General features: G+C 41.9%; 4 protein-coding genes across 7 annotated transcripts; 2 read left to right on the forward strand and 2 right to left on the reverse strand.

Annotated features, from left to right (window-relative positions):
- Positions 1–1,517: 1,517 nt before the first annotated feature.
- Fam237a (family with sequence similarity 237 member A) lies at positions 1,518–8,284 on the forward strand. The gene is made up of 3 exons (XM_021648516.2): positions 1,518–1,737; positions 3,345–3,760; positions 7,462–8,284. Exons 2-3 carry the CDS (start codon positions 3,355–3,357, stop codon positions 7,653–7,655), a joined length of 600 nt encoding a protein of 199 aa, XP_021504191.1. The 5' UTR covers positions 1,518–1,737; positions 3,345–3,354; the 3' UTR covers positions 7,656–8,284.
- A 2,797-nt stretch (positions 8,285–11,081) lies between these two features.
- Dytn (dystrotelin) lies at positions 11,082–59,489 on the reverse strand. Its single transcript, XM_021648508.2, is given in 15 exon segments — positions 11,082–11,123; positions 11,125–11,219; positions 18,733–19,225; positions 21,436–21,592; positions 25,009–25,079; positions 29,059–29,203; positions 33,335–33,471; positions 35,195–35,306; positions 38,645–38,808; positions 39,021–39,092; positions 49,622–49,722; positions 50,516–50,591; positions 51,760–51,983; positions 54,014–54,088; positions 59,364–59,489. Coding segments are annotated over 15 exon segments (1,983 nt in total). The 5' UTR covers positions 59,383–59,489.
- A 14,949-nt stretch (positions 59,490–74,438) lies between these two features.
- Positions 74,439–100,527, reverse strand: Mdh1b (malate dehydrogenase 1B). Of its 3 annotated transcripts, none has more exons than XM_060368487.1 (12): positions 100,235–100,527; positions 95,702–95,814; positions 91,989–92,123; positions 91,668–91,810; positions 89,988–90,484; positions 86,869–87,010; positions 85,275–85,438; positions 83,853–83,992; positions 83,527–83,578; positions 76,140–76,223; positions 75,257–75,304; positions 74,439–74,646 (listed from the first exon to the last, which is right to left on the reverse strand). In XM_060368487.1, the coding sequence occupies exons 1-12, from the start codon at positions 100,254–100,256 to the stop codon at positions 74,627–74,629; spliced, it is 1,560 nt and encodes a 519-aa protein (XP_060224470.1). In that variant the 5' UTR covers positions 100,257–100,527; the 3' UTR covers positions 74,439–74,626. The 3 variants fall into 3 exon arrangements, with proteins under 3 accessions (XP_060224470.1, XP_060224471.1, XP_060224472.1); XM_060368488.1 differs by having other exon boundaries at positions 91,668–91,787; positions 100,235–100,263; XM_060368489.1 differs by lacking the exon at positions 95,702–95,814 and having other exon boundaries at positions 91,668–91,787.
- A 36-nt stretch (positions 100,528–100,563) lies between these two features.
- On the forward strand, positions 100,564–121,231 carry Fastkd2 (FAST kinase domains 2). 2 transcript variants are annotated; one of them, XM_021664804.2, is made up of 12 exons: positions 100,564–100,647; positions 101,220–102,042; positions 104,469–104,572; positions 105,186–105,294; positions 105,539–105,662; positions 105,897–106,036; positions 107,934–108,106; positions 114,721–114,884; positions 116,674–116,889; positions 118,465–118,549; positions 119,988–120,102; positions 121,046–121,231. In XM_021664804.2, exons 2-12 carry the CDS (start codon positions 101,236–101,238, stop codon positions 121,163–121,165), a joined length of 2,157 nt encoding a protein of 718 aa, XP_021520479.1. In that variant the 5' UTR covers positions 100,564–100,647; positions 101,220–101,235; the 3' UTR covers positions 121,166–121,231. The 2 variants fall into 2 exon arrangements, with proteins under 2 accessions (XP_021520479.1, XP_021520480.1); XM_021664805.2 differs by lacking the exon at positions 100,564–100,647 and adding an exon at positions 100,671–100,901.
- The last annotated feature ends 22,948 nt before the right edge of the window (positions 121,232–144,179 follow it).

The following is a 144,179-nucleotide window of genomic DNA, read 5'->3' on the forward strand; positions in this document are numbered from 1 at the left end:
CCACAATTTTTTTTCTGCCGCTCTACTGTTTTTTTTTCTACTGTTCACCTACTTTCTATAATTTTTTGATGGTTTAAACAATTGCCTGTATTTGATGAGATCCAAAATCCAGGCTTCTTAGCCACTTCACATGTTTTTCTGTAGTTGCTACATCTCTGCCTATACAGAATCTTCATTGGATGCCGCTCCTATCACCCTTAATATGTAAAGACCCAACCCCCTGCTTTCCCAAATCTGCTCTTCAAATCATGTTTCCTCTAAGCCAATGGTAATTCCAAAGCTCCAATTATTCAGTCTCTGATCTGATGTTAATTTTAACCTCTCTCTTTTACCTGTTTTCCCTATCCAGTCCATCAAAACATTTTGCTTCTAGTACAATAAAAATAACAGGAGTCTGATCCCTTTGATAGGTTCTGTTGGATCTCTTTCTGTTCACAGGCTGGGCTAAAATGCCCACTTTTCTGGTAAGGATGCCCATAAGGATGTAGGATGTAGATTCCTTGAAATCCAGGAAGCAAAACCACAACCCCGTCCGGGCAGCCACTGGGGGCAAATGGAAGCAGGCATTATTTATCTAGTTTAAAGATGGAAACTGAAGCACATTCAGTCCATTTGAGAGAAGAAGGGAAAACTCAGGACCCTCTGGACTTCTTCGGAGCTCTTCCTAATGTTATCTCTGGAGGAGGCTAGTTTTCTGAGCCTTCCATAAACCTCACCTTAAGGCCTCTGGGTAACCATGGATACTGTCAAGGTGGCACAAAAGCCTTCGGTTAATGGAGAGTACAAGAGTTTTTAGGGTGCTAGGGGACTTTTAGGAAAGATGTGGGAAGGAAGACCCCTAGCCTGAGAGCACTTAGCTGGAAATGTTTCAAAGTGGTCGCTAATACCCAGCAAGGACCTGGAGAAGTGATGGGCTGCATTCTGGGACTATGATCTTGACTAGATGGAAGGCAAAGCAGAAAGAAATCCAACCAAGCTGCTTCCCATTTTTAGAGAGTGAGGATTCCTGGGGAGGGGGGGTCAGAGGGGAAAAATAAGGACGCTCCCAGCAGCCCATGCTAAAAACAAGGACTCCCTAGCTCAATCAAGGACAAGTTCATTGCCTCCCATAATTTTTTCTCCCGTACATCTATCTCAGGACCCCAGTCGGGTAGGAGAAGTTCCCACTGTGCTGGAGTCGGGAATTCGCACTTTCTTCTTCTCCGGACCCTAAGATCTCACACATTCCTCCCCTCACACACTTTGAAACTCAGCCAAAGCAATGGTGGGAAGCCTGGTCGGAGCCTCGGCTCTCCTACACAAGCGTCAAGCTGAGCCCAAACTTGGCAGCACTGTGACTCTTCCGGATAGGTGGGTCCTAAGAACCTGGCCACAAAATAAAAGGCTGCTGGAAAAGGAGGGTGGGCGTGGGCCAGGGTCAGGGAGGGCGCCTGCAGTCAGGGCCCTCCTTCCGGACTCCAAACCTTTGCGGGGGAGGGCAAGGAGAGTTCTGGAGGCTGGAACCGGGACTTGGGGGCGAGAAGCAGCGGCAGTTTGCTGGTCCTTTGACGTAGCCGAACACTCCCACTGCTTAAGAACAGGCACGCTGGCTTCCAGGACACGGAAGCTGGGGACAGTCACCTGCTTTGGGGGAGCAGCCTGAGTGCGTCCTCTCCCAGCACTCGAGGGATCGCGGGCAGCGCAGGTGAGAGCGCAGCGTCGCCCTACGGACCCACAGCAGAGGCGCGGAACAAAGAGGTGAGTGGCGCCGCGGCGGGAGACCCTGACCCTTGAGGCTCTTTCTGGGGAGGACGAAGCAGCAGCGAGAGCGGGTGCCCAGCACCGGGCTCCCAGCCGGACGCACAGCGGGGTCTCCTCCTCCGTTAACTCTGAACCGGGGACCTTTTCTGAAGAGTCTCTAGCAGCTAGGTCAGTACCAGCAGGACAAACCAACTTCAGTACCCCGGACAGCACCCCCCTGACTTTGTCTTCTGAAAACTTCACCTGATTTTCAAAACTGCAACGTTTGAACAAAGATAACCTTTGGCTGTTAACTTTGATATTTCAGCTCAGTAAAATCTTTTCAAGTAAAGAAAAGTCTGAAAACGCTGTAAAACTAAGCCACTTTCTGAGTGATCTGCTATTTCAAACGTGACCCTTTCAAGATTAGGTATGTCCAAAGACAGACTCTAAACTATTTCTTCAGCATTTGTCTCCGTTTGTCCCGGTGTTCAGCAAAAGAGAAAGAGCCTGCCTTCTTGTGTTATAGTTACTAATTCTGATGTGGAGGTGAGCAATGCGTGCGTCCCTCTAGTTTTTCTCTCTTCATGTCCAGCTGCTTAAACGTGATACACATTTTGTATAGTTGGAGAATAATCAGAAAAACTTTGTGGGGGGGGCAGAAATGTCATATAAGATGGGGCGAGTATAATATCCCACTGCATTTGTCTGAAGTGGCCAATTAGAGGAGACATGTGATTGTTCAGATGATTTTATTACAATAGACATTGAGAGCTGGGAAAGTTGGAGGAGAGCAAACTATTTCTCTTCAGCTCCTTGAGACTCATTGCAAGCAGAGAGAAATTAGATACCATTATCTTTATTAAAGCCATATCAAGATTGCGCAAAATGTCCATCAGGTTTACTTTGTCCTTTGGTCCTAAAATACATTTATCTGAAAGTTAAGCATCAATTATGTGTTTATTTCTATTGTAATGTTTCATATGCCTAATATCTTTTAAAAATTAAAAGGTTCTATGAGCAGGAAAGCATACAAAGCAAGGACAAAGCATTAAATTCTTAACAGTAGTGTAGTTTTGTGTTAACGTGGCTAGGTTTAAAATGTGAAAAATTCATGTGGCAGAATTTTAACTTTCACATAGTATGTTTTTAAAGAATACATTAAACTACATTCCAGTGTAGACAGCTTCACTTGCTATCTCACAAAGAACACAACTTGGGAGTCCTTCTTAGCTGAACTATTTTAGTTGTACACAACTTGGATTTGAGCCAGGTGCAGTGGTGCATACCTGTAATCCCAGCACTCTAGGAAGTAGAGGCAGACAGATCTCTGTGAGTTCAAGGCCAGACTGGGCTACAAAGCAAGTCCAGGACAGCCAAAGCTACACGGAGAAACCCTGTCTCAAAAAAACAAAACAAACAAACAAAACCCCAAAACCAAAAACCAAAACAAAACAAAAGCCTGGACTGGGAATGGATCATCTAGGGAGAAGGTAAAACTCTTCCTAATTAGTAATGGTTGTTGCGTTTCTTCTCCTGAGACTGAAACTTCCCAAGAAAGAGCACACTCATTTCTCTTCCTGAGTGGCAAACAAGACTAGACTTATGTCTTTCCATGTGTACAGTTGCAGGACCATGGCTGATCCTGGGAACAGACGAGGAATCCACCTGAGTCTCGCCTGCTCCCTGCTCATTGTGGGACTGTGCCATCTGTCTCCTGTCTTCTGTCGTAGCCACACAGACCTGCTGGCTCTTAACCAAGCTGACCCTCAGTGCTGGGAGTCCTCCTCCAAGCTCCTCTTGGAAATGCAGAAGCCTCGTGTTTCCAACACCATTTCTGGCTTTTGGGATTTTATGATCTACCTGCGGTCATCTGAGAACTTGAAGCACGGGGCACTGTTTTGGGATCTAGCGCAACTCTTCTGGGACATCTACGTGGACTGTGTGCTCTCCAGGAACCATGGCTTAGGAAGGAGGGAATTGGCTGGCGAAGAAGACAAGATCTCAACAGTGCTGCAGAGGCGCTCAGAGGCTAAACAAGGTCATAGCCCTGGCCTGTTGAATCTGTCTATCAAGTGTGAATGTGCTAATGAGTGAGGAGGGAAGGGTCCCTAGGGGAAGCCAGTATCACAGGGTCCTAAAGAGGTGGATATCAAGAGGGCTCAAATAGCAGAATAGTTGTTTATGTCAGCACAGTATGTTCACCCTGATGTTTAGGGTGAAAAGTCATTAGGAAGAGTAAGTAAGAAAGAAAGAAACCAAGAAAGAAAGAAAGAAAGAAAGAAAGAAAGAAAGAAAGAAAGAAAGAAAGAAGAAAGAAAGAAAGAGAAGAAAAGAAAGAAAGGGCAGATGTAAAAATTGCAAAGTAAAGGTATAAAGCTTGCTCTAAAATGAAGATGATTTTTTCTTTGTTTTCTTGACACAGGGTTTCTCCATGTAGTCTTGGCTGTCTGTCACTTGCTTTGTGGACCAGGCTGGCCTCGGACTCACAGAGATTTGCCTTGCCTCTGCCTCCCTGCATACTGGGATTACGGGTGCCTGGCTATGAAGATGACTTTCATTGTTAACTTGGATGTAACTTAGTGTTTTCTTGACGTGGAACCAATAAGATATGAGTATGAGCTGGGGGTGGGGAAATGTTTGCAGGATGGCAGTTCTTGCCCCCTTTAAAGTGAAAACAAAACATGGCTTTCATGCAAATGAAGGCATATCTTGAAAAATAATTAATTGATGTCATCAAGAGCAGAAATATCAACTAACCTATACTTATAGTATGTTGCTGTTTGAATGAATCACAAATAAGTAATTAACTTCTAGTGAGTCATTACATTTTTAATCAGTTATAACTCCTTAAAAATGTTGGGGGACTTAGGTGGGCAGTTGTGAAGCACACTTTTAATCCCAGCACTTGGGAGGCAGAAGCAAGTGGATCTCTGTAAATTTGAGGCCAGACTGCTCTACAGAGTGAGTTCCAGGACAGCCAGGGCTACACAGAGAAACCCTGTCTTGAAAAACAAAAACAATCCTCCCCCAAAAAAAGACGAAGAAATTTACCATATATAAAATTAAAGTGTGGGGGAGTGAGCCCCTGCAGGCTGTGAGAAAAGCCTGTGCCCCAATCATACAGTTTGTCCTTTTTTGAGTGTTCTTTCCATCAGACAATTTCCAAATATGGTAACAAGGGCTGTTTAGGTATAGTTAGAATTATGTATGCACTGGTGGGAAACCTCTATTAGCAAATGTCTAATTGTGAACATTATTATATGTCTCTATTATGGTTCGGTTGAAGAAACAGCTGTCAATAACAGTTTCACAGCTAAGATTTTACAGAACTTCTAAAATACATAGTTTGCCTTAACCTCAAGAACTAAAGATCCCTTATGAGTTGCTGAGTCAAGGAACCAGATAATTCTCTACTGCTCTTTATATAAACGGTGCAACAACATCAGCCTTAATTAATAAGTCTTAATGCTTGTGTTTTCTTCCTTCTGAAGCTCCCTGAGGGTGGTGAGCAAGACTTGCTTCATCCTCATCAGAGTTAGCTTCTGCACTCAAGTCACCATCGTGCTTTCACTTTCCACAAGTATACATGCTTCCAGAGTAGATGAAGGAAATATCCTTGTGCTGAGCTGAACATGAAAAGAATTGTGCCTCCAAAACTTCAGCTCTGAAAGCCACTTTCTCCTGTTCACCGGAAAGTTGATCTGCAAATAGCTCAGTAGCAGAAGCTAACGTTTCCCTTTATTAAAGTTATTTTAATGTTTTGCACAGGCAATTGTTTGAAGATCAGGAAATGAGATTTTCCATTTGGTTGGTCTCATTACAGTAAGCTGGGGTCTTGGGTCAAGGAGATACATGTCTGGATGTTAAATAGTTACAGGAACACTGTGATTTCCTTTCAAGAAGCCTCATTTCATCTCTAGTGCTTCAGGCAGCTCTGGATGTACCAGGATGGATCCTCTAGTGAATTTTGCTTTTGTCCCTGGGGATGGAGTGCTATAAAGTTTGAGTGAAGGTGAGGTTGAAGAGGTGTTTGTCCCCATAGTTTTCAGGGAAGTCATAGCATAGGACAAAAGGATATAATTAAAATGACTGCAAGTGCAATATACAAAAGAGCTCTTGTTCTTAGGTCTTTAAAATAAATTTCTGTAAATTCATCTATGAACTCTTCCTATGAATCATCCTCTGCTAAGATATGTGGTCCACAAGATGCTGTATCTAATATATCGCATTTGTTAATAGTGCCTCAACAAATATGAAAACAAGAGACATCAAATGGTATGGAACCCTGGGAAAGTTAGTTTCTGCTCTTTTCACCAGAAAAGGGAGGCTATGGAAGGAATTGGATGGGTCACAAAGTCTCTTCATGTTCTTTGTTTGTTTGGATGTTCTGTGATCCCTTACAAGGTCCTTTACTAACTCTGAAGACACTGGAAAAGCTCTACCCCAAGAACAGGTGACCAAGCTGAATGATGACGGGGACACCATGGCTGTTTACAATAATAAACAGGGACAGAAGAGGCCAGATGTGAGAGCTCTAGAAATTCTGAAGGCTGCAGATGAGATTATGAGAAAGGATTCTAAAGATTACTTTTGGTCTAGAAAGACCCTGTCCTTTAGCTGAAGCCTGATGCCTATTTAAGGAAGCCCTAAATAGGATCCATATACCCAGGTTTAACCTCTAAATCCTGATGGGGTTATGGACAGGTTCTAAGAGGGATGGTCAGGAAGGAGAGAAGAGATTGCAAGTGATGGGGAGAAGAAGAAAGGAGGGGGGATATGGGGGAAGGGAGAAAGGAGAACAAGAGAGTAAGAGAGATTGATTGATTGGTTAGTTGGTTGCTTGATTTAGATAGTACACTGATAACCCCTGAAAAGGAAATAGCAGAGTTCACTGAAGACTTCTCTGAAAATAAAGAGTTTGAGACACGATATCATCCTTGTAAAAGTGATGCTCTCTTCTTTCAGCAGGCTTTGTTTTGCCACTGAGAAAGGCAGGAGGGAAATATCTACATTCTTGGGGCTGACAGTTTGTTTGACAGTTCTAGAACAATTGTGAGGTTTTAGGGGGTTTTGTGATGAGAAGAGTTAAAATCTAGATTTATAATCTGAAGACATTTGTGATAGGTGTCTACAATTGTTTACACTTCTTATTTTTTTAAACAGGGAACACAGAAAACACCATTCCAGTGATAAGAACGGATCCCTCTGTGCTTGATTTTCTACTTTCCTCAAGTTTTCTAAGCCACATACGCAGCAAGCATGCACCTGAAACTCAGGGGTCAAGGAGTGTCATGAAGTGCAGCCAATGCTGTGGTACTAGACTCTCCATTCCAATAGTATTTATCAAAAATATGGAAATAATCCACATGTCCACCATAGGGTAATAGTTAAACAAGTCACAGAGTAGGTGTGGAATGAAGCCAATACTGTCTCTGTATGGTCATTGGTAGGTAAAATGTCTGCCTTAGGTTTCTATATTAAACTCGATATGATGACTCTTTAAACCTTAACCATCACATGCTCTTTTAATTGACAAATGTTAAAAATAATAATTTATTTTACTTAGGCTATGTAAGTGAAATTCACAGGACAGAAAATATTGTGAACACAAGTTTACATGTATGTTCTGACTATATACAGAACTGAGAGCAGTGATAACATCAATTCTTTCTTTTAAGCAGAGCAACTAACCTAAGTGGAATTTCATGACCATACGGAGTTTCTTTTCTCTACTTTCAGATGCATATTCTCAGCTCCTTAGAACCGCTTCCTCCAAGAAGAAAGAATTGGCTGAAGATTTGATAAGTGGGCACATGCACAGGCCGGCCTCTGGGTTCACCGGAAAAGTGAAGCTGGAAGTAAAGAGAAAAATGAGGCTGCCCTCGGAGCTCACTCGAGCCCTGGGATTAAGAAAAAAAATATTTTCCTATTAATCATTTTAGGCCGTGTAAATATCCAGCTGTGAATATCCTGTCAGATTCTCTAAGAATATTATTTTCAGAGTCTTGGTTGCTAGTCGATCTCTTCCCACGGTGATTATGGACTGACCACTCCACTGTCTACAGGGGCTAAAGGCCTTCCAAAGCTGGCTTGGGGATGAGGGCTTTATCTCTTTACAGTAATTTAATAATTTTCCTGAAGAGGCCCGGTAATGCCGATGAGCTAGAGGGCCACACATTTAGCTTGCATAATCACACAAATCACAAGCCATTAACTGCTGCATCGCTTATGAAACTGGAGTGGAAGGACTATACACATGAATAGTATTACTGATGGTTCATGATTCTCAGCCTTGTCTGAGAGAAGAGTTTTGAATATCGAATGAAGAAAAATAAAACACAGGGGAATAAAACATCCATCTAATGAAAACAAAATTAATAAAAGCTTTGGCTCCCAACTGATGTTATTGGATTCTCTTTATTTAAATCTTTAATATTAGCATGAACCGTGTCCAAACTATAAGATATCATAATTATCTTTCAATTATGTATATGCTGTTTGATTAAATATCAAAGCTCTATGAGTGGTGATACTTTTACACTGAAAAGCAAAATAAAATGAAAGTGAGCATGATACCAGGAGAACTGTCAATATTTTTTTTTCCCTGAAAAAAAATGACCAGCCTGCATGAGGACTGTCATAGCAAAGCTCAGTTAACAGATGCACATGAGATCCAGACACAACACCATTTTTGCCTCAGATTAGTCCCATGTTTGTGATCTTTCTCTTAAAACAGGTGCTTGACAAAGCGTTTGAATTTCAGATATATTACCAATTAGCATCAGGGCAAGTGTCGTTGAATTTAGGGCCATCTTCAAACTAGAAAAGTTGTCTAAAGAGTGTGAAGTTTCATTGGAGGATTATCTGAGTCCTTACAGAATCGGAACCCTGAAAAGAGCTGGTGGCGGGAGGTGGGGGAGAGGACAGCCTTGGGTTTTGGTTGACTGGGAGAATGAGAATGTTACAAGCTAGCACTCCGGCTACTTTTGGACACAGGCTCATGCTTTGCATTCATCCTGCTTTCTAGTCTAAGGTCTTTCACCGAATTCTTTAAAACTCTTTGAAAAGATCATTACTGCTCACAAACCACCAAAGGGACTTGGCTCTTGGAGGATGGCCCTTTCCTTCTGTCCCTCTCCAATCACTGTACTCCATATCGGACCTAGCAGGGTTTTCTTTTCCATAAAGGTCAGAATGTGAGTGTTACTGATACTGTGGGCTGCCCTGTGCCTGTTGCCATCATGATGTCTGTATAGGCAGAACAGGAGGAAACAGAGCAATGGGTATTCAAAACAGTGGGGTTGCAGTCCAATGAAATGTGGATGGACACAGGCATCACAAAATTATTTTCTTTTGTCCTTTTTAGTCTTTTTTTTTAAGTGCCCACTCCTATCTCATAGCCCGTAGAGGACTTTCCATTCAGGCGCATGGCTGTTCTGGTAACGGATCACATCCGAAGATTTTCTAGGTCTATGTGATCTGGCTGAAATGCAGACACGCTCTGGATTACAATATGATCTGACTGGAATCCAAGCTGTTAATGTGCACGCTTAATCCCAAACAATGAAAGTAAGGTTACTTTATAGAGGGAAGCAGCCATGTTTAAAAAGGGGTGTCTAATGGAGGGTAAATGAAGGGACAAATCAGATAAAGATTTGACAGAATCTTTATCTGTCAGAGATAGGATATGCCCAAGTCTCAGGAGAACAAAACAGGAAAGAGAAGCTACTTAAAGAGGAGAGAGAGAAAGAGAGAGAGAGAGAAAGAGAGAGAGAGAGAGATTTAGCAAGATTGTTTTTCCCCACTGGGACAGTTTTACAGAGACAGGTTGCAAAGAGAAAAGGCTAGACACAGGTGAAGACAGAATGAGTCAGAGAACGAGAAGGAGCCAGAAGATTAAAACATATTTTAATCTTCTTATTGCCATTTGAGGCCAGGCAGAACAATTCAGTCAGAAGAAGGGTTTTTGCCAGAACAGCTGAGTTAAACCAGCCATCAACAGTTCAGGGAGAGATAGAAAGGCTTGGGAACGGCTCTCATCTCATCCCCACACCTAAAGAAATAATAAAAAAAAACATTTGCAATAGCCTGTACAAAACAGACAGTGGGCAGCTAGGAACTGCTGACCTACGCTCCAGTGATTTGCTTATTAAACTTGTAAGGAAGGCTCTGGGATGATACTAGAAGGAAAGTGAGTACATTAAGTGACAAAAACCTAAATAAAAATTGATTGATTGGAAAAAAAAAATTAAACATTGGGATTAGATTGAAGAGAAACAACGTAGTAGCCCCAAACATGCCTGGACCTTATTTCACTTTGCAGGCAGTCTAGGAATGACTGACCTTTCTATAACACAGGCTGAAGAGCAAAGCATTAGAGTCACAGCAATATTTATGGGCAGAAATGAGAGATTAGTGGCTAAAGTGTAGGCTCAGGTATGTGGTTCAAACGTAGTGTAAAGGGCTGGCTGAATGACTTTGGAAGTCACTTGACCTCTATGTGTCTTAATTTTTTTTTCTTATAAAAGAAGCTGAAGACTCCTTAGGTCTGTTATGAGAATTAAATATGTGAATGCATATAAGATGCTAATAAACTAATTGCTCTAATGGTAAAAAGATATTAGAGATTATTCTGGTTATTAACATAAACATCCATGATAACAGTTCAACCCAAGGGGAAAGGAGCCATGTAAGTACTTTGGTAAAACTCATCAGATATGGGGTTTTTAGAAAGAGAACCTTTTTTTTTTTAAAGTTTGAGGTACTTGTTGACTTAGAGATTATAAGGAATGGTACAGAGACATTGATGCACATTTTGTTCAAGTTCCCTCAATAGGAACATCTTTCCTAACTAACTACAAATATCCCGACTAGAAAAAAAAATGACAATGATGCAACCAGATTTAAACAGATTTCACTGTTTTATAGGCATGCAAGTGTGTGTGTGTGTGTGTGTGTGTGTGTGTGTGTGTGTGTTGTGTTCTCTGCTAAAACCTATTGTTTAATAAGAACATCGGGTAGAAAACTGAGTTATTAATTCAGTATGACAAATGACACTGGAAGGCTGATTACATTCATATGAATCACACAATTGAGTTCTGCCACCCACATATATAAACTATAGCCCTTTGATGGAGACTCAGCCACCTCGATTTCATGTGCCGCTGTGTGGTCTCTAATCCTCTGCCTTTCTTCACCCCCAAAGTTTCACTCTACTTTGAAGAACTAAGATTACATAAGTAGGGGGGGTTAAAGAAAATAACCAAAACATAAGTCCCTACCCTCTACATCAACCATTAAGAGATAGGCTGAAGGCTTGATTCTTTTAAATTCAGATTTTGAATAAAGTTTTCTTGTCATCACATCAAGGGAGCTTTGAGTCTGGATTCCTTTTCACTCCAAGCTGGGCAAGGTGATTTGGTCCACAAGGGCAGAGAAGGCCTGGCACATCTGCTCGGCTCTGCCATACAGCTCCGTGTCCACCAGAGGCTGCGCACCTGAAATCAGCAAGGAGAAGAGCCTTTTAGGAAAATGAGCCTCCTTGGCTACCTACAGTGCTCACCCACAGAGAAGAATCAGATCCCACCTTCTCTTTGTTCTTGAGGAGGCTGCCCTTCCCCTCAACAGAGAAGATAACCAGTACTCAGCTGGCTATGGTGTGTCCTACAGTTCTGTCCCAGTTGCTAGACTGAATCTGTGGAACCAGAGAGCCTACCCCAGAGTGCCGTCATAGAATCGCTATGATATCATAACCGGAAGAGTGTTGAAACAGATTGCTAACCCCTCCCCACACCATAGTTGTGTTTGGGCTCTCTGGGGCCAGCAGACAAATCTGCCTCTGAAGATCCCAGGTGACACTGTCACAACTGGTTGAGGAGGCAGACCCTGAGACCACCTCCCTGCAGCCAACAGCAGACAGAGACCCAGAAAGTCGCAACTAGTCAAAATGTAGAGAATCCAGTTGTGAGGAGCCCAGACCAAGTGTTGTAGAACATAGCACAAGCACTATTCCTAAGGCTTGGGGAGCATCATGGAAGAGGGGGTTGAAGGATTTTAAGAGCCAGAGGACCAGGGCATCTGCTGTGAGATAGTGTCTTCAAAATACGGTGGGGAAGTTGAGTCCACAGAATGCCAACAATATGTCTACCTTGTTTAAGACCTGAACAACAGCAGCGCCAGCACCAGTGCTAGCCAATGTGGATGGAGGAAATCTCACAGGGCCCCACCCCTAGATGAAGCACTAAGAGAAATTAATGACAACTGAGAGAAGGAGATTTGATCTTCCCTAGGGATGAGCCTCCTAACTAGCTACCTAACATCAAGCGGTGAATCCTAAGAACATATGCATATGGTAACATGATATGAACTTAGAGGGTTGTATTTATACCTTTGTTCATCTTTTATATATAGTAGCATTAGTAATTGAAGAAAAAGAGGCCATGAGTGTGTGAGAGAGCAGGGGCTGGAAGTAGACAGGAAAGGGGTCAGAGTGATGAAGAGGGAGGAGAAGGAAGAAAGAAATGATGTAAATACAGCACATAGATGTTAAACTAACAAATTAATTTAATTCAATTTCTCTGCTCTCTGTTTTATTAGGAATTGTGTTGTAGAACAGAATTTGGCAGCTGTTGCTAAAAATTTTTTGATGTGAGCCAGAGGTGGTGGTGCATGCCTTTAATCTCAGCACATAGGAAGCAGAAGCAGGCAGATCACTGTGAGTTCAAGGCCAGCTTGGTCTACAGACTAAGCTTCAGGACAGCCAGGGCTACACAGAGAAACCCTGCCTTGAAAACACAAACAAAAAAAAAAAAACAGCAATGACAACAACAATAAAAAAAGTTTTTTGATGTGTATAATCTTTAAAAAAAGAGAGTTTTTTTAAACGAAATTTATTCTTATTTACATATAAACATTTCTTACCAAGCTGAAGAAGAAAAAAACACATTATGAGTGGATAATTTTTTAAAATAAAATATCCTAAACTGTTAAGAATGATAGGAGGGAGGAGGTCTCCTCCTTTCAGTGGACTAGGGAAAGGGAATAGGGGGGAAGAGGTAGGGAGAGTGGGACCTGGAGAAGATGAGGGAGGGGTCTACAATTGAGGTATAGAACGAATAAATTGTAAAAAATTAATATAAATAAAAAATTAAGAAAGAATGATTTTCTCTAAGAAACGGTGTGAGTGGAGGACATGCTAATGAACTAATGTTTAGAAAAGTGTGTGCTTTGGCGTCTTAATTTACAGTCAACACATAGTATTACAAGATCACAGAATGTAGGCTCCAAAAACCTTCTTGATAGTGTCATGGTTATATTGTAGCTACAGCTGCACTATTTTCTGTGGCATAAGAGAGGAGTAGAAAGTGTCCTTACTCGATGAGCTGTCTCACACTGCTCCAGGGATACAAAGACCTTGAATAAATTATTTCAGTTCTGAGGGCCACTTTTGCCAGGTTTGAAGGGTTTTGTTTGGTTTTGTTTGTATCTGACATCTGACAAATTGATTATAATGTGACTTGTTTTGTGGTGACTTCTTTGAGTTCCTCTAATCTGAGGTCTTTAGGGCCCCATTGTTCTGAGGCTCCATTGTCTTTCCAATACTTGATGCTTTGGGCCATTGTTTCTCTGGCTCTGCTTTCTGACCCTCTGTTTGCACCTAGAACTTACATAATAGGTACAGAGGACTGCTGGACAGTGTTTCGTATCTCTCTTAGGCCTCCTTCACTCTTCACTTTTCTTCTCTGACTAACTTCAAGGGCTTTCTCTTTGACCTTGCCAATTTTCTGTTCAGCTTGTTTTTATTCAACTTTGAACCCTTCCGTTGAAATTTTTATTTGTTTATTTGTTTTGAATTTTAAAATTTATGCTTAACTCAACATACTTTGCTCTTTGTTAAAACTCTCATCTTGCTTTCATTCATTCATTCATTCATGCATTCTTTCTTTCTTTTTTCTTTTGGTTTTTGAGACAGGGTTTCTCTGTGTAGCCTTGGCTGTCCTGGACTCACTTTGTAAACAAGGCTGTCCTTGAACTCACAGAGATCTGCCTGCCTCTGCCTCCCCAAGTGCTGGGATTACAGGGTGTGACACCCTGTCCATCTAAAATTCTCATTTTTCATTCATTGATCACCTGATCTCATTGATCACCTGATCTTACTGGCAGTTTATAAGTATTTTAGGTTGTTTTAGGTACTCCTACAAAGTAATGGGTTTCATCATGAAATTTTTATGTATGTGGCATAAAATTTTATGTATTTCCTATTCATTCCCCTTCTCTGCTAGCCTTCCTCTACCACGCCCCATCCTCCACCCTTCCTCCCTAACCCCATCCTCCCACTCTCCATCCCGCTTCCCATCTCTCCTCCCTACCACGTTCCCTGTTTGGTGCCTTTCTTCCCTCAGATAGTTCCCCTCTTGCATCCTTATCACACGTGTTTCATTGTCTGGTGGCTATTTTGAATTCTCTGTCAGGTGACTCACATTTCTCTTTCTGAGGGCCCATTTGTGAAGCTCTGTGCCATCACTTTTGACTGGACCAGGCTTCTCATCTTTTTCCTTTGTTATTCCTCTTGTACTAATACCCACACAGCCAGAGAAAAAGAAAAATCACAGCTTCTCCTAGTCTTCATTCAATCCCATACCTCGTGTATTCTCATGGAAAAACCCCAGCAACGGGTCTCAGAAGATGCGTAAGAAACTTCCCAAATTTCCCTACTAGTTGTAGCTTCTCTGTTATTAGAAGCCCTTGGGTGTGTAAAATGTAAAGGTAGGTCAATCCTATAAGCCCGGTTTTTTTTAAAGTCCTCTTCCACAGTCACCATCGCCACTAACAACACTGAAAGCGGTGCTCACACTTTCTATAAAAGCATCTAAATAGTCCCACTGAGGCTGTAATTGGAAACACATGGAATGTGGGGACTTTAAATTTTCTAAAAGATTAGATAATTCTAATTGTAGATTATATATTATTATGTCATTTGAATTTAGAAATACAATCTCAACTGCTTTATTATTTCCCTTTTAATGATATAATGGCGCATGCATAAACACATACGAATAAACCTATGCAGAAAGATCTTGATAATATTCCTTAAACATGCCCCAATCTTTCTTTCTTTCTTTTTTTTTTTTTTTATTAAATCAGATCTTAGAAGAGTTAGTGTCAGATACAAACTGTTTTCTTCCAGAATGAGAATGTGGGATTTTTGCTCTTCGGCTTCATATTTTGTACTGCGTGTAAGGAAAGAGCCTTGGCAAGTATGTTCATGTTGGCCCACTGGGTCTTTGCCTTCCAGCCATGCCTTCCTGCTCCAGCTCCCTGCATACAGCTGAAACAAACAGTGGCAAGTGGAGGGCAAAGCAGATGGGTGAGAATTAAAAAAAAAAAAATCACAAACTATGCGTGGAAACTTCACTCTCAAACGGAAAGCAAGAATGAAATGAGATAATAAAACCAGAAATTATGCATTTTCTTTTACCATAGGCAAAGAGTAATAAACAGGTCTTCAAATCTAATTTTTTTTTCTCGGGAAGTTTTAACCTAATTCATTTGCTACTGATTTTCAACATTAAGAATATAAAGATGTTTGGGGACCTCCTCCTACACAACTCTGTGTGTGTGTGTGTGTGTGTGTCTTTCTCTTTTATTTCTCTCTCTCTTTCTCAATTAAACTCTCATGATCTCTGGAAATCTCATTATCTGAGATCTTGATACTGAATGAGTCTATTCAGCTAATGTAAATAGCAGCCTCAAAATGATTACAAAAGTTTCTGTTTCAATCCCCTTAAGCTTTTAAGTAATATAAAGTTCATCTTCATTTATAAAATGTGGTGGTTTCTTAACAAAACTGTAATCTACAAAGGTGATCAATTACTAGGCTAATTGCCGTACTAGATGAATAGAGTGACCTTCTGTCTGGTGAATTTCAGGCTGTTACAGACGAACAGTAGCTATTTCTAACTTTTAAAAACAGCTTTTTTTTTTTTTTTTAAGTGGGACAGTAAAGTGATGAGAAACTTTTTGCTGTTATCTGGTGCTTCTATTAAAAGATGGACGTGAACACAAGTAGACGATAACTTAATTTAGCTGCACTTTTCATGTTCGTAGGTGTGGTTATCATACCTCTGGCTCTGATTAAATTTAGTGTAATTTTGGTAAGTCTGTGCAGATAATGTATAGGTTATGAAGGATATTTTTATATAAAAATGAAGTGGAGTTTGAAAAAAAAAAAAAGATTATGTCCGCAGCAGATTGAAATTAGCATAAAGAAAGATAGAGGGTTGGGAGTTTGGCACAGCGTTAGTCTGCTGACGGCCCTGAGCTGATGTCCTACACGGTGTCAATCGGGAATGATGACACACATCTGTGATCTTAACACTGGGGAAGTAGAGGGCGGAGAAGCAGAAGTTCGAGGCTATCTCTCGACACGTAGCAAGTTTTAGGTCAATCCGGGCCGAACAGAATCCTCTCTGAAAACAAACGAGCAAACAGACCTTTAGAAATACTCGAGTAGGGAGATGCATGGTGAGAAGCACCATCCGTGAGGCTAACACACGCCTCACACCTCCTTCTTGAGCGGCAAACAAGGATGACTAATGTAAAGAAAAGATAATAAACGTAAATCTTACAAAATTAGCGTTTTAGGGGTGGGGTCTGAGGAGATTGGTCGGTGAGTAAGGATACTTGCGGCACAAGCAGGAAGACCTTCACTCGAGCGTAATCCTAGCACCGTGGGAGACAGAGACGCTACCACTGGTTGGAGGCCAGCCTACTTCCAGCTTCAGTGGGAACCCCGTCTTGAGGGAATAAGGTAAATAGTGATAGAGCAGGACAACCAATGCTCGTCTCCAGCATCCGAGATGGTCCTCAGGCACACCTACCACCAGACACACTAAACGGGAGTATTTCCCACACCTAAGAAACTTAGTATTTTTCAAATCGTAAGAATATTTGTGTAAGAAACACACATTTCCTATAAGAACTTTTCAGTGGTTTGACTGTGAATGGAAACACAGGAGATTCTGAGCATTAAAAGTACTTTCTGAAAGATGAGATAATTCGAATTACACATTGCACAGTACCAGAGCATCAGAACTTAGAAATGCATTAGCTCTACTATAATTTTCTTTTAATGATGATAAGTACATATAAATATACTTACATATACAGACCTTGATAAAAAGTCACTTACATCACCATCAATCTTTTACCCTTAGTATGTAACTGGACAAGAGTTAATATATTAAAATATGGGCCTAGACTATAGGAATCTAGCGTACACACTGTAGCAACTGCATTTGCGAAGGCTGAACCAATAAAAAGTTTTAGAATCCCTCAACTTTCACCAGCTCCCTTGGGAAACAGGAACAAAATAAAAAGCAAGGTAAAAATGTCAAAAACTGAGATCTTTTCATTAAAGCCCGACTGGCCAGTGACATTTTCCCGAAAAGGTGAAGTGGATATTGACTTTGTTTTGAATGCTCATCATGATCCCAAGGATGCTTAGGCAGAACTATAATGCGTGGGATTTTGTGTTGGTTGAAGGCACGGAGAGTTTCCATCAGTCTTTGTTCCATGCGCCTGCCATCGCTGAGAATTCATTTCCTTTCATGCTATGATGATGACTTCAAGTCTACTTACTGTAATACTTTCTATTCCATTGACTAGACTCTGCCAAGTTCTGTATAAAGTTGACATTATTATGTCCCTAGGTTAGGGCTCACCGACTGTGCCCCCCCAAACCTCCAAGTTTATATTTTAAGGTTTTAATCCCATAATCTCGGAATATGACTATATTTAGAGACAGCGTGTTTAAGGAGATAATCACAGCACTAAATGGCTCAGTCTCTCTCTCTCCCTCTCTCTCTCTCTCTCTCTCTCTCTCTCTCTGTGTGTGTGTATGTAAGATAATTAAGCTAAAATGAGGATACTGGGATGGCCTTATTCAAATATGCCTGGTGGATGGAAGCATAAACAGACTGAAAGGTCATGCAGAGACCGGGAGAAGATGACAGTCAATGAATGAAGGAAGGAGGCTTCAGAAGAGACCAGTGCTGCTGACGCCTTGAGCTTGGATCTGTAGCTTCCAGGACAAAGAGAAAAATCCGCCCCCTTCTGTTTTCTCCCTGAACTGTCCCCTCCACACTGCTCCCCTCCCCTCCCTCTTTCTTTATTTTTATTTTTCCTCTATATTTTTTGATCTTCTTTAATCAGTTTTTTCTTTTTTGTTCAAGTTCCTTACTCTGTGCTGCTGTGTGGGATCCGTAGAAAACACTACCATGTTGAGAGGAAGCACACACAAATGCCATTTTCACTCTGCTACAAGTCTCCAGACCACACAGATTTTCTAGTGAGAACCTATTAACCACAGTAACTACATATGTGTGTGTGTGTGTGTGTGTGTGTGTGTGTGTGTTCTAAATAGAAAGAAGATGGTGTGACTACACAGCAGAATTGTAGTAGGGGACCAAAAGCCTCCATAACTTAAAGTTATGGGATGAGTTAAAGGTGACGATGATGATGGTGATGGTACAACTCAGGACAGAGAAACTCACTCAGTCGCATGACTGTCCTCATTTTAAAATGGTGGAATTGGGCTGGTCAGTTATGCATGAATTAGTATTACTAACGATGATTGCACTTTCAAAATAATAACTATTTACTTAGTGCCATGTGCCCCACATGGCTATTGTAGGGTCTATGGTAAGGTCTCACGTGACTGACAGCCTTTAGTGCTCATGGTGATCTTATGACTCAGCCGATGCCAGCAACTGAGTCCAACGACGGGGCAATGCTGTGAAGTTCAGTGTTCTAATAGGCAGCCTGAGTTCCTGGCCCTCGGAAAATCTTACCTGACCAGTACTCCTCAAGGCCGAGCTAGGTAGACCTCTGTGAATTCAAGAACAGTTTGGTCTACCCAGGCAGTCCCAGGCCAACCAGGGCTACATCCGAGATCCTCAAACAAACAACAGACATAACAAAGCAAACAACACCACCCCAATCGCCCCTTACCTGGCGGTGTGTCTACGTCGAAGGCATCCAGGAGTCTGGGCAACAGCGCTTGCAGGTCTTCTTCTTCGAGGTCAATCCTCTTTTCACTGGCGCCGAGCGTCCTTTTCTCCTCCTCGGAAGGTGTTCGCGCACAGCTGCTCTCTTCCGCAGCGGGCATCGGTGGGTTGTCCCGCAGTCCCTGCTGGAGAGCGGATGGGGAGGTACAGGCTTCTCTCGGAATCTTTTGTGGGTGGCTTGGTGTCCCGGGGCTCTGTGAAATGATCTCTGGTGGTTCAGAGTCGGACACAGCTTTCTCTGAACTTGATGGACGTTTGTGACTTTTGTCGGCCCTGGCAGAGTTAGGGAGAGGTTCCCATTCCAGACCATCCCCTGTGGCACTCTCGCTGTGGGAAGAGGCTCCTCTTCTCCGTGAGCCATCCTCAGGTAAGGAACGGTCAGTCTTGGGGACTGTGTTTTGAGCTGAAGATGAAGGACGGAGTGGCCGCAACATTACCTGGGAGATTATATATATATATATATATATATATATATATATATATATATATATATTATTATATATAAAAGAACTTTCTTTAGGAAGAAATAACTGTTACTTTCCCCACAAATAATACATTTCAACATCCAAACAACAGTGGTGGCTTTTTTTTTTCTTTCCACTCTTGATATTTCAATAACTTTATTTTCTGCTGTTACTTCAATAGATATTTAAAACTGTGTAAGGTTGGGTCTTGCTCAGGTTGTGAAACGTCTCAGGAATGCCCCCCCCTCCGCAATTTGGAAAGAAAGCTCTGAGTATATCTGGCTCTAAAGGTGTCATAAGGAACTTCCGAAAGCATGCACTCATGGTGATTGACAGGCAGAGGTTATTAACTAATAAACAAACAAACAAACAAATAAATAAATATTAAATAAAACAGACTTCTAATGAAAGCCCCAGAGCTGTGTTCTGAGGGACTTCGTGAGAAGCTGGAGTTAGAAAAACCTAGGGGGTATGTTCCACTGTTTTCAAGGTTGGGCCCACCCAGCACCCTCAGGAGGCTGGCAGTTCTTATAGGAGTGTGTGGGGTACAATTATTTCCACAATGATTCTTTAAGCTGTATGTCTAGTGCGCTGGCATGTGCGTGACATCAGCACTAAGTGTAGACATCACTGCCTCAGTAGGAACAGAGATGACATCAACACACAAATTCTCACAGGCGACTGTCATACTGCAAGTTAAAAAGTAGGCAGCTTCACTTAATATCTTGTGGTATGGCAAAAGGTGCAAACTTTCTCAATAAGCTGTCTTCTCAGTCTTGCGTATAGTGAAATGGAAAGTGCCCAGATAGTATTTCCGAGGCACCCTGAAATACAAGCATTGCCACTTGTGCCAAGGAAAGGCCATCAGATTATATAGCTAGTTAGACTGGGATTGTAGGCAAAGGCTTTCTGGGTGTGTGTTGCTAGGGTGGGGGATGAACATGACACTGCAGAGAAAGTTATTAACTTTTTTGTTGTCATCTCTAACAGTCAAGGTTTCAAGTTATAATTAAAATTTTAGGAAGCTTGTATCTGCCAGGGGTGAGCTGGATAGCTTTTCGATTCTTAAATGTTTTTTTTTTTTTCTGTCAACAACTGGTGAAACTGAATGCGAGGATTTATCTCCTTATCTTTTTTTTTTTAAATCTTGTATAATGAAATTGGCAAGCTCTTGAAGGCTCAGCATAGCTCAGTGAGTCAATATTTACCACGTGGACAATATATATTACAAAATGAAACATGGATAGTTCCACTCAGAGAGCAAGGAGAACACTGGGATTTTAATAAAGTCGAGTACAAAACAGACATGGTTTTTGATTTCACAATGTACCCATCCTCTGAAAAACAATTGTTTTTTATGCTTGATGCTGTATCAGTGAATAATATCTTAGTTATGTGAAATGCTACAGGAATATTTTTTTTAACTGCACCTCTATGTAAGACTGGATTTCTTCACATACCTTAAGTAAGCCTCTTAAAATAGGTTGCTGACCATGAGGAAAGTTCAGCTTTCATTAAGTCCGACATTACAGAGATTTAACAAAGCATGCAAATAATCGGCATTCTTTCAGGCTCAAAAAACATCCAGTTACTGCTTGAAAATACACCTATAATGGTTATCAATCTCCTATCTTAGTTATGGGTATATTTTTGAAACACTTCTCAGTGTTTTGTTATCGTTGTCGTTGAAAAGATAAGAATAGCAACAGATGAAACCCACGGGGAGAAAGGCTCCTAGGGAAGCCCTCAAAAACTTATAACTGTGCCCCTTTCCAAGTCCACTGATAGGGGGGACCTCCTCCCCATTCACCTGATCCTGTTTTATCAGGAGGGACTGGGAGGGAATGAGGGATCGGGACACGGCTGGGATACAGAGTTAATAAAATGTAACTGATAAAAAAAAATAAAAAAAATAAAAAAACTGAAAAAAAAACTTATAACTGTGTACAAAGGGATCCTGAGGCCACAAGCTCTGTGGGAGCCCTTTGCTCTGCTGTTTACTTGACTCTTGTCTGGAAGAGTGTACAGTAACGGAGGTGGGAGAAGGTTGGGGAGAGGGAGGAGAGTGGAGGAAAAGAAGCTGGGAAGCTTTGAGAAGCAGCCCACCCTTGGCTAGGGCAGGGGAGGCTTGAGGTTAGACCCCCAGGCAGCCCAGGTGGCCAGGGGCGCTCACATTCTGTTACCTGCAGGTCCTGTCTCATCTGCTGTAGCTTGGTCCACAGGTTACCCTGGTTGGCTGTGAGCTCCCGAATCTTTGTCTCAAGTCTGCAGTTCTGTTCTTGAAGGGTGTATGTACCTTGTAATTTGTGTTTGTATCTATTTAGCCGTTTCCTAAGGCGCCTGAAAAGAAAGCAGGTTTGAGGAAGAGCAGAGCATCACGCCTACGGCCTAGCAAGTGCTTTGAAGGTCCTCCTTGGGTGGGGGTGGGGTGGGGGTGAGGGTCTGTGCCTTGACCATCATCTGGATCCATCAACACCAGTTGATGCTGTTTCAAAGGCAGAAGATGCCCTTTGTGTTCATTACGTATGCCTTTCAACTAACGGCTTCACTGGCTTTAACTATTTTTGGAGTGCTCACCAGGCCTGTCAGGATTACTGTTGATAGCATGGTTTACCAGGGAGTCACATTTACATGTTGACCTTACTCACTTGTGTGCCTAGACATACTTCACCTGGGAAGGCAATGAATGCACTTAGCATGAAGACTACAGAGGAGGCACATAGTTCATGCATCGAGGGTTTGTTCGTTTATTCTCATCCCTCAGAGCCTCTGCTCTTTCTGCAGGGACTCTTTTCCCCCTTGAGGTTATTGCTTGAGTGGTCTCCTTGCTTCCTGCAATCTCTGCTAACACGTTATACTTTCAACACGACTTCCCTTGACGTCCCTATTACTTCCCTACAAAGCAGAACTCCAGCCCTATCTCTGGCTCTGTCTCGACGCTTCCCTTCTTCATTTTTTCCCCTCTTTAGTTTTTCTTTACATCAGTTGCTATCAAACTTGGCGAGGTGAGATCTCTGGTTTTTATCTAGTCTCCCATCTTAATTTCTGAGCTCACATACTCATCTGTCTCCTGCTTTACTTACATAGTACTGAATTTCTTCCTCACACATTATTTCACAATTCCTGACACTCCCTTGCTTACCACCACATTCCCTGGGCCTGTCAAGTGGTAGGTATATAATTAATATGGTCTTGTTCCTTGATCAGTAGTACCGTTGGCATAGTAACAAAGTCAATGGGGGTAAACTCTTCCCGATGATGAACAGCAACTTACTTTCATATCAGGCCCTTTGCAATTTCTAATTCGATAATGCCAGAAACGGTCCTGAAGTCAAGTTCGAGTTCCCACACAAAGCAGGTGCCCCCAAGCAGTCACCTTTAAACTTCTAGTCACCAGGAAACCTGGTTCTAAAATCCTAATGAGAGTTGAACTAATTATAGTTGGAGTGCGAAGTGTTTTATATGGTAGGCTTTTTTGTTGTTGTTGTTTGTTTGTTTGTTTGTTTTTTTAACGGAGTCAGTCCCGGGGTCACAGAACTCATAAGGCAGCACCCCTGAGGTGTATAGTCAGGCTGTCAGTACCAGTGTGGGGTTTGTTTTGATCACTAACTGTGACAATCTCTCTCTTTCTACCACGTGGCCCAAACCGCACATCCCTTCCTCCTCTCTGGCCTTTCCACCATGCCTAGACATCTGAAGCATCTCTATTCTTCAATAGCCTGGGGTGGGTAGGGGACGGGGAGAGGGAGCAAGCCAAGCCCTGTCGGAGACAGTTTTCTTTCTCTATCTTTGTGGTTGTTGCTGTTTGTTTATTTGTTTTGTTTTGTTTTCACAGGAGTTCACTGTGTAGTGGTCTAGAATTCCCTAACTAGTCCAGGCTGGCCTTGAACTCCACAGATCCACTTGCCTCTGCCTCCTCTGCCTCTGCCTCTCTCTCTCTGCCTCTCTTTCTCCCTCTCTGCCTCTCTCTCTCTGCCTCTCTTTCTCTCTCTCTGCCTCTCTCTCTGCCTCTCTGCCTTTCTGCCTCTCTCTCTGCCTCTCTCTCTGCCTTTCTCTCTGCCTCTCTCTCTCTGCCTCTCTCTCTGCCTCTCTCTCTGCCTTTCTCTCTGCCTCTCTCTCTCTGCCTCTCTCTCTGCCTCTCTCTCTGCCTTTCTCTCTGCCTCTCTCTCTGCCTTTCTCTCTGCCTCTCTCTCTCTGCCTCTCTGTCTCTCTGCCTCTGCCTGGGATTAAAGGCGTGCACCACTACACCGGGATCTCTGTTGTTTTTTTTGTTTTGTTTTTTGTTTGTTTTGTTTTTTCAAGGGAGAATTCTCTGAAAGTTTTCCCACAAGTACTTCCAGTACCTGCTTCATTCCAAGCAAATGTCTGTTAATAAGTTCAGATCAACTGAGAAATGTCTCCTTCTAAATGACCTAGAATCTTTTAAACTTCTAAGGTTCTAAACTTTTAAAATTTCATATCTTCTTTCTGTAAGCAAGAAGGCAGAATCCTGTGTGTATGAGGCCATTGGAGAGAGCCCAAATGCTCCCAGAAAGACCACATGTCAGGCAATGACACACAACTTCAGTGAGTCCCTAGATAAGGAGGGACAACTGGACCACGTTCTTTCAATGTGGGTCGGAGACGAGGCCTTGTCAAATTACCAGGGACTTTGGGCTGCCTACTACTGAGCTTGCGGTTAACTGTCCATCTCAGGCCACACTCACTGTTTCCTGGGAATCTGGGCCTCCAGCTTTTCTTTAATTCCTCAAAGTTATGTCTTCATTGACTGTTCTGCTATTCTAGGAATTAAATGTAAATAATCCCAAATTGCTTCTTCAACCCATTGCTGGCGTCTTTTATGCCATGCCACACACACACACACATCTGAGAGATACGCTGTCTACATTTCCATACGAGCCATCAATAAAAATGATGATGCGCACAGCAAAGATGGAGCCTCCAGTTTTCATTTCCTTAACTAAATCTGTCTGATACTTGTGTTTTGTAGTGATAAATATTTTATTAGGCTGCCAATGGTGTATACAGCAGAGATGGATTACACAACAGGAAACAGCATAGCTGAAAATTATTTTCAAACCACCGTCTAAAGTTTTTTATTTATCTCATTTACATGTCACTGTGTAGCCCTGTCTGTCCTGGAACTCACTCTGTAGACCAGTCTGCTTCAGACTCACAGAGCTCCCCCTGCCTCTGCCTCCTGAGTGCGGGGATTAAAGGTGTGCTCCACCGTGTCTGACAAGAATATTTATTTTTTATTAAATAACTTATTATGTGTGTGCGTGGTTGTGTGTGCATGTTCACGTATCGTGTGTGGGCATATGTGCCATTGTGAGGGTGTGGAGGTCAGAGGACAACCTGCAGGGATCAGTTACCTCCATCCACCGTGTGGCTCCTGGGGCTCAAGTCAGGGTGCTTACGTGGCAAGCATGTTGTCGGCTGAGACAGCCACACCGCCCTCTTAGCTTTCCTTCAAGTACTGACCCCAGGTGACCAGGGGTAAAATTATCCTGTAACTAGCCTGGCGGTGTTCACTATGGCTGCTCAGTAGCATTAAGTTGCCTTTTTGCCTTCACATTGAAATATGGGCCTTCTTTGCTTAAATGAGAGAGCGAGAGTTTCAGCACTGTTTTTTTCTTTTTCTATAGAAAATGTTTCTATAAAGGCTCAGGACAGAACTCCTTGCTTATCTCAGCTGCTGTTCACACATCTACGGTGGCTCTAGCCTCCTCACACACCCACATCTGGCTCCTTACCTTTCTTCCCTGTGCAGAGCATTGATAGAGTCGCGAGCCCTCTGTAGTTCTTTCTTGATGCTGATTCCGGTCTAGAGAAGCAAGAAATTGGGAAAAATGGTCTTTTAGTTTGAACTTAAACACGTTTTAATTGTCAGAAGAGCATGATAATGATGTACTTTTTCAAAATAAAATGCAGTATTTTACAGACTGGTTGATGTTTGGATTTATGTCTAAGAACAATGATGTAGATACTTATTTATAAAAAGTATAGATAGTCATGCAGCCTAATTTATAGAGTTAATTATATATTAATGTTAATATATTATATGATATAATATAGTCACACACACACACACACACACACACACACACATAACATTAAATTGCAAAATATCAGTTACAACAGCTTTCCATCCACATTAGCTACTTCTCTGAACAGCTACTTCCCCAAGTCATCCACAACACAGGTGGGTCACTTTTTATCTTTGATCTAAGCTTCTGACTTCTTCTTTCAGCCTTCTACTTTAACTTTCCTCATTGTCTCCTTCTTGGGTGTATACTGACAGTTATCACTTCTCTTTGAATTCACCAAGTCTTTTGAATGAGCGATGCTGGCTGCTCTCTTCTTTAGGATTTCCCCACTGAAATTTCTCATGTCACAATCTGCTTCCTAAACTGCCACTGAAGAGCTTCTGTTGACCTGACTCAGCCTGGCCCAAGCTCCGGGGTCCAGAAATCCACTCCATGTTTCCCACTCACCTAGGCAGGACATGGATTTCATTACCCTACATTTCTAGGCAACTGTGGCTTTCCTCTGAAGCTTCCTCTCCTTTTGCAAATGACCCAGAGAGGGCCAGGGCACAAAGGAAGACTGTTCAAATGAACTGGGAATGGGGGGAGCAGAAGAAAAGGAACCACAAAAAGAGGGGCGTGAGCTAGATACACGCTTGCTGTCATCTTTCTTGTTGGTATGGACTCTTTGTTGCCTGAGCGACAGGGCCTGTTATTTTCATTAAATATTCAAGCATAGCCTTTACGGTAATGACCTTTATATTATTAATATAAAAAAACTGTGAGCCTTTTTACATCCACGTTATCATATGAGACATATTTTTCTGTAATTGAGAAATTTTGGCTGTGTATATGGATGTACAATGACATTCAATAGGCTAGACACCATAGTTTATTGAGTCATTCTCCACTGAGGAACATAGAACTGTTTTTTTAAATTTTAAAAACTTTTATTATTAATTTTTTTTTTTTGTTCCGGGGGTGGGTGGGTGGCATGTGTATGCCATGGTGGCTGTGTGGGGATCAGAGAATATAACTTTGTTAAGTTGGTTCTTTTTTTTCTCTCTCTTCTTGACATGGGCCCCTTGGATGAAATACGAGTTGTCTAGCTTACATGGCACGTGTCTTAACCACTGAGCCATTTTACTGGCTCCTAATATTGTTATTAGGTGTTTAAAATTAGGTTCATTAAATAAAGCTGTGTGGTTTTCTTGTGCAGGTGTGCCAGGCTCTTGGGTTGTTGGTTTAATACAGTTACACTTATATATACATATAGACAGGACTCCTCCTCCTCACACGCAAATACAGAGGAAAAGGTCTGCAGAGATCTACCCCAAACAGGTTATCCCTAGGGAACTAGGGACAAACTAGCTCCTATGGCCGAAAAGAACTGAATTTTAAGTACAGAATTTTAAACTTCAGATTTACCTCTTGTTTGTACAACTAAAAACATTCTAAAAATAATCAGGGATGTGCTACATGCATAAGATTGGATAGAGAAACTACAACTGATAATGAGGAGGGAGGAGGGAGGAAGCCATAAGCAGGCCTCTTTTAATTCCTATCAAAAAAAAATCACTGTTAAAAAGTGTGAAATGAGCCCAAACAGAAGCAGGAGCAGGTTTTCTAGAAGCCCAACGGAAGCAGGAAACAGGGCAGTTGTTTCCTAGTCCTCACATATATTTAACTAGCTTTCCCTGTGTCCACAGAAGAGCTATCTGGGTGCCACAGTGATGTGTGGGTGTCCCTGCTCCCTGGATTGCTCTGCAGACTAGCTGGTTACAGCTCTTTGGCCCTGGAGGCCGAGATACTCTCTAGGCACAGTTCTACTTAAGCCTAGCCATCAGATGGAAACTAGGTTTTATAAACACATTTATAAAAAGTGTTATAAATGATCACCCTCTGGTGGCCTCCCTGAAGACTGCATCAACGATAACTTTAATATTCTTCTAAAAGGACAATTATTTTATTATGGCATAAAAATAATAAAAATGGAAGAATGAGCAGGTGGTAGTATATGGGATAGAGTTGCATTTATGTGAAATAAATAAGTCCTAGACATCTGCCGGCCAGAGTGTAGTTTTACTGTTAAACATTCTTACCTCCCATACTAGTAATAACAATAACAGAAATAGGGCGGAGAGGAAACCTTAGGAGATGATGGACATTCCAGGGCCAGGATGTTGATGATTTCGTGGACATTGCCTGTCCACACACTCAATAGTTGTGTCAATTAGATATGCACCACTTTTAATATGCCAACCATACTTCAGTGAAGTGGTTGAAAAGTAAAAGGGGGAATCTTGCTATATATCACACAGACAAGTATCGCAAAGCCAGAATATCAAATGATGTTCCCACATAAACACTAAACAAGAAGCAGTTGAGCTGAGTGGGAAATAGTAAAACACATCCTAAAGATCGTAAAACTTCTAGTGTCTATTAACAGAGCCATGATAGAGAGAGTAACAAGGAAGGGGCTTATTTAAACAACAACAACAAAAGACTAGAAAATTATTGTCACTTGCTGTACATAAAAACGAAATAATACAGACTTAAAATTTTAATGTCAAGGTAAAGCATGTGAAAAATAAAATACAGTTAAGAAATCATTTGTATTCACACCAGAGGGCTTTTTCTAAGCCTAAAACTATAAGAAACTACAAAGAAAAAAAAAAAAAAGGATAGTATATTTATGGAAACTGGAAACACTGATAAAGCAAGTCATTCCATTCAAAAGACTATTGGGAGCAGGGCTTCCTTTCGCCAAGCTCAAAGATGCCAAGTTTAAATATATTGGCATAGCAACGTGACACAGCAGAATGGGAGGGGCAGAGGAGGAAGGGAAGGGACCAAATATAAAGCCCTCTGTAGCATCTTTGGGGGAGGAGGAGTTTTGTTTCACTCAATTTGAGAAAAGTAAAGACAAGTGAAATTATACTTTACTTTCTTGGAAACTGGCAGAATTAAGATGTGGCAAGAGTTAATTTTAGCTTTAGACAGGTTCAGTCCGCTAGGGGTTGCAGCCGCTGGGCGAATAATCTGGTACGCCTTTCTGAGAGGCAATTTTGTAATAAGCATGGCGAACTTTAAACATATTTCTGTGGGCCCTTTTGGGAAAGGGCCTACTTTAGGAAAACAGGGAGGTAGCTGAGCGCAACGAATAATGAAAAGAAATTTTAATAGTAAATTTTAAATTACAGTAAAAATTGGAAACAACCTAAATGTCAAAAAAAAAAGTTAAATGAATAACATTCTGTCTATTTAAATAACTATGCAGATGTTTTTGAAGAATTCTGACAATGGAACACGTTCACAATATAATTTTCCTTGACAATTTGACAGTATAATCAGTGCATCTCAAAGAGCGGCCTAAACTAAAATGCTCAAAAGCAGCGGAAGCTTATTGAAATGTTAATGATGCATACACACAGATTATTTTCAGTTTTTAACTTATTTTCCCGAAAAATCTGTGTAAAGATTGTACAGTCTTAGGTGGACACAGTAGCTCACACCTGTAATTCCAGCAATCTGGGGCGCAGAAGCTGGAGGACTGATCAGGGTTCTAGTCCAGTCTGGGCTGCAAAGAGAGACCGTGCTTCAAAGACAAAGCCATGTAGCCCTTTTGCGATGGAAAATATGGCTCCACAATATTTTCACTGATCACGTTAACATGGTGAAAATCTTCCCTCATCTCGGGATAGTGTGCCAAGGCCTTGCGCATGCGTGCAGTGGACACTGAGCTTCAGTGATGGCTCCTCCCCCTTTTGGACCCACCTGGTGATGCCGGTTGTCATTTGCTTGCAGAGCAGGCGATAGCCTTGGACATAGGAATCTGCTGTGTTCTGTGGCTGCTGCTTCGACCGTCCCTGTCGGCCTCACATACACGGGGGCTCTTGGGCCTTTATACTGAATGCAAAGCCTGTTAGAAAGTGAGAGTTTTAAACGATGTTGGGGCAATTTTTAACGGTTAAGTATGACATTAAGAAAAGTTTTAAAAGTCTTATTTTGTGTGTTTGTGTATGTATGTGTGTGCGCATGTGCCATTTATGTGTGCCCATAGAGCCCAGAAGAGGGCGTTAGGTGTCCTGAAGCTCAAATCACAGGCGGTTGAGAGCCATCCAGCAAGGGTACCGGGAACCAGACTTTGTCTTCTGGAAAAGCAGCAGGCACTCCTAACTACTGAGCCATCTCTCCGGCTGCACCTCCCGACCTTCCGGTTGGCAGAGAGCTAGACAGCTAAAGAGGTGAGTGGGAAGTCAATGCCATGTCTCCATGCCAATAAAGATCTAAAAATATGTAGAAATTCCGTGATAAAGACTCCCAGGTCATCCTGTCCAGGTCAGAGACCCAGGATTCTAAGCCTGGGTGCGTGTTTGTTATGTCCTATCTGAAAGAGCACAGATGGCTCTAAGGTCAGGGACATAGGATTTTTACAGACTTCCAATTAGTTTTATTCCAAGTCATTTCTGAAGCCTTTTGCCATCTTGAGTTATTCTAGTTGAGCAAAAGAAGAAAACGTCAAAAGAGCTCACAGAGTGCTTGCATTTAATAAACAGATTCATCCCGTTGCTTTTGCTAGACTGTGACAATGACTATAAGACACAATGAGAAACTATGGAAACAACTGATTATTCTGTCACTAGCCATATCTGTCAAGGGAGTGGGTGTATTAAGGTAGAGAGAGAAACATGTCCTCCCCCCACCCCCGTCCCCTGGTTTTTGAGACAGGGTTTCTCTGTGCAGCCTTGGCTGCCCTGGACTCTCTTTGTAGACCAGGCTGGCCTCGAACTCACAGAGATCCACCCGGATCACAGGTGTGCGCCATGGTTCCTGGCTGCAACACAGTTTTTTTGAGTGATGTGCTCTATCCTTGTTTCTTCAGATACTTTTAACACTTTGGGGTTATTCTGTTGTCCAGCTCCGACGGCTATAACAGAATATTAAGTAATGGACACTCATTTTCTTCTATGTCTAGAGGTTAGAGGTCTGGGGTCAGGTGCAGGTACCAGTCACTCCCTCACCATCTTGAAGCCTTTGTTCACAGAGCTTTCCAGGAGTCCTGAAAACCCTTCAGCACCATAGCAGAGCGCCCTTCGCAGCTGTGACCCCACTTAGAAAAGGCACAGGAAGTGTGAAAAACCTGGTCCAGAATACACGGGGTGAAAGACACTTGTTTACAGCGGGAAAGCGGAGATGAGCAGGCAGACCCCCCCCACCTCCGGTCCCGCCCGAGCTCGGGAATGCACGTGAGCACAACCTTTGCGCTTCGCCGTTCTGTAAATATCTGTGGGTGCTGCAGCAGCACCTTGAATACGGAGTTTGATTTGCACCTAAGATTTTGCAAGTAGGTGAATGTTTAAGCACCGAATCTGTGTATGATTAGAAATGGTGTAATAGTTTTGCCGCATAGACATTCCTATGCGAGCGAGTGTCATCCCATTCGGCTATCCAGAATGCCTTTTTGTTTGGTTTGTGTGTTTGTGTGTTTTGTTTAGGTCCTGTTTCCTGTACTTCCTGGCATGGCATAATTTTTATTACGTTGAGTCTTATTTGTTGTTGTTAAATTTGCCCATGGTTTCTCAATAAAACAAGATACACTGTAAATGAGAATTTTATAAAATTTCTAGCTGGTTATTGCTGGTAGAGTGAGGAGCTGCCAGTTTCATGTGGATTTATTTTACGTTCCTCCATCACTCAAAGCCTCAGTTTTAGTGTCTTCTGTTAAGTTCCTCTGGGTTTCTTATGAGGCTATACCAGCTGCACATGCAAGTAATTTCATCACCTCTTCTTCAACATTTTAATTTTGTGTTTTTTTATTGCACTTGCGACATCTTCCCCAAATATTTAATAATGGTAATGTCTGACATCTCACTTTCAATTATGCTCTTATAAATAAAAGTTATTCCTGTTGATGTGAACAGTCATGTGTAAAGCAAATTTGTAGCAAAAGGAGGGAGGCTTCTTACCATGCAGATTGCTTGCTGAATTATTAAATAAATCCAGTACTGTCACTCGGCAATAACCATTACCTTAGAAGATGAGCATTCCTAATTTGCCGACTTAATAGAGAGCAAGGAGGACTCTTTGCCGATGATCACATTTTCGAAATTATAAAATGTATTTCCCAGATTGGTCACCAGTCAGAGTTTCTAAACTCATGAATACTCAGGCCAAGTTGGAAATTACATAATGCTATCTAAGGGATTAGCCGTATTTATTATACCTGGAGTAGATCGGATAGAATACAAAGAATCTAAATGAGCTTTATTGCTCATTTAGCCCTTGCAATCTCCTCTGCTCATCTCATCCCCACAAATATTACCCTGAGAGTATGAAGGACCAGCTAGTCCTGTGATGAGAAGAAAGGGAGTCACAGCACAGTAAAGACCACACATGCTGCTGGGTGAAAACAGGGCTTCTCTGTCTGTTCCAGGGTGGATGAAACCTTACCACCTTTTTTCCCCTCTCCCTCCCTTGTAAACATGCTCACAATTGCTGATGAACAATGAGGAGGATGAGAGTAGGCTGTTAACTGGATGATGTGTGGGGCCGGAAAGAAGCTCAGTGGGTAAAGTGCTTGCCTTGCCAACAAGAGGATCCCGGTCTGAATTTCAAAACCCTCGTTTAAATAGCCCAGGGCGGTGGTGTGTACTGTCGTTCCAGCACTGGGAAAGAGACAGAGCTTCGGCTCGATGGATGGCCAGCATCTGGATGGCAAGTTTCAGGCCAGTGAGAGACTCTGTCTCAAACAAGCAGAGGGGGGACTGGAGAAATGGCCAAATGGCTGAGAGCACTGGGTTCTTCTGTAGGACCGGGGTTCGATTCTCAGCACCAGTGGCGGCTAGGAATCATCTGGCAACCCCAGCTCCAGGAGATCCTACTTCCTCCTCCAGACTGCGTGGGCAGCAGGCATGAATGTGCCACAAAACATCCACACGTACACAAGTAAATAAATACTTTTTTTTATAGCTTACGTGAGAAGCGGTGGCATCCACCTGCAATTTCAGCACTTGACAGGTAGAAGAGAGTGGGTGGCTAGTTAAGAGGCTAGTCTGCACTACACAGTGAGCTCGAGGCCAGCCTGGGGTACATGTCAAGATAGGAGCTCAAAAAGCCAAACAAGACAACAGAACAAAACAGAAGAAAATGGAATTATTATCGGGACGATAATGACAGGGGTACCTCTGCCATTTAGTTCAGGTGAGTGGAAGAGTGAGAATTTTCCTCTGTAGCATGATCCTGGTTTCACCTGCACTCACGTGTGGACAGTTTTCACTGAACAGCTGCTCAAAACAGAATACTCTACGCCCCTGTCGCCTTTAGTCGCAGGCGCAACTACCAGAGTGGCCACCACGTGGCGCTGTCGCCCCTTAGTTCTCCGTAAACCTGAAGGCCCTGAGAAGTCATTTAATCTGTACCCTCTTCCCATCCTCACCCTCCATAGGGACTTTAGCTTTAAACTTGCTGCCGGGTCCCATAAACGTCCCAAGCCCTGCGAATTGGCAGCTGTTGAGTTCTTAGCCCTAAATGCGGCCTCTGTACCTCCCAAGGCTCAGGGAAGAGCACAGGAGAGGAAGCAGAGAGGATGTTAAAGGCAAGAGAAAGGGATGGAGTGTGAGGAACGCTGTCTTCCAGGGTGGACAGCCTGAACTCTTGAATTCTCACTCTTACCTGCGCAGGAGACCTGCTCAAGATTTGTCCCACCCGTATTTCATCAGGGGAGGAAGGGGGCTCTTGAGACCCATGCCTCCCAGTTAACGGTTGCTGGGGGTAGGGGGGGCGAGAAAGAAAGAGAAAAAAAGAAAGGAAGACATGAAAGGAGGAAGCTATGAAAGTAGAAAGGGGATCTGGAAGAGGAAGTGGCTAGTAAGAGCAGAAGGGAATAAGATAAGGTAATAGGAGTGAAATGATTGAAAAAATATATAGAGATGTACGAAAATGCTATAATAAATCCATAATTATGTATAATTAACATAGGATAATAAAAGTAAACTTAAAAGAGAGAAAACCTGCAGCTATAATCTATGGTAGCTGCAGAACCAGCACACACCTGGTCTGCGGATGGCTAGCTGCATCCCTGGGAGCCAGCTGGTCCAGCCTTCCCACAGCTCCTAGCCTGTCGAGTCTCTGGGGCAGGCTTTTCCAGAGGCTCCTGAGGAGGAGTTTTGTATTCTCTGTTGCTGACATCTGTGGAAACCAAAAGGCAGACAAGATGGCTCAGTGGGCAACCTGGCCACGCAAGTCTGATGGCGGAAAGAGAGAACCGGTTCCCACAAACTGTCCTCCGACTTCCACAGGTTGGATGTTTGCACACATGCGCACCTGCACACAAATGAATAAAAGTCATCAAATCAAGTCGATAAGCAATTTGAAGGGCATCAGCTCGGTTTAAGCCTGGCCTTCTTTCCTTGTCGCTGGTGGTGGGATGGGGCATGATGAAAGTGTTGCTAACTTTTTCTTCTGTTGTTGACATTTTGGAAAGATAATATGTGCCTCGTTTGTGCCTAGAATTTTTTCACACCCTTTATGTGTATACCTGCACATAGCACAAGTCTCCAGGATGAATGCCCCAACCGCTTCAATAAATAACTGCTTCTTAAAGACAGTGGGGATTCTAAAGCCGTAAGAAGAGACCACATCGGACTGAGTTTCTGGTCACTAACATTTGAAGATGTGGGTTCCTTCAAGAATAAGGTGGCGACTTGTGGATTTATCTCCAGGAACGTCCTCCTGGCTCACGACTGGATACAATCTCAGTTGGTAGTGGACTACCCAAAACCCATCTGGCCCACCTCAAAGACAACCAATTTGAAGGTCTCTGACTCTTGAACATTAAAGTGTATTAAACAAGATGACCACACGGTGTCACTGTAACACCATCCAGTCACAGGCTTCCAGGCCCAGAAAGCTAATCAGAGACAGTGAACCAGAACTAGTGGGAGCTGTTTAGAAAGGCTAAGTTCACAGGGAAAGTGTCTGGTAAAATCCAGGTGCCTGCTTTACCTGGACGGACCTTATAGTTGACGAGAGAACCAGAAAACTACCTTTGGTGAAGGCAATCCGACCCCAGGCTTCACTACAGTGGTGAGAGGAACTCCATTGCACAAATTCACCCGAAATCAGTGGTGAAAAAGACAATGTTTTCCCACTCCCCCCAAGTCACCCCAACTCCCACCCACCCCTAAGAATAGCAGACTGCTTTTGCATTCTATTTTTTCTTTCTTCTTGTAATTAAGTGCACCTGTTTGTTACTAATGATTTCCTTTAAAAGCATCAAAAGTTATCAAGTTTTACTTTCTTAGCAAAAACAAAACAAAACAAAACAAAACAAAACAAAACAAAACAAAAACCTAGATTACTTGTTTCTTTTTATCCCAAAGCGGGGAAAACACTTGAAATTTTGGCTGCAGGGAAAGTCATATTAAGACCTTTCCAAAGGCATGTCACAACCGGAAGCTTTGTTTTGCCATCTCCACCAACCCAACCCCTTTTTCTTTTTCATCCATGCCAGTTTGCAATCCCTGTCCCTTCTAACTTTGACAGATGTTTCCTAGTAGATACTATGAGATAGGCCATCAAACAGTAGCCCGTTATGCCTTTTCTTATTCCCCAAAGCATTTATAAAAATCTGCAACGTAAACAAAGCACATTTATTTTTAATCTCATGGCATGTGTCAATCATTAAAAAAAAAAAAAAAAAAAACCACAGTGAAAGTCATTATGACATTTTCCTAAAATATGTACTACTTTTCAATGGTATGAGAGTCCAGTTATGACTGAGAAATGTTGAAGGTTGAGCCTGCCTTTTCCAGTGTCTTAACTGTTAACTGGCAGAGGAAAAGGGCTTTTGATGGAATGTGTTGTAAGGACTGGGGCAGTGAAGGTTTTACCACACGGCCTAGGATGTTACCTGGACACAGTCCTCCATCACAGTGTGTGACCTCTCGTGGGATTTCCTGTGGCGACCAGATAGGAAACACAGCTGGCAGATGTCAAAGTTGAGGCATTTCAGACAGCGGTATCTGCCAAATGAAATGGAAGTCCAGCTTACGTCACTACCGGTCGGAGAGGAAACAGATGGCATTCATGCAGAGAATGAGCATTCCTGAACATACATGGGTGTGTGACCTTAAAGGCTGCAACCATTAAGAGAAATTCTCAAGTCCGTAGCCATATTTTGTGTGGCTTCATGATGCACTCAAATATTTTGAACGTAATTTCCAATTTTAATTAAAAAAAAAAAGAAGTTTGGTATTTTCCATAAGGTTAAATTATGGATTCTCTTGGAAAATTACAAAGTATGATAACCTTGAACCTGAAGGCTGGGGGAAAAATTAAATCATAGATAAAGGATTTCAAAACAAGCCCACACTTTTTTCCTAGAAGTCTGTGTGTAGACAGACGTTCTCGGTCTGAAATTTCCTTGTGATTGGAAGAGAAGATGCTGAGTCATGTCATTAAGAAGGGAATCTCTCCTAACATGTACAATGGTGCTGAAGGGCTAGCCAAAGGTTGTACCCTCTGGTTAATAAAAAACACTGTCATTCCTAGCTGCCGTTAAACTGGGACGGTAAGCTGGCCGTTGGGCAGGATGCTTGGTACATGGTAGGCCATTAGTGAGTGAGAGCTGAATAAGGCTCAAGGAATGGCTCGGTTTCTGCAGGAGGACATTTGGACAAATCAAAACCGCCTTCTTGGCCTTGCGAAAGATTTGCATAGCGTTGAAAATTAGTCAACACACCTAAGCGGGAAGGCATTCACCTTTTCAATACAGTGGGCAGGATGAAAGACAAGAGTCTTTAGTGAGGATTGTTGGATGAACCATCCAGCTGCAGTGGAATTGTCTGGACGCTACCTATAAACGCGTTCCTCTGTGATCTGAAATCATCTTTACATTCACAAGAAAAAAACCTGGATGGATAATACAACTGGTTTGCTGATAATCTTACCAAAGCTTTTTCTCCCATCTTATTTCAGTGTTATATAATTTTTTCTTTTTCATAGAGCATAAACGATAAGCCGCTGTCTAGAACTTAATTATTGTAGTAGGGACAGTGTCTGGTCTTCATGCCTTTTTCTCCCTTCTTTCCTCTCGTCCTCTCTCTGTCTCTCTCTATTTCTCTCTGTCTGTCTCTCTCTCTCTGAACACATGTGCAGTTGTGGAGGCTAGAGGCTGACGTTGGATGTCTTCCTCATTAGCTCATCCATGCTCTTTTCTGAGATAAGGGCTTTTGCTGACTCTGGAGCTGACCCAGTTATCCAGATGAGTTGTCCACCAATCCCCAGGGATCCTCCTGTCTCTGTTTACAGTTCTGTTTCATCCATGATTCTGAGGAACAGTGCTGTGTCCTCAGGCTTGCAGTCCAAGGACTTCACAGACTGAGCCATCTCCCAGCCCCCCTTTCTTCCTATTAGGGGAACGGGGGATAAGGCTTTCACTCTTCCTGCACCTTCTGAGCACTGTGGCTGCTTCTTCATCAATCTCCTTAGAACTAAAGCAGTGGTTTAGAGAGCTTTGAGAGCCAAAACCACAAGTTTCAAGCTAAGGCCGTAATATAATCAAACAAGTGTTAAAAGACTTCACTAAAAGAAGCCTCCCTGGAGCCATCACTTTGCCTTGGATGTCTGGGAGGAAAGATAGTTCACCCAATAATCTTTTCAAGAAGCGTAACGTCTTTTTTTTTTAACAGACAAAGGCATATTATACAGAATCCTGACATGTTTCATGCTACCTGTTGCTATTTGGCCTGAGAAAGTCACTTAAGCCTGTGATACTCAGCGTTATAAAATAATGATTTTAAGAAAAACAATTTATTTCAATATAAAAGTTGGGCTTTATGTAATTTCAAAATTAGTTCTGTATCTGTCTTAGACATGAAGTGGTCATACGAAGAATGCCTTTCTGTGGTTTTATTGGTTAAATTATTGTAATATAGATTGTGATAAATTATATTCGTATTTCTACACTGTCCATCCTAAGAAAATATTATTTTCTCTATGATATAAAGATTTCTTTGGTACTGCATGCTTGTTTTCTCAATGATTTTGTTTATCGTTTCAAATTGTTATAAGCAAAGAGGTTTCTATGAGTCAAATTTTGCTGCCTCCTCCAAATTCCCTGTCAACTCAATCCGGCTTCTTAGCAAAATCAAAACTTTATTTCCAGATTTTTAGTGGGCCCATTAGACCTGTTTTATGTCCATGAGAAATGTGTTTAATGTCTAAACTAGGGAGGATCAGGAAAGACAAGAAGAGAAGGGGGACAAAGTGAACTACCTGCCTCTGCCTCCCTCGTGCTTGGACTAAAGGTGTGAGCCACCATGCCTGGCTATAACAATTATTTTATTTTATTTTATTTCATTTCATTTTTTGTTTGTTTATTTATTTAAGACAGGGTCTCTCTATGTAGTCCTGTTTTTCTTGAAACTTGCTATGTGGAACATGCTAGCATTCAGAGCTTTCCTCTGCCTCCTAAGGGCTGGGATGAATGGCTTGTGCCACCATGCCATTAGGATGGGGTTTTAGCTGAGACTGTTAAAGTCTTGGAGGGGTCAGAAGCTCATCCATAAACCTACTTTCACGCCCGTTTCTCGGGAGAGCTGTCCTAAACTGATGAATTGATGGTTCCTTTGAATCTCAAAGCTTGTTCTCATGGTGGCAAGGCAAGGACTCTGGATTTAGAGCCCTACTACCTGCTAACAAGATAATTTAATGTTTGTGGAAGCTGGAGGTGATAGTGTTTGCTTTTTGTAAAACTCTTACCACATTTTAAGTGACATGAACCCTGTGAAGCGCTTAGCCTAGTGTTTCCTTAGCACCTAACAAACCATTCTTGCAGGTGGCTTTAAAGCTTTTAAAAGGTTTATTTGGAACAATAGACAACCAAGGTATAAACCTTGCTTCTCAGCCTTCCCAATGCTGTGACCCTTCAAGTCCTCATGTTGTGCTGACCCTCAATTATAGAATTATTTTTGTTTCTACTTCATAACTTCATAATGTAATTTTACCATTGCTATGAATGACAATGTAAATATGTAAATATATACAGGATATCTCATATGCAACTCCTGTGAAAGCGTTGTTCAGCTCCCCAAAGGGTCACGGCCCAAAGGTTGAGAAACACTGCTTTAGAGAAACAAAAATCCTTGGCATCTTTAGGCTCAGGGAAAGAACTTAGTCTTTCACCAACTATAGGAGACAAATTTATTTCAACCAGGATGCCTCAGGTTGGAAATTATTGAGCTAAAGGTAAATAAGTTCCAGATGTATAGAAAGGATCCCAGAGAGAGTCTGCGATACACAGTCCCACCGTCGGGACCCATTTGTCAAATGACCCTTTGGGAAGCAGGGTTGACGGTACCTGAGTCCTGTGATTGGGAAGGTCCCGCAGACACTGCACCGCACAGGGTGAGTGACTGTCTCCGAGGCTGACAGTTGGTAGCAGGTTGGGATCCACAGGAGGACCAGAGGCTCAGACTGTGCCCAAGACAGGAATTTCTCCTCCTTGATTCCAGAGCTCAACACCTGGGAAACGAGAGCAGGCTGAAACACACTTTCAGGCGGGATCTGCCCTCTTTCTTCCCCTCTGGCTCCGTGTCTGCTCTGCTAAAGAGATCTGAAAGCTGAGACAAGGCGACCTCCAAACTCAGCTTGCCCCGGGACCTGCACAGTTGTCTAACTTAAGCAAACTCTTCAGACACCTTTCAGCAGTGCCCAGGGATAGTCATGGTACTCACCCCGCGGAAGCAGCAGCGAATAGCACTTTCCACGGGACCCAAAGTGCAGCTCTCTCCTACGACAGTCGGGATCTGTAAGGCAACCCCATGTTAACTGAAGATGTGCCCGAGAAACAGTGCTCATGGCGACGGAGGTCATGCAAGCAACCCATATCGGACACCTGAGGATGAAAGAACCATCTCAGGCAAAAGGAAAAAGTGAGTTTCAGGTTTTTGTGTAACGCTTGAGTCAGAACAATGAATAAGGAAAGGCTGGAGAAAGACCACGGAAGGAAGGCAGTGAGGCAGTGAAGGGAGGATGTCTGTTGCCTGACTTCTTAGGATCCCAGGCAATTTTTTATTTTTTCCCCCTAATGGCGGTCTCAGTGACACTGCATTCAAATGTACAGTTTTCTTTTTAAATCCTGTCAAGCATTTTCACATCATCTTATCTGAATACATGTCAATTCCATTACTTGTCTTGCTCCTATGTCAAAATATCTGACATTCAAAGAGGAATGTTTGAGGTTGCATTGTGGTTTCAGTGCCTGGCTTTTGGGCTGGAGCGAGGCAGAGCATCAAGACAGAAGGCCATGTGACCAAAGAGCAGGATGAGAGGCCCAGGGAAATTATATCTCTGTTGACTTCTTTCTTTCATAAGCCCTCCAATGAGAAAGTTCCTAATAGTCCATTCAAAGTCTGTCTTCCTCGATGGATTACGCCTTGGTTAGAGCAGGGTCTTCAGGATCCACTCACTTCTCAATGACTGGATCCACCAGTTGGGTACCAAACTTTTAATTGAGAAGTCTCATGGGGAACACTTTCTACCCAAACCATAATCCAGTCTTTGAAGTGAGGGTGGTAATCAACATTATTGAAAGAAAGGACAGACAGGAAATGACGTCACTACATCAAAAAAGAGACACCCACGTGTTTGCTGTGGCATTATTTGTGGCAGCCAAGACATAAGAACGACCTAGCTGGTTTTTTGACATTAATGACTGGTATCCAGCCTTCAAAAACAAGAAATCCTGTCATTTGCTATAGCACAGAAGAACCTGAAAAATAGACGCTAAGTGAAATTAAAATTAGCCATCCACGCAAATACTGCAAAATCTCTCACAGAGAGAGTGACCGTGGGTATGACGGGTGTGCAAGTGACTTGTGTGGGAACCGATACTCAGTGCACACCTGTGTTACCTGTGCTACACTGATGTAACACACCCCCTCCCCTTCCTGCTTTCCTTTCTTTACTTTTTCTTTCCTTTCTGTATTTCTTCTTATGAAATGGGATCTTGCAGGCTAGTTTCAACTTCCTGGGCTCAAATGACGCTATAACCCCACCTCCAGAGTAGCCGGAACTACCTTCATGGTTACATCACACTTAACATCTTTCACACAGAATTTTTCTTGTTGTTTGTCTGTCTTTTTTTTTTTTTTTTTTTTTCGAGACAGGGTTTCCCCATGTAGCCTTGGCTGTCTTGGACTCGATTTATAGACCAGGCTGGCCTCAGACTCATAAAGCTGCTCCTGCCTCTGCCTCCCTGATTCCTGGAATTAAAGGCGTGTGCCACATATAATTGTTGTTAATTAAATGTTTGTAAAGCTAAATAGATCAGGAAATCACCTCGAGACCACATCGAGATTAAAAAAAAAAAAAAAAAAAAAAGAGTAAGTTCTTTGCATGATTGGGGTCTCAGTCTGGAAGTCCTCCCTCTTCATTACGGGGTCAGAGTTTGTTAGATTCTATTTATTTCTTTAGATTTTGTAGATTTTCCAGTGGCTCAGTTGTCCATGCTTTGCACCAGTCCATCACAGTCACTATAGGGAGATTAACTAAGGGACTAAGAACCTCTTGTTATTTCCACGGTGGTAATGGATTTGGTTCTGGTTTCTGTCTGTGCAGATGTGTGTACCCACCGCCTTCATCTACTCCCGTTTGGACGGGAGTCGCAGTTTCACATCTGATGTCTTGCCCAGCACAGGCTGTCAGCCACACTGTCTGCAAGCTCAGGAGTAATTGCAAAGACCCCCCATGGAGTCCATCAACTCAAATAAACATCCCCCTAATCAGGGAAGTGGCACTTAGAACCTCTTTGCTGACAATTAGCCAGACAAAAGTCAACAAACATTTTCGTTCTAGTAATAAGATGGCTTGCTTGCACTTTAAATTGATAATAACCCTGTCACCAGCAGAGATAAGCGGCTGCGTCATTTAGTTAAAAACAACAACTCATTTCCCATCTTTTGCCTTCTGGTGAATGTACTCTGCCACTCAGGAAGAGCTTTTCAACATTCTCCCTACTCTGGTGTCCTTACCCCTGAGGACACAGGAGGTCTCCGTTCATAGGCAAAATACGAGTGGTGGAAGAGGTGAGATTACTTCTGTGGTTCTGCTACTGCAGTGGGATTCCTACTGTAGTGGGATTGAACCTGACAATTCCCCTTGAAATATCTATAAAACTTTGTGTGTGTGTGTGTGTGTGTGTGTGTGTGTGTGTTAATTGCCTTTTTGACTAATTTCTTGCAGGTGTTCAATCGAGAAGAATTAATTGTGACTAGGTGGCACCCTGGCAGGGGCAGAATGGCCCTCGATAATTAGCATTTCTAAGGGATGATTTGAATCACATGGTGAAGACTAGGTTTTCCCTCCGAATCTGTCCTGGATTCCATAATGGAAGTCAATGGGGATGACCATTTGCTATGCAGGTCGCAAATGTCCTTCCCAATAGCCTCCCTGGAAGCCTGCTAATGCATGGTACGGGGAAGGAGAGTCTGTGGGAGCCGGTACCTCAACAGCTCACCGACCTTGACTGGATTTGAAACCAGTGGATTTTTAAAGTCCCCTGAGACTGGGGCTCACTTGAAGCCATCAGTAGTAGTCGGGAAGTGGACACGAAGAACTGTAGGGGAGAGAGAAAATGCCCAGTTCCTTTTCCCAGTTCCTTTTCCCATCGCCTCCACTTGGAAGTTGGCTACCGTAGTCAGTCTGGTGGAGTAAATGGATGAGCGGTACATCCCTCCTCTGGATTTCTACCTGTTTGAGTTCTGAGACCTGAGGTTGTAGGGAAGGACCGTCAACAGTGGTTGGGTGAGACACGCCTTGGACAGCAGGAAATCTGCAGAAGGGCCCATGCGCTGTTGCGACCACCGGAAGAACATTACAGTATTAATACCTGCACCTGGCTGGTTTTTTTTCTTTTTCTTTTTTCAGTCAGGTTGTATGGCATAGAGTGAAACAACAGCTAGAAGCTGACGACTGGATGGAACCACATTAAACCAGAGTACCACAAAAACTGGTCCCTGCTCTCCGGATTAGTTGGCTTCTCTTTTTCTGTGATAAGCACCGCGTTCGAGAGCATCTTGTGGGGGACAGGTTTATTTGGCTTACAGGTCCCTGATCACAGTTCTTTGCTGAAGGAAGTCAAGGACCAAACCACTGCTTCCTGGATTGTTTCCCATGGCTGGATCATCCTGCTGTCTTGTATAATCCAGGACCACTTTCCCAGGTGTGGCAGCATCTACAGTGAGCTGGGCCCTCTTATTTCAACCATTAATTAAGGAAGTGTCCTTCTGCTTCTGGTATACCTCACTCAGGATGATCTTTTCTAGTTCCCACCATTTACCTGCAAATTTCATGATTTCCTTGTTTATTTATTTATTTTTTTCGCTGAGTAGTATGCCACTGTGTAGATGTACCACAATTTCTATATCCATTCCTCCACTGAGGGGCATCTGGGCTGTTTCAAGCTTCTGGCTATTACAAATAAAGCTGCTACAAACATGACTGAGCAAAAGTCCTTGTTGTATACTTGAGCATCTTTTGGATATATACCTAGGAGTGGTATGGCTGGATCTTGAGGAAGCACTATTCCTAATTGTCTGAGAAAGCACCAGATTGACTTCCAAAGTGATTGACACGGGATATATACTTATAAGTGGGTATTAGACATATAACATAGGATAAACATACTAAAATCTGTACACCTAAGGAAGCTAATCAAGAAGAAGAACTCTGGCTAAGACGCTCAATCCCCATTCAGAAAGGCAAAGAGGATGGACATCAGAGGAGGGAAAAAACAGCGAACAGGACAGGAGCCTACCACAGAGGGCCTCTGAAAGGCTCTACCCAGCAGGATATCAAGGCAGATGCTGAGACTCATAGCCAAACTTAGGGCAGAGTGCAAGGAATCTTATGAAAGAAGTGGGAAATAGTAAAACCTAGAGAGGACAGGAAGTCCACAGGGAGAGCAACAGAGCCAAAAAGTCTGGGCACAGGGGTCTTTTCTGAGACTTATACTCTAGCCAAGGACCATCATGGAGATGGCCTGGAACTCCTGCACAGATGTAGCCCATGGCAGTTCAGTATCCAAGTGGGTTCCATAGTAATGGGGACAGGGACTGTCTCTGACATGAACTGTTTGGACTGTTCTTTGATCACCTCCCCCTGAGGGGGGAACTGCCTTACCAGGCCACAGAGGAAGACAATGCAGCTGGTCCTGACAAGACCTGATAGACTAGAATCAGAGGGAAGGGGAGGAGGATCTCACCTATCAGTGGACTGGGGGAGGGGCATGCGAGGAGATGAGGGAGGGAGGGTGGATTGGGAGGGAACAAGGGAGGGAGCTACGGGGGGGGGAACAAAGTGAATAAACTGTAACTAATAAAAATAAAAATAATTTAAAAAAAAAGAGAAAAAGTGTCCTACAACACACCACATGAGGGAGACATTTCCTCAGTTAAGTTTCTCTCCTCTGCAATGATTCTAGTTGTATCAAGTTGACAAAAAGGCAACCAGCTCACCCTTCCTTTCTAATCCTTTTGGCCAAAAAGAATCCTTTAGATGTTCTAATTGACTAGCTACAAGAGAGTCAAGTCCACTGTGCAGCTCTTAGCAGAGAAGAAGGAAGAAGGCACACCTCTGGATGAAGACCCTGCTCAGAGCATGGTTTTCCCCGCCTATCATCTCTCTATGCATTCCCTCTTTTCTTCTGTAAAACCCCACACTAAACCCATGAGGCAGAGAATCTCCTCTGCTCTCCTCAGATCTGGCTTTGAATAAACCTCTTTCATTCTAATAATCTTTTCTCTGTCTCTCCTGTGTCTCTTTCAGTTGTAAAATAGTAAGCAGTATGAACTTTAGAGTTTGCTAACAAAAGAAAAAAAGCAAACCAAAACAAAACAAAAACAAACCCAGGACCTTTCTGAAACCAGTTTGGACCAATGCTAAGTGTCCTTTGCTTATTTCGGCATTTCCTTATCATTAACTGTGCATAATTGACATTCCACTGATCTGATGTCATGACACATCCAAACACTCACATAGGAACAAAGGAGTAGACTCTACTCTGGGAAAACCTGGACTAATGTTGGAAATTCCTTGTCTTATCCACCTTAGTGTATGAATTATTTTCACTTTTCTTGAGCTCGTCCATAAGATGTGGCTCTGTTGACATTGTCTCCTAGAGTATGAGTACTGCTTTCGAATTAAAACTATTTCCTATTTCTTTTGTCTCAGAGCTGAATTCTGTTTCTGTGGGTGACAACATTTATGCCTCTCTGTCACTGCTGAGACCACCCCCCCCTTCCCCAACTCTCACCAGAAGCAACATTTTAACCTCACTAAGAAATTTAAAATCTGCTGCCAACTCGGGGCAGACAAGCTTCCTTTGGCAATGATCGGCAGTTACTGCAGAGACCCGTAATTGGTCAAAGTCCAGAAAATAAATGGCTGTTGAGTGCCCAGCCGTAAACGGGACATCTTTATTGCCTCCTCCTTAAGGTTCAGGGAGCATCACAAAAGAATATAAGAGCTGCAGGGAATGGGGAGAGAGGCATAAAATGCTGATTTCTGGACACGGCATGGCCGTTGCTTTCAGACTCAGAAAAGCTATCTATGGTCTCCTGCCCAAAACCAGGCATGATTGGGACCCTCAGGATCCTGCATGGGCTCCATTCCTTCCTGAGGATGGATATGCAGTTAATGATTGATGGAAGAGAAAGCGACACTTTCTTTAGTGGCATAGCCATCGGTAAGGTACTCAAACTCTCACCCACGCACCTGTAAACAGCCCTGTCGAGACTTGCTGGATCACATACCACACGTGGGGACAGACAGGAAAGTAGAAGGAGGCTGGTTTAGAAGAGGAAGCGGATTGGCTGGAGTGAAAAGGGGACAAGAGATGGAAATGTGTGTGTGAATTCGATTGAAATATCTTATGTACATGTCGTGGTGAAACCCATTATTATGTATAATGTTATGCTGATAAAAACGTTAAGAAATTTAAATGATCGCTTTGCTTAGGAGCTATGAACATCTTGAGACAATGGAGACGAGTGGAGCAAGACAGTGTAAAAGAGACTGTCCCTCAAAGCTTCAGTCTGAACAACCATCTCACAAAGATGCCTTCTCAAGAAAAGATGTCCTTCCAAGGAAAGCAGGAAGAAGCCAATGGGCATGGTTGCAGTAGAGCATTAGGAAAGGAGTAGCTAGAGGTAGCACACAGTGGGTAAGGGTGTTCGCTTTTAAGTCTGAGAACCGGAGCTCAAATCCCAGCACCCAGGGTAAAAGCTAGGTGTGGCCTGTCTCTGCCTGCAGTCTCAGCACTGCGGGAGTAGAGATAGGAGGGTGGCTTGGGTCTGCTGATCAGATCCCAAGGAAAGGAAGCAGAAAGTGATAGGCTAAGAGGACACATGCTGCCCTTCACAGTCTTCCGTATGTACATACCCACTGACATAGACACACACGTACATATACCACTCCCTCTCCTTCTCTCCCTCCTCCCCACAAACATGAAACACCAAAGAAGGCAAGGGGGACAGTTTTGTAAAATTGGTGTCATTCTTCCACCAGACTAAGGTAGAACAGTATCTGGAGAACATTCGTTTGGGGTAAAACCTCTGGAAACATACGCACTCAAGCTAAATGCTTTCTTTATAAGTTGGTCATGGTATGGCAATTTGCAGTGACTAAATTGGTCACAGTGATATTCAGCACTAGGCAGCCTCACAGCACATGCATGACACAAGCCAGTGCCTGTGGACAGAGCCTTTAGATCCACACTGCTGTAGAGGAGAGCCCATAGCCCCTTTGGGATGGACTCAGATTCCAGCCTGTATTGTTTCTGGCTGAAGATAGCAGTCTTGGTCTCTGAAGAGCTAATTCTCAATAACAGGCAGACCTCAGAAGGTAAGCGCCGGCTGCAGTGATCCTGGGCCTGGGTAACCTCCCAGCAGGGCAATGGCGACAAGGTTCATGGGCTTCTGGACCACAACAGCCTAGGTATCCTAGACAGGTTTACTGCTCCCAGGAAAAGGTAGACTTCAAAGACTGGAGTAGCCACTGCTGTGGTTTGAATGGGAATGGACACTATAGCATCGTGCCTATTTGAAGACTTGGTCTCCAGGGGATGGAACTGTTTAGGAAGAATTAGGCGGGTGTGGCCTCATTGGAAGAGGTGTGTCAATGGGGGTGAGGGTGGGATTTGAGGTTTCAAAAGTCCACCCCATTACCAGTTAGTTCTTTCTGTCTTGTTTGTGGATCAGATGTAATCTGGCCTAGATTCTGATGCAGAAGAAATCCCATTTCACTTCTACGCAATCTAAGGTATCCCAGGTGCCTTATTGTTATCCTTTTATTCCCATAATTTCAGTCTTATTTTCCCCTCATTGCTTAGAAGACCCTGACTCCAGGCAGCCTGCCCAACACCTCGCCCCACATTAAACCTGAATGATATTTCCTACTTGCCTGCACTCTTCTTCCATCTATCCCCAACAAATCAGGAGGTGTGCTAGCCACAGTCCTCTCAATTCTCATCCTGCCTTTCCTCCCATTCCTCCACACCTCAAAACCATGGGGCCTTATATTCCGCCCAATCACCCATTCCCCATACTGAATCTCAGTAGCTACCTACTCACCTTCATGTGACTTGGTGGGCAATCCGTAGAATCCCATTCATTATTATTGGTCAGTTAACCTTCATCCCTTCTTTCCCTATTATCCTCATTTTAATACTTATCTCTGGAAAATAAAATCTTAAAATAAACCTAACTTCCCAATCACACTAGTTACCTTAGTCTTGTACACCAAAAAATGAAGAACTAATTTTATTAGGAAGAAGGTAATCTCTCCACTGTTAATACTCAAAGATGATATGCTTCTCAAAATACTCCTTGTGTAGTAACCCTCAAGCTACTGCTCCAGCACCATGCCTCCCTATGTTGCTACAATCCCTGCCATAATGACCATGGACTCTAAACCTCTGGAAACATACGCACTCAAGCTAAATGCTTTCTTTATAAGTTGGTCATGGTTTTTTTTTTTTTTGCCAGAGCAGTATAAAGACAACTTCCTGCTTTGTCAGTGTGCAGATAGCGAAACATAATCATAAGGATTGAGAATAATCAGAGAAACCGTCTCCAAACAGAAAGTAACCAGCTCTAAAGTGACAGGGAGATGGAAGGTTTGGAAAACACAAAATGCCATTTCAAGCAAGCCCATCAAATGGCAAGAAATGGATATAAACAATTCAGAAACTTATCAGAAAAGCCAAGAGAAAGTAAATAAAATAAATGGAAATACAAGGAAAAGTTTAAAGAACACAATGAAAAAATAAATAAAACACAGTGAAGAGCAGCAAGAGCAGAGAGATGACTGTGTGGACCCAGGACAAGGGCTTGAAGGCATAACATTCCAGGAGAACAAAGAGAAAAAGGATAACCAGGATAAACAGGCTTACAGGCTTTATGAGACGCATCAAAAGAGCAAAGACACAGATTTCCGTTAAGATGGGGTAGAAAGACACCAAAGCACAGAAACCCACCAGAAGAGCTATGGCCAACAAGATGGCTCAGCAGGCCAGTCATAGCCATGCAAACATAAGGACTGAGTTCAGATCTCTAGCACCCACATTTTTGCCTTTAACAAACAAAACGTACTTTATGTATTCAGTAGAACATAGTGGTTACAATAAAGTAGGCTCCCACATCCCCAAATAAATTGTATCCCATCACAATATGAATAAAATAAGCACTATAGACAAATGAGTATTTATATACGTCTGAAAAGCATGAAGGACAATACTTGTTTCTTTGTGGACAAAGAGGGGAAGCACTTAGGGCTGTGGCCTCTGCCTGCACAGCACTAGAGAGCTGCCTGAAGGGAGCTCTGCTTACATACGTTGGGTCTCTCCTCTGCCCTCCATCTCTCTCTCCTCAGTGCTGAAGGTGGAATCCAAGGTTTACTGAGCAACATCCAGCAAGCACATGCAGGCATAAGCTTAATGTGTAATCCAAATGCTCAGTTAAGTGCCCCCCTTTTTTGGTTGCAATCCTTGCTTGAGCATCTTCTGTCTCAATGTTGTGTAAACACTGGTCCCAAATTGTCCCCTGATGTGACAATAAAGCAGCTTACAGGCAATCGCTGAGCAGGGGAGAGAATAGGGCTGAACTTCTTGTCAGCCAAGGAATTCAGGGAATTCAGGGAATTCAGCCACATAGAGGTCCAGGAGAGATCAGAGAAAAGAGCTGGAGCAAGAGTAGGAAAGTCATAAAGTGCCAGTATCTCTGGAATTTACCCTGGGAGGAAGCCAAATTAGCCTACAGGGTTAAGAATGGAGCAAGAACTCCTCAATTATTGTGATGTGAAGCTTGTTTAACAAGTAATATAAGAGAGTCTCAATTATTTGAGTGATAGGTTAATGGAAAAAGTAAGAAACAAACACAATTTTATGAAAATAACTTCAACACTCACACCCAAGCCCTCATATTTTTATAGCACTTTTCTCTAACATTTTTAGAAGCTAGTGTACTGTACACCTGTTGCAACAGTATGAAAAACTAAAGGGATGTGTCTCTCACAGCATTCAGTTTTGTGCCCATCTATAAATTCATCTCAGTCACCTGAATCTCTGGCTTTTTCCCATTTCAGTTAGTTATAACAGCTTATAGTTGACCTTTTCTGATTAATGAATAGCAGAGTTTTTGTAAGAGAGTCAGGAATTTATTTTTTTGTAAAGAGATAGATTAGGTCAAACTACAAAGGCTTTGCTTACGTTGCTGTGGAATGTAGGCCTCATGCTGTAGATGGGAATGGACGATGAGGAGCTTTGGAAATGAGAGTGTGCTATGACTGGATCCTAAGTATCCCCCCAAAAGACATGTATTAAAGGCCTGCCTGCAGCTTGGTGGCATCAGCAAACAGATAAAGTGTTAAGAGATGGGGCCGCACCTGGGATAAGCCATTGAAGGGTATAATTGGATTTCTAGTCTCTTCCTTTCTCTTGGCCATCATGAAACAAGCAGCTTCCTCTAGCACATGCTCTCCTCATGATGTTTCAACTCACCACAGTCCAAAAGCAACAGGGACAACTGATCACAGTCTGAAATGAGCCAAGATAAAATTTCTGCTTCTTAAGTTGACCATTTCAGGTATTCTGTAACCAGAAAGGTGGTTCACGCAAGGTGACACCTTTTGGAGAGATCTCTGGTTCAGTGCAGAAGAAGTAGACACGGGTTAAGCTTGGGTTACAGAGATATTGATGCTGTAAAAACAGCAGCAACAGCAACAATCATAGTTTGATATGACTGACATCAGTTGATAATTCGTAAGCATTGGGACTTACCTGCTGTAGGTCTGTTAGTAAGACTCTCAAAACCCTTCGAGTCATGCGGGCTCGGGAATCATCACCTCTCCTGTTGTTTTCTGCATAGAGCTGAAAAAAAGCTAGGTGTGTAAAGGAAGAAGAAATCTTTCATTGAATCCTTGTGTCCTCGAAAAGCATGTGATTTAAGAAAGTTTCTTTGTGAGTATGAAAGAAATGTGGAGTTATAGTCTCTTTTGCTTGTTTATATTCTTGTTTGCTTGTTGCTGTGAAAGCCTTCCAGGGCTGGCCATCAGTAATAACCTAGTCACATTCCACCTCACTCCCCACCCCCGGTTATTCCAGACCTCTGTGATAAAGGTTGGTGAATGATAAAATGAGGATCCCACTAAAAAACAGTAATTAGTTGTTTCTGGATAATCTCTAAACTCATAAATTTCAAGGGTAGCCAGGGAATGCAAAACCAGAAAGCCTAGATTTTTAAAGAAAACCCTGAGCTGCCCACAACTGTAGACATTTTCCTTAAATATAAAAACAAGACAAGGACTAGAGAGACAGCCCAGCAGTTAAGAACACTGGCTGCTTTTCCAGAGGATCTGGGTTTGGTTCCTAGAACCTACAAGAAGGCTCATAACCATCTGTAACTCCAGTCCCAGGGCACGTGACTCTCCCTTTTCTGGCTTCGGCAGGCACTGCGCTTACGTGCTACACAGACATGCATGCAGGCAAAACAGCCATAAAATAAAAATAAAGAGTCAAAAACAAAAAAACAAAATAAAGCCAAACAAAACCAAACTCATGCTGAGACGTGCTGGAGAGCGAGTCACAGGGATTCAGAAGCCAGCAGACAGGATGACGTATTGGGCCTGGGGAGTCACTGCACTTCACAACACACTCAAGTTCTTTGCATGTTACCTCTGTACTTTGTGAGAGGGCTGTCCCCCGAGAGGGCAATCAGCGCGGCAGCCACAGGTTGAAAGCTTAAGAACGCCTGCTCCTGTGCTGTAGGGCCACAGATCACAGACAGGAGTGGAAGAGCCGGGGTCATTCAGATAAAGTGGTTCATAAAAAGTCTAACTATTGATGGATATTTCACGTGTGTTGCTAGCTTCTCACGTGTATTTATGAACTTGCCAGAACAGGCCATGGAGTGAAAAGGATTGTCTCATCCATTCGTTTGTCCATGAATCACTCGGTAACTATTTACTGAATGCTTCTCTCTGTGTGATAAGCACCGTGTCGGGGCTGGGTGTTTGGATGTGGCCTATCCTGGTGGAGGAGGCAGTCTTACCCATTAAGGGTTCACCTACCTGCGTTCTGCACAGCAAAGACCAGGATAAAAAGAAAAAGCATGTGTCCCCTCCAAAAACACTCACGGGCTCTACCCTGGGGTCTGATGGCACTCTGCCCCACTAGCTGTGTAGATCTCAACCCTGGAGGGACAATTTGTCAAAGGTACAAGGGCTGTGGTAGATTAGAACAACTGAAAAGACACTCAGAGGCTGAAGGTTTAAAGAGATGGAAATCATGGCAGAATTACTTAATAGTATATTTATCTATTATTTGTGAAGTTAGAAAATAAGCAGCAAATCAGGGAAGAAAACAACCACAGGGATTTGCCCATGATTTACATTGTGCTTGCTTCCCAGAGGCAAGCTCATGTCATCAGCATCATTGTCTCCTCCTGTTCCTCCTCCTCCTTAGACTAACTGAGAAAGGGCGGGGAGAACAATCCCAGCTTGGCAAAGGCACGTTGTACACAGACACACACGCCCTCACAATGTCAGCTGTTAGTTGTCTATGTGCTGGATAGCCAACTCCATCCCAGCTAAACGCCCAACCAAGCCAAAACTTGATAAGAAGTTGAATAAGAAATGTGGTACCAGAGAGTGAAGAACAAGGATATACACCTTTTATCCTTCCGAAAGGTGGGGAGACTGCTCTGGAACAGAACTGCATTTGTAGAAAAGAAAGGGATTTCCTGCTTCTAGCCAGGAGTCGCTTGTACCAGAGACACTTAGGAAGACTTCCTTATTTCCATTTTGGGTGGGTAATGAGTCAGTTAGGGACAAATGAAAAACATCTTACACGCCAGATCTCAAGGGAACGTTAGACGGAACCAAATGGCCAGCGGCCTGAGATCTTGCTGTTGTGGCCACTTGGCGGTCCCCACATCCTCACCTGTCATACATGGCCATGAGGAGACTCAGAGTGAGTTCCGGAGCTCTCGGATGCACTTGAGCTGCGTTTCCCATCCCGGTTCTTTGAAACAGCTCCCGGAGCTCCTGGAAAAGCTGCTGCACTGAAAGGCAGGTCTCTGTGCTCGCTCCCAAACGCCCACACCATAGAACTTGCTGAATCAGGGAGCTGTCCATCAGGTCCACTGCAGGAAGCAAGCAAAGGGTGGAGACTTACTTCTTGATGAGAGCAAATGGCTTCAAACACTGCAAGTGTCTCCTGGTGTTTAAATGAGACTTTTTTTTTTTTTTTTAACAGTGGCTGGCCATTTTTTTCTTAAAGATATGTTCAACATGGATGTAGATCTTTTGTATGTAATTCTGCCATGACTGTTCTGGCAGTCGATTTAATTTTGGAGAGCTGTATCTCGTTAAGGCGTAGAAACCCTGTTGGTTGTATCACTCATTTTTAAACTCTACTTTATTTGGGGGTCCTTAAGCCTCTTCGAACCCCACAAGGAGAGTGGGGAGAGGGCGCACAGACCCCTTCACTTTTCCCAGCTGTTTGGGGTCCATGGGTTCCCCTGGGGCTATTCTAGTCTCCGTCAACAGCAAACGCAGCCCACAGTTCCTTCAAGCTGCTGCATGGAGATGTTTCTCTCCGTCTGCCACGCTGTCCATCTCTAGTTACGCCAAACTGCCACACTCCACAAGCCAACACTTCATGCCACACTTTTTCTCTCTGGGCTCTCATATTTATATCCCTCAGAGTCCAAGACCACGCCCCTCTCTATGCCGCACGAGGCAAGCCATTATCAGCTGGCAAAGACCATGCCCCACATGAGACAGTTATCGGCTGTGGACAAATGAACGCCCAAACTAAAATCTCACACTTGGAATTAAAACAAAAACATATTTACATAACATAGCTGAGTTTACCAAGGAACCAAAACTTCCATTACCAACAATGGGACAGTTACTGGGGTGCCATTTTATAGGCTGAAGTTAAAAAATGAGTCAGAAACTTGAAGAATAAGCCTTCTAAGGAAGTTGAAACCCTGGGGTGATGAAGTGGGAGAGGTATTTTTCACCGTGTCCTGGGAAGAATGAACACTGGCCTTTCCTACTCGAATACAGCTTTCCTGTCTACAGCTTCAGAAGGAACGTGTTGTGTTCCCAAATGCCACAGCAAAAAATAAACCTCAACAACACCCTACAAGCAGTGGCTGAATTACTGGGCCCTGTAGGTCTCACTCTTCCTCAGCAAAATCACCTTTAAAAAAAAATGTTGGTTCCATTAATATTATTATCTACAGATGATACTTCATAAAATCAGGGCTATCCACAGAAATGGTGGCTTATTTCTCACAGGTACACACACACACACACACACACACACACACACACGTATATATCACCATCATGTAAAAAGTTTACAAGGCAAGGAATAGAGAGAAGAATGAAATCTAGCGACCCTACAGTTTCTCAGGGTGACAGACAGGATTAATAAACAGTCCCTGTACCCCCTAAGAGATGGGGATGTCAAGATCCCCCAAGAGCTGCTGGCATTTAAAATGCTTCAGCCTGTGAAATGATAAAGCCCCTCGCTTCTCACTGCTTCGTAAATCACCCTCACAGATAAGGAACCCACCAAGCATAATAAAAATTTTTATTTGTTTTCTCATATTGCTTTGAAGGGAAGAGTCTAAGGCATAGATAGGGAAGCAGGTTTCGGGACCGTGCCTTAAATAAAACCTGGCCACAGGTGGCAGCAGCTGTAAACTTTCTTATCATTCATCACAAGCCTCTATCACCTGGGCCTGGCATTTGGAATGCAGGGGGTTCTTGTCTTGTGAGAGTTCTAAAACACAGCCATGCAGATAAGGGCGCTGTCCATTAATCTCACAAGATTCAAATAGTGATAGTCTCTGGATCCTGCTACTTGGAGCTCATGTGATACTTTATCTCGGCATTTGGGACTTTTTTTTTTTGCTCTCAAAAACCCTTGCCTGCCTTTCCCACTGCTGTCAGCAAGGCAGCATATGGGTAGATTGCGTACAATGGGCTCCCCCATCTCCCACCTCTTGTGTGTTACCAGTGGGTTAGATGCATAGGTCCAGCTTTCCTGATCCAGGCAGTTACGTGAGTGGGGCAAGTTTTGCTTTTCTCTGTGATTTGAACATCGCAAGTCATCAATATCAGATTGTCTAGAGTGTTACGAAGGACTCGTACTTACACTGGCAAAGAGTTTGCACAGAGCGTAATTTGAAGGCTGTTCTGTAGACAGAGTTCTCAATCCTAATAAGAGCACCTGCAAAGAAAACGTGAAGCATGGTCGATAAGGTCTATCTCACTGAGCGTATCCAACACCCTGGGAAGGAACCAGAAGGCCCCTACAGCCTTATTTTGTAGGCGAGACAATAAAGATAGGCAGTATTCCATTTTATCCGTAAGTGTCAAGAAAAGATGGCGTAGCCATTGCACCTCACGGCCTTTTGTTGTCTTGTGACAGATTTCTTCTCTGATAAGACTGGTGATCAGTCTTCACAGCTAGCAAAATTTAAAACTGCAGACTGGTTCTCCCCGTGCGCTCACGCTGGGAATGCAGCTCAACGAAGTTCTATAAGGTCTTACACATGAATTGTCTAGTTTATTTTAGGCAGCTGAAATTGCCTGCTAAAGCTGGTTATTGATTGTTCATAGCAATGGTCCTCTGAGTGTGGCTTCTGCCTCAGCCACCTTGGCGTCACCAGGGCTTGTGACAGATGCACATCGTAGCATGGCTATAGGACGTTTTTTGGCGCAATAATGTTCACATGACTAAGACATTGAAGTAGATGTGATGTAAGCTAAACTTTTGAAAGCCTCCTGTACAAAAAAATAATTATTCATTCTAGAGCAATTGTCTAGGGTGCAGGAACTTGCAAATGACCTGTGGAAACTTTCTGTAGACAATGAGTTCGCCTACAGATCATCGGCTACCAATGTCTTCTTTTCAGATATATGAATATATGTATAGATTATGGCTCACAAATAGAAACAGAAAATAAATTTCAATCTATTCTTCTGCGCCACGTTCAATCAGTGGATAGTGATTTAATTGACCACGCTCCTGACAAGGTCTGTCAAGGAGACCCTAGCTTGTTTGCAGTAGTGTAGAAAGCCAAGTGGTAGTTGCAATGCCTGGCATTTTATTTATTGGCTTCAGAACAGTAGTATAGTATAGCTACTCTACCACTGGGCTACACCCCAGTCCTACTTTGTGTAATATGTTGTTTTGAAAATATGCACATTATGGGTCAGTGACACAAATCTAACCAATATATGCGTTACCTCACATTATACTTTCTTTTTGTGGTGAAAACATAAGATCTAGTCTTCAAGCAATTTCCAAAAATGCAATGCACTCTTATCTTTTTGTCATTTCATTATAAAACACTTCTTTTCGTGAAGTTATCAATGATACAAGGTAAAGAAGGCCTCTTTGAGCAAAATGTTCTGTTGCAACTGAATACCGCTGACCTTAAAGGAGAGAGGTTGGAAGGAAGGGGATGCACAGCTGAAAGGGAGAGGCTTTTTTTTTTTTTTTTTTTTTTTTGAGAATCCCATCCTTCTTTCTCTGAGAGAAAGACTAAAATGAAGGGATGTGATTGTGATGGATGATGTCTGTTCCTTTTTGAGAGCCGCTGTTTTCTTTATGAATGAGGACCAGTTCACTCACTTAGTACGCAGTAGGACATGCTGTTTTTCTGTCCATTTGGTAGAAGCAAGAGTCATCTGGAAAGAGGGAACCTCAGCTGAGAAAATGCCTCTGTTAGACTGACCTCTGGCCAAGTCTGTGGGGCCACTGACTGGATTAATGATTGATGTGTGAGGATTCAGTCCTCTGTGGATGGTCCCACCCCAGGGAAGGTGCTCCTGGGTTGTACAAAAATGCAAGCGGAGCAAATGAGGTGCTCAGTAAGCCAGTAAGCAGCTTTCCTCCAAAGCTCTACTGAAGATCTTGCCCTGATGTACCATTGTGACCAACTTTGAGCTGCAGCACAAGATAAACCCTTTACTCCCACAGGTTGCCTTTGGTCATGTTTGTTACAACAACAGGAAGCAAGCTAAGAAAATGGGGTATAAAAACTTCAGGAATAATGAACTTTGGATTGGTTAGACCTCTTGAGCGAAGAGGAAACATGTTGTAAGTTATGGAAAGAGCTGTCCTTGCATTTTGTTTTCTGTGTTTTGAGCAACTTGTACATCAGACATTTTCTGGGATGACAAATTCCAGCTCAATAGTTTATAACCACAATGATCCTTCTGAAGCAAATGTTTTGCATACAGCTAGGCTCTGAGCTCAAGACGGACATATTAACTATGCCAAGGAGAAGGAGTCTTCAAATTACAACTAATTTCAAATTTAACATCAGCTGATTTTCAAGATACAGGGCATTAGGAATAAGTGGGCTGCTGTGCAGTGGAAATTTTGTGATTAGAAACACAGCAGTCCTTCAGCCTTTGCTAAGTGGGCCCCCAAAGGGAACCAAATAAAGAGCAGTTCAGGGGATTTCATTGACTCAGCATATGTGGCAAGAGAGTTATTGTAAGATTTTGTTTGTTTCTTTGTTTCTTCTCCAGGCAACAACTGGAGCATTTAAAGAAAAGGCAGTATTTTCTTGATCATACCTGTGTGGGTTTCAAAGTCCAAGCTCTCCTAATTCTTTGGGGAAGAGCTAAAACTTCTTTGAATTTAAGGAGCTGTCGGTAAAGTTCACCTCACCAAGGCCTTAGTGCAACAAAATTTAACGGTTTGGATTCTGGTGAGTGCAAAGCCAAACTTGGCACCATCAAGAAATAAAAGAATACAGAAAGATTTATTGCTGACAGGAGATAAAGAGATCATGAGAATTATGGTTAAATAATGTTCTCCTTGAAGAAAGGAAGCATGAACTTTTATCTGGGAAGGGCAGGACATATCTATATATCTATATCACCTATAACTCTATGTCTATGCATTTGAAGGGCAGCCATATTTTTGAACATGTTAAAATCATATTACTGACACATTTGTTTTAAACATACTGGTCTAGAAGGAAATATGACATGTACATTTTTGGGCACGCTTACCCCCAGATGTGGAACACATTCTTGAAAGGCTAAAAATACAGAGACTTCTGGATGTGCTCATCTGGTGTAATAAAGATGGCAGTCAGGACTGCCTCTAGGCGTGCTCAATTTTCATCACAAAATTTTAGCTCATGATGCCAGAAGGTCCTGTGTAGGCTGCTGGGGAGGAATTGTCACCAGCTGCAAACCCTGTATGCAACAACAGTGCCTGGCCAGGCAATCCTAGCCCACTGGTGTAAAAGTGCCATATCTGCTATAGGGCTAACCGATTGCTTTCTGATACAATGTTAGGCCTGCTTCACAGGAAGCAATTCATATTTGCTACTGTGAATCCAGCTGAAAAATCCCATGGCTGAGGAGTTCAACAAGGCAATGCTGAGCCAGGCTAGATTCATCTTTGCAAAGTTAGAGCATACCACAAGCTGCACTTCGAATTTAACAGCTGGTTATCTGTATTAGAAGTTTCCACATCTGCAGATTCAATCAGGTGAAGGATCAAAAATAATCATAAAATTGCATCTGTTCTGAACACAGGCTTTTTCTTTAAGTTAATTCACAAATAATACATAAGAACTATTTCCATGGAATTTATATTTTATTAGGTATTATAAGTAATCTAGGGATGATTTTCAGCATGGGTCAGAATATGCCCAGCTATGTACAAGTACCATGACATTTTAGTAAGAAATCTAAGCATTTGCAGATTTGGATCTCTGGGAAAGCAGAATCAATTCTTTGTAAATACCGAAGAACAGCTAACTGTATATTAATTCAATAAAAAATACATAATCATGAGTCAAAGACTCATATATAAATAGATGTGAGCCCTGCTTAGAGAAAAAGACAGTGTCCAAAACTCCTTCATGTCTGGTCTTTCTCAATAAGCATTATACAAGCGAATTACAGATCCCAACCTTTGCTCTGAATCTTTCGGGATTCAGCGTTTCCTTGTGCTTTAAACGTGCTTACTTTTCAGACAACATTAGAAAGCGGGAGAAGTCAGGAACATCTTAGCCTCTGGAGAAAAACACACTGAGAGTAGAGCAGAGCAGAAATAATTTATGAAAGTGTGATTCTGACACATTTTGTTCCCCTAGAAATCAGCGGGTTTCTGTGCCCTGATTTCTCTCTGACGCATCAAGCGGATACAGAGAATCAGCAAAGCCAGGACTTGCAGGCCCCCAGCGGCAGCTCCTGTGGAAGGGGAGGCATGGAGCTGCACAGCCATCTGGCCGATCATTCCTGTCAAGTGAGGCTTTGCAGCGTCATCTGATGGAGTTACGCAGCATAACGTGGCAAGCTGTGATACAATGTACCGTGGAGAATGAGTTAGTATCCCAGGTGACCTGACGCCAGCCCCATCTCCTCGAGACTTTGACATATATCCTTACAGCTCAAGCTATGAACAGGCAGTTTTAGGTAATCAAAGCTATAACGATACACGCTGTGTGTATTTTTGTTTATAGGAGCAGTTTGAGAAACAATTTTTGTCTTCAGCCCATCCTTGCTTTTGCTCAGCTGCGTCATTGCGCTTATTTTCCACACGTATCAAGGTGAATATGATAATATCTCTTTCAGTTTCCCACCTCAGTTTGATATCTAGAAATACACACAGTAGGCTAGGGCGCTTCCAAACACAGCCTGAGAAAGCCCTATTGGTGTTGGCTGGGAACTTGCCAACAATGAGCATTCCCAGACTCCACCCGGAAACACCAAATCACAAACTTCGCAGGCAGAAGCCAATAGTTAACAAGCCCCATGGATGCATACTGAACAGAGAAAAACTGCATTAGGGACAGAAAATTGAACTGTAAATGAGTTATCCACTGCTTTGTGGATAGCATGTTGGTAGGAGGGCTCATGAAAAGACTAAAGATAACTTGAAACATTTATGTTGTTGTTTTCAGTAAATAATACGAGATCATAAACTTTCAAGTCAAACAACTAAGGTTAACAGTCTATATTTGCTAAGGAAATAAAGTTGCAAATAAATTCAAAACTAAAATGCCACTAACATCTCTGGGGCTTTGGGCGTCTAGATGTGCTGGAACCAGATAAATCAGTTTTCCCAGGTCCATTTACCAAATATTTGTTTTGTGACAGCTAGGGATCCTTTTCTCACTTTGGGTCCAGATAGGACTGTGAACTTAACTTGATAATAAAGCATTTGCAGAGATGTCATTTTAACAGGTATAGGATGTTGTGATGAGAATAGTAATTTAAAATATGATATTGATGTTAAGGTTTTTTTTGTTAAATCATTTCTGGTATTTTAGAGACAACAGATCAAATATTTTTGCATGTTATGTACTTCTGTTTAAAGGAGAGAAGATCATTTTATTCACCTAATAAATTTCTTTTCACCCACAAATTTGCCTTATCTTTACTCTGTGACTCAGAGATCTAAAACCATATTTGTGGTTTAATTTTTGTCTGCAAGCTATGTCTACAGCCTAACAATAAATACTCACCTTGCTTACCTGGGTCCATCTCACAGCTTTCCTGGGATGATGGGACAGATGGCAAGATGGTCCTTGTAACTAGAAATGAACCAACGTTTTCTGCAGAAGGTTTCACAGAGGAGGGATGATGGATGAGGGGCAGCCAATGAATCACTCACCTGTGGAGCGGTGAACACAGGTGTTCAGAGAGACCATTACATCCCCTGCTTGGGGGACAAAAACAAGGAACATTGGGATAGAGGTTGCTTTCTCAGAAAACTGAGAATGATTAAAATAGGCTGATCCTTAAAAGCTGGGAACAATTGCATTTTAAAAGTGAACTGAATTCTCATTTGAAGAAAATATTAAGTTTATTTTGAATGGGGAAGGTCAACTATGAAGACCTCAATCGCTTGGATTCCTGATAAAACTATGCCAAATAATTCTATACATGAACTTTTTTTTAAATAAAAATGCTATTCATGTATCATATGTATGTATATACATATGTCTGTACAGAATTCAGCACATAGTTTAGTTGAGTCAGTGAAGTAGCTCCCCAGGGAACAACTGTAAACTGTAAGTTATAGTCACTGGTCAATAAGAAGGATGCTTCGGTTGGGCTGGAGAGATGGCTTGGCAGATAAGAGCGCCTGTTGCTCTTTCAGATCACCTGGGTTTGGCTCCCAGCACCCACACGTTGGCTCACAGCCATCTGGAACTCCAGTTCTAGGAGATCCAACACCCTCCTCTGACCTTTGTGCATGCACGTGGCACACCTGCATGCACGCAGGTGAAATGCTCACACACATAAAACAAAATTAACAAATCTAAAAGCATCTTAAAAAAGAATGTTGTAAGAACAGTTTACACAGTTCTAACAAAAAAGGACATCCCTTAACAAAAGCAGATCAAGACATTTGACAGGTTACGCCATAATTAAACTTACATAATATTTTCCACTATTCCAGTAAATGGATGGGTTAAAGTAAAATAGAAATTATTTGGCAGAAAAATATCATTTTAAATAAAAAGTACATCAGAAAAAGATTTAACTTTTTCTTAAAAAAAACAAATGAGCTAGGAATGTGGTTCAGTTGGTGGAGTACTTCAGCATGCATGAAGCCCTGGGTTTGATCCAGGCTATAGAAAATGAGTATAATGATGTGCGGCCATAATTCTGGAGGGTGAGAAGTTCAAGGTCATCTTTGGCTATGCAGCCAGCCTTGTCTACCTAAAATTCTATCTCGAGCTTTTGCGAAATGAAATGAAACAGAAGGATAGCAGTAGTGGCAATCCACGACTTGCCAAGACCTGGGAAGTTTCTGAATATTTCAAGTAGTGTCTGTTTTGAATCATACAGCAAGAGAAATAAGGTCAGCGCTCTCCTCTGTATGGTGGTGCTCCCACAGATGCCCCGCAATGCCCCGTGTGGTATGGAAAGCTGGCCTCCCATCCAGTCTGGACAGCTGGAGACACACAGTGGACAGCTCCTTACCTTCCTTTGTTTCCCCGGCGCAACATCTTAGTCAAGCACTCTGCAGCTGTGACGCCACTGCTCTCCGAGTAGGGAAGGCTGAGGGATAGCGGGCTCTCCGGCATGGCATCCTCTTGTAGGGTTGGTTTCTTTGACTGCCCAGCAGCTGCAGGCACTGCAGTGGCAATCGAAGTTGCCCCAATTTTAAGAGCTCCAAGAAGTCCATTCATTAGTAATAGATGTCCTGAATAATTCAAGGTCACGCATACGTCTCTGTTTCAAAGAGTCGTTTCTGTATTGGTTTCATGTGAGGGAGAGGGAAGTACAGCATCTCCCAGAGTCACCATATCGCATAGGGAATAGTAACAAGGACCCCAAATCCCAGGTGACAGCACCTTGTAAACCAACCCAGAAATGAGTTACACAGGAATGGACCCAAGCTCATTTTATTAATTCTTTGATAAATGCAGAGGTATGGTCATACAAATATAATACCAATCTCTAGAAGAATAAGAATAGTTTTTGATGAATTCACATTTCCTCCTAAGTTATAACTTAATGTCTTATTTCTAAAGAAGTCTATACTTAAAATTTAGCTGTTTTAATCTTGTTAGGATTTTTAAAATAATTCCTATACAAACCAAGTGTATTAAAACTTTAACATTAAGAAATCTCCAGGATGCAGCCTGGGAATCAATTATAACTTATTTCAAAAATGACCAGATGGCTCAGTGGGTAAGGGTACTCACTTTCCACTAAGAGAGTTTAATCTTAGAATCTACATGATGGGAGGAGAGAACCAATTCCTCTATCTTCCATACACACACAAAGAGAGAGATAGACAGACAGAGAGAGGGAGAGAGGAATAAATTAGACATAATTTCAAAATCAAATGAACAAAACGCTTGAACCTAAATCATAGGCATGTTACTTCATGTGCAGGCCCGCAGCAGCTGGGGAGCCAGGGTACCCGAGAGTACGCACTCAACTAGGACAAGGGTGCAGAGCGTCTTATAATAAATAAAGATCAGTTTGGAGTGAGTCTGAAGCGAAGGATAGCTTTTTGAAAAGCATTAGTATTTCACTATCAGTTTCTCTAAAGTGGAAATGAGCTCTATAAAAAATGGAAATTGATAGGTGGTGGGACAAGAAAAGGATCGAGTGGAGTTGAAAAACAAGTCATTGTTTGTCTGTGTCTATATAAGCCATACTGATTTTTTGGGAATAGGTTAAGATAAAAATTTGGGAAGAAAGTAAATCTATTTCATATTCAATCTCTACCTGGCCAAGTACAGAAGACTTGGAGTTGAAACCTTATTTAGTTTTGTACATTATATTTGCCTCAAGCCAACATAGCTCCTGGTACTGGCAATGGATGACTGTTTGAATGAATTGAGTGTTTTTCTAAGTGCTGCCATGCTCAGATTTGGACAGATAGCTACCATGGACTGATTCTGTCAATCTATGTTCTGTACCCTTAAAAAGAGTTGTCTAAATTAATAAAGAATTAAAAAAAAAGAGTTGTCTAAAGTCCTAATCAAAATAACATAAATTAGATCATTTTTAAACACTGAGTATGAATAAAGGTATACTGAAAGTAATTTTGGCCAGTTGACCATTCATAGTCTTAAACCTGACTGGACTTATGGCTTCATTCATGGACTTACAGTTTCTGATGAGCAGAACTTTGTAGCTACTCTTGCAAAACCTGGCTACTCTTGCAAACCCTGGCTGAGCCCAAAGTCACATCAAGGTCTCCTTTCTCCTTCTAGGTCCTCTCACCCCTCTTCTCTTTTCTCTTTTTGGAAGCCTTGTAGGTTGTGAATCAAATCCAGTTGTTACCATTTTACATTGTAAGTGATTGGCAAGTTGACCTGTTTGCTAACATGCAGCTTCTGAAAGTGCTGATTGATAACTGCATCTCTGTGTCTGAGCAAGCAGGTAGGAAGAAGGTCAGCCTTCTTTTCACACAACAGCCTGCGCTAGGCTGGGCAGAGGGATTTCAGAAAGTAACTAAGTGACAGCTCTTCATAAGTACTGTTGGAAGCAATCAGGACACTGTTTACTCTTTGTTTAGTAAATGAATGTGAAGAATGTAGCTGGAGAGAGAGAAGGGGAGCAAGGGGAGTCTTGATATGGTATAACTAAACCTATGCAGGCAGCCTGTAAGTCAAGGATACTTTATGTTTGGATATGTTGAATTGTTTCAGAAAGAGGTTAACTTGTTAACACAGAAGGGGGAAAAAATAGAAAACATTATCAAGGCAGGCGCAACAAATGACCGAATATTAAAATAATGTTCCGAGCCCACGTAAGTTGTATTTCCAGTCTTTGCTGATTTAAAAACACAAAAGTTTTTTTATACTTATATGTGTACTGGCTGGTTTAGGGTGTCAACTTGACATAACCTAGAGTCATCGGAGAGACAAGCGCCTTGGTTGAGGAAATGCCTCTTTAAGATAAGGCTGTAGGGCATTTTCTCAACTAGTGACCAGTGGGGGAGGGCCCACTCCAAAATATTTGTGGGTGGTGCCATCCCTGGGCGGGTGGTCCTGGTTATATAAGAAGGCAGCCTGAGTAAGCCTGGAGAATCAAGCCAGTAAGCAGCACCCTTCATGGCCTCTGCATCAGCTCCTGCCTCCAGCTTCCAGCCCTGCTTGAGTTCTGTCCTGACCTCCTCCAATGATGGATTGTGCTCTGGATGTGTAAGCCAAATAAAATCTTTCTTTCCCCAATTGCTTTTTGGCCATGGTGTTTTGATGCAACAATAAAACCTTGACTAAGACAATATGAATATAATTAAAAGCCATACAAGCTTATAAAAATAATTTTATGAAGCCAGCAAAAACTTGATTGATGAAATAAAGGATTTCTGATTTCCTCTCTCTTCCTGTCTTTCTTTCTGTCTCTTTCCATTCATTCAAACATATGCTCACAAAAAGTTTATGAACCATACAAGCCTTTAAGAAAAAACCCTAAAGAAACTGTGAACCATGAGTTAAGACTACTGTACCTTAGTAGTTTTAATTCTATAGATATAAGCAAGGATGACTGATATTTTGAAATTGATACTGTAATATATTAGTAAGTCCAAACAGAGGAGCCTGGTAACTTAGTGGCTATTCTACAGGTATTTGGTATAAATATTATTTTTATAAATTAGTTAAATTTAAATGACACAATTCTATAAGTTAATGGTTGAACACGATGTTTAAAGATACACATTGGGAACAGATAAACTGAGCTAATATGTTTCCTCACTATTTTTTGTGGTAACAAAAAAAATCTACCCTCTTAGTGATATTTTAAAACACAATGTTATAATCTCCATATGGTTATAATCTACTGTGCAATAGATTCCTTGAACTTGCTTTTCCTGTTTGGCTAAAATTGCATACCCCTGCATCAACATCTTCACAACCTTAGAGACTTTCATCCTACTGTCTGCAAATATCTCTCAGGTATGTTGACTTTGGATAGATAGATAGACTTTAGATGGGAGTGATACAACAGAGTCATACATAGCTCTTCGTTTAGCGCCCCCCCCAAGGAACTTCCACACTGATTTCTATAGTAGATAGAAATCACCTTCTAGTCCTCCCTTTACTCCTCAGAAGAGGGGAGGCCTCCCTTGGATAACAACCTGCCTTGACATATCAAGTTGCAGTAGAACTAGGCTCATCTTCTCCTATTATGGCTAGCCAAGGCAGCCCAGTTAGAGGAAAGGAATCCAAAAGCAGGCAACTAAGTCAGAGACAGCCCCTGCTCCTGCTGTAAGGAGAGCCACATAAAGACCCAGCTGCACAACCATTGCATACGTGCAGAGGGCCTAGGTCTGTCTCTTGCATGCTCCCAGTTTGGCAGTGCAGGCCCTGTGGGCCCCTATGAGCCCAGGTTAGTTGATTCTGTAGGTTTTCTTGTGTTGTCCTTGACCTTTCTGGCTCCTTCAGTCCTTCCCCTCTCCTCTTCCGCAGGATTCCCCAAGCTCTGCTTATTGTTTGGCTGTGGGTCTCTGCATCAGTTTCTGTTAGTTGCTGGGTGAAGCCTCTCAGATGACAGCTATGTTAGGTGCCTGTCTGCAAATATGGCAGAATATCTCTAATAATGTCAGGGTGGGCTGTCTCTCATGGCATGGGTCTCAAGCTGGGTCAGTCATTGGTTGGCCATACCCTTGATTTCTGCTTCATCTTTTCCCCTGCACATCTTGTAGGCAGGACAAATTGTGGATTGAAGGTTTTGTGGCTGGGTTGGTGTCCCAATCACTCCATTGAAAGTCTTTTCTTGTTACAGGAGATGACCATTCCAGGTTCCATAATCCTCCACTGCTAAGAGTCTTAGCTAGGATCACTCTTATAGAGTCCTGGAAGTGTCTATTGTCTTAGGTTTCTAGCTCATAGAAGAATGCAAATAGATCCGTACCTATCACCTGGCACAAATTTCAGGTCCAAGTGGATCAAAGACTTCAACATAAAAGTAGATACACTAAATCTGATGAAAAAGAAAGTGAGAAACAGTTTTGAATTTATTGGCATAGGAGGAAACTTCCCGAATAGAACACCAACAACTCAGGTACTAAGATCAACAATTAATAAACGGGACCTCATGAAATTGAAAAGTTTCTGCAAGGCAAAGGACACCATCAAAAGGACAAAGTGACAGTCTACTGAATAGTATCTTCACCAACACTAAAACTGACAGAAGGCTGATGTCCAAATATATAAGGAACTCAAGAAACCAGATCCCAGCAAACCAAACAATTCAATTTTTAAAAATGAGGTGCAGATCTAAACAAAGAATTCTCAACAGGGAAATCTTGAATGGCTAAGAAGCACGTAAAGAAGTGTTTAACATCCTTAGTCATCAGGGAAGTGCAAACAAAAATGACTCTGAGATACCATTTTACACCTGTCAGAATGGGTGACAGCACATGCTGTCAAGGATGTAGGAAAGGGGAATGTTCTTCCACTGTTGGTGGGAGTGCAAACTTGCATTTGCTGTTTTTAATGGTTGCCATTCTGACTGAGGTGAAATAGAATTTCAATGTAGCTTTGACTTGCAGTTTTTAATGGCTAATGGGCATTAGAAAAATGTAGGTCATTTATACTTCATATCTTAAGAACTGTCCATTTCATTAGCCCATCCATTGATTGGGCTGTTTGGCCTTGTTGATATTTAGTTTTTTTATTTGTTTTATATGGTCTAGGTATTCATCCTTCCTCAGATAATGGAGAGTTCCTTTCTGTTCTGTGAGGGGTGTTTCTTTACTAAGTAATTATGTCTTTGTTGTTTAGATGTCTTGGAATTCCATGCAACACCATTTGCCAGTCCTTGGTTTTGCCTTGAGCTGTCAAAAGTCCTTGTCCATGTTTGCATCGTACAGTGTTTCCCCTGTAAGAACTTCAGGGTTCACATCTGACATTAAGATCTTTGACTATTTTGAATTACTATTTGTACAGGGTAAAAGATATGGAGTATGGTTTTCTTCCTCTACACATGGATATCAGCTTTCCCGATACCATTTCTTGAAGAAGAAATGCCTTTTCTCCAGTGCATGTTTTTGATATTTGCCAAAAATCAGGTGGCTGTGACCATGTGGTTTTATTCCTGGGTCCCATATTTGTGTGTGTGTGTGTGTGTGTGTGTGTGTGTGTACATGTGTGCCCTGGTACATGACTTTCAACCACCGAAACCATTTATATTTTCTAGGCTAAAAGCCCAAATAATATAGTGACAGCTCTGATGAGGGTCTCAATAGCTGTACATATCATGGCAGATGGCAACATGAAGGGAAGAACATTCAGAAAAGAGGAATTACCTGGTAATACAGGAAGCCGCATTAGGTATAAGTCTCATTCTTTTATAATTACTTCAGAGCCCAAGGAGACTCCTCTTTGATTGTTTCTGAGGACAGTGCTTTCAATAGACCTCACACCTACAACCCACCACTTGAAACTCTTGCCAGTTATTAACACTGCCACACAGGAAACAAACGAACCTTTGAGGGACAAACCACGTCCAATGCACAGTATTGTGGTTTGAATGAGAATGGCCTCCGTAGGGTCATACGTCTGAATACTTGGTCTCCAGTTGGTGGACTTGTTTGGGAAGGATCAGAAGGTGTGGCCTGGCTGAAAGAGATGTGTCTTTGACAGTTCAAAAGCCCATGTTATTCCCGATTAGTTCTCCCTCTCTTTTCCTCATGCTAGTGGAACCAAGAAGTGTGTCTCAGATCCTGCTCCAGTGCTATGCCTGCCTATTGCCACAGACTCACCCTCTGAACTTTAAGCCCCAAAGAAATGTTTTTTTGTTTTCTTAAGTGGACTTGGTCATAGTGTCTCATCACAGCAATAGAAATTTAACTAGGACGTACAGCAAACAGAAAACTCATTATAAGATTTTTCAGACACAGACGTAATCTTGGGTGTGGATGAAAGTTGATTAGGTAGCTTTGCTTGAATATGACAGATGTATGTTGTTCTTGAACAGGATACATTAGAATTTGTGGCCTTTTTAAATCTCCAGACATAGTTAACATTCTTACAGGAAGAGAAGAGTCTGAGTACATTTTTCAAAACCCTGGCTTGCAGCACCTTTAGTAAAAGCTGTGTGTCTCTGTACCAGCAATGGAAGAGACTTGTGATTAGATACCCCTCTTGGCTCCTAATTTCTGCCCAGAAAACAGCTAATGAGAGGGGCAGAGCAGATGCTCACATTGGGAGGTAACCAGCTTGCTGCCAGACGCTCAGCTGCAAGCTTGGGTAACCTTTCTGTGTCCTCTGCAGCCTGAGGAAGCCTGCAGCTCTGGGCCAGGACCATCTCAGAGTTAAAGATGTTCACTCTAAGGCCAGAAAATGAGCAAACTGATGGTTATAGGTGACCTTACTTCACTTGGATCTCTTAGAATCTCACAAACCTCATCTCTATGAAATAAAAGGAATCATTAAGCCAGAAGACTGTTAAACCTAACGAGAGACTGGTAATACAGATTCGTGGCACCCCAGGAAAGAAAGATGTTATACAAGAAGCAGCAAGAACCTGAGGCTCCTTTCGGTTGTGAGGACTGGTCTGGATGGTGAGAACATTAAGAAATCCAAATATAATTGACCAGGTTGGCTAAGAACCCTGTGGTCAGGAGGTGAAATCCAGTCTAAAGTATCTGGGCTACGGGTGTCCATGAAGTGAATTCAAGGAATGGTTGATTTATTGACAACTTTCTAGTCAGCCTATGACAGTAGCCACCAAACCATGAGCCTCAGAGTAATGGCAGCACCCAGAAATATGTTGAAAATGCAACTCCTCAGGCTCCACATGAAACTACCACTTACCATAAATTTGGTGATCCTTTTTGTTTTCCTTTTGTTTGAGACAAAGCCAGGCTGACCTTGAACTTGCTATGTAGCTAAGCTTTGGCCCTGAACTCCTGTTCTCCTGCCTCTACCTCCTGAGTGTTGGGATTACAAGTGTAGGCTACCATGCCTAGCTAGCAATCTGTTTTAACTGGTGAGTTCAATTGTGCTAATGTTAAAAACAAAAACAAAAACTTACTGGTGTAAGATTGATGCACTTTTATGATATCTGCTGTCTGGAATTGGGGAAAATATTAAAAACTTGGGACAATTCAGGTTTAAGGCTGGTTGAGTGGGAAAAGTGATTTGTTTAAATTATTTAAATATTTTTAATTCCCCTAAAACACACACTTGAAAGCTATTTCTCTATCAAGTTATAGAGATGTGTATACAACTATACAGAAGTTATCTATCAGTAACAGAAAAACCCTAAATAACAGTGTAAGCCACATTCCTCAGTCTTTCATCAAAGTTTAGAACTGGTCTTGGGTTGGTTGAGAGGCTCTTTGTACTCTGTATGGCCAAGATTTCCCCTACCTCTTGCGTTGCTTATTATCATCACCATATTATTCTAGTGATGTTGCTCCTTGTGTCCCCAAACAGCTGCCAAAAGTTGTAGGTGTTGCATCTTGGTAGGATAACCTTTAAGAAAAGGGAAGGAAGTACATACAGACTTCCCCCAGACTTCCAGAAGATTTTTTCCCCTCACATACCATTGTCTAAGACCGGGTCATACTTCTAGACAATCACTGTCAAGATGAACTAGATTGCATACATCAATATTCATAGCCTGATGTTGGGCTCATTAATTATCTTAGCAAAATCCGATTTTTTTTTTTTTTTAGCTAAGAGAATGTGGGTAGAGCACTGGGGAGAGTAACAGTGTTTTCTGAAGTTCAAGGACTTTAACCATTAGGCCCATATTTTAGTAATTTCAGTAATTACTACACAATGGTCTTCCTGTCACCATGTCCTAGCTTCTCTTTTCTCTTTTTTAGAAACATATTTATTTTTATGTGGAGTGGTGTTCTACTTGCATATCTGTGTGAGAGTTGCAGATCCTCTGGAACTGGAGTTACAGACAATTGTGAGCTGCCATGTGGCTTCTGGGAATTGAACTTGGATCCTCTGGAAGAGCAGTCAATACTCTTAATCACTGAGCCATCTCTTCAGCCTCATGTTCTAGCTTTTCTATTGACTATATTGAATATCCCTCTCTTGTGCCCTTACTATGGCAGCTTTTGCACCAACAAAAATTATTTTTACTAATTTTGCACTGATGCCCTTTCTAAAAAATAAGGCTACTGTAAGCTCTAGAGCATTAATTGAATGTCCCTGAAAGGGAATGTGAAATACTGCCTTTGAAGCAGCAAACACTAATACTTTTCTCCCAGTATAATTCATAATTATACCCATAATAATACATTGGGGCAAACACACAGTAGTATACAACATGATTAAAGTTAAGGTTTTCAAGCTGGGCGTGGTGGTGCATGCTTGTAATCCCAGCACTCAAGGAGGCAGAAGCAGGGAATCTCTGTGAGTTCAAGGCCAGCCTGGCCTACAAAGCAAGTCCAGGACATTCAAGGCTACACAGAGAAACCATGCCTCAACCCCCATTCTTCCCCAAAAGGTTAAGGTGTTCTACTCATATATAGGAATCAACTTGAGAACATATACTGGTGCAAAAATAAGACGTAGTTCATACTTGTGCCAGGCATGTGGCTGACGGTGCCCTTAAAAGGAGATTGCATACATCTGCCTTTGCTTCTTTCTAGTTCTTCAAGTGTCCACCAGTGGGAGAAGCAGCTGATTATTTGACCGGCCAGCACTTACAACCCATGGAGGGAAAGGCGATCAACAAAAATGTCCGGCCCACTACACTGGAAGGTGGTGTGTGTTCATGGCTGTGTGCCCCAGCTTCTCCACCTTGTACTGTCCGCTAAGTTATACAAAGAGTTGATGAAAGAGGAACACAGGAAGGAGCTTCACTTTGGCTGAAGACACATTTTCTTGGCCCCAGGATCTATTTATCAGTATAATTCAGTGTTACCAGGGATGCGCTCTTCATGTTAAAAACAACATCCATATAACCGACGTGGGCGACATTCATCTACTTATTGTCCTTTGCAGTCACCCTCCTTTGGCTGAGCACCTCACGCAGACAGGTAGGGAAATGGTAAGATGGATTACAAACTCACACCCTCAGAGCAGATGTCATGTTTTCTTCACAGAGCACAAAGAAAAAAAAAAGTGCTGACTTAGGAAGCAAGCGAGTCCGTCATGTTTTGAAATTATCCATTTATTATCATGGTACAGAAGCAAAGTGGAAGCCTCTGAAACTTCCTGAATTTCCAGAAAGCGATTTGTACCTTAAAATCTACTTTTTCAAAAGGCACAGAAGGTTGGAGTGTTTAACCAGACTCCTGGGCCTTTATGAGTTCTTAAGCAGCATTTGTACAACACCGTAGGAAAGCTTAAAGCATATGTGAATACTAATTTGAGTGGTATTGCTTTAAGAAAAGACTGTAATTTTTACTCACATGGTGTGATTCTGTGGAATATGCTTTTCTTTCCAAATTCCATTTATTCAGACCAGATCTTGTGTCAAGTAATGGAAACCTAGTTGTCGATATTAACCAAAGCGTATAATTTGTTGCAAAGGCACTTATACCAACTATGTTCAAAGAAAAACATCCCATGACTGGGATTTTGGAAGGTGAGAGACCCGAGGAGCCTAGAAGCTATTACTGAATTTTGTGGTCTTCTCAGTTCACCACCATTAACCAGACGCAGACACCAACTGCTCGTCCTTTTTTCTTAGTCAAATTTCTCTGTATGTGGAGAACAATAGAGACATATTCTTGGAGAGAGGGGGGAAGAAGGGGAGGAATTGGAGGGGAGAGGAGAGAAGAGAAGAGAAAAGGAGAGGGGACAGGAGAGGAGAAGGAGATCAATGGATGAATCTATTCTTTGTGAGGTACAATCAGTTGAGGTACAGTGTTAAGGACATGTGAACAAACGTGGCCGTGGTGGCCCATTTGAAGAATTGCAAATTTTATGATTTCCTTATTTTTAATTGCTGAGTAGTATTCCACTGTGTAAATGTACCACAATTTCTGTATCCATTTCTCTGTTTGAGGGACATCTGGGTTGTTTCCAGCTTCTGGCTATTATGAATAAAGCTGCTACGAACACAGTTGAGCAAATGTCCTTGTTGTATAGTTGAGCATATTTTGGATATATGCCTAGGGGTGGTATAGCTGGATCTTGAGATAACACTATTCCTAATTTTCTGAGAAAGGCCCAGATTGATTTCTGAAGTGGTCGTACAAGTTTACATTCCCACCAGCAATGGAGGAGGGTTCCCCTTTCTCCACATCCTCTCCAGTATGTGTTGTCAGTCTATAAGTGGGGTCCCTAGTAAGGAAGCAGGGACTTTTTCTGGTATGAACTCAGTGAGAGACTCTCTGATCACCTCCCCTAGGGAGGGGGGGTGCAGCCTTTCCTGTCCACAGAGGAAAACAATGCAACCAGTCCCCCAAAAAATAAATAAATAAAAGAATCTGTATTAAAAAGATAATTGCAGGTGCTAGCTATTCATTTCCCCTTCCTAAGGATAATCATGCATTCCCCTGTACTCTTTGATCCCTCCTTGTTACTTAGCCTCTCTGGGTCTGTAGATTGTAGCGTTATTCTTTACTTTACAATTAATAGCCATGGTTTTTGTTTTGTTTTGTTTTGGGGGGAGGGTCCGAGTTACATCACTCAGGATGATTTTTTTCTAGTTCTATCAAATTGCTTGAAAATTTCATAATGTTATTTTTTTAAACAGCTGAGTAATACTCCATTGTGTAAATGTACCACACTTTTTATATCAGTTCTTCTGTTGAGGGATATCTAGGTTGTTTCCAGTTTCTGGCTTTTGTGTATAAAACTGCTATGAACATAGTTAAGTCAGTGTCCTTATGGTAGAATGGAGCGTCCTCTGGGTATATGCTCAGGAGTAGTAAAGCTGGGTCTTGAGGTAGACTGACTTCCAATTTTCTGAGAAACTGCCAAAGTGATTTCCAAATTGGCCATACACGTTTGCACTCCTACCAGCAATGGAGGAGTGTTCCCCTTGTTCCACATACTAGCCAGCATGTGCTGTCACTCATGTTATTGATCTTAGCCATTCTGATAGTCCTAAGATGGAATCTCAGAGTCATTTTGATTTGCATTTCCCTGATTGCGAAGGATGCTGAACATTTCTTAACATTTTTCATTCTTCTGCCATTTGAGATTCCTTTGTTGAGAATTCTGTTTAGCTCTGTACCCCATTTTTAAATTGGATTGTTTGGTTTGTTGATGTCTAGTTTCTTGAGTTCTTTATATATTTTGGAAATTATTCCTCTGTCAGATGTAGAGTTGGTGAAAACTTTTCCCATTCTGCAGGCAGCCATTTTGTCCTATTGGTGATGTCCTTTGCGTTACAGAAGCTTTCTAGTTTCATGAGGTCCCATTTATTAATTGTTGATCTTACTGTCTGCACTATTGGCATTCTGTTCAGGAAGTTGTCTCCTGTGCCAACGTGTTCAAGGCGATTCGCCACTTTTTCTTCCATCAGGTTTAGTGTATCTGGTTTTATGGTGAAGTCTTTGATTCACTTGGACTTGAGTTTTGTGCAAGGTGATAGATATGGATCTGTTTGTATTCTTCTATATACTGACATCCAGTTAGATCAGCACCATTTGCTGAAGATGCTTTGTTTTTCCCATTGTGTGATTCTGTCTTCTTTATAAAAAATCAGGTGTCAGAGGACTGTACATTTATGTCTGGGTATTTGATTTGATTATGTTCATCAACTTGTCTGTTTATCATGCTTTGAAATAGAGCTTGGCAATAGAATAGATATCGAAGGTGGACTGGGAGCAGGTGGAGATGGGAACAGAAGGTATCAGATATGGGAAAGATAGAGGCAGATAGTTCTAGAGGAACACCTGAAATTGGGGAGGGGTGTGCATCTGGAAGGTAAGATGGAAATTTAGTACAATAGAAACTCCCAGAAATCTGCAGGTGACCTAAGCAATCTTAGTCTGACTTAAGAGCCCTGGTAACAGGGAACATAGAGCCTGAACTGGCCATCTTCTATAACCAGGTAAGACCTCTGTGGAGGGATTGGAATGCCAACCCAGCCACAGAACCTTTGACCTACAATTTGTCCTGCCTACAAGATGTGCTGGTATAAAGGTGGTACAGAAATTGTGGCCAACCAATGTCTGACCCAGCTTGAGACCCATGCCACAAGACCCATGCCTGATGATTCTTGGAGAGCCCTGACCTAGAGGCTGGATAGCACAGCGACCTAGGGCAAAACAAAACAAAAAAGAATGAAATGATTTCTAATGATATTATGCTATACTCATAGCTTGGCATCTAGCCTGGTTGTCCTCAGAGAGGCTTCCTACAAACAGGGAGTCTGAATGGGGTTGAGTTAGGTCGTCTGTATATGTTACAGTTGTGTGCCTTGGTCTTCTTGTGGACCTCAGTGGAAGCAGTGGCTGTCTCTAACTTTTTTGCCTGCCTCTGGGACCCTTTTCCTCTATGGGGTTGCCTTCCCTAGCCTTAATATGAGGAGAGGTGCCTAGTCTTACTGAAACTTAATATGCCATGTTAGGTTGCTATCACTGGGAGGCCTGCTCTTTTCAGAAGGGAAATGGAGGAGGAGTAGTAGATTAGGGAAGAGGGGAAGTGTGTGTGTGTATGGGGGGGACTGGGAGGACAGGAGGGAGAGGAAACTGTAGTCCTATGTAATATATAAGAGGATAGATAATAAATAAATTAATAAGTAAATAAATGAGAATGGCAGGCAGGTGGAAATAAGCACTTGAGAGGTAGGAAAACATGGATCTCCCTTAGTTTGTCAGCTTTGTCTACATAGTGAGTTCCTGAACTACATAGTGAGACTCTGTCTCAAAATTTTTTATTTTAACCCTGCAGGGTATTAAAGCAGATGCTGAGACTTATAGCCAAACTTTGGGCAGAGTGCAGGGAATCTTGTGAAAGAAGTGGGAAATAGTAAGACCTGGAGAGGACAGGAGTGCCACAAGGAGAGCAACAGAACCAAAAAATCTGAGCCCAGGGGTCTTTTCTGAGACTGATACTCCAACCAAAGACCATTCATGGAGAAATAATAAATAAAAGAATAATACATAAAAAAAGAGAGGCAGGTGGAAGGAAAACAAGTGATGTCCTGGCAAAGATGCCATGACTGACAACATCATGTTAAGGTATGAAAAACATGGTTTACATTAGTTTATTTTTGAAAACATGCAATAATCAACAAAAGTGGGATTAGATGCTGGCAGCACCGCAACTTCTCTGGGACTTTGGGACTGTTGCTATTTAATTGCTCTTTTCTCAATGCAGGTCCTCGCAGGTCTTTATCTTCTTTATATTCGATCTGGTTGGAGCTCAATTATTGGTACTCAACGTTTTCCTTCAGAATCTGTAAAGGAAGAAAAACAGAGAAAGATGTAACCTCCCTTTAAAAATGCACAGTAGCTCCTGTTTCTTCCCCCTCTTCCTCCATCCACTGGATTCCTGTGTTCAGTTTGGCTCAGTGACTGAGAGGGGACATGTGTGAGACAGCCACCAGACCCTCAGTAACCATTTCCACACGGTGGTGTAAATTCTGGCTTCCTTCCTGACACAGCTACGTCTCTGTGTGTGTCTCCTCGCCTACGGTCCTTATTCTGAACTGCATATGCATCTGCGGTCTTGGTTCCTCTGGCCTCTGGGCCTTGTCTCTCCTCAGTGCCCCAGTTCTAGCCCTCCACAACCAGCTCATTCCAAAGCTGTACTTTTCAGGACACAAGGTGTCCCGGATTGTGTCCACTGGACATATGAATACAAGGGTGGAGTTGTGAGTGAAGATCCTGATTGGTCGGCCACACGCAAGTCCATATCAACTTGTGTTCGTACGAAATGGGGAGAACTCAGTGAAACGCTTTGGCAAAAGGGAATTCACACAGCCCAACACATTTCCCAGCTCATTCTATCACTCAAGCTCATGGAAGGAAGAGATTCTCCCAGCACAGCCTTGGTCTACCACCTACCACTTGTGGTCTTTCCTGAAGGGAGCTGGTAATTCGTATATGACTCCTCTGCAGAAAGAAGAGAACCAAAAGAATATTTAGAGCTCATTGACTGTTGCAGCCATTCTTGTTTTCTCCTATCTCAGTCCTTCCCCATGAAGCTTCCCCGGTGGCCTCGCTCTATTAGGGGCAGTGAGGTGTGAGGTCACACCAGTATGGAGCGTTGCTCTATGGCAGCAGCTCTCTCCTGGCCCCACAGACAATGGAGCAAACCAGTGTCCGGTGAGATAACTCTGTTGCCACCTTCTGATAACTTCCCACGAATGCTGGCTTCAAAATAGAAGTCACTGGGCAACTGCTCAGAGGTGCCAGCTTCCTTCTACACAGAGGAAATGAGGTGAAGGAATAGTAAAAATAGGAGCACACTAGATTGTAACTGTGCTGGGTGCTATGTATGCAGACTTGGAAACCATGCTTGCTTCTGTATCAGTATTCTAAAGTTTTCTCCTACTCCCCAATTCAGATACTGAGAACAAAGTTCTCAGAGGCCATGAGATTTCTGACTTGGGTCTCTCAGGCCCTGCCCCCCTCACCAACCTTCTGAAGAGGATTCCCCCATTTGCCCTCTTGGTTATTTTGAGCTTTGTAAAGGAGACTTAAATAGAGAAAGGTGAAAAGAGCCACGCAGATGGCATTAGGACTGAGCTAAGGTGACTAGGCAGTTTGAGGTATGATAAGAAAGCGGTCTTGGTATGAAAGCAATCGCTGGTGTTCTCCTCCCTCTTCCTCAGGGTGTTTCTGAGGTGTAGGATGTGAAAGTGAGTTGTTACTGAGCTCTTCTTACCACTACCTCATGTCTACAACCAGCCAACAGTAGCCCTGCCCATGTGTTCCACTGACTCACCTTCCCATCCATCTTGTTCCTTTTCTCCATACAGGGCCATACTGGATTGTGCCTTTTCTGCATCCAGTATACTAGTTTTAGATTCTGAAACCAAAATTTAAAAGAGTCAGTATTCAAAAATAATCCCTGGGAGATAATCTGAATCAGTGATTTTTCAAACTTTGTGCTAAGATCCACAATAAAATGTGTGTGTGCTTGTGTGTGTATGTGTTTTATATCATAGTGCAGTTCATGCATTTGTGCACGTACATACAGATTACCTTAGTGTATAGTCTAAAGGTTGGTAGATTAAGTATTAAATTAATTGAAGAGATTTCATAGCCCTCTACATAAATCTTCTCACTGATGAGTTAAGATCTCCAAACTGAGAGGTACAAAGCTCTTATTATTTTTGATTTTTTGAATTTGGGAATATATGGGACATTGGGTTTTAATTTTTGGAGGGGATGCAAGATACAAAGGTAACAAAGAGCAATATAGAACTCTGTTAATAAAAAATCAGTGTATACCACATCATATTCTTTCAGAAGACACTCTATAATCAAGTATAGTTGGAAAATTTAGGACCAGTTACCAGTCAATGAGTCAAATATAGGATGACAGTTTTGTAGCACTTTCTATAAAAGAAAATTATAGCCCTGGTCTTCCAAACCCACACAGCCACCCAGAGGACCAGTAAATTTTAAGAATAAAAGAATCCAAGTTAAAACCAGCTGCCCCTTGGACTTCTTCAGCCTGCAGCCCCCACCTTCATTCTGCCTCTGGGCTGTGATTATTTTGGCTCTGTCCCTGGAACTTGATCACCAGCCAAGCTCTCAATTGCCTAGCCTCACACTCTGCCCCTACCCCACTAAATCCTCTTTGGTCTGAACCAAGGGCTTTCGGCCAGTTTCTTTTTACTAGTTCATTCTGAAAGACAGCAACCACCTCAGATGGCTGGAAATCACACAGATTGTTTCTTAGATCTCTTAAGTAACACCTCTGGTTGGACTTTGAAATTTTGATTTCTAGTTAGGTTTTTCTTCTTTATGCAAAGAAGACTCACCTAAGCCTCTGTTTATCACAGTAACTTTCAACCTCTTTGCCTCACTCTCTTCCTCCTCAAATTCTTAGTGAAGCAACAAGTCTGGGCTCACTTTTCATTACCATATTCAATGCTGATGGCCAAAATCACCTCAGCATCAATTTAAAGCCCAAGTAATAAAAGGAGAAGAAAATTGAGAAAAAGAAGAAAGCTTTTTGGAGACAATCTGTTATACCAAATAAAGTCCGTAGGAAAAACCTCAGAATAAATTTTGGACCACACATCACGTTTTGTCATTCTTACAGAATAGGATGGGAGCACACAGTAATATTTGGGGGTGAGGAACACAGGCTAATATTGGGGAGCATCCTCCATGTCTGCATCTAGTCAGCTAGTCATATTTTTTTAGGGAATTCTACAGCCACACATTTGGCTCTCTATAAATTTTCATCTCTGACTTCCATTGAACTCCTTGTATTCTTTCTGTATAATTTATCTCCTTCTTAAAATTAGTTATTTCAAACTTTGCCCTTCTTCATTATGGTCTTTGACTGTGGGAATCTGGCTTTGTTCTGCACGCTCCTTGCCCATACAGGTACTTCCATCTGTAACCGTGACCTCTTTCTCTGGACCTAACACCGGATGTGCTCCTTGTTTAGAAGCGATCCTGGGTTCTGTCTTGAGGACTCGTCTCTTACTCTCCCTCAGCTTCACCTCTGCAATGGTGATTAAACATGAACATCCATCTATCCAGCTAGCCACCCAGTCCTTTCTATCTTTAGATACATAAACAGCATCCATAAAATCAAGTCTGAAGGCATGAGAGACCACAGGTGAAGTATTCCTTCCCTGGTCACTTGGGACCTCTTTCTGTAGTTACCAGTTTCTTCTAGGAAGCAATGGTTGTTGATCACTCCATAGCCTCATATTCTGCCCAGATCTGTCTTATATTAGAGAGACATGTTCATTGTTCAGTAGACATGTTCACTAAAAGGATTCCTGAAAACAGTCTTCATCCCTATTTTTTGCCTTAGTCAAGCTTTGCCAGTTATTTTTATGACTTAGCACACTTAGGAAATGACAAAGGCAATAAAGACAATCACTTTAGGGACTCTAACTTATCTAAGCTGTCCTTAGGACCGAGATCAACAGCTCCACATTCCTAACCCATTTGGGGCCCAATCTTGGTGGAGTTCTACTCCAGGGAATGATATGTCTTAAGGTCAAAATGCCTGGGCACTTTGTGTATGTGTGTATCCATGTGTGTGTGCATGTGTGTCTGTATGTGGGTGTATGCATACATATACATACATATGGGTACATACATATACATACATAGGTCAGAGGGTAATGTCCGCTGTCTTTTTCAGTTGTTCTGCCTTACTATTTGAGGCACACTCGCACTGAATCTAGAGTTTGCTGATTTGGCCAGCCTGTCTAGCAAGCACCACCGATCCTCTATCTGCCTCCCAGTCCTCATACTTGCTGGCAAGCACTTTACCTACTAGGCCATTCCTGCAGCCCCAACCCTCTGCACATTCTAGTCTCCCTCGGCTTTTCCTTGTCCTCACAGACTATCCAAATTCGGTCAACTGTAACTCTAAAATCTAGCTGCACCCCTATACTACCATGGGCACTGCTTTGTTGAGCTCTTATCATCTCTCCTCCTGCTGCAGAGCTGGCCATCTTGTTTTTCTTTTTTAATTACTCTCCCATTTCAGACAGTACAGACAACAACCATTCTAAACTTAAATTTTACTTCTGTCTCTCCCTGTCCTAAATCACTCATTGGTTTTAAGGTCCCTAGTTCCTTTCCCTGTCTCATGTTGTTGCTTACCTCAAGCTCTATTTTCTGTAGCTTCACAAGCTAAGGTCCATTTTTCTTTTCTGGTTTCATTTCTTCCTTTTCATCCCATAAAATTATTCTCACCAAAGCTGTGAATGACTTCTATGCTATCCATCCATTGAGTAGGTTCAGGCCCTCATTTTATAAGACTGGCTTTCTTCCCCACTGCCAACTGCATTATGCAACTTCACCTTTCTTCCATGGCATCAGATCATCTTATCCTTTCTCTGTGTGGCTTTGCTGGATTAGGTTGAGGTCAGTCATCTCTGACTAGTCAATTATTTGAGCTCAGTCTACGATGATACACTCTCTTTTCTCAGCTGTGTTTTAAAAGTCTCTCCTGATCTGAGCGACCCCAGGTCTTGTAAGGAGTCAATGAGTATCACATAGTCCTCAGGGCAGATAACAGAACAGACCCTTCTATGATAAGGAAACTGCTATAGCAAGCATTTAGGAATTCCTAGAAATGCCCCACCCTGCTAAGGATCTTGGTGACCTTCAATTGTTGTTGGAGATTTCCCCACCCCCACTCCCATAGGATAATTAAGTACTGTATTTTCCTTCTTGTGATAGACCATTAAGTATCCCTGACCCCCTGATACAGACCCCAGAGAATCAAACACATTCACGGTCGAAATCTCTCCCTCTGCCCGGGGTTTATATTGCCCTTGATTTCACACACAAAAAAGTCTACACTTTCTCACTTCAAGAACCTCCTGAGATTCATCATTTGTCCTCCGCTGGGCTTTGTCTCATGGGATCTGCCCTTTGGTCTGCTGGGCTTGGGCCTCACCAGGCCTTTATCTTGGCTGCAAGCCGAGCTGGTTTGGGCCTTGACATGCACCTCTGCTGTACTCCACACAGCAGCTTAACCAAAAGCAACACTTTGGTATCACCATTGGCTTTGGAAGGCCTGAGTGTCCATTGCCACCAGTAACCCAGTGCTAAAAGAGCTAAACCATAACACTCTGCGGAAAACCTTTTCCGCACCCTGGCTTAGTGCGCTTGGGCCTCGCCTTAAGGTTTTCTATCTGTCCCTGAGAGAAACAGAGCTCCAGGACCTCAGCTGAGATCCAGGCTCCTGCTGACCGGAGAACTACACTTCTCTTCCTCATGCACCTTTGCCAGCCTGTCCTGCTCTCCTTTAAAAATCATAGGCTGGATCCCTCTTTATCCTCTTGTTTTCTAGAAAAAGTATCCATTACTACTGACAAAGCAACAGCTCCCAATCTGATAAACATAGTCCATGACTCTCTGAACTCCAGGAAATAGAACATTCCCTATCTGATATTTGCATTTTAGACATTGCATAAGCATTTCATAGTCAGAATATAAAGCCCTCGATTCACTCTTCAGTTACTCTTATATTACAACTCCTTATGCTCCTCTCACAGCCACTGGCTAACACACCCGTACGCTTCTATTCCCTTCTCTGAATGACGATGATCTTTTTGCCATTTTCCCCTGTCAATCAATCTACCCAGCCAGAAAGAATCCGAGTCCTCTGGTATTCTCCAGTCAGTCTGTCATTGAGTCTCGAAAATTCGATCTCCTTATAGCTTTTACATTTCCATTGTTTTGAGTTTTGGTTGAAATCATCCTTCCATTATGTTAATGTGCTACTCCATTTCATGCCCATTGTTTATTGTATTACAGTCAGACTCTCTGACCATTTACAAATTGACCTGACTTCCTTGCTTATCCTGGGTGTCTGACTCTTCTGCCCCTCTCATTGCTGCTTTGCCCCCTGTTCCTACGGCATGCTAAACACAGACATCTTCCTTAGCTGACACAGATATTTTTCACCACCCTGTCTCTTAGCTGTTCTCCTTGGGTTTTGGTAAACCAAGCTTTTCTGAAGTTTTCCCACACAAGCCAATCTATGTGCTCCTGCCCCAGGTTCGTCTCTTCTATTCCTAGGCACAAGCCTTCTCAGAACCCTTCGCTTCTCATTCCTGAGAAAGACACCTTTTGTGTAAGACATAACCACTATCTACCGTGTCTACCCTGTATTTCCTCTACTGCTGGCTCACTGTTGATCCTCCACAAATATTAGTGGAAGGAAAGAACCTTAGGCTTGAGAAGGCATTTGGTTAATGTTTTTCGAATAAATGAGTATATGAGTGTCTACATGTTTCCTTCCATATGTAAACTGAGAATTTGTTGTTTTTCTGTTTTTTTTAATTCTTTATTAATTACACTTTATTCACTTTTTATCCCCCCTGTGGTTCCCTCCCTCTTCCTGTCCCAATCCCTCCCTTCCTCCACCCTCTATATGCATGCCCCTCCCCAAGTCCACTGATAGGGGAGGTCTTCTTTTCCTTCCTTCTGATCCTAGTCAATTAGGTCTCATAGGAGTGGTTGCATTGTCTTCTTCTGTGGCCTGGTAATGCTGCTTCCCCCTTAGGAGGAGGTAATTAAAGAGCAGGCCAATCAGTTCATGTCAGAGATAGTCACTGTTTCTATTACAATGAAACCCACTTGGATACTGAGCTGCCATGGGCTACATCTGTGCAGGGGTCTTAGGTTATCTCCATGCATAGTCCTTGGTTGGAGTATCAGTCTCAGGAAAGACCCCTGTGCTCAGATTTTTTGGTTCTGTTGCTCTCCTTGTAGAGTTCCTATCCTCTCCAGATCTTACTGTTTCCCACGTCTTTCATAAGATTCCCTGCACTCTGCCCAAAGGTTGCCCATAAGTCTCAGCATCTGCATTGATATTGCCGGTTGTGGTGGCGCACACTGGTAGGATTTGCTGAAGGAGGCAGAGGCAGGAGGATCACGAGTTCAAGGCCAGCCTGGGCTACACAGTTTTTTTTTTTTGTGTGTGTGTGTGTTGTTTTTCAAGGCAGGGTCTCTCTTCAGAACCCTGGCTGTCCTGGAACTCACTATGCAGACCAGGCTGGCCTCAAACTTGCAGAGATCCATCTGTTTAGGTTTAATGCACACCAGGTGTGTGCCACCATGCCTGGCTAAGCTTTTTTGTTTTTTGTTTTTTGTTTTACGGCTAAGAGAAGAAATAAAAGAGATGGCAGCACTTCCTTATGACTTAATGATTAGAATAAAATGTCAATGAGAAAAATGCAATTGTTGAAATTTAATGAATTTTAAATAAAGTCATTTGAAATTAAATATGGTACAGGTTAGACTGTGGTTTCCAAAAGACACATGGCAGTTCTAACTGCTAGAACTTGAACTTGTAACTTTGTAAATTGAGACTTATAAAAAAATTTAAAATGGGTCATATGGGGCCTAAAGAGATAGCTCAGGAGTTAAGAGCACTGGACCAGAGTTTGGTTTCCAGGACCCACATGGAAGCTTACAACAGCCAGTGCCAGTAGACCCAACCACCTCTCTTGTGGTCTTTGCTGACTCTTGCATCCATGTGGTACACAGAAATTAGTGTATGCACACACACACACACACACAAACACACATATATAAAAAACACACACAAATAAATAAACAAATAAAAATTTAAATGGAGTCATATTGGATTAGGACGCAATGACTAACCTTAGGACTAGAGAGAGATTTGGAAACACAAACATCCAGGGGACAGACAGACATGTGTAGGATGGCAGAGAATGGGGTGACGTAGTGCCAAGCATCTCCGCTAGAAACTGGGCCAGGTAAAGAAGGGTTCTTCTCCAGAGCTCGCAGGATATGCTCTATTGACACCTTAATCTTAAACCACTGAGTGTATGGCAATTTTTTATATTAGTTCTAGGGAACTAGTAAATGTGGCAAATTTTATATGGCCATAGCATTCTAACAGGGCGTTTTCTTTAGCATTCTTATGCTTTATTTCTAAAGACATGCTAAACTTAGCAGCTTGCTCTGCTAACAATTTAGTTTAAAAAACAAAACATGGCTATCTATATTAGTTATCCATATTAATATTAATAGTGATTCACGTACAATAAATGTTTTCTATCTGTGTAGGTGTGAGTGTGAATGTAGGTGCACGGGCCTGTCATGTGTGCCCGGAGGCCAGAGGAGGAGGTCATATTTCTTTGCATCACTTGCCACATTGTTCTCTTAAAGTAGGGTTTTTTATTAAAACAGAGCTGGGCTGGCAGCCAGCAAGCCTCAAAGCTTTGGGACAGACACAAATGTGTGTGTGTGGCCATACTCACTTTTCTGTGTTAGTGGCAAGGATTCAAACTTCCTGTTTGCACAGAAAGTGCTCTTAACTACAGGGTTGCCTCATGCCTGGTAGTACCTTTTTTTTTTTTAAATAAAAGAGGATTATTTTTGTTTTATGTGTATGAGCGCTTTTGCCTGCGCATATCTCTGTATACCACATGCATGCCTGGTGACTAAGGAGGCCAGACAAGGGTGCTGGATGCCCTGAAGTTGGAGTTGTGGATGGATGTGAGTCACCAAGTGGATGCTGAGAATCAAACCTCAGTCCTCTGGAAGAACAGCCAGTGCTCTTAACCACTGGGCCATCTCTCCCTGCCCTCTGTGGTGCCTTTTGACATGTGCCCGAAGGGACAACACATTTGTGAGATTACCTTCTACAACTGGCAGGAAGGTTAATAAGTCTCCCATTGCAATAAGTTTCTCCTGTTGAAAAATTCACAATCAGAGAATTAAATGACAGCAGCCAAATCATTCTTTAGCAGAAAAATTCTTGTTTTAAAATAAGTAAATATTTTTAGCATACTGAAAATTATAAAAGTATATGCATGTTTTTGCTATATTCTCCAAGCCTTTGTTGCTTTATGGTTTTCAGAAATATAATGCAAATTGAGCTCAGAAAATCATGCATGTTGTAGTCTATAGAATCACTTTAGGGTCATTATTAAAGCCAGTTCCTTTGCCGGCTCTCTGTCATTACCTGAATCAGATCGTCTGCGAGCCTCTTTATTGTCTTCTCACTCAGTGAAATGTCCTCGAGATTTGTAAGAACCTCCCAAGTTCCATTCTCAAATTTCACGGGCATAGAAAAGACAATCCCTTCAGGAATACCAAACTGGCCTGCAAGGACACACGAGGCAAAGCATGAATAAATAAAGGAGAATTTGGAAAAATAACTGAAAAGGATTTTAAGGTTTTGTTTGTGGTGTGTGTGTGGGGCAGGGGATGTTGTGTGTGTGCACACACAGAAGTGTGTATGTACACACATGAGGAGACCAGCAGAGGGCGTTAGGTGCCCTGGATTTGGAGTTGTAAGTATTGAGCTGCCTTACATGGGTGCTGGGAACCAAATTCTAGTCCTCTGCAAGAGCAGGAAGTATTCTTAACCCCTAAGCCAGTACAGGAGTTTTAAGGGCAATGGTGGAATTAAGCTTCTGGAATTATCCGATTAGGACTCCTGAACACACACCTGTCCTTGTTCTGACCATCTCCTTTCTCTCATATCTAGGGGTTAACACAGTTTTTATTTTCAAAGCCTTGCATGTGATTTGTGCCTGCTGTCCATAGCTGTCCCATGACTCTGCATTTAACCCATGAGCCTGAACCACTTGTTTAATCTGGTCTTCTATTCCAGCTTACTTTATGTCTGAGTGAACTTAGGGTTACTTTTGCTGTGATAAAACACCATGACCAAACGGAGTGCTTATTTGGCTTATGCTTTATCATTGTACAAACTGACAGTATGACCCATCCAAGGCATGATTAAAGGGAAGATTTTTATTATAGATATGACACCTGCGCATCAGACACCATTCTGTGTGTTCTGAGGAGCTTCCTAATGTTAAGCCTGGGAACTGCTCTCTGTGTGTCCAGGGATGGGTGCCAAATGCCCAGTGGGCCCGTGATCTGTGTAAATGGTCAGACTGGAGGTATGGGGGAGGTAAGGGAGAGTTAGATGAACAGATGTTGGAGATAAAAAAGAGTGTGTGGGTCCCCAGCTGCCTAGAAAGGGGCAGAGGGATCTGGAAGAGTCCAGAACAGAAAGGGAAAGAAATACTCTGAACTTGGCTAACAGACTAGACCTGGCCATGAGAGAAGCAGCAGCAGAGCAGAGCAGAGAGAGGGAGAGAATGGATGGGGGAAGAAAGGCGGAGACAGACAGGGAGGTGGGGGGAGGTTATAAGGAAAATGAGTAGCTGAGGGGAAAAAAGCTCTTGAGCCTGAGAGAAGAGGAGATGAGGTGGCTAGGATGACAGGATGGACTTGGAAAGGTGTAACAGGTACTTGTGAATGGATGAATGAATGAATGAATGAATGAATTCATTATGATACTGTTAATATTTACACAACTTATAGATCAAGCTATGCTCTAAACAGGGCTTTACAAGATAGGAATTAGTACCTTCACTCATTACCCCCAAGGAAACAATCTCTCCGGGTGGTGAGCCATAGTTCCAGTACTTCATAGTAGTGGTTATGCTGTGTGCCGCCAAAATGCACCCAAACTCTCTGCCAGTTGTGCTCAAGGTTTCAAGCGTCACCCCAAATTCTTTTGTTACCCACTCACTGCAAAAAGTGAAAGAAACAATTTCACAGTAGAAACAGGAATGGAAAGAATGTCCTCTGATCCCCGGAACTCAGCACAGGATGGAGCTGTACCCACATCTACACAGTAAGGAAACCCAAATGCCCTTTTTTCAGGTATCCTTGTTACCTGTGAGAACACGAGGGGAAAATAATAAAACCAGACAAAAAGGAATCACCAAATGTCAATCTGGAGGATAGTAATAAAATATGGAATAGTGGGGCTGGAGAGATGGCTCAGTGGTTAAAAAGCACTGTCTGCTCCTCTAAAGGACCCGGGTTCAATTCCCAGCATCTGCATGGCAGCTCACAAACATCTGTACTACCAATTCCAAGGGATCTGACACCTTCACACTAATGCACATAAAATGAAATAAATTATTAAAAAAAATACAGAACACTGAAAAGAGGTCAAAGACTATAGGAACAATATCTTTTATTATAAATAATTAGTTACATGTAGATGCTTTCTTGGGACCAGCCGTATTCTTTGCTTAAAATCAAATACATTCATTAAACAGTGAGTTGCTTTTTGGGGCAGTATGTTTTATGGTCTGAAGTATAAACTCAAGAAGGAGCCCAGAAGGTTTGCCCTATTGGTGAGCCAGTGAATGCCTCAGATCCCTGTAACCTTGACCCTGTGCAAGCACCAGATGAAGAAGAACTGGGCTCCAGGGGATGGGCCCAGCACACACTGCTCCTAGGTATAGATAACTCCCCATGGTCTGGAGGGGGATGGCAGACACAAGACAAAGGAAAAGAAAACGTTGCAACTGGGGAACGGGAGCAGGGATCAGCTCTGGTTCTTCTTTCTGTCTCATCATAATGGAGTGTTTACCTGGATGAATTTTTTAGTTTTCCCATTTATTCTATACGGGACACTTTCATTCTATCAACAGAGAAGCTGAGGCACAAATTTGATTTAAGTTCTCTAAAGCCACATGACTAATAACTGATGATGACCAAATTCCAGCCCAGGGATGCATCACTTTTCAGCCTTGCCTCTCTTGGGACTTACTGGTCAACCTTACCCAGTCTGCTCATCATCTTAACTCTTCTTCCTATGAATGCTTCAACTACTTTCTACTTGGCTATATGTCTGGCTTGACATTAACGCTTGCTTTGAGTATACCTGCTTTAGAGATAACTTTAACAGAATATACCAACTACTATCAGGATAACCTGAAATACAAAATTCATAATTTTATAACAAATCAAATTGGGATGAGGAGCAAGTAGTGGATTTTTTTTCCTGATTCTTCAATAGAAAGCACAGGGAAAAAAATGCGTGCATAAACAATATGTTATTTTTTTGTGCAAAATTTACAAGATGGTATAATGGTGCTTACAACTATTATACATCTATTTCATTTATCCAATGTTAGTATACGTCACTTAAAAACATACTGTACCTGTCAAAAATCAAGTTCAACACAGAGTGATAATACCCAGGAGGCCCCCAAATAGCACTCTCATAGTTGTAAACTTTGGCCTTCCTCAGATCAACATAGTTATTTCCAGTGATATTACCCCAAATTATCACATCTTTGATGCCTATGCAGAAACAGAATCAGAAACAACCACAATGAAGTTCATTAGTATAACATTTACTCGAACCCAATGCCTTATCTGTGTATTTATTTTGGTGTTGGTTCATGGGGGTCCAAGCTCTCCAACGTGTGCAGCAGCTGGGGTTCACCTCCCTAGTTATCGGGCCTTGGCACTCACTAGTAATGCCTTGTGAATGGTGTGCTAGGTGGGCAATTAAGGAATATTGATGAAACTGGTGAAGGAAACTGTTGCTGAAAATTGTGTCATTTGTGTCACTCTTAACTTCACTCCCCCCCCCAAACACACGTGGTGTGCATGTCTGTGGATAAGTGTGCACATGTAAGCTAGAAATGGCATTGGGAGTCTTCCTCAATCACTCTCCATTGTATCTTTTAAGAAAGGGCAGGGACGGGCTGGCCGGTGAGCCCTAGAGACCTACCTGTCTCTCTCTCCCCCAGTGTGCTATGGTTCTGATGGATGTAGTCTTACCTGACATTTTACTGACTGAGATGTTTCCCCCACCATAAGGGAATTTTGTTTTCAACTGCTCAGATTTTGACAAGACACCATCTATTCTGGACTGAAGTAGAAATGTGTATAAATGACTCTCTGGACAGGTTTCACCACTTGTGAAAGTGATGGTGATGATATTCTTCATGGAAAGTACTTTTGGAAACATGGCTTAGGAGAAAATAAATAACCTCTGTTTCCCCACAGCGTTCTAGGATGAGGGTTGGGAGGATGAGCGAGGAAACAATACCATATAGTCATGTGGTAGTTATATCTCTATGGAGAAAAAGAAAATAATATGAGCTGGAGAAAATACGGATTGGTATTTAAGATGATTCTGCAATTGTTGATTTTCTAGAAATGTTTTATGCAATTTGAAAAAGAATTTTATTTATGTCCTCACTGCCTGTTATCTTAGTTAGGGTTCCTATGACTGCGAAGAAACCATGACCAAAGCCGTTGGGGTGGAAAGAGTGTTGTCTTACACTTCCACAGGGTAGTCCATCGCTGAACAAAGTCGGGGCACAGGCCTGAATTCAGGAGCCTTTGCAGATGCCATGGAGGAGTGCCGTTGACTGGTTTGCTTTTTATGTCTTGCTCACCCTGATCTCTTATAGAACCCAGGACCACCAGCCCCGGGGTGGCACTATCCACCATGGGCTCGGCCCTCCCACATCAATCACTAATTAAGAAAATTCCCTACAGGCTTGCCTACAGCCTGATCTTATGGAGGCATTTCTCAGTTGAGGTTCCCTCCTCTCAGATAACTTTAGCCTGTGTCAGGTTGACAAAGCAAACAAAGCAAGCAAGCAAACAAACAAACAAAAAACAAAAACTAACGAGCACATCTATCTACATAACGTCTGTTTCTTGGCAATTAAATTCTTTTCTGTTCTCTTGTGGAAAGAAGACTATTAGACTAATCTTTTAGGGTAAGATGCTGAAGCTATATGCAAGGAGACAGAAGTATTCTGAGCTTCTCTGTAAAGAAGTGGATAACAGCAATGGCCATTATGATAGGTGCTCCCTAGCTTTCTGTACTGACTTGGTTTAGACTGTTGTCAGCTCACATCCATTGTCTCCTCAGCTTTCATTTCCAGAATTCCTGTAATTCCATTCTCATGGATGCTGTTGCAAGGACACAAAGGATCAGCTCTAAGGACGCGAAGAGCTAAAATATGCTAAATGTAATTCAGCCTCATTTTCATATGATTCTGATATCTACCAATTGAAAGATCAATAATAAAATTTAATTAGATATAATAAATTTGATCTCCTTCTATCCATGTTTTACCACACATGGATATTTTAGAAATACTGTCTGAGGTGGTTTAAATGAGAGTAGCCTTCATAGGCTCATATGTTTGACTACTTGCTCCCCAGTTCATGGAACTGTTTGGGAAGGATTAGGAGGTGTGGCCTTGTTGGAGGAGGTGGGAGGTGGGATTTGAGGTTTCAAAAGTGCCCCCCCCACTTCCCTATCTGTGCCTCATGCTTATGGATCAGATGTAAGCCCTCAGCTACTGCTCCAACCCCATGCTTGCCTGCTGCCATAGTTTCTGCCATGATGGACCTCCCCTCTGAAACTATAAGCAACACCCCAAATAAATGCTTCCTTTTATAAGTTGCCTTGGTCATGGTGTCTCTTCACAACAGTAGAAATGTAACTATGTCACTGCCTTATTGGATCTTCACCTCAATTCTAGGAGGGGGTTGCTGTTTTTAAAGATGATAAATCTGAGTCACAGAGAGTTGATTTTCCAGAGTGTGAAAGGAAACAAAGCCATTTTAACAGAGCCTTGATAGTCTTTAAAGAACATACACCACTTTCCCTATTATTATCATGGGGACATGGGGTATTAGGTTTAAAATTATTACTTGATTAATAGAGATCTTATTGCAAAAAATATTTGTTAACTTTGTAATGATGGACAAAGTCATGAAAGTAGAGTAAAAGCAGTTTTCGCAGCTGCCCCCCTTATCCACAGCTTCGTATTTTACCCATTGCTTTATCCACACATTTTTTGGTAGGGGGTGCATCAGGATCGGAGATTGAACCTAGACTCTCATGCATGCTAGGCAAGAGTTCTACAATTGATCTTCAGTGTCAACCCTGCACTCTAAGGTAGTATAGGAAAATTTGAAAATTAAGCAGTGGGTAGCTTTTAGATAACTTTAATTGCTGCATGTTGCTATGAATGATTTATTAGGTTATTACTATTTATCGTTGATAGTCTCTTGCTGCCCCTGAGCTGGGCATGGGGTGTGGGGTAGTCTAGGTATCGTCCTCTGAATGAGGGGGAGCCACAATGTCATCACCTGAATGAGTGAGGCATCACACTGGTTCTACCCATCACTTCTAATCGATGCCACACATCCAGGATGGTCCTGGAGAATGTAGCCTTCTTTCTCCACCCTTTGAATCCATGTTTCAAAACACAAACAAGGCACCCAATAGGAGTTCACTCACTGGACGGGCTTGTCTTCATCTTCCTGGCCAGTATTGCTTTCGCTTGCCCTTCCACACCCAGTGCCACTGCAATGATGTTGCTTGCGATGTTAGGGGCATATTGCATGAGCAAAGCTGTTTTAAGATTCACAAACGTTTTCCCTCCGACAATGACCTTGACAGATTTGTCAGCATTTTTCTCCATCATGTAACCGTAGAGGCGGCACAGCGGTACCCTGCTTCGAAGGAACCCTTCCAGGCTGAACACTTCCTCATCTGTGCTCTCATCCAGGAAGATGATGACTTGGGCCTGAAAGAAGGCCTCTTCAATATTTGTGCAGTAGGAGACACTGCGGAGAATTGGTGATGCCAAGTCCTGAGTTTCCATCACTACACTTATCAGGCAGTTTTCCGTCTGCTCCCAGTCAAAGAAGGTTAGGCTGATCTCTGTGTCTACCCCAAATACGTCTCCACTTACCAAGATGGGGATTAGGTGGTTGCACACATTAGTACTTGCACTGATTAAATGCAAAAGTTGGATGGAAGATGGTTAGATTCCAGTTATGCACTTTACTCTTAACCCATATTTTAGCGTGTACTCCTCAGGATGGTTCACTATTTTACACGAACATTCTCACACTTGCACAAATGTGGCTAGTGATCCAAATCAGAGCAAGAAAGTCTCACTACTCATTCCACATCTGACAATACCACCAAATAAAAATTACGGGTGTATTTGATTTTTCAAATAAAAGAGCTCTCACACATGCAGAAAACAAAACAAAAACAAATAAACAAAAGTTCATTATCAGATTGTTTTGTTTATGTGCTCATACTTCCTCGTGAAAAGACAAAGACATATGCCTCAGTTAGCCATTGTCTTGTACATCTTTATCTACAAATGAATGCCTTTCCCAAAGTTCCACAGAGAAAGGCCCTTACAGGGATGGCAATGGTAAGCACAGGTTGTGTGCTCTATCCTAAACCAAAAGTACCTGGATCTTCTATTTCTGTGATGACCAACTATAAGGAGTTGGAAAATTCACCTGAGAACTTCTATTACTCTTGTTGGGAAGGGCATGGTGGTGACGTCCATTTCAGTTCTTGATTATTTATGGGACAATTTCTGAGTCTTTTCAGTGTTTGTAGTGTTCCATAATTATACATTCTTCCTTAAAACAGGTATATGTTAGGATACATACATGTAGTGAGAAGGACAGTGTGAGGTAGACAGAGGGGAGGGAAGCACAGAGAGAAATAACAATGAATAGAGAAGCCAGAGATGGAGAGAGAGGAAGTAACAAGTAGGGACATAAGAAGTGCATGAGAAGGAGAAAAGGAAGATGCAGAGGGGGGCAGGGTTGCAGATGGTCCATGAGTGCAGGAAGAAGAACCAAGGAAAACCAGCAGGTGGGGACGAGCGGAGAACAATCATCAGCGAGGACATGTGCCAGGAGAACTGCTTGAGACTGTGTGTGAAGGATTTACATGTGTAAATCCTAAATCACCTGGGGATGGATACTGGAGGCTAGACACACAGAGGCACTCATATACGTGTATAGCCCAGTCATGTGAATACACACACACACACACACCTTAAACCTGGCTTGGTATTCTTCCATCATGGAATTCATCCAACCCCATTGTCCTTTCTAAATATAAAAATCCAGGCCCATAAATTCTGGGGCTTGACCATCCCACCTGACAATCCAGACCTCCAAGGGGTTGATGAGATCATTCATGCTCTCTTTTTCCAACTCTTTTTCTATATGTGTCTCCAGGTTCTCTTCAGCAATTAGCATCATCAGCTCCGTTGTCATGCTGGAAGTGACACCATAGTAAAGCTAAATATCAGAAAAGAAAAACTCAACCTCAGAGAACCGACCATTATCGGACCAAAAAGCTAGGATGGAAAATAGACTGGGAGGGAGATGGCAGAATGGCTTAGAAGGCGAGACACTTGAAATATAAAACAATGGTAAGAGAGTATGTTTGAACATATAAGCAAGGCAGTCCCCGTACCTGGGCATGTTCCAGGAACTCATTGTACCCTCCCAGAAGAAGGCCCTCGCCTCCTCGATCCAGCAGCTCTCTCCAGATAATGGGGGAGGTTCTGTGATCCCACCCATTCCTTTCACAAAGCTCTTCCAGCCACTCCTATGGGGAAAGAATCCAGTAAAAGTTATGTATTAAATCTGCCTAAGAATTCATTTCAATAGTGTAGGATTTAAATAGCAGAGTGACAGCTTTTTCAATGCCACTATGTATGCATAATACATTCAGATATCTCCAAATGGTAAAATGTAAACTAGAAAAGAGTGGTGAGGCTGGTGAGCTTGCTCATGCCTCTAACTGTAGCACTGGGGATGCAAGAGACAGGTGGATTGCTGTGAGTTCCAGGCCAGCTAGAGATACATGGTGAGACTCTGTCTCAATAAAAGAAGGAAATGAACAAACAAACAAACGAAGAGTGAATGAATGACAGAAAAAAATAGTGAGACAAATAGCAAATTAATAAAGAACAAGGAATATTCTTCAGATCCATTGGCCACATGAAGTGTGAGAGTTTGTTCCATGGCTGGAGTGATGTGTTTAACTTAAAGAGAGGCCAGGTTGGCTGATTAAAAAAAAAAAAACAAAAAACAAGCAACACTGATTTTTTAAATTATATGTGAATGTAAACTATTTTAGTCTTATGGCCACATGTATGTTGATACTGCTTTTCAAATCTATGATTATGGTTGCTATGATTTAGATTGAATTAATGAGCTAAAAGTTCCTCAGGGAGACTTCTCATCATATTTATCAGAAAAGGTTTATGTTACCATTATTTGATCTGAGTATCAGTGAGGGTTAGCATTCTTATCGGTAAGGTACAGCTGAGCAGACCTAAAGTCATACAGTTGGAGGCATGGATACTAAGGCCATCTCATAAGTAAACTCTACTTCTTGCTAATGACGAAGAGTCCATGCTCTCATTCCAGTCAATAGAAAGAAGACTGAGATTTCCAACATGGTCCCTGTAATCGCTACAGAGCTTGGCTGGTGACACACTGGGCTGCAGAAAAAGGAAAAAAAAAAAGTGTTCTACCCTAAAAAAGTGTTCTACCCTAAAGTCCTAGACCAAGGAGAACATACTAATGTTCATTAGTGGGAGAATATGTGCAGGAATGGCTCCTTAGGGTCCTAAATCAGGAGTGGCACATGAAGGTGGTCAGGAAAAGTCCATCAGTGGGACTCACTAGTCTGCAGTTTGGGAGGGTGCACCCTAGTGGGGACACAGAACACAGCGGCGATGTATTACTTGACTGGCAGTTGGAGAAGTTTGGAGAAAATTACAACTTGGTGTAAAAATGACAAATCTGCCAAGGAAGATAGTGGCAGAAGGGGCTGAAGGGGTAGGAGAGGGCTGCTGAGATGACCCAGTGGGTTAAAGTCTGACAAACTGAATTCTGTTTCTGGGACCCGGGTAGTTGAAGAGAATCGACTCAGGCAAGGTATTCTCTGATCACCACATGTGTCTTAGCATATGCAGACCCCACCACAAAAACCAAATAGACGAACAAACACATAAGTAAATACACAAACAAATACATACACACATTAATTTAAAAAGCTACTGGGCGTAGCACTATGGGAATCTGGATAAATTACTATTCGACTACTATTCGATATCTGGATAAATTACTATTCGACTACTATTCGACTACTATTTTCTGCAGGGACCTGGACAATATTTTATTCGCTCACTAAGTCACAAGAAATGCATTGAAGAGAGAAAGAACCTTGTGGGGTAACCTCCGGGAACAGTAAGATACTAAAGGACAAAGGCAGGGGAAATGCCCACCAGCAATGATCATCTATTTGAGCAGAATAATAACCAGTCCCACAGACATGATAACTTCGACAGTCATAGCCAAATGGCCTCATAAAAGCTAAGCAATCAGTATGCCAGCAACAAAGGCTAGGGCTAGCGTTTGATAATAGCACCATCCTTTGAGGACATCAACCCGCCACTCTGTAGAAAACTGACCAACCCTGGATTCTCTCCACACTTATGTAAAGGAAAATGAGTTGCCTAGATTGAAATCAATGTATGTTCTGGGTAGGGAATGGACCTCCATCCTGAGGTCCATTTAGGAGGCAACACAGCCACAGATATGGCTACCTCTAATAAGTAAGTTCTATAGCATTTGGATATCATGTGAAAGAGAAAGAAAAAGTGAAGTAGTTAAGTACAAACTGCCTGTTTTCTTGGCAGGACTGGGCATGGAATCAACATACTCATTTCATCCCCTGCTTGTAGTGCTTTCACTAGCACCCCGGTCTAAGCACTTACAAAATGTTTAACCTGCCAACCCTAGGTCTTACACACATCTTTGAACCAAAGGGATCACTTTATAGAAAAAGAGGTGCAGTGCTGAGCATATCATTAGGGGATAGATTGTCCCTATCAGATAACACCCAGCTTGATAGACGGACAGGGAAGGCCAGCAAAGCTGAAGACATCAGGCAGAAGACCAACATATTAAGGGATGGTCTGGCTCTTGTAAAATGTATTATATATCAGTGTAGTGTTTTCCTCTATTAGGCAGACGACTTAGAATTTAGGAATCAAGGGACATTGGTGATTCCCTGTTAGCTTTGACTATACAAGGGAAAGTGTAACAGTCCTGTCCTGAAAAGGGACTGGGGCTCATATCCCTTACGTACACAGAACTAGGTCATCACACCTAACATACAGCCTAGAGTAGTAGAGGGAGGTCTATAATGGATGGGAGTGAACAGAGATGAGGACTAGCTTGGCCTTGAAACTAGGCGCAGTGGGGAATACAGTTCATTAGCAAGCCTTCCTTTAATAACGTTTTCCCAGGGAAAGGTCTTGATCAGAATCCCGGAAGAGCTGTTAGCAGATGGTGTGAATTTGCTTAATGGAGCACATGGATCCGGAGGCACAGTGGGTGGATTGTGGCACATAGTCGGGAGTAGTCCAGGTTCCTTCCCTTTCATGCGCAAAGCACTTGTGCCCTCAGTCACTAGGGATAGTGGAGCTCAGTAACTCACTGCTGAGTCTCTCTCCAGGAATGGCCTCAACTAAGATTAAGCCCCCTTTCTTGGGACAGCCCATGTCAGGTGACTGGTTGATGCAGGAATATAAAAGCTCAGCTACCTTTCTTCAACATGTGGTCCCTCCGAAAGGATCCCCAACATGCTTTCCCTCGTAGGATCCCCTGGCTTCTCTTTTGCTGCAGCTGTATTGTAGCTCGACTCCCCCTTTGCCTAACGCTGCTGCCTTCACCTTCATTCCTTCTTAGGATATTCCCAGAGCACTTTCCAGTAAGACTGCATCTTCAAAATCTCCATCCTGAGGTCCATTTAGGAGGCAACACAGCCACAGATATGGCTACCTCTGATAAGTAAGTTCTATACCGTTTGGATATCATGAGAAAGAGAAAGAAAAAGTGAAGTAGTTAAGTACAAACTGCCTGTTTTCTTGGCAGGACTGGGCATGGACTCAACATACTCATTTCACTTATTGGAGTCTCCACTGAGCTATTAAATATTAGCAAAAAATCATATCTTTAGACTGGTAAGAAGTCACTTTTCCAGTATTCAAATGACAGTAATACATGACCAGTCATCATTAGAAGTTGACATGACATACCAGCCAGTATTTTATCAAAGTGAAACCTTTGTTTTGCGTAAGTGCCTTCAATAACTGTAATGGTTCTTACCTCCCACACATCAGGATGTTGTGTGATTTTAAAAATCTGAAAGTCGGGAAGATTCTTTGCTAAATAGTCTGCCAGAATTTCTGCTTTAGCATAATATGGGCAGTCTGCTTTACCTAGAAGAGTTCAAATTAGTTATGCTTTCTTTTACACATACAAATTACTGCACAGTTATGAGGATTTGCCAAACACTTACAAGATACACTGTGGCTATAATATAATTTTATAACAGCATTACAAAATAAACTCCTGCAACACAAACATCTAATTTTTGTCATATAAGCAAAAATAAGATACATTTCACAGATCAGAATCTTACATAATAAAAGTTTGCGGAAAAGAGAATGTTTTAAACATTTGCTCTCCTCTAGTACTCTGCTATCCCACATAAGAGACTGTACCATACTATTTAAGCATGGGATACTAACAGGGAGCCGCCCATTAGAAGCCACTCAAGGGCCCACTGAGATGGCTCAACCGATAAAGGCGCTTGCCACCAAGCCCGAAGACCTGAGTTTCATCTCCTAGATACACATGGTAAAAGGAGAGAACCAACTTCTGTACGTTATCTTTTATCTTTTGCACACATCCCCAAACACATGCGAAACAAACAAATTAATGTTTGAAGAAACAAAACTAAAAAGGTAGAGCGTGAGGTAAAGAGTGGAAATGCCACTGTCCCTTTCAGATCTGATATGTGATCTGGAATTGTGAGGGAGTTGAGGAAGCAGGAAGAATCTGAGGTGACCTTCTCTTTTTGGATGTCCTCGTTGGAGAGAAGTCATGGAGAGAGATTCTGACGAGTGCATTAGGGGGAACACGCAGTGCACGTGGGAAGGATGCCTGGCAGGTATCTGATGGAGGCGCAGGTGCCTACGGAGAACTTTAGATGCACGGTTTTGCAGTGAAGACTGCACAGGAAGTTAACCCACCCCAGGGAGTGGGATGGGTGCCAATTTAGAAGGACAGGCTAAGTGCAGAACCTCCCTTGGAACATTCTTCCTCAGCCTCACAGAGTCCTCCATGTCAATCCTTCTCAACACCGCTGTACAGTGTGTAAGCCTCTCTGTCTACTTCAAATCTGTTATTGATCACTTCAGACTCACTCCATGGCTCACATTTAATGATCCAGTCCATTTCCTGGGAAATTAGCTTGTAAAAGCCCTGCACCCGAGATGACCTCAATTACCTGCCTTTTCTGAAACTGAGTTCCTTCAGCCCAGACATCACTGAGAAGATAGTGGTGAGATAGATATAAAGAACAGAGAAGTTTCCAAAGGAAGAGGAGTTCACTTATGCTCTGAACACTACCTCGCTGTCTTCTTGGAAGCCTTGCTCAACAAATTCTCCCTACCCTATTAGGCACTTACTTTTGTTTCTAGTGTCTCCTCATAAACATATTTAAATTCATTCAACTTAAACTTCACTTTCTCCTTCCTAAGCAACAAAAAGCCTGTCTCTTCTCCCAGGTACTACTTCCTAGGCACTCCTTTCTGTTAAAACTTCTTTTAAACATCTTCTACCCTTGCCATTCTTGAATCTTAGATTTTCATTCATTTATTATTCCATTATAATCTAGAATTCCCCACAATTTCCCAGAAGGTGACTAAGGAACTTCAGATCTTTAATATAACAAGTGAGTTTTGATCCTTTCTCCTTGATCTGTGGTAGCATTTATCACTGTTGCCTTTTCTAGTCCCAGTGGCATAAATCCTGGAGTGCATTGCTATGGTAGGACAGTCTGAAGGTTTCCCTTCTACATCTCTGGCTCATCTTGTCTATATTTTGTAGGTTTCTGTTCCTTCATCAACCCCTCCACCAGTTTTGCAAGGCACATCATTTCATGCCTTATCCGTATATTTTTCTGGTCAAGTTCCTTGCTTACAAGCAGCATTCTGTATTTTTAGCTCAGGCACAGTGTTTTATCTAGATGTCTACACTTTTCTGTGTTCTTCCATCTTTTTCTGGGTGTAGCATGGGAACTCAGCAGGATAAGCTGGATTTTATTCTGAAATGACTAAAGTAACATCATTTTGTTTTGACTTCATTTTGGGTTTGCTTAAACAGTTCCCAGGCCTCTATCCCCCTCTGCCCAGTGGTTAGGTCTGCCTTGGCAATACATTTGAGATTTCCATGACCTTGACTGTGGTCCAGATATATTAACCAAAATAATTAAACTAAAATACCTAAAACAGACGTAAGTTAAAAATAAATGTCATATTATGTCTGAAATAACTACTATGTTCTGCCAGGAATGAACAAACTTTTCAAGGATACTCTGATTCTCATCTAACTTTGATGTAAATTTGTCCTTGTGGTTTTTGCCTTCTTGGGCACCAAGAGACTTTTCAGAGGCACAATCCCATTTCTAGTCTAGCCATTAATAAAAGGATTAAAAACTTTAATTGTCTTAGTGTACTTGTCAATAACTATCTCATGTGGATCATTTCAATTCCAAGTCTCCTATTAAACTGTACATTTTTCTACATTTCCTATAGTTAATGTTTATCTTCTTATTTGAGAATATTAAGAGTAGTAAGGTGTTAGTGGTGGCCACTTTTAATTCTAAAACTCTGGAAGAAGAGACAGGAAGATCTCTGTGAACTTGAGCCCAGGCTGGTCTACATAGCCAGGTTCAAATCAGCCAGAGATACATAGTGAGACTTTGTCTCAAAAGAGAGACAAAATATTGTAAGTATCTAGATTATCAAACGCATTCTTATGATAAAAAGTTTTCCAAATGACCCCAAACTCTGTCCAGTTTCTCGCTGCTTAGGAGCATAACTCTTCCTTTATTTCTTATACTCACTCAGTGAATTAGATATCTTGCTCTACGTATTTTGTCTCTGAGATCATTCCCCAATTAATTTGCTTTTCTTCATTCATACTTTCCAGAAGACTAAAGCAGCTCCTTCCTGCACTATATAGCTCCAGTCTCCTGACTGGCGTTTTGTTGCATCCATGACACTCAGGTAATACGTGATTTTTCTTTGCCTTTTCCGGTTATAAGAAACCTTCCTGGTACTTTGCCCAAAGTCTGAACTACTGAATGTGGCTCAGAAGAATCTGCATTGTCTCACTGTATCCTCTCTTCCTTCCACCCTCTCTTCCAGTCCTACTAACCTCACTTCGATTGTATGCCTACTCTCAATTATCACCGTATTTGACTATGATCTCTGTGAAGACTAGATACTGGGACCACAGCTTCGCGGTTTCCTGGCAACTGGTGCAGGCTGTCCCAGAGCTAGGTGTTCAAAGTTACTACTGGAATGTGTTAAGTTTCTGTACACAACCCTACACCATCTTCATAAACTCTGCACACTCCAACTCTCCCCCGGCTGGCCATGGCGAAATCGTTCTGTTTCTTCTTGCATCTTCTCTGCTTGGTAACTAAGTGTTCAGGCATCTGCTTAGCCACCTCTCGCTCTGAGACGCCCTTGCCTAGCTAGGCCCTCTGTCACTGTTTCCTCTAGAACGCTACCCGGTTACCCTTACATACAAAATGCCCCGAAACTTTTCTGCTGTATTCCCATCACCCAGTTTCCTAGTGCTAGAAGTATTTATCTGAATGTAAGTGAAGCAAAAGAAGTGTTTCCAAAGAGATGGTAAATGTCAATTGTGTTCAACGTGAGGAAGAAGCCAACTAAGACTGAACAGCTTATCTAAGAAATCGCTGGTGATTGCGGTCGAGACAGTGAGCTCTTTTAAGAAACCTACTGAGAGGGGCTGGAGAGATGGCTCAGCGGTTAAGAACACTGACAGTTCTTCCTAAAGGTCCCAAGTTTGATCCCTAGCAACCACATGGTGGCTCATAATCATCTATAGTGAGATATGATGCCCTCTTCTAGCATGCAGGCACACATGCAGGCAGAACACTACATAAGTTGTATATATATATATTAAAGAAACCTGCTGAGAAGGGAGGAAGCAGACTCAGTGAGCAGCCTATTGCGAATAAGTGCTGACTGGTGTTGCTTCCAGCTTCCGAGATGACCTTTCAAAAAATGCAAACCCATCTACACTATTTTACCTTTCAACGTCTCTTTATTGTGTTCAAGATTTAGTTCAAACTTCTCTTTTTAAACTAGGTGTTCGTAAGACCTAAGAGTCTAGTTTCTATTTTCGAAGTCCAACTCCAGGTCTTGCCACACTCCCACATCCAGGTCCTCTTCCAGCCTTTGTCTCTATCTGGAGTGGTTCCTTTAGCAGTTTCTCTAGTTAGTTCCTTGTGTCCAACTCTCCCTCACCCTAACCCCACCCCAGAGGCGGGCGCACCTCTCCCTCATTGCATCAATCGCGGCAGATCCAAGTAATTCTTTAACCCTAGAATTAAAACTCGTCAAGGGCAGGGGCGAAAATGTTCCCCACTGTGCTCCCACTGCTCTTCAGAGCTTGACACAGCGCCACTGCCTAATGCCCTTCGTTGAAGGAATGCCTAGAAAGCCTGAGGTGATCCGTCTAAGGAATGGGGCCAGCGAACAAGGCTGACAAAAGGCGGAGGGAAACGATCTGTGGACTGACTAGACAAGCACTCACCCGCAATCACGAATTTGGCCATGTTCTCTAGCGAGCACTAGAGACTGGGACCACGTGCGTCGCGGTTTCCTGGCAACCGCGCGGGGCTCGAAAAGTGGCGCAGGCGCTCTCAGAAGCTGCCGCGCAGCTAGAGGAGTTCAAAGTCACTATTTGAATGTGTTGAGTTTCCGTAAACAACAATACATCTTTGTAAGTTCCGTGGTTTCCTGTGGCTTTCGACTTTATCTCTTCATCTGAGAAGAGAAACTCTTCTGGCAGTTTTTCTTTCCCCCATCTATACGTGGTCTTGTACGGCCGCCGCGAACCTACCAATTTTGACCTACATGAGAACCCGTAAAACGTCACCAGACGCGCCGCTCAGGGAGGAACTGTCATGGCTGCGCCCGTGAATGCCCACAGGGTTCTGTTCTAAGGCGAGTGCATGGCGAGCGTAAGCGGAGTCGTGGGGCGGTGTCGTGTTAGTCTCTTTACCCGGTGGATAGACGTTTGAGAAGTGGCCTTGGTTTTAAGTTTAGGGCGGCGTGTTGATGCTGAGTGGCTCGGTTGCTGAAGGATGCTGGCACCGGTTTCGGGATCTTAATGAGGCTGGCTGATTGTAGCTTTTCAAATACAAAGAACATCGTTTTAATTTTTTTCTTTCTTGTCTAAGCAAGGCTGTCTTGTCCAAGTACGTTTTCTTAACAGTTTGCTTTTGGCTAAGGCTAGATCAATGGAGGCCCCAAAACTATGTTAACGAAGTTAGCCGACGAAGATTTATTGAATGTCTGTCTGTCTGTCTATCTATCTATCTATAGAAGCTACTTTAGCTACACCTACGCGATAAATCCTTCTTTATTTAGTTTAAAGACGCTACTTTATTCACAATGTACGCGTTGAAAGTGGATGTGTTTTTACTATTTTAATATAGAGCTCCTGTTAGATACATTTCTCTTATTTAAGCAACAGTTTTAAACTATTATTTCTTTTATTCATGCTTTCCTTACAGGCAAGTCCACCACCATATGCTCCCTTTTAGTAAGAAGTTAACTTTCGTTGGATCTTCACTATTTGAAAGTGTGTCAGTGGATAGCAAAATGAATAACAAAGCACATTCCTTGTTATGGAACATAAGACAGTTCAGTACTTTACTTCCAAGAAGCAGAGCTTTGAGGATAAATCCTCTGGGGTTTTGCAAACCAGAAGTTATTCATTCAAAATGGAACCCAAGAAACCACGTGCTAAATGGTTTTGATGAGGGATTGCAACCATCTGCTCGATACCTCTTTCGAGGTACATTTATTTTGAAGTCAGTAGATGGTTGTACTCAAACCAAAGGCATAAGCCATACTGCTGTTTTAAAACTAGACAGAATACTTTGTCCTAAAAGACTGTCTTTTGACTCAAAGCATTCTTTTGCCTCTGATGGGGCATCTGAGCATGATTTGATGAAAACAAACTTGCATCATACCTCCAGTGAAGATGCGCTCACCAAGAAAATGAGACCAACCCCCGTGAATCATGGAAAGCTGGCCCAGGAGTGTAACTCTCTAAGTGATGTGCTGGACACGTTTTCAAAAGCACCTACGTTTCCTGGTAGCATCTATTTCTTAGCAATGTGGACAATTGCCAAAAGGGTATCTGAAGACAAGAGGCGCTTTGAAGTACAGCTGATGTTCAGGCACCCTGCCTTTAACCAGCTGTGTGATCAAATGATGAGAGAAGTCAAGATCATGCACTATAACCACCTCTTGTTCAGTCTTAACGCTATGGTAAAGCTGGGAGTCCCTCAGAATTCTCTTATGGTACAGACTTTGCTGAGGACGATTCAGGTAAGAAACAGGGACACCCACATGGGGCTTTACCGTGTTTCACATATTTTGAAGGAGTCAGGAAGTAGAGGTGTATAGCTTCCTTAGAAGACTATCAGCAGAAGATATGTCTTATGTGCATTTTTGTAGTAAATATTATACGGCTAGGAGATCTTAAGTTAAATAATTTTGCTTTGGAAATTTGTGAAAGCCTGTCCCACTTACCTTCTCTAGGGTTAAGTGGGAAAGAAGAGAGATGCAAAGGAAGGTTGGGTAGTTGAAGGTCCAAGGGAAAGGAATGGAGGTGAACTAGTGTTTCCCTTACGTAATCTTAATCCTCCTTACAGGATTAAGATTAGGAAACAGACTTAATGATATCAAGTTGCTTGGTTAATAGCTAATGGATTCCTTTAGTCACACAGTGAATATATATTGGGTGTCAGCCATGTGCAAGGTACCACATTGCTCTAAGAGATAGAGTACGTACTTCCTTATAATCATGACTCCTACAGTCTAAACTGGGAGATGTATTTGCAGGCACTTACAGGAGTGAGTGGTAATCAGCATTCCTTTAATGACTCATACTGTGTTGTAGGCACTGTGCTGAACACTCAGTGCAGTTATCACAATGCTTAGAGAGCTCTTAGTTAAATGAGGAAGAATATAGGGTCATGTGAGAGTGTGTAATAGAATTTCCAATCTCGCTTTTGTCTCCAAAACATTAAAATAAGATTGGGAGAAGGATACAAAGTCAATGTCTATGGAACAGCTAGCATTTATGAAATTACATGGCTGACATCCAATGCGAAAATGTGACTAGTTTAGGAAGGTAAAATAGTTTGGTGCACCTGAAGTAAAGAATGGTGGTGAGATGACTTTGGGGGGTTATAGGGTTGGGTTGGGTAAGAAATTAATTATGTATGTGGTGTGGGGCAAGGATTTGAGCTGAAAAAGATAGTAGCAAAATTGTGAAAAACTTTTTATGCCTGGCGGAGTTTGTATTTGCCCAGTAGGCACAGTAGTCCATTGGAGAGTTTTAAGACAGGAATTGACATGCTGGTTTGCATTTTCAGTTCCACAGGTGTGAGGAACTTGCTTGATGTCACTTGTATGGCACCAGTAGTAATCATTTGCTTTTTAAGAGTGGCAATATGATTCCTAAACTCAATAATTAAATAGTGTCTTAAAATACATTCACTTCCTGGAGATAATCTGTCATATACTCTGTTCCACTTCAGTTCATGAATTGAATTTATAGATGTATGAATTTAAAATTTTTTATGTTAACTTGGTTCATATGTCCTCAAGCAAGAACTTTTAAATTTTGTGGTTTTGTAAGCTATAGAATAGCAGTTTGCTTGGTAGGTGCTTGTTTGGTAGGTATTCCTTATGTAATCATTTAAAAATGATTGTTTGGAGCCAGTTTCCACTGACAGTGATTCAGTTTTGTACTAGACCTTGGACATTCATAACTGTGTAGCATCCTCGCTGGGAACTTTGAAGTCAGAAAATGGGCATGGGATTGTGCCTCAGTAATGTGGCACAATAATCTCTGGCTAAAAACATTTAGCCAGAGATGAAAGGACAGTGTGTTGTCAGTGAATCTGAGTCAAGTAGCCTTACCTTTCACAGAAGATGTCACAGGATATCTATCTGTCTGTCTATCTCCCTGTCTAGAGAGAATGAGACTCATGGGAATGAAACCATTCCCCAATCCACTTCCAGCTTTATCTACTTAAAGCATTATATCATCTAGTTCTGACTCAAAACTTTATAAGAAATGGTTTTGTTGTACCACTCTAGCAAAGAGCAAAAGGCTTCCTTGAATATGGTCCTACTCTTAATAGATGGGTCATGGTTAAATTAATGGGACCTAGAGAAGCTGTGTCATTACTGTTCTTGTTCCAGATTGTCCCTGCCATTTCTGGAATAAGCTATTACCCTAACGGAGGTCCAGGTAGCAGTGGCAAAATGCAGAGGGCCATGTGAATAAAAAGATCCATGGGGCAGTTGTAGCATGGTCCTCAGAGAAGGCTATGTGGAAACTGTAAGGACAGTCTTCCAGGGTTCATTTAGCAGAGCAATTGACTTATACACTCCAGGAGCTGTTCTATTATTCTCCTATACTGTCTTAATGGCTTCAGGGCCCACGGAGGGGTAAAAATACGTTTAATGAAAGTTATTTCGCAAGCAAAAGAATGTAGTCAATATCAAATGGATTTCCAACGACACATAAGAATGTGTTGGTGTATAAAGGTTATGCGTCAGTTATTTGGAAAAGCCACTGAATTGTCACCTCTTTTTTCCAAGAATAGATGTTTATTGTGGACTTTGTGAATTACTAGTCTGGTCCTTAGTCCTTTGCAAACATGAGTTGAGAGGTTTTACTTGGGAGAACTAGTGTACATCTCCTCAACCCTGCTGTATTTGTAATTGTGTTTTAATAGGAGCGCATCAATGAGTGTGACGAGAGATGTCTGTCAGTTCTGTCAACCGCTTTAGAGCCAATGGAGCCCTGCTTGAATGTGAATGCGCTTCGAGCGGCAATACAGTAAGAACCTTAGGTTTTCTTCACGTGCTTTTCACTGTGGTCCTTGTTTGAGGAATTAAAAGGCCTGATGAAAATTGAATTCCTTTTTTTGGGAGGCATGGATAAAGTATGCATTAGTGGAAGTTAATACTTTATTAAACTTAAAATCCCAATTCTGAATGATGTAAAGCTGAAGATAGTACTTTTAAAGTTCCTACTTTAGAAAAGTATATGACGCCATTGGGTTAGTTTTTCTTAGACTCTAGTACTGGTGGAAGGTGGAAGGAGAACTGACAAGTACCCTCAGTTCTGAAGAGTTATTTGGGCACTGCAGGGATTACATTACACTGGCTTATCTTAAAAAGATATAACATTGATTCAGCTGATCTGATTAGGGTGAATTAAGAGGATACCTTTAGTCTGATGTGATTTGTCAGTTAATAAAAACAATACAGAAATGTAAGAGGAGATATACTGGAATAATTTAGATCCTTCCTAAGTGCTTACACCATGGAGACCATGTCTGTGGATTTCATATTCCTGGCCAATTCCAAATAGGGCTGGACCAAATGAAATTTTCAGATTTCTGGTTTGGAGATTCTAGGATTATCCTGTTTCTTGTGTCTAATGACAGAATCCTAGTTGATCAGCAAGTTTGGAAGATAGACCATATCTTCACATTACAAACTGTGATGAAATGTATCGGGAAAGACACACCCCTTGCTCTAAAGAAGAAATTGGAGGTAAACACCTGGCCTTTCTCTAGTGGGTGAAATTTGAAAAAACTTATCTTTGAGGAGAACATGCCTATGTTTTTGGGTTTAGCTTTGCTGAAATGAATTAAGGCATATCTGTCTGTATGTGTAAACATACCTGTATTTGCATATATACACACACACCTACTTCTATATTTGTCTATCAGTCATCTTTCTTAAGCTTTATCCTTGTTTCTTCAATGATAATTAAGTGCAAGTTTGTTTTCTGTAGATGAAAGCCTTGAAGGAGTTAGGCAGATTTTCTGTCGTAAATAGTCAGCACATGTTTGAAGTATTAGCTGCCATGGATCACCGCTCTGTTGTCCTTCTGAATGAATGCAGTAAAGTGGTCATAGGTAAGGAGGGCTTTTCCTGTCTAATCTGCCACGTCTGACCTATTACTTGCTTTCAGCCCTTGACTGTTATGATGCATAACTGATGGTCAGCTACATGTAAATTTTATATTTGCCTATAGTTTTGTTTTCCTTCAAAATGCAATGTTATTTTTCCCCCAAAGAATGTACTGAGTATTTTGAATCTTGTGTTCAAAACCATCTGGTAATGCTTATTTATTTAACTCATTCTTAAAGATAATATCCATGGATGTCCTTTTAAAGTATTGATCGGCATACTGCAGTCCTGTAAACACCTTCGATACCAAAATGAAGATCTCTTCAAGAGCATAGCAGATTATGTGGCTACAACTTTTGACATTTGGAAGTTGAAACAAGTGAGTTTCAGGTGGGGGTATTGTTATTAAAGAATGAAAATCCCAACTGTTCTATTTTACAAATAAAGACTCAGGAGCCAGATGCTGGGGTGAAAACCTGCTAGCTCAGAGAGGCAGAGAAAACACTCAGCTGACCTTCCTTCTCAGCTCAGGTCTGGATGGAAAAAGCCTAAAAGTCTCACTAGCTCAGTTGACAGCTCAGAAGGAAAAGGCCCAAAAACCCAAAGCCAAAGGCTTGCTAGCTCAAAGCTCAAAAAGCCCAAAAAACCAGAGAGCTAAAGCTCGAAAGCTAGAGCACTCAAGCTCCTTTCTCTTCATGCTGTCTTAAATATCTCTCAACTCAAAGTCCCTCCTATTCTTTAGTCCCTGTCAGCTCTGCCTTGATCTAGAGTTAATTTTATTAAATCCTGTGTACATAATGCTCTTGGATTAAAGGTGTGTGCCAGGGTTGGCTGAACCACACCCAACAAGAAACAGGGTTTTACAATTCACAGTTTTGGGGTTCAAAGTGGATCAGATATCCTGTAACAGGGTATCCCTGAGAAGGTTTCAGGAAACTTCTTCATTTGCTTGTTTTAATGTTTCTCTCTGCTTTATAGAAGTTGGTATCAAAATATTCCAATGTTAAGTTAGCTCAGCTCCTTAGCTTTCTCCAGTTACTCACTGATAGAGCAGTCAATCTTCCATCAGTTTTCTAGCCTAAAGAAAATGACATTGTAGAAAGTTCTTCCTACATTTAGCATTTCTATAGAAATGCTATTTAGCATTGTGTATCCTATCTTCTTGTTGGCTATTGAACAATAAAGATGGGTCTAAATAATTAAGTGTGGCAGACTTACAGGTTTTGAAGAGTCAAATGTTATTACTTCATGATCTTGTGTGTTGTTTTCTTTGGAGTAACAGCTTTTCAGGAATCACGTGTAGCAATCTCATGTTTGAATGCACCCTGTAAAACTTACTGTTTCTAGTGAAGTAGGTGGAGACTGAGCAGCCAGTCTTTGGGTTCAGTTTGTTAAGAGAGTAAGGTGAATTTTGAGTTTATTATGAAAATTGATTTCAGAGACAATAATTCATGTGGAAAATATTAGCCACATGAAAATTAGAAGTGAAGTTTGTTTTAATCATGATATGTGACATCCATAAATTGATAAAAAGATACAGAAATTTTGAGTTTTAGAAAGAAATTTTGTTTAAAAATGCCATAATGAAATATAATTCTTTATATACTAATTTTTTAAAAATCTGAAAAGACAGGGAATGTTAGGAAAAATATTTGCATCATATTAGGCTTGAGTCAGACAATCCAGCGGGGCATGATGGCACAAAGCTGTGATCCCAGCGTCTTCAAAGGCTGAGGCTGGAGGACTGCAAGCTCAAGGCCAGTTTATTGGTAAAAAAAAAAAGAAAAACGTGTTTGAAATATCATGTCTATGAGGATGTAGGCAGTGTTTGGAAGTGGGAGTATTTCAAGATAGAAGTTATCTATCTTGAAAACTTCAGAAAAGGCACAGTTTTCAGATCTTTCATATGAAAGACAAGTAAGAAAGGATTTTATTTTATTTATTTTTTTCTTTTTTTCTTTTTCTTTTTTTTATCAGTTACATTTTATTAACTCTGTATCCCAGCCGTGTCCCGATCCCGCATTCCCTCCTAGTCCCTCCCTCCCTCCCTCATCTCCAAAGAAAGGATTTTAAATGCGATGTGGAAATCATTGTATGTCTTGGTTCTCAGTTTCAAGAGACTGCTCATTAAGTTGATATTGGATTAAAGAACAAAAGGAAACTATAATTGTTCCTTTGAAGGTAGCATTTTGTTACATAAGTTCTTTGAGATTTAAAAACTTAAAGAGTAGCATATTTTAGCTTTTGAGTAACTTCTCCTCCCTTCTATTTTTAAGGTTATCTTTCTCCTCTTGTTATTTGAAACTCTTGGGTTTCGACCTTCTGGTTTGATGGACAAGCTTATGGAGAAAGTAATAGAGGAGCCTGGCTCTCTAAACATGAAGAACATCGTTTCTATCCTTCACGTGTATTCTTCTCTCAATCACGCCCACAAAGGCCAGAACAGAGAGTACGTACCATTTTCCTTCTCGTCGTCACACAGTGCTTACAGAAATGATTGCTGGTCTCAGGCTTAACACGTTAGTGACTGCGTTCACAGCCACCTCCACGTCTAGAAATACAGCAGCATTTATTTATATAGTTGAACAGAGTCTTGCCTTTGGGTTTCTTTCTCATACTTGTTCCTTTGTTCAGTTGTTTATTCATTGTAGGAATGAACATTTTGAACTTGACCACTTTTCACTATTAACTCCTAACTTACTTGTTCTTGTTAACTTCATCCAAAAGTTGACAGATGTTTCTGTAAATTTATTTTCTATTTGTTATCTGTTCATTTGTTACTGTGGTAGGGTTCTGCACATGAGAGGTGCTCTCCCAGCACTCTTTCAAGTGGTACAGTATTACTGACTGGGCACAGCACAGCCGTGACGCTGCCTCCCCCTTCACACGTCACCCATCCCTGCTGAACAACACCTCTCTCTTCCCCTGCCTCCCCCTTCTTGCCTTTATGCTATTGCTTTTGGATTTGTAGTATGTGTCATGTGCCCGTCTAGGCTAGCTTATTCACCTAACGCAGCGTCCTCCAACTTTATCTGTATAACATCAAATGGAAGAATTTTTCTCTTTTTCAAGGCTACTTAATATCCCAGTATTTTTATACTATGTTATGTTTATTTGTCTGCTGATGAGCATTTAGGTGCTTAACATATATTGACTTTCGTGTTGAACATGAGAGTGTATATATCCTGCTAAGATCCTGATTTCAGTTCTTGTAAACCAAAATATACTTGGAAAACTTGCTGTGGTAATTGTACCTACCTGTAATCCCAGCACTTGGAAAGGTGAGACAGGAGGATTGCTGTGAGTTAGAGGCCAGCCTAGGCTACAGACAGACTTTCGTTGCAAAAACAAAAAAACAAACAAACAAAAAAACTATCCCTAAATATGGATCAAGAGACCGTATGGTAGACTCCCCCTTTTATATTTGGGTTTTTAATTTTTGAGGATTCCTCACTGACTTAAGTAGTTTTCTACCAACAGTGTGCATAGCGTGGAGGGGCTGTGTCCCCCACAGCATGCACCGTGTGCTGTGGGCTGGCTCCAGTTGCTTTATGTCCTCCTGGGTTGCTTTTATGGGCATCCTGCTCGGTGTGAGGGCACATCTCTTCCTGCTTTGGGTTTGCATTTCCTGACTGCTGGTTGTGTTGAGCGTACTTCCTTACAGCTGTGCCCTGAGTGTGCACTCTGGGATTTGTCTCCTATGTTCGTTGTCAGTTTTCTGGTCATGTCTTTATGCTGTTAAATTGTAGGCATTCCTTCTATATTTCAGATAGTAATTCCCTGTTGAGTATGCAGTTTGCAGATATTCTCTGCCCTTCTTTGATTCTGTTGACTTTTGCTTGGCAGAAGATTTTTAGTTTGCTGTTGTCCCTGGACTATTTCTGCTTTTGTTGACTGTACTTTTTATATCATAGTCTAAAAATCATTGTTCTGTACAATGTGATAAAATAAGATTTTCCATAAATTTTTGTAGGAGTTTTAGGAGTTTAGGTTTTATGTTTAATCAATTTTAAGTTTATTTTTATGTAAAGTCCAGGACAGCCAAGGCTACACAGAGAAACCCTGTCTCAAAAACCAGAAAAAAAAAAAAAAAAGGAAGGCTGGCAAGGTGGCTCAGTGGTGCTCATACATACATGTGGGCAAAACATTCATATGCCTCTCAACAATGGAAAGGTTCAGGAGCGGAGCACTGAATTCTAGCAAATGTTTTAAAAGGAGAATAATTAAATGAACATAACTCTCTTAAACTCATATAAATCTGCAGAAGAGAGAACATTGCTGAACTCACAAGACAAACAAACATTATCTTCACACCAAAGCTAGCCACACATGCCAAATGGGAACAGAACACTAGCAAACCGAATTCGATACCACGTGAAAAAGGATCATACATAGACCATGAACAAGTGAGACCCAGGGAGCCTCAGCACATGCCACTGATTAATGTTACAAGCCACGTTAACAGAATACAGGATTAAGAGAGAAATCACACTTCACCTTAATACAGAAGAGAGAATGAAGAAAAGCACTTGAAAAAACTCAACACCCTTCTGTGATGAATGTTCCCAATATATTTGGTATGGAAGGGATGTACTTCAATATAATAACTCACACGTGAAAGGCCCATATAATCAGTAGCATGTTAAATGGTGAAAAACTCATAAATAAGGCAAGAATGCCTCCTCTTGTCCACTTCTATTTAATATAGTACTTGAAGTTCTAGCTTAAGGTGAAATAAATAAATACAAATAATTAGGTACATAAATAATTAAGTAGAAAAAGGTAAAGAAAAGGTGCACAAATATGGTTCAAAGCAGAAACGGAGTATCTACTTTATCTCTGTACACTAACGAGCTGTCCAGTCTCCCTTATAATAAGATCAGAAAGAGTAACAGCAGGAACGAACGGAACCAAGGATATGAGAGACTTACACCCTACAAACTATAAAACACTGGTTAAAGAAATTAAAGATGGCACAAATAAAACATGGAAAGACATTGCTTATCCGTAGACTGGAAGCCAACACAGTTAAATTGTCCGTATTATCTGCAGTGACTCAATGGTTCAGTGCAATCTCTGTCAAACTCCCAACAGTATTTTTACACAACAAAGAAAAATGTGATTCTGAAATTCATATGGAAACCAAGTTGTCCAAATTCTCTTAGGCATCTTGGGAAGTGCTAGGCTGGACCTTTCTACCTCAGAAAATATTACAAAGCTGTGGTGGTAAGGTTAAGAAGACAAAGCAGTTCTGCATAAAAACAAACAAGAGCACACAAGTGAGAAAGGACAGTGTCTTCAAAAATTCTGTGAAAACTGGTTATGTGCATAAAAAATAAAATTAAACCTTTGTAGACCATGCTGACCTTGAACTCACAGAGAACTCTGCCTCCCTGAGTGCTGGGATTACAGGTGTGTGCTTTTGCCCCCAGCTCCAGATTTTCTTGGTGAGGATTTTATTGGTAAGTCAATCTCCATATTTATTGTTGGTCTATTTTGATTTTCTTTTTCTCCATGATTTAATCTAATTTGGTTGTATATGCATTTATTTCTTCTTGGCTACCAGTTTGTTAGCAAACTATTTTTTCCTTTTTTATTAGACTCCTTTTGTGTGTGTGTGTGTGTGTGTGTGTTAGGGAAGAGAGGCTGAACATGTACAGACTTCATTGTCATTTTTCCGTGAAAGGTAGTATCACAGCTATCTGTATAGAATTTGCATGGTATTAGACATTATAACCAAAAGATTTAATCAAAAGATTAGATATTATAATTAAAAGATGATTTTAAGCATATAGGATGATGTACATAGGTTATATGCAATTGTTTTTGTTTTGTTTTGTTTTTAACTTGGGCTAACTTTGTAGCCCATGCTGGCCTTGGAGTTTTGACCCTCTTACCTCAGCCTCCCCAGATGTCAGGGATTACAGGGATGCCCCACAGTGCCTAGTTAATGTGGTACTAGGGATTGAGCTTGAGGCTTCAATGCATGCTCAGCATTGCACCAACTAATTGGCCTCTCCAGCCCCTTCCAGTATGTCTGTGGCATTAGTGGGATTGTCTCAGTTCTCGTTTCTACTTTCAAATAGGTCTTTTCCCTAGTTTAGTTGCTGGTTCACCAGCTCTTATTTTGGTTGATCTTTCCCCACGGTTCGTGTTCATTTCTGTTTAAATCTTCATTACTTTCTTCCTCTACTAACTCTGGCTTTGGTTTGTGCTGTTTCTAGTCTCCTCTCTTTTAAACATTTATTTACATTTAATGTGTATGGGTTTGCCTGCACATATGTATGTATGTATAATTCATGTGTGCCTGGTACCTGTGGAGGCCAGGAGAAGAAGTTGGATCCTGGAACTAGAACACAGACAGTTGTGTACCACCATGTGGGTGCTGGGAACGGAACTCAGATGCTCTGCAAGAGCAGCCTGTGCTTGGAGCTGCTGAGCCATCTCGTCAGCCTCTTTTTCTAGTTTCCTGGTTTAAGTTAAGGTTTACTTGGCTATTCTTTTTAAAGGTAGCATTTATTACTGCAAACTTTCCCATTGGTACTGTCTTTTCTGAATACTGTTACTTTGGTGTACTGTGGCTTTGTTGAGATTTCTTTCTAATTTTCTGTTGGATTTCTGTAGGTATGTTGAATAATTTTACCTTTATGAGTTTTCCAGTTTTCCATTTGTTCATGACGACTAACTTACTGTGTTGAAGTCTGAACCGATATTAGTAAGATTTATACTTAAATGTGTTAGCTGTGTGGAGACCTTACATGCATTTTGTATCGCATATGTTTAAGAAAGAGTCTGTTTGATGCTGTCAAGTGGGTAGTCTCTCTATCAGCATTGCCATCTTGAGTGCAGTCCAGGTCAGCTTCTCTGTCTTCATTTCTGCATTGAGGATTATTGAACGAAGGGCAAAATCTCTGACATTACTGTCCTATTGCTGTCTGTCCGGAAGATGTATTTTTGCTATAGGTGTGTTTCCTGATGGTGAACCCTTATGCATTTGTAAACTGTCCCACTTTCACAATGAGTTGACACTTCTATTAGAATGACTGTCTTTGTCTTTAATGACACTTTTTTCACTTAAAATCTGTGTTTTGTTTTTTTTTTTTCCTAATGTAAATATGACCACCTCTGCTCTTCTTTGGTCACCGTTTGTTGTGTCTTCTATTTTTTTTTTCAATTTCAGATGTGTGTCCTTCAGTCTATTGTGAGCCCCTTGTACACAGTATATAGTTAGTGCTCATTTATTTTCTTATCTGTTCAGCTCTGTTATATCTCTTAATTGGGGAGTTCAATACATGCATTAGCTTTCTCATTGTGGCAAAATATACAATAAACAACTTAAGGTTGACTCTGGCTCGCAGTTTGAGAGTACAGCTGATGACAGAGAGGGAAGTCATTGTGGTGGGAACATGAGGCCAGTCATATGGCATCCACACCCAGGAAGCAGAGATGAAGGCTACTGTGTAATTAATAGCTTTCTCATGTTTTTGTTTAGTCCGGGGTCTGAGGCCATAGGATGGTGTTGCTCACATTGAGGGTGGGTATCTTCTCTTCTCCGTTCAGCTTTTCTGAAAATACGGATAGACACACTCAAAGGTGTGTTTCTGTGGTGACTATACATGCTGCCCAGTCGACAATGACGATTAATGATCACAGTCCAGATACATTTAAAGCTTTAATTGGTAGAGAGAGGTTTACTATTGTTGTTTTGTTTCCTGTTATTTTTTCTGTTTCCTCTCTTTTGCATGTCTTTGCAATGCCTCCTTTATGTGTCTTTGGTGTATTATTTCTGGTTACTGTAAGTCTTATACAGCGTGCTCTTACAGCACTTAGTTTAGGCTCAGGCTCATGACTTTAGTCGCATAGAAAAGTTGGACAATTTTATGCTCCCCTACTCTTTGGTATTGATTTTTACAATTTATATTTTTAAGATTGTGTATTTATTAACTTTTTAATGATTGTATTAGGAAGTTTTTCTCTTAGCTTTCGTACTATAACAAAAAATGGATTACATACTGCTGTGGCCGCTGCATGAACCCTGGTGCAGTCAGTTCCCAATTTAATACTCCTGCCTCTCTGTTTTCTCACTTGCTCCTGTTCCGGGGTACTTCAGTTCTTTTAACCTCACGGGCCTTCCTGCCTTCCTGGCTACTGAGACTGCCCAGTTGACCTCAAACATTGGCTTGCACAGTTTTGTCAGTCTGTGCCGTCTTCCTAGGCATGCTTGCCCTTGCTGTCAGCATCCCTGTTCTCACTGTCACACAGAGCCCCATGCTCCATTCAGATGATCTTCCCTTTCCTAGTGCATCTACCCTTCAAATTCTCCCCGGAGCTCCCTTCCCCCCTGTCATGGTACTCTGTGTGACTTACTTTTTTCTTTTTCTCCTGTGTTATGCTAAGGATAACATATGCGTTGAGAGTCAGACTTAACCTGCATTCAGGGGAAGTCTGCCATTCATCAACAGTGTCACCTCCCCAAAGTGTCACCCTCCCACTCCATCTGTGCTTAGCGGCTGTGCTGTGCTGCGCAGCAGTAGCTGTGAATGGTAGGGTTAGGCTTGTAAGTCATTACCAAGAATTTTGATAGCTAGGATTTTTTAATTGCTTATAAAATTGCAGTGGCATTCCAGGCCTTGTGAAACTGTGTAAACAGTAAAAGGCTCTGGTGCCTGACCATTTAGGTTCTTAAACTGTCTCTGTTTCTTGCCCATCCCCTGTAATTAGTTCATGGATGAGTTATTCAACTTCTGAGCCTGTTCACTCATCTTTATTTATGAGAATAATACTACTACTACCCCCATAGAGTTTTAATAGGAGTGAAATGATTGAAAGCCTATAAAACATTTTTATGCAGTACATCCACAGTAGTCATTTATTGGATACGTACACTTACCATGAGAGCTAGCCATGTCCTGCCCTGTGTATATGCTTATTTACAAGTCTGATTGTTTCATCTCATTTCTTTGCATTACTCAGGGACCTTGAATTTGTTGCATGGAATCAGCTCTTCTATGACCTTGTCTTATAAGTTTATTTGAAATGTGACTTTCCTTTGTTCCCCAAAAGGTTCTTGGAAGCTATGGCTAGTGCTCTGACTGGCTGTCTTCACCACATGTCTTCTGAAAACCTATTGAGTGCTGTGCATTCATTCTGCATGATGAATTATTTCCCCCTGGCTCCTATTAACCAGCTTATCAAAAAAGGTATCATCAATGAACTGCTGACTTCAGGTAGGTAGTATGTCACCTTGTCATTCTGAGTGGAATTTTTAAAACAGTATTAGTCCAATTGTACAAAGCCAATGTTGCTGAGTACAGCTGCTAATGGAGAAGTCAAAGGTCAGGTATCAGACTACAAACCCACAGAGCCACCTCTGGTGACAAAGCTAATGCAGGGGAAAGGAGGGAATAAGATTTGCACAGTTGTTATTCTTTTAGCCTGTACTGTATGTATAATATTCAAAGCTGAGTGGTCTTGATTAGAGGTGTCTGCATTCCTTTTCCTCACTATACCACCTAAACCCTACCCCAGTTACCTAGAAACAGCCACTCCTGGTCTGTAACAAGGAGATAGGCTGTTAGATCTAGAGACCAAATAGGTACCAAATTAGTGAATTTATTTATTCTTGAAACCAAATTAAGTATTGACTTTTTTTTTTTTTAAAAAAAACATATCTGTGTAGCCCAGGCTGCCCTGGAAATCACAGATATTGATTTGCCTCTACATCCCAAACGTGGAATTTCCAAGTGCTGGATAAAGTTATACCAAGTCCTTGACTTTAAAAGAAGAAAAATAGTAGTTGGCTAGATGTATAAAATTTAATAATACATCTTAGAATAAAGTAGCTATAATTCAGTCTATAAACAAGATTATAAAATCCTGAAATTGAGTTGTGAAGAGTCAGCCCATATACTGATATTTTAAAAAATAGTCTGTGTTTGGAGAATAGACTTGGGGACCTGGAGTCTAGTCCTAAATTCTTGGACAGTTTCTCTCCTATAAAATGAGGCAGGCACATCAAGTCAGTTAAAAAGATAGCTTAAAGTGTGAAACACTAGCAAATACAGGTCATTGATGTAGACCTAGAAAACCAGGTGTCATTGAAAGAGCCCTGAAAATAAAGAAGCATCAAATCCCCCATTTCAGGGTTCAGGGAACTAATACAGAAGAGGAGGCAGAAAGGTTTCCTCCAAGGAAACAGTGTCTTCCAAACACAGCAGAACTAACACACACATGAACTCTCAAAGACGGTGTTAACACACAGGGTATGTAAAGGTTTAAGCCAGATGGGTTTCCAGCATCAAGAAGGGGAAGAGGACACAAGTCCCCATCCCTAATCAGAAAGCTGTCTGCAAGTGATGCCGATTTGCAAAGTAAAAATTAGTTTTCTCCAATGGAATCTCAATAGGTATACAAACCACACTTAGGGGTAGGCCCCATGCTCAGCAATAGATGCCAATAAAAAATGAAACATTCAGTAGTACTGTAATAGATTCTTCGTCTTATATTTTCTTGTCTGGGCTTCTTTTTTTTTTTTTTAATCTTACTAGTCTGTTGCTTGTATATTGTGGTTTCTAATTTTGTGCTTTTATGTGTGTGTGTGTTTCTTGTATATCTTTTCTTTTTTAGGATTCTGTTTTATTTTGTTGCTGTGGTTTGCCTGTTTGTTTTCTAAAGAGAGAGAGAAAGAAAGGGTATGGAGTTGGGGTGGATGGAGAGGATTTAGGGGGCGAGTTGGGAGAGAGGAAACCTGATCATAATATATTGTATGAAAAAACCTTTTTTTTTTTTTAAATAAAAATAGAACAAAGTAAAGAGGGGAGGGGAGGAAAAGTGAAGGTAATGGGGTTAACTAGGATCAAAGTTCTTTATATATATATATATATGCATACATATATAACCCATTATTAATATGCATTGCTAAAAAGGATTCTAAGAGGTGATTAGAAATAGAGATACAACAGTATTTTCAAATATGGCATTAATGTTTTCATCCTGTGTTTGCTTTTGTATTTTTAGGTGACACGGAGAAGAATATTCATAAACTTCATGTTTTGAATACTTGTCTGAAACTTGATGAAAGTGCTTATAACAAAGGTATTCCTGTACCGTTGCCACAGCTGCCACCGTCACTGCCGTATCCAAACGAGAAGGTTGCAGAGGTGCTCAGTAGCCTTCTTGAAGGTGAAGGGTGCTTCTCAAAAAATGTTCAGTTGCCACATAATTATCACATTGGTATGTGTTTCCCTTCATTTTTTAAAAATTGACTTTGTTTGTTCTGACCAAAGATTAGGAGATGATATTCAAACATGAGTACTACATTTACATCATTTTTACCCATCTCTTTCCCCCTGCAATTCCTGTGCCCCACCACTCCTTCTCAGATTCATGACCGCTTCTTAATTACTGTTATATGTATATGTACACGCACACACACATATATATTATGTGTGTCTATATTATATCTATACACACGCACATCTATTTATATACACAGAGCTTGCCAAGTCTATTTAGTGTTGCTTGTTTGTGTTTTTATTTACCACGGACCACTTGGGACTAGACAACCTGTCTGGAGGCTTGTTCCTGGGGAAAATTGATTCTTCTTCAGCAGTCATTAACTGCTTGTAGTTCTCCATCTAGGGGTAGGTCTGTGGGAGATTTTCCCCATCCATATTGGCATGTCAGCTGGTGGTAGTGTCATGCGGGTCTTATTTAAGTGGCCATGTTGTTAAGATTTCCTGTCACGTGTAGAGACACTGTCTCACAGCAGATACCCTGGTCCTCCGGTTCTTTCAGTCTTCCTATGCCTTCTTCTGAGATGCTCCCTGAGCCTTAGACGTAGGGACTGCTCTGTAGATGGGCCACCTGGGGTTGGGCGTGCCGCAGTCACTTGTTCTCTGCGTTTGGAGTAGTGGCTTTCTGTAAGAGTCTCCACTTCTTTACAAAGAAGTTTCTTTGAAAATCTGAGCTTATCTGTAGGGAAGAATAAGTATGTGTGATACAGTTAAAATTACACTTAGGAAAGTGGCAGTAAAAGGTTTTTCTCTAGAGTCTGTGACCTCATCAGGCACATGTAGTTGGCTAGGTTTATAGTACTAGACAAGGATCCCCTCCAATTGAGCAGGACTTAAGTCCAACTAGAAAGGTATTGTTTTCCCCCAAGACATAGGTGCCACTATTGCACCTTTGGGGCTGTCTTCCCATGCTGGTCATTATTGTTTGTAGGCTTCACATCTGGTATGACTATTGACTGCCTTTCTCTCTTGGAAGCTTGCATAGGACCTTTGGATAGTGAGAGCTAGGGAGGAGGCTTACAGATCAGTTCTAGCTCAATTTCTCCTAAGTCTTATATGTGTAGTGTCTTCAATAGGATCTTACCTGTAAGTTCTAGGAGGCAGCAAAGGGCAACCACAATAGCTGATATTACTTTAAGACTCTCTTTGATTCCTCTGACCAACAACTCAGGAAATTTCCCGTGCCTGGCACGGGGTTTATTAGTCTTTGGATCCTTGCTCTATAATTTCCTAGTACTGTGACTTTAGGAAAGTAACTATCCTAGCTTCTTTGTTTGAGCTTTGTTTGAAAAGGGCAACAACAATAGTTCTTATAGAATTAATTCTATAACAAATAAATAAAATTCTACATGTAAAATCTGTACATTATTGTCTGCCACATTATACATTCTCAGTTTTATTTTAGTTATATTGTCATTCTTTTCTGGTGCTGTTGGTATTAGACTTTTGATATATAGAAATCACTTTGAGCAGTGTGTGAGAAATTAATATCAACATTTAATTTTTTTTTCAGATTTTGAAATCAGAATGGATGCTAACAGAACCCAAGTATTTTCATTTTCTGATAGAGATTCAACTTCTACCACAAACATGAAGAGGTAATTTATATATACTCATTTGCTAGGCATTCTGATTTAAATTTTTAATAAAGAAAGACTTTGTATTAAATTGCAGTATCAAAAAGACCTTATCAATGTATGTAGCTTGCAGTATAACAGGGGCTTTCATACATGTGAATCTTCTGCATGTGGCTGCATACAACAGACTGGAGTCGAAACACCTGCTGAATCAGATGTTTTAAATAAAGTAGTATGTAAAGATAACAGTTCAGTAAGACAATGTTAACATAATTGAAACTATTGGAGCAGTATAAACCTCAGCCAAGATAATACAGTGACCATAAACTTGAGGCATCAAATCCCCAATTCTTTCACCTTTCCTGCTGGTCTTTTCTTCATATAATTAGTGTTGTTTGTGGCTCGGAGCACATTAAAGCTAATCCCAGTCATTTCCTTGACTCGTGCGCTTCTGGAAGAAATATGTCAGACCGTGAAAAACAATGTCCTGCCTGTTGAGGAGAAGCATAAGATCATGGATTCATTCCACACACGTCTCTGCTGTGTCAGCCTTTGTGGGAAGGTTCTGCTAGGCCTGTGGGGCACACAAAGATGAGTCAGATGATTTGCCCCAGGGAACTTAATGCCATGCTACTCTCCCACACAGGCTCATGCATACGGTCGAGAGGAGTGGGAAAAGTCTTTAAGGATTCAAACTCTTACCTGCTCATCCCAGCCGTTCACACAGTGTTCTGTCCTTTCCCATTTCTGCATCTGTCTGGCTTATTCCTTAGTTATATTTTTAAGTGTCATGTTATCCAAGTGCCCTTCAGAAAGCCTTCTCTGACCCCACTGAAGTTGCATTTCCTCTGACTCTACGGTTCTGACATAAAATGGCAATATAGCACTTGGCAGCATAAAGTGCTGGGAAGTGTGAAAGCTGAGCGGTCTTCTCTTCTGAAAGCCAGTATCCAGGAGAAGACAAGGGTACACGTATCTTTTGTTATTTTCTTTGTTCTCTAAACAAACTTTCAGAAAGCAGAGAATGATGAGAATGAAAGCATGGCTTTCTGTTTTGCATACAGACTTTTCTTGTGTTTGGTCTTAAGTTGGAAGATTGTATAGCATATGCCATTGCCTCCACCACTGGCTTTACCAAATTATTATATTTGGGTCAGAGCTTAGCAGTGCCCCAGAAATCCTTACAGGGGGTGTTTCTGTGTCAGGAAGTTTTCCTCCTTAGAAAGGAAAGCCATTCATAAAGAAGGCTGGTACATAATTATGTAAAACATTATGTCAGGTTTGGGTTTACAGAGTAGTTGTACACTGCGGTGTCCGCAGAGGCCAAGTAACAGAAGTGAAGGACAAAAGTGGCAAGAACAAAGACCATGAGGAGTTCGGCCTGAGCTCGCAAGAGCAGGGTGCAGCAAAGTCCAGACACTCCCCCATCACTGTTCACGTTCTGTTGTTTTCTTTTCAGAGTAGCCGTGCTGTGTGTTCCTAAGTCTGTTTACTGTTTGAATTCACAACACCCCAGAGGATTGTTGGCCATGAAAATTCGACATTTGAATGTAATGGGTTTCCATGTGATCTTGGTAAGAAAAAAATATGAACGGACGATTTCTTGTGTTCGTGTACTCTCCCAGTGGAGTACACTATTGTAGAGTGCTGTGCACTCTCCCAGCTGCCAGCTGCTGTGGCTGAAGGTGGTCACTGGGGCTCCTGGGGGGCAGTCAGCCCCATGGCAAGTCACTTAGCTGTTGTTTTCTGTCAGAGGGAACATTCTAGTGCGTGACTTGGCTTCGACTCAGTTGGGTATTGTCTTCTACTGGGGAGTTTATAGGTGGTATCTGGTCAGCCTTAATCTCTTTTTAATGAAGAAGAGAATAAATAATACATTTCCTTAGTGAATTTAAGACACAAGAAATCACTTCCAATTTTCAGATTACCCTGAATAAGGAATGATGTTAAGGCTTTTGTTTTCTGTGAGACTCTTCAGTGTATGTTTGCTGCCTGGAAACCTGGAAGATTCTTCTCTTAGGCTGCCCTTTGACCCTCAGCTTCACAGCTTTTCTTGAACAGCCTTTCTCATCTCCCTGTCAGTAGCCTGGACCTTGTGATGATCTTTGGCTTTATGTAAGCGCTTCTCATATGGCCCTGCACACTGTGTGAAGTGCACACACCCAGACCTCCCATTATTGTGCTCCAATAGCCAACAGAGGCTGGGCACAGCATCCCTAAGATTTGATGTGGCTCCTTCTGCTAATGTGCTGGTTAAGTTTGGAAATAACTTTGCAATGTTCAGAGAGCCCTTCAAGTTTTACACTTCTCAGTGTTAACTCCTTTCCTCCTTCCCAGACTTATTAGATTCAGTATATGAATATTTGCCTGGTGACATTTAAGTTTTAAAAACTGGCTTGCTACTACTTTGTGCTTAGATCTCTAAAGTAGCTTTTATTTTATATGTTATCATTTCCTCACAAGCTGTTTTTTTTGTTTTGTTTTGTTTGTTTGTTTTGTTTTTGTTTTGTTTTGAAGATCAATAACTGGGAGCTGAGAAAACTAAAGATGGAGGATGCGGTCACCTTCATGAAGACGAAGATCTATTCAAATGATGCACTTCCCACTAGTGGTGCGACTGTGCAAAGTATGGATTAAGGCAAACTTATTGAAGCACACACAATTGGAAAAATGACTTTAATAAAGGCTGTGATTCAGTTATCAGTGAAATAAGTTGGCTGATCTCTGTAACCGATACTTCAGGTCAGGTTAAAGACGACCTTACAGACGGAAGACGTGTTGACACTGGTGTTTTAGAATACACATAAAAATACTACAGAAGGGCCATTCTTCCAACTACATCTGCTCCTCTGACTGCCCACATGTGTGGTGTATCCAAGAGCTGTCTGTTGTCATCTGTTGTGAGACTCGGGCTTTATCCTTCAGGTCACTCCGTGGCTAGCAAGCCTTTAGACCAGGTTCTCCAGGAGTAGCTCCTGCAAGCATGCAGAATATGGGTGAGGGGTCTGGGGCCACACCCACACAGGTATATGAGACTGCTGTGCACATATGTAGCACGTCATAAGTCCTGCAACAGGAGAAACAAGCGAAGTAATCCATACTTGTTACAATGGATAGGCTGTCAGTTAACATTTCTGAGGTGATTTTCTTTATCCTTGCCCCTCCCACTTTCCATGAGATTTTTAAAATTAAATACAAAGCTAAACTGTGTACCAGACATAGGTAGTACTTTTAAATTCCGTCTGCTGCTTCTTTTGTTGAGGTCTGAACATTTAGTTCATGATGTGTGTGTACCCACTGGCGGTGGGTACGGTAGTATGTGTGTGGTGTAACCTTGGGTTCCATACCCAAGAAGGTATTATTCTACCTAAACATCTGAGATGTGCCGTTGTTGGATTGTCTTCCTGTTTGCGTGGCCTGGCTAAGTGATTGTTTGTATTCTGTCTTCATTATCTTAAAAACCCTTTGAAGTCTAGCAGCTCTTAGATGCTCTGTGGGCTTTCATTTCCTCCTCTAGTATGTGGAGAAGTTATTTGTCAAATCTGCAGATAGCAAGGCAGGCTATCTGGGTTTGAATGCGAGCTGACACATGCTTATAAGAATTGTTGAGGATTCCCCCAGCTGGCCAATTAAGAAACCACAGTGCCATGACAACAGCTGTCAGGTTTTATCAGTGTGTCCAGATGCGTGTAGAAAGGTCAGAGCTGAAAGGAAGTTTAGTTTTAGTGATCTCTAAGTGGACCCCTCTCCCACCCCCACCCCCACCCCCCCACTTTACGGATGAGGAAGTTAGGTCCTAGGAATTTCAGTTTTCTGAGTTGAGGTCATGCCATTGATTTCCACACTTTCTCATCCTCTGCTGCTCTGCAGCTTGGGTCCCTCGAGGTCTGGCTTCTGGTTCCATATTGGACATTGTCTAGCTTGATGTGTATTTAGCCAAGTGATCTAACCTTTATAAGCCTCAGAGTGAGATGGAAATACGGTTATTAAGGAACCTAAGGTTCATTCTTTAAATGTTAAGTGTCCATCAGCTTTTTCTAGTGGCTAATGATAATGCACCATCTAAGGACTGGACAAATTTATGGAAACTTTACCTGCCGTTTCAAGAAGTGATTTTGGCTGGCTGACATGCACATTCAGGGCATTCATTTCTCTTCTACTAGTGTTCTTCATGGTTAGTGCAGAATCAGGCTGAGAATTAAGAAAACTCTGCAGTTTGCTAGTGAAGGCAAGCACAAAAGACTGAGCTGTTTTCACCTCTGAGACCAGCAGTTTTGTTTCCGTTTCCCCCCCTTTAAAAATTACAGTGCTGATGAAGATGTAATGAGACAGACACTTACATAGGCTGCTGGCAGATTATAAATTAATGTGATCTTTCTGGAATATACTTTTGTATTTAAAGAAAAGGACTGCACTGAAGTATAACTTTATAATAAATCTTCCAAAGCTTATAGTAATAATAAGCTTATAATAAATCTGCTTATGTAAATACAGTTTGACACTTCGACATGTGTACACATGCAGATACACTTAGGAAACCATCACCACAATCATGTCAACGTTCATTGCCTTAGGTTCTCTGCCTGTTCCTGTCTCCTGGAAACCATATAGAGGATGACAGTGTCCCCACTGGCCTGGTTGTAGGTATTTGAAGTGTGTATTCTCAGGTAGGTAGAAAAAAACATTTGCTTATACAGGAAGAAATCAATGAAGCCCAGAGTATCCAGGAAGTTATTAAATACTGCTTTTGTGAAATTACAAGTTATTTTGTATATAGAACCACTAGTGAGAGGTTTGATCTTGCTACCTCTATGTAGCACATGTCAAGTCGTGTGCCGAAATACCCAGCTCTAATTCTTATTATTTTGTTTTGTTTTTGTTTTTCAATACACAGTTTCTCTGTGTAACAGAGCTCTGGCTGTCCTGGACTTGCTCTGTAGCCCGGGCTAGTCTCAGACACACAGCAATCCACCTGCCTGTCTCCCGAGTGTTGGGATTAAAAGTGCACACCACCATCATAAACCACATAAAATTCTTGAACAAGAAAATTTGATAAGTCCTTCAACTTCCTGGTAGTAACCACTGACAAGGAACCGTCCATAAAAGTAGCAACAAGGCGGAATTGTCAAAAGCTGCTGTTCCCCAAACTGTCTGGCTGCTGTAAGGTCCTGTGCCCATGGTGGCTCACTCAGCAGCAGGTGGCTTGTGTTGCTGCCTAGGATGTGGGACACTTGACTTCAAGTGACAGCACAGCAGCAGGGCCGCCGTGCTCCTCATACTGTTGTCCTTATGGACTGAGCCGGTGGACATCAGCCCACTAGCTCCTCAGCTTCCAGGTGGCCCCACAGCTGGAATACCAAAGTCCGCTTGGTGAGAGGAGTTCAATAAGGTCTTGGCATACTTGTGGCTGATTTGTGTGTGTATGCCCTCTCTCACCAGTGGGCCTAGAGAAATGGCTGGGCAGCTAAGAGGGCCGACTACTTTGCAGAAGACCTGAGTTTGCTTCCCAGCACCCAACTCAGGTGCTCAAAACTGCCTGTAGCGTCAGCTCCTGGGGATCTGACGCCCTCTTCTGGTCTCTATGGGCACTGCACTTACATGCACATACGCATAGACAATTATAAAATCTTTAAAAATATATATATGTGGTGAGCTGAGCAAGAGAAGATCACACTTCTCTTCACTTGAAATAGCTAAGACCATCTGCTTTATCTATAGTGGTTGCAGTTCCCATGGTACAGCATGGCAGGATGGGATGTTCCTTTGCTGGTAGAGATCATGGCTAACAAGGCTCCGGACAGGTTAGCATCCTGATTTCTAAGCTCCTGTGCTCTAAGCAGGAGATGTAGCTCGTTCTGACCGCAGGCCCTGATGGTGCTGAGTCATTCTGACCAAAGGCTTCTTGAGGCTGGTTTGATCTTACTCTCAGCATGTAATTGTCAAACTTTTGGCCCAGTGGCCTTAGAAAAGTCATTACTTTCTTTGTTCAGTGCAGAAAGGAGAAGGTGTGGAATTAAGTACAAGTAAGGTTGAAGGGAGACAATGTCAACGTATTGGGAACCTTTATAGTATTGATGTTGCTTAAACTCATTAGAAAAATGCTATTTCCTGGGTGGTGGTCATGCACGCCTTTAGTCCCAGCACTCAGGAGGCAGAGGCAGGCGGATCCCTGTGAGTTTGAGGCCAGCCAGGTCTACAAGGAGAGTCCAGGACAGCCAAGGCTACACACAGGGAAATCCTGTCTCAAAAAAACAAAAACAAAAAAACAAAACAAAAAAGAAAGAAAGAAGAATACTATGTTGTAATTTTTTAAAACTTTATTTTACTTATTGTTTATGTGGAGTAAGAGGAAAACTTTGTGGCATGTGTTCTCTCACTCTTATGTGGATTTGGGGGCTGGAATTCGGTTCATCAGGCTTGCGTGGCGATGCTTTTACCCACTCAGTCATCTCACCAGCACCACTTCTATATCTCTTTGAAAGCTTAGCTTGAGGAAGACCTCAGATTGAAGAAAATTGAAGGTAAAGGAAGCTGAAGGACAGTGCAGCTTGAAATCCAGAATGTGAGATTCCATTTATTGTTTCCGACGTTCCTGCAGGCTGCGGTTGAAATGGGGGTCCCGTAGGGTCTGACCCTGAGGTCAAGCTCCTGATGCGCCTGCTCTTTACCCAGTGGCCCCAGGGTAGAGCTCTGTACAGCCTAGAGAGGAAAGTCCCTTCCGGTATTTTCCTAGACGTTTTCCTATGCTGTAGCCATTTTTAAAGCATACTACCGTGCCAGGCAGAACACATCGCCCACACGATTCTTCAGGGAGATTTAGGGAAGCTGGGAGCATGAAGGAAAACTAAAGCTGTACAGTCACGTTTGTTTGTCTTTAGAATGCCGGTTCAAAATTACTTCTGCATTTATTTGCTCATTTCCTACTTAACCCGCTGGCAATGATAAGGAAGTATTTATATATTTTTATTTATTTATTTGAGACTCTCATATATGAGTATTGTATTTAGACAGTTTCTACCCCTCCTTCCTTCAGCTATTCCTGCTCCCCCTTATTTCCTCTCAAATCCATGACTTCTTTAATTATTGTTACATATACATCCATCTACTTGAACACACACACACACACACACAACCTGTTAAGTCCGTTTAGTGTTGCTCATATGTGTGTATGTGTTTAGGGTTAAGTACTTGGGACTAGATGCCCTGTCAGGGGCCTCGACCCTGAAGAAGATCCATCTTCCTCTCTCAGGAGCCGTTGATTGCCTGTAGCGCTTCATCTAAGGTTGGCTCTTGTGCAATTTCCCTCAACCATGTTGACATGTCAGCTAGTGGTGTCATTATGCAGTTCTCGTTTAAGCAATCATATCTTGAGATTCATAGGAGTGGCTTCCCTGTCACTTGCCTCACAGCAGGTATCCTGGTGCCCTGGCTCTCACACTCTTTCTGCCCCTTTTCTTCGACATTCCCTGAGCCTCCGCTTAATCACCCTTTATATACGTATATAGAAATATATATGGAAACTTCTGCAGTAGATCTCTGTATGGCATTTTCAAATATCTTACCCTTCCTATACTCACTCCTCTATCCTGGCCTCCCATCCCCTCCCTCATTTAACCCTTCCCATTCCATTATTTCCCTTTATCATCCTCAAACCACCTACAAGCTATCCTTCCTCCCTTGAAATCCTATTCCCACCCTGGCCTTATGTGACTGCTCCAGTTGAAACAGGCATACGGGAGTAGTCAACTAGCATGAACAATCAGGAGACATTCAGCATTTGTCTTCTGGAGCTGGGTCTCCTCACTCAGAATGGTTATTCCCGGTTCTATCCATTTACCTGTGAGTTTCATTTTTCCTTTCATCTGAGTAATATCCTGTTGTGTGAATGTACCACATTTCCATTACCCGTTTGTCAGCTGATGGACATAGTGGCTCTTTGTGCTTTTTGCTCTTGTGAAGAGGGCAGCAATGAACATGGATAAGCATCTCCTGAGTACAATGACAAAGATTGCTTTGGGAATCTACCCAGGAATCATATAGCTGGATCATATAGTAGATCTATTCCTTAGTTTTTTGAGGAAACTCCGCACTGGTTTCTATAGTGGCTGCACCAGTTTGCACCCCCATGAACAGTGAATATGTTTTCACCTTTCCTTACAATCAGAATCTCCTTTTGTCTTTAAATACACACACACACACACACACACACACACACACACACACACACTGTTTCAGCTGGTGTAAAATTTAAAATTGAATTTCCTGATTGCTAAGGATGTTGAACATTTGCATTTCTTCTTTTGCGATTTCTCTGTTTAGTGCCATGCTCCATTAAAAAAAAAAAAGAGGGTTTTTGTTTATGTTTTTTTTCTATTTTTTTTTCAGTTTTTTTTTTTGTATATTCTAAAGATGAATACTTTCAAATATGTAGCTGGTAAAGATTTTTTTCTCCTTTTCTGTAGGCTGCCTTTTCTCCCAAATGGTGGTGCCCTTTGCTGTACAGGAACTTTTAAATTTCATGTGGTCTCATTTGTCAATTATTCCTAATGTCTGTGCTACTAGGGTCCTGTTCAGAAAACCTTCTCGTGCCTATAACTTGAACTGTTTCCCATACTTTCTCCTCTGCCAGATTCAGAGTATAGGGTTGTAAGTTGAGGTCCTTGATCCTTTTGGAACTGAGTTTCGTGCAGGAGATAAGATGGTTTTCTTCTGCCTATAGCCATCTAGTCTGACCAACACCATCTGGATTCCTTTCCCTCAGCTCTATGCCAAGACTGTGGGTCATGACTGTTTCCTGCTGCATATCTCTGGTTGCTTCTTTCCTGTGTGCTGAGAAGTGGCGTAGGACCTTCATAATGGAGTGTCCATAACACAGTGGTGGTCACAATGGCTGTCCTACAGTCGCCACCACACAGTGGCCACCACAGTGGCCGACATGCAGTGACCATCAAAGACTTGCCACAACACAATGGGCCTCGCATTGTGGTCATCAAATAATGCTCATCACACAGTGGCCATGACACAATGGCCATCACATAGTGGCCACCATATGTTGTCCATCGCAGTGGCTATCACACAACGACCATCGCACAGTGGTCATCACTACCTGGACATCCCACAGTGATCATCACATGGGTTCTCAATTATATTCCATTGATCGATGTGTGTGTTTAATGCCGGTAGCCTACTGTGTTTTTAAAGATAAAAAATGAATTATGCACCTGTAAATTGCCTGTGCATGTTTATACAGGTTCCTGTGGAGACCAGAGGCATTGGTTTCCCTGGCACTGGAGTTACAGGAGGCTGTGGGCCACCTGACACAGTAGCAATGGGACTCAAATATTCAGGAAGAGCACAATAGCTAACTGCTAAGCTGCTAGCTAATTACTGTGCTGATTTTATTAGCATAGCTATGTAGTGTACATTGAAATCAACAGGGTGGTATCTCCAGTGCTGTTATGGTTCAGGGTTGTTTTGAGGATCCCAAATCTTTTGTATTTTCTAGTGAGATTTAAAATTATTATTTTAAAATTTCTGTGAAGCTGTATATTGGAATTCTAATGGGAAGTGAAAGCAGTCTGTAAATTGCTTTTGGTAGGCTGGACATTTTCATAATACTAATCCTAATAATCCACAAGCAAGAAAGTCTTTCCATATTCTAGTACCTTCTTCAGTTTCTTTCTTCCTTGCTTTAAGATTGTACATGTCTTTTACTACCTTGGTTAGGTTTAAGATAATTTATTTTTTGAAACTGTGTGAATGGGACCCTTTCCCTGATCTCTTTCTCATTATGTTATGAGACTGGCAGGTAGGGAGGCGGCTGATTTTTGTGTGTTATTTTTTCATGCTATTATTTTGCTGAATGTGTTCATCAGCTATAGGAGTTTTCTGGCAGAGTCGTTAGGGTCTTTTATGTATAGAATTGTCATCTGCAAATAAGGAAACCTTGACTTCTTCCTTTCCTGTGGATATCTCCTTTCTCTCCTGCTATGGCCTAGAGAAGGTGGGAAGAACTGTAGTGAACCCAAATGCAGAGAGTGGGTATCCTTGTCTTGCTACAACTTTTAGTGAAAATGCTTCAAGTTTTTCCTCCATTAAGCATGCTAATGGCTTTGTTGCACATTGCATTTATTATGTTGAGATATATACCTCATGTCTGTAAATTCTACAGGGCCTTTATTATGAAGGAGTGTTGGGTTTTGTCAATGGTCCTTTTTTGCATCTAATCAGATGATCATATGGTTTCTTTCCTTATGTCAACCTGGTGGATTTTGTTTATTGATTTACATATGTTGGACCATTCTAGCATTAAGGTAACTTGATTGTGGTGGGGAATCATTTTGATGTGTTCTGAAATTAAATTTTCAAGTATTTTATTGAGAAATTTTACATCTCTGTTCATTGGAGGGATTGTCCTGTAATTGTACTTTTGTTGGATCTTTATCTGATTTTGATATCAGGTTAATAATGACTTCATAAAAAGAATTTGTGAGTGTTCCATCCTTTTGTATTTTATGGATTAATTTGAGTAGTATTGATGTTAGTTCTCCTCTGAAGGTGTCTAATTCTGTACTGAATCCATATGGCCCTGGACTGCTTTTTTAGTTAGACATTTTTAATTTGCTTCTGTGACATTTGTTACAGGTCTGTTTAAATTATTTATTTCTCATCAGTTTAACTTTGACGAATCATATGCATCTAGAAAGTTGTTCATTTCTTTTGAGTTTTCCAGATTAGCAGAATATCATTTTTTGAGATTTTATTTTGTATTTGTGTGTTTCGCCTGAATGTGTGTACATGCTCTATGTGCGCGTCTCGTGTCTAAAGAAGCCAGTAGGGGGCACTGGATGCCCTGGAACTGGAATTGCCGTCTGTTGGGACCACTGTGTTGCAAAGCTGGTCCCTCTGTAAGAATAGCAAGTAATCTTATATTTTTGGTTATGAGCCTAGCCTTTAACGGCTGAGCCATCTCACCAACCAAGGACTATTCATAGAGATAACCTAGAACCCCTGCACAGATGTAGCCCATGGCAGCTCAGTCTCCAAGTGGGTTACATAGTAATGGGAAGAGGGACTGCCTCTGACATAATCTGATTGGCCTGCTCTTTGATCACCTCCCCCTGAGTGGGGAGCAGCCTTACCAGGCCATAGAAGATGACAATGCAGCCACTCCTGATGAGATTTGATAGACTAAGATCAGAAGGAAAGAGAGGAGGACCTCCCCTATCAATGGACTTGGGGAGGGGCATGCGTGAAGAAAGGGGAGGGAGGGTGAGATCGGGAGGGGAGGAGGGAGGGGCTTATGGGGGTGATACAAAATAAATAAAGTGTAATTAATAAAAGTTAAATAATTAAAAAAAAGAATAGCAAGTAATCTTAACTTCTGAGTTCCTGGAATATACAATTTTCAATTATGTCCTTTTAAGTCTGAGTTTCCTCAGTGTCTATTGCGTTGTCTCCATTTTCATATTCACTTGTATTTGTGTTTTCTCTCCTTTTGTTAGTTTGGCTAAAGGTTTAATCAATCTTTAATCTTTTCAGAGAGGTAACACTGTTTGTTTTATTTTTATTTTTATTTTCTATTTCATTGTTTTCAGCCTCAATTTTGATGTTCTCTTCTATAGAATTGTTTCGGGATGATGTTTGTACAGTGCATCATTACACTAGTAATTGAAAATATCTCAGTTCTTTTGACATAAACACTTAGTACTATAAACTTCCCTCTTATGACTGCCTTCTTTGTGTCCTATAGACTTTGGCATATTGTGTTTACATTTTCATTCAATTCTAGGAATTTTTTCCCTCATTGATTACTTCCTTGACCTAATTATCATTCAGTAGGATGCTGTTTGATTTCCATGAGTTTATATATTTTCTGTGTTTTTGTTTGTTTGTTTGTTTTTTTAACTGGTGTTAATATCTAACTTTGTTCCCCTGTGGTCAGATAGAATGCAGGCTGTTATTTCAGTTTTTCTGTATTTGTTGAGACTTCTTTTATGACTTAGTAATTTTTGGTCAATTTTGTAGACTGTTCCATGGGCTGATGAGAAGAACATGTGTTCCTTTAGTATTTGGATGAAGTGTTTTGTAGGTGTCTATTGGGTCCATTTGATTTATGGTATCTTTTAAAAACAATGTGTCTCTGTTTTGGTTTTTCCCAGATGACTGTCTATTCATAAGAATAGAGCATAGAAGTACCTATTTTCATTGTGTTGGAGTTAATCTCTAATTTTATATCTAATCTATCTATATTTTATAAACTTGGGTATGGCTATTCTTAGAAATGTAAAGAATCTACTTTCAATAAAAGGAAAAATTTTAAAAAGAAATATAATATCCTCTTGGTAGCTTGTCTCTTTAAAGAGTATGAAGTGATCCACTATTCATTTCTGATGAGTTTTGATTTGAAATCTATTTTGATAGGTATCAGAATATGTTTGTCTACTTGTTTCTTAGTTTCCTTTGCTTGCTATACCTTTTTCATCCTTTACCTCAAGGGGGTATATATATCATTGGCCACAGAGTGTGCTTCCTGAGGTCATCACATAGATGGACCCTGTTTTCTAATCCAGTCTGCTCGTCTGGCTTTTTTCTCCATTGAGAAATTGAGTCTATTGATATGAAGGGTTATTATTGAAAGATGTATATTAATTCCCGTCAAATTTTATGTGTGTGTTTACTTCGGCCTCTTTTGAGCAACTGTCCTGGTAGTGTGTATTTATTCCCTGTGATCTCTTGGATCTGTTTATCCTTCTCTTCAAATTAAATTATTTCTTCCAGTATCCACTGTAGAGCTAGTTTAATAGTAATAAATTACTCTAACTGTTTTTATCATAGCAGTTATTATTTCTCCTTTAATTTTAATAGATGGTTTTGCTGGGTATAGTACAGTCTAGCCTCAGAGTTGTGGTCTTTCAGAACTTGGAACACACCTTTCCAGGATCTTCTATTCTGATTGGCCTACCTTTGTAAGTGACTTAGCTTTCTTTCTTTCTTTCTTTCTTTCTTTCTTTCTTTCTTTCTTTCTTTCTTCCTTTCTTTCTTTCTTTTCTGTTTTCAGTATTTTTTTCCTTAGTCTGTGTCTTCAAATATTTTGATACGTTGTGGGGAGTCACTTTTCTTGTTCTATTTACTTGGTGTTCTGTAGGCTTCTTATAGCTAGATGGACATTTCTTGCTCTAAGTTTGGGAAAATTTCTCTGATTTTATTGAAAGTGTTTTTATGTCCTCACTGTGGTATTCTTCCTACTGCTATTTCCATAATTCAAGGGTTAGATGTCAAAAGCTCTTGTTTTTAAAAATGCCCCACCAACCTTCACTGAGTGATCCATCTCCTCTAGTTTGTTTTCCATCCTTGACTCTATTTTTGATGTGATCCATTCTGTGGGTGACATTTTCCACCAAGGTTTTTGTTTGGCTTATTGAGTTATTGATATCCAGCATTATTTAAGTTTGGCTTTCTTGAGCAGTTGTATCTACTTACTGAATTCCATTCTTATATCTTGAACGGATTTCATTCAGTTCTTTATACTTGTTGTCTTAGAATATATGCATATCCTCTTTTAGTTGTTTGAATGTAGTTATAATCATTCTTTTGAATTCTCTGTCTGGAGGAGCTTCCAGTTCATTCTCACTGGGGTTCATCACTATGAGATTCGTAACTTTGGAGGGGACACGTTATCTTGTTTGTTTTTTATATTAACTGTTATTTCTGCGCAGGGACATGTGTGTCCGAAACAGTTTGTCAGTTGCCCCTTTCTTTCATTTGCTCAAACCACCTTTCTTTTTTTTCAGTGTAGGCATGTGCAATATTCAGGAGAGGATTAAGTTGTAAGAAGGTTGCTGTTTTCTTTGGTGGAATTCACACTGAGGGCTGAAGATTTCATGTCTAGTGTCTGGAGAGTTTGCTACTGTTGGCAGGGATGGACACTACCAGAGAGCCATCTTATCGCTGGTCTTCTGCTACCGTCTGGTATGTCACTACAAGTCTGGTTGCTCTACTTTGATAAGTGACTGGCAGTTGGGGGCAGGGTTCTTTGGGAAGCTTGGTATGGAAGAAAATCTATGGGGTAAGGAGAGGCGCCGAGTGCTTGGAGCACTGGGGAGGGAGATTCCCAAGGGAACAGTCATCTTACAGGGTGGGAAGGAATAGGCGTAGTCTGAGGGATGGGAATAGGGGATCCTGGGAGAAGAGCTGGACAGTCTGGTAGCATCTGGAGGTGACATCTGGGAAGAGCTTAGAGGCCTTTATGGTGATCCAGAGTGATGTCTCTTCTAGGTCTCAGAAATCAGAGATCTCAGAGAAGATGGTCTGTCTACAGGAAGCAGGAAGGAGCAGAGCCTAGCTAGCAATGCAGTGAATGGAGGACCCAGAGGGGCTGGGGATCTTTGGGGGTAACAAGGAGCAGACCTAGCTACACATAATGTGTAAACACAGCCCAAGAAACCATCAACAGGTGAAGCTATAGCCTGAACTTATAATGTACATACATAGAATATCTACTACTGCACTTTAGAAAGAAAATCCCAACATACCAAAAGAAAAGTAAAACATGTTCTGTGAGTCTGCTTTTGAGAGAATTTATACTTATAAAGGGTTGGGAGTATGGCTCCATGGTAGAACACTTGTCTGGCATGCATAGGGTTCTAGGCCAGCACCCAGTGCTGAACGAAAGTAGCGATAAAAATTAAATGAGGGCCTGTTCCACGTAAGGAAATCTTGGGGAGCCCAGCTGACTGGTAGAACAGGAAGAAGCAGGCTTCCCTGGCAGTGTGAAGAAGTTCTAGAAGGGCCAGGAAGGCCCTTGGGATGGAAAGGATGGACCAAACTGGCAGAGCAGGAGAGTCCTGAAGGAGCCTAGTAGGACTATGCGTTAGAAAGGATGACACCTAGTTGGAGGAATGGGAAGGAAGGCCCTCAGTTAATTTTTATCTTTCATGGTTTTTTTTATTTTTATTTGTTTTAAGCACTGGGTACTGGCCTAGGACCTTATGCATGCCAGACAAGTGTTCTACCACTGAGTCATACTCCTAGCCCTCTATAAATATAAATATTCTCAAAAACAGACTCACAGAACACTCTTCCCTTTTCTTTTGGTGTGTTGGATTTTTCTTTCCAAATCACAGTAATAGATATTCTATTGTATGTATATAGTATGTTTGGGATATACCTTTATCTGTTCATGGATGTTTGGGCTGCGTTTACATGTTATATCCATGTTTGTGTTCTCCTCCCCGCAGCCTGGAAATTTGATCTCTTGAATGTTAAACTGTTTCAGTGTTACATTTCTCACCTATAGAGATGATGTATCCTTTATAATCATCCTTTATCCTTTATAGAGATGAGGTATCCTTTATCATCTCCTTTCCCAAGGAACTTTATTATTTATTTTTTAATGAAAAATATGTTACCATAGCATATATTATGTAACCGAATCCATTCACTGTGAATTTGTCTTTTAGAAATAGCAGAAAGCCCTGTAGTGCCAATGTCAATGATGAGCTGAGTGACCGGTTAAGTTAGATAACAGCAATGGCCATTTATTAGGCACCTATTATGTGCCAGCTGCTGCACTAGCATTTTGCAGTATGATCTCACTTATTTCTTACTGCACTTGTTTGATGGTTGCTGTTAACTTTTCACATGCATTCCATAAATTAGGAATATTGATAAGGGCTTTAAGCAGTTTTCCGTAGAGGTAATGTTTAGGGGAAAAAAAACAGAGCCAAGTCCCAACTTCCTCCCCCACCTCAAGCTTGCAGCACCACTTTCCCATCTGCCGGAGCCAGCCGGGCAGAGTCGAACGGTTCTTGAGTTGGGAGTAAGGATTAAAATTAATAAAATAAACACACAGCACACAGGAAACTTTTTAAAGGTCCAGACTCGACAACCACAACAAAAGGCAGGCTGCTGCAGCAAGCAGCAAGTCTCAAGTCTGCCTCCTCCTCTGCCTCCAGCCTTCTGGGTGATCCTGCTCAGCGTCATGGGATTGCATCGTCTTTGCAATTAACCTGCAGCTTGCTCCTCAGGTAATGACAGGATGCTCTGCAGCTCACAGATAGCTCCTGCAGCAGTACCCGCAACCTAGATGTGTTTTGAGTATTTGCTATTGGACTGGCACAATGGGATATGGAGTGATATAAATCACTAAGCGATCAGCCCTCTGCTATGAAGGCTCAAGCCATAGCAGGTTATAGATAGACTATTTTATAGTAAAGACAGTAAGTCTACCATGGCTTGGGGCTGGGGGAAGTGCTGGGAAAATCTCTTAACTTTTCACAGTCTTAAATTTCTTCATCTGTAAAATGGGGATGCTAAGAGCCAATCTGAAGGACCAGTGTGTATATTATAAGTACATTTATATGCTACAGCAGATGCTTAACAACTGGTGGTTCCTATCATAAGACAGCAAATTCCTTCCGGTGTGTGGTGGACAGGAACTGCAACTCTCGGCTGCCATCATTGTGCGGTAAGCTAATTCACCATAGTTTCCAGCTGACGTTAGGCTAAGGATCTGAAAAACACAAGCTAGGAAGTCTTCTCTGGCTTTCTCATAGGGTGTAAGTAGGGAAGACTGAGGTATTAACAGGAACTTGAGATGAAAAGACAAGAAATGAGTGGCAGTGTCCCCTAGGTGGTGCTGAATCCTCATGAAAAGAAAATTGGGGCACTTGGCATTTTCCAGGGGTGACTTCCTTGTTAGACTTTCAGATAAGAACAGGACAGTTCCCTCGACTGTCTGGGGAAAATGACCAGGCAGAAAGCGTCTTTTCAGTAGGACTGGCTATACAGTGCCCTGGTCTGCCGGGCCATGGGTTTGCTGGTGTTGGAAACAGGAAGCAGTGTCAGGCCAGCTTTTATTTGCTGCTGAGAGTTGCTTGAGCTGTGGCCGGTTTCCACAGATGGAAACCCATTTATGAGAACACTGTGGTGAGAGTTTAGGCCGGGATGTTAGTGTTACTTCGGTGAATGGGACTGAGAGGAAGCGAGGGCCTCTACCCGCTCCCGGGACACACATCAATGGCTGCTAATGAAGCTAGCAAGAATTGCCCGTTAGTATTTGGCGCACATCACCAAATGGTGTGTGTTTCTTAGCGCTCCTCCTTTTTTCCAAACTCAACTGCTGGACCACCTATTTTTCCTTCTACATCAGATGAAGGCTATTAGCAAATCACATCTTTCTGGCTGTCAGAACCTGGGGAAGGACACCGAGGAGCTCTGGAGTTGGATCAGGGTCGGAAACACTGTCCTTGAGGTCTTGGTTCCCCGTCTCAACTGAAAGGCACGTGCAGAGTTCCTGAGACTCCGTTTCTGGAGTTCATTTCCATTTTGGCAAAGTGTGAGTTTGGTTTCCCAGGGAAACAGAACACATGTATTAAAATGTCTCCACCGCTGAAGTTGCTTTGTGTCGTCCAGGAATGCCTCCTGCCATCAGTCCCCATCTTCCAACACGTTTTCCAACATTGTGTCTTTGGGGGTTACCATAGCAACTAGGCTTATTGGAAAATGACTGAACCTAGGCATCGGAAGGGGGAGGTCACCCCATGGTATTTTACACCGGGAACTTCCAGGGCACTAATGAATCTAATCATCGTAGAAGCCGAGTACTGCTGTCTCTACAGTAGGCACTGTAGTACATCAAGAGAACTGAGTCTCGCAATGACTCTATGAGGTAGTCATCGTTATTGTCCTCAGCGGATGAGGGAACTGGGACAGGGATTTTGATGGCGGCACACCGTTATTTTGATTCTCCTATTTGGAGTCTCTCCTGCAGGAAACTAGACAGTCATCTTCCAGTGTCGGATCTGCATGTAGTAAAGTGGAGCCACGTGAACGCTGTTCAAAGCAACAGCAGAGCTGCTGATCCCCTGCCCGGCCTCACGCGCACCTCCTCGTGGTGTGTAACCCAGAGCCCCCAGGATTATCTCATCCATTTCTCACAGCAGGTCTTGGGACTGTTGTGTCTGTTTTTAAGTGAGAAAATGAGAGACTGAAAGGTTAAATGACATTTCCCAAGGTCACCATGTAGCATTTAGGAGAATTAGACAACAAATCCATCTCTATCTGTCTGCTTACCTATCCATCATCTATCCCTTCACCCAATAAACCAGGCCTTCATTTCATAAGAACTTATGAATACAAAAGTATTATGTACCATTGACATGATCTGAGGGATTACCTTTACTTCATTAGAAACATCACAGCATTTAGATGAAGAGATAACATTTTGGCTTGAGCATTACAAAAATACTGTTTATGGGTATAAGCTTTTCTATCTGAGAAGTATATCTTCCAATAAAGCTAAGAACATCCATATTTATATATGGGTATGAAGACATACGTGTATCTCTCTAAGTTGTCTAAGATGGTGAGAGACAAGAATGTCAGTCTTGAGGTTTTTCACCAAACAGAAAGAAAATAATCTGTGTCTTGCAGAGACACTTGTTACGCTAGGAGCCCAGAGGGAGGGGAGGGTCAGGCACAGCCCACTCATGAAGAGCACACCTGGCACCTTAGATTTGTTAAGGCAGTAAGCTAAAGTCATCACTCATGTCAACACTGGGACAATTGCATTTAGAACTGCACTTCAGAACTTGTTGTGGGCCAGTACTGGGGGGACTGGGAGAGGGGAGAAGGGAGAGAAGCCTGGCTGGGTTACCCAAAAAAAGCCTAGATGTCTGTAGTTACTTTTGGTGGCAGAGCAAAAATGGGCACTGTGAGAGGCTCCAGGCTTTGTTCTGTGTTTTACTGGGAGAGAGGATCACATGGAGATATTTTCTGTAAAGTACATGACTGATGAGGAAACTATCAAGTTTCACTGATGCTGAAAAGTGTCTGATTTGTAGGACTTCCTGCCGGAGTTTACAAAGGAAGCTGTAAGGAATCTTCTAAGCCCAAGAGTGCATTTGGGGAGTCCAGTTAGGAACATGGGTAGTGTGAGAGCTGCAGTTATAGAACAGACTGGAGAAGGTGAATATCTCTGTAAGAACAGCCCAAAAGTACAAAAAGGTGCCAGAGCCAACATCTGGGCATCTTAGCTACAAAGGACATCCTCATAGGCTACAAGATCACCAGTTAATAGACCTTGCCCTTGTCACTTTTTATCCTGGTCCAAAAGCCAGAGGCAGCCTAGTTGATGGGACAAGAAGAAAATGGAAAAGGTAGACAAGCTACTGGAAGAAACTGACAACCCTTCTCCATCCCTCCAAACTACAAGAACGAAAGGCCTAAAACTGGGTGAGAGATGACTATTGAAGCTAGATCAATAGATGTGCTTTTACAACACCTGAAATTAGGTTCTTCTAATCACTGGACGTGAGTAGAGTACTTTGCCATCTGCCAGAGACATTCCTGCTGGGTGAGGAAAGAGCTGACAGAGCCAACCTGGGAGAGGACAAAAGAAATCCTAGCTGCTTCCTGCCTTACTACCTGAGCCAGCCCAATGAGGGAACCAGTTTTCTAGTGTGAACCTTCCTGGTATATGACACATTTCCACATGAGCCCCTAGATTCTCCCTCCTTGCTAGTCACCCCAGCAGCGAGGCTCACATTCCACATGCTCTTCCTTTTAAAGTCTCGTAGTCAGAGCATACTCTGCCTCTTTCTGCTTGGTTTCACATTTTTGCTTCAGGGTTAGATCACCAAGGAGAAATACTTTTCCATAAATTGCAGGCAAGAGCTATAAACTCCCTCTGGGTTACTTTGTTGGGCCTTCAGGAAGAGATTGGAATCTGAAGGGAGCAGATAGTACAATTAGAAAGAAATTGTGTCAGGCAATAAAATATCCTCTAATACTGTTGCTAATAGCATATAACCTTACACAGTGCAGGACCCAACCAAGATGTACTCATCTGCAATTATTCATGCTCACCAGGAAAGGAATTTTCCCTTTGTTTATTGTTTTAATCGTGACTAACAAGCAGTCTGGTGATGGGGTTAGGGTGATAACAGCGTGAAGGATGAGATCTGGAGGTACAAGTTGCAGGGATGGTATTGACCCTCAGTTCTGAAAGTTGCTGGCAGAACGCTGAAGGCAGGTGGTCTACTCATCAATGGATGTGTGAGTGTGTGTGTGCATGTGTGTGTGTGTGTGAGTGTGCAGTGTTGGGGAAAGGAGTGAGGTAGCAGACAGTTTATACTGAATAAGGCCAAAGTTGGATGGTGCAGGCCTCTTTTTCTTTCTACAGGCCACCTTGAAGTCAAGGTCAGGAGTGCACGGACCTCACAGAGGCTTTCTTTCATTGTGTCCTTCTTACAGAATGAGGATTAACCATTCAAGAGCCACAGCAACCCTTCCTGCTGTGAGAATACACATGTTTGGGAGAGGGAATATTACTCTCTCAAAAACTTCTAGGGACTCCTCCCTTACCCAGGGCTCACCTGGAGTCAGCAGCACCCTCATTTCTCACCTTCTTATCTTGGGAGCAGGCTCTGGTTTCATGGTGTCCTACTTTTCCAAGGTTCCTCAGCCTTATCCAACAAAGAGAAAGTGTCTCCACTGCTCTTCAAGAAACTGAGTCTTTAAGCCTGCTCTGTGGTGGCGACTGTCTACTTTTAGGATCTGGTGTCCCTTTAAACAAGTAATTAGAAACCCTGGAGGACTAATATTAGTGAATGAAGTTGAAAAAAACGGAGTCATAAGCTTTTTAACTGTGTGTGACAGTGTGTGTTTGTGTGTGTCATAGCTCCCCCCACCCCTTGACTCAGCATCTGAGATAATAAGCACAAGAGGAGGAAATGTTTAATTTGGGGTTTTAGAGGTTCAGATGGTGGTTGTGAGAATGAGTGTTTGCTGAGTCTGTTCAGCAGACTGCTTGAGTCCCTCCCATTCCCCCAAAATACAACACTCACTGTCTTTTTAAACATTTCCTCTCAGTGTTTATGTAAATGAAACCATCCAACCTTAAGAACCATCTTACCCATTTTACAAGTGAAGACACCAAGACTTAGACTTTACTAAACCACGTGACTCTGGGCAAGTTATTTAAATTCTTAGACTTGGTAACACAACTACATTCCACGTACTATATAATTCGGTAGCAAACAGAAGCAAGTCATTTTCCAACCAAGCTCCTAAGGTTCTCATTTTTATGGCAGGATATGAAGGAACCAGCACATTATAAATGGGTGGCCATCTTCATTTTGAAATGAGTTTCACCTTAGATGAGAAATGCTATTTTTCTTTCCGTATGTTGATCTATAGAGATACAAGGATGATGGTGCTGCTAGGCCAAGGGGAAGGAGACCCAGGCTATTAGGCCCTACCTCTGCCATTTAAATGGTCCAGATCTTGGTTTCCTCTACTGTATATATATAAAAAAAATTAAGCTGGAACAGACCTTTTCTAAGATGGGATGCTTTCCCACCTTTACCCTGCAATTTTCAAACCCATCCTCCCAAACCAGGCTTTCAGCTTATGGATGAATAGGTTTCCATCCCAGGACCAAGAGTATGCAGTCCTCCTTAAATCAAACTTAACATTAAACTGCACTGCAAACAAAAAGTTTCACACGGTTTGAATGTTGCTTCGTAGAATTTAATGAGCTCCATATGCCTGACCTCTGGAAAGAAGTGATGTTGGGAACTGTAGCCGGGGAAGAGTCTAAGGGCATCAGCATCTGCTGTGAGTTACTTGGAGTGAGGGGAATCGACCGCGCTTTTTGTATCACTGCCAAGCTGAAGAGGTGGAAACGCTCTGCAATCTGTGCGCTCACCTTCTGAGAGCATGCTGACAGCTTTCCAATGCTTTCCTCGCTCTTCAGGAAGTTGTGGAGGACAGCAGATCCTAACTTCCTATAGCTCCGTCAAGCATCTCACGTGTGTGGAGCCACTGGGTTTTGGGTCTGCGCTGGAGAGCGGGGGCTGTCCTAGGAGACACATGGGTGACATTATACTTATTTTGAAAGAGTCTGCTGTTCCTGCTGGGTCCTTCCTAAAACTCAGATCTGATAACATAATCCTGTTTTTTTTTTTACCCTGTTTAGAAATATATATATATATATGTATGTATATATATATATATATATATATATATATATATATATATATATGTGTGTATGTATGTATACACACACATACGTGGGCCTCCCTCACTGCTGTGCATGGACCGTCCAAGCTGGACCTGGATAATGCATTTTGGAAAGATCTCTTTGGTTTCACTCCCTGTCTTTGCCCTCCTGTGCCCAGGTGTGTGCTCCTCAGCAGCATTTGGGTTTCATCTTTCGGTGCTTTCCACATGCTTTCAGCAGAACCTCTACCATCTTTGTCTCATGTAAGAGATGTTCCTTCACCAAACAACTCAAACACCACTTCCCAGGCTGTGTCTCCATACTCCTGTTTGCCCTCCGTGCATCTCCTGAGCTATCTCATAATCCCCATTAGGGTGAGGAGAAGGCTGTGTACTTTGCTCCCTGTGAGTTGGAAAGGTCTTTGTAAAAGAGACCATCTGAGCTCCTTCCCTTTATTTAATGGAGCAGAGAACCATCTACTTTCAGCAAATGTTTGTTGAGTGAAGACACGAAAGAAGGAAGCTATGGCCAGAAAGTCTTCAGAGCCAAGTAAGAGGCTATCTTTTGAAGCTTCTTTGACCTCTCTGATTGCCTTGTCCACTATAATTTATGTCCATCAGGTGTTCTATGGACTTATATCCTTTCTGAAGACTGCTGTTTAATGGTAGGAAACAGCCAGTGTTCTTCTGACCACAGTGGGTGGGTGGGGAGGTTGTTAATGAAAAGGGCAGAAAGGAGCATATTTCTTGTTTTCACAAAACGTTGCTGTGCCCTTCACTGAGGACACAGAAAGACACTTCTCTTAGAGATGTGCTTTACAAAGCTATTTTCTTGTCACTCTTTGCAAACAGAGAGTCCTTCTCAATTGGAGAGGCAGCCATTTCCATCTTTTGTGATAGAATAGGGTTTCGTTCATATTTTTGTTTCCACCTTCATTTCAGTGGGTCACCCAAAACCTGAACCATCGGCAAACTATCACTTGTGTTCTTGGTACAAGATGTAGAAAATAAAAGCTCTTTATGCTTTAATTTTTTGTTAGTCGTTGTATGGGAAATCTAAAAGTCAGAATTCTGGGTTGTAGTATTTTAATGGGAGACGGCAGTGTTCAAACACACTGTCTCCTGTGATTTCTGTCACAGACTTGTGAAATGGATGAGGCAGACATTAAAATGCACTGTTGATAAGTGACCTCAAGTCACCGGCGTGGAAGGTGGTACAGTTCTGTGCGTAACCCTGACCTCTCGGTCCCAAGTACTTTAAGTGAGGAGGACCCTGTAGAGTAGCATGGTTTCGGCTACCTTCACAAGTGCCTAAATCCCAAGTCAGGCAAGTTGGGTTGTATGCTTCCTACTTCTCCCTGTCATGTTCCTCAGGATTTGTGTGATGGGATTGAGGGAGGCACACAAGGAGGACTGACCATTCCTTTTGTGAAAGTTTTGACACAGAATGCAATGGAACTTCTTTGGAGGGAGAGACAGGATGTGGGATTCTGGGTTTTTGTTTTAAACTGAGACTGTCCCCCTTTGCCATTTCTCAGAGAAATTCTAGAACAGACGATGGGAAGGACTGCGGTGAATCCCTTTGTTAGAGTACCTGGACCCTTTCTAGAAAAGGTGGGGTAATCCGTGGTTAAGAGCTCAGTTAAAGACTAAAGACACAGGCCATTAAAACCAGGTAAAGGGGGAGTTCCCTGTGAACACATGCATTTGTTAGAAAAAAATGAAATTTGAGGTTTTAAAACACAGCTTGTTTCCAAGTAATTGCTGAGTTCCCCCAGATCTTCTTTAACATATTGCTGGGATAATGCATATGAGATGGGTTAAAAATGGAAGGAAGAAAAAAAAAATCTCCAACACCCTTAGAGGAATTTGCAATTCATAAAGTTACTGCCAATTTTGCATTATAGTTGCCATGGTAGCCATGCTAGGCTTCTGCTCAAACATTCCTCAGAAGGGGAAGGAATAGTATATAATAAGCTCTTCAAGTGTAATCTTTTATTGTAGCTGAATTAGTGTGTAATTCTTGTGTGAGCAGCCCAGTAATCTGTGAATGTGCGCAGCAGTAATAATGCCGATTTCTTATCTCCACGTGTTTATGCAATCTATGAAAAGTTGCTGTCTGTTCCCAGCGCTTGCTAATTAATTATAAAAAAAAAATAACAGAAAGCATTATCTGCAGCTAATGAATTATAAAAACAAAAACACACACAACAAAAGACAGCATTTTCAAACACGACTCCAAGGGCCTGATTCACTTCTTGATTGGAAATACTTTGAGCCAAGCTTTGAGATGGAGTTCACGAGCGCTCACCCTGTTCCTTCCATGTCTATCCTCAGAGGAGGCCCACATATTAAATAAAGGAAGTGTCGAACAGAGCCAGTTGGACCAATTAGACCCAAATAATGCTTTCGTTTTGTCATCTACATAGGCAGCTTTTTTTTTTTTTTAATGGTAATTGAGTCCTAACATTTTCTTTACTCGGCTTTTGGGGAGTGAGTCTAACAGCTGAGGCTGCTCAGGTGTGAAACAAGGGCAGCTCTGGCTTCAGGTGCCCTGCAGCCCAGGCCTGCATTTCACTATGGAAGAGACACTGTAGGCAAGTCATTTTGTAGGGGGACAAAGGAGCTAAGGCTTGGTACCTTAGAAAGAAAACGGGTTTATTTAGTCATAGTTTTTAAAGCCGAAAGCCTAAGCACCACGGTGCCAGCCCTGGAGTGGCACCTCTGGTTACATTGCGTCATGGCGGCTGGCATCATGTGGAAAGCACGTGTGAGTGAAAAAACCCAGGTGGTGAGACAGGAAGTCAAAGAGCAGGAAGGGCTGGGCTCTCTGACCATCATCTACAGACCCACACTCACCTACAAGGTGAGATTCCCTTGTGACCCAATCAGCTTGCAGAAGGCCCCACCTCTTAAATGTTCCATCACCTCCCCAACATTGAGTTTCCAATAGGAAAGCCCCTAGAGGACATGTTCAAGACATATCAAGACGGTAGCACCCCTGGACCTCTGGGACCCAAGTGTTTTCATGTGTATAAATCATGTGACGGAGCCTTGTGTCAGTGCTTACAGGAATTAGAGACAACTAGATAGGAAACTGCCCAAAGTTTAGCCCAGTGTGTTTGTTTCTTATGATTGTCATAGCAAATTACTACAAAGAGGTTAAAAAATTTACATTTATTATTTGTATAGTGTTAGAATCAGAAGCTCAACGAAGCTCTAAGCAGGTTCAGATTAAGAAGTGGGCAAGATCATCTCCTGTGGGATCGCTGAGAGAATCAAAGTTTTGCTGCTGTCACTTGTTTTTCAGCCTGCATCCCTTGCATTGAGCCTCCTCCCTCCATCTTCAAAGCTAGTGATGTCATTCTCACATTGCTCTGCCCACTTTGACACTGACTTTTCTGCCTCATTCTTTTGATTTTAGAGATGCCTGTGACAAGACTGTGCCCTCTCCGATAAGCCAGGCTGATTGGCCTATCTTAAAGACAGCTCATCAACAATCTTTATTCTACCCATAATCTCATGGATCTTCTGCCTTTCCATGTAATTTTTGGCATGAGTTAGTTAACACCTATAGCTTGCTAAAGTTTTTGTTAGAACCTTTTGTTTTTGAGACCTGGCCTCGAGCGCCCCATCTGGCTTTAAC

This window comes from Meriones unguiculatus, chromosome 15, assembly GCF_030254825.1.
Source record: "Meriones unguiculatus strain TT.TT164.6M chromosome 15, Bangor_MerUng_6.1, whole genome shotgun sequence".
Taxonomy (NCBI): domain Eukaryota; kingdom Metazoa; phylum Chordata; class Mammalia; order Rodentia; family Muridae; genus Meriones; species Meriones unguiculatus.

Bases quoted from the DNA above. Each gene is read 5' to 3' on its own strand.
- Fastkd2 (XM_021664804.2), top strand. From the start codon at position 101,236: ATGCTCCCTTTTAGTAAGAAGTTAACTTTCGTTGGATCTTCACTATTT. The intron at 102,043-104,468 runs GTAAGAAACAGG...GTGTTTTAATAG, and splicing joins CTTTGCTGAGGACGATTCAG to GAGCGCATCAATGAGTGTGA. The intron at 104,573-105,185 runs GTAAGAACCTTA...GTCTAATGACAG, and splicing joins GCGCTTCGAGCGGCAATACA to AATCCTAGTTGATCAGCAAG.
- Mdh1b (XM_060368487.1), bottom strand. From the start codon at position 100,256: ATGGCCAAATTCGTGATTGCGG. The intron at 95,815-100,234 runs GTGAGTGCTTGT...GAACTCTTCTAG, and splicing joins GGCCAAATTCGTGATTGCGG to GTAAAGCAGACTGCCCATAT. The intron at 87,011-89,987 runs GTGAGTGAACTC...GTTTCTGCATAG, and splicing joins GATGAAGACAAGCCCGTCCA to GCATCAAAGATGTGATAATT.
- Fam237a (XM_021648516.2), top strand. From the start codon at position 3,355: ATGGCTGATCCTGGGAACAGACGAGGAATCCACCTGAGTCTCGCCTGC. The intron at 3,761-7,461 runs GTCATAGCCCTG...CTCTACTTTCAG, and splicing joins GCGCTCAGAGGCTAAACAAG to ATGCATATTCTCAGCTCCTT.